Consider the following 112,276-nt stretch of genomic DNA (forward strand, 5'->3'; position numbering starts at 1 on the left):
GGCAGACATTTCTAAGCAGATGTGTTAAATAAAGACATGATCAGAATACTTTACATATACTATACATAATACTATACAGCCATACTCCTGTGCGCTGTGTACATCCCTCCCTCCTCCAATGTCAACAACAGGAATGAGGCACTGAATGAACTGTACCAGCACATCAGTGAGCAGCAGACAGCCCATCCTGATGCTTTTCTCATCCTGGCTGGGGATTTCAATCATGCAGACTTAAAGTGCGTGTTTCCAAAAATACAACAACACATAGACTTTCCAACAAGGGGAAATAACACACTGGACTTTGTTTACACCACCCAGAGAGGAGCTTACAAAGCTTTTCCCCTCCCCTACCTCGGCGCCTCAGACCATATCACTGTCATGCTAATGCCTGCTTACAGACCGCTCGTTAAAGTGACCAAAGAATTAAAACACATTTAATAAAATAAAGACATTCAAGTACAGTAAGATTTTTGCATGAAAATACAAAACTACACAAAAAAAAGCATTAAAATCAAATCTCAACAGTTGTCTTGAAGAAGAAAAAAAAAATAAGCGGATACAAGTGTGGCCAGAGGGGTCTTCAGAGGCTCTACAGGACTGCTTTAATACTACAGACTGGAACATGTTTAAGCAGGCTGCCACCTATAACAACACCACTGACCTCCAGGAGTATGCAGAGACTGTTACTGCCTACATCAACAAGTGTATTGAGGATGTAACAGTCACGAAAACCATAACTGTCCGGGCCAATCAAAAACCATGGATGACAGGAGAGGTCTACAGGCTGCTGAAAGCTCGGAATGTTGCCTTCAGAGATGGAGACGAGGCAAGCCTGAGGACAGCTAGGGCCAACCTTTCCCGTGGCATCAGAGAGGCTAAGAGACAGTACTCCAGGAAAATATCTCATCACTTCAAAGACAGCAGAGACTCACGGAGCCTGTGGCGGGGCATTCAGACCATCACAGATTACAAGCCCCCACCACAGACCTGTGATAGCACTATCCCCCTGCTGAACGAGCTGAACACTTTCTTTGCTCGCTTTGAAGTCCAAAACAGCACCACTGCACAGAAGACCCCACCCCCTCCTGGTGACCAGGTGATGACTCTGTCACCGGACAGCGTGAGGAGATCCCTCAGCAGGATCAATGCACGTAAAGCTCCGGGTCCTGACAACATTCCTGGTCGTGTACTGAGAGACTGTGCAGTGGAACTCACTGATGTCTTCACAGACATCTTCAACATATCACTCATCCAGGCTGTCGTCCCCACATGTTTTAAAGCCACCACAATCATTCCGGTTCCAAAAAAGTCATCTCCCTCCTGCTTTAATGACTACCGTCCTGTTGCACTTACTCCCATCCTGATGAAGTGCTTCGAACGACTAGTCATGCAGCACATCAAGACTGTCCTGCCCCCCTCCCTGGATCCCTTCCAGTTTGCGTATCGGCCCAACCGCTCAACCGATGATGCCATCTCCACTGCACTCCACTCGGCACTCACACACCTGGACAAAAAAGACTCATATGTTCGAATGCTGTTCATAGATTTCAGTTCAGCATTCAACACTATAATCCCCCAACAGCTCATTCAAAAACTGGTCCAGCTGGGGCTCAACACCTCACTGTGCAACTGGCTGTTGGATTTCCTCACCGGAAGACCTCAAGCAGTACGGGTTGGCAGTAATACATCCAGCACCATCATTTTAAACACAGGGGCCCCGCAGGGATGTGTGCTGAGCCCCCTCCTCTTCACTCTGCTGACCCATGACTGCACTCCATCATACAGCTCCAACCTCTTCATCAAGTTTGCGGACGACACAACGGTGGTGGGTCTCATTAGCAACAGGGATGAGACCGACTACAGAAGTGAGGTGAGACGCCTGGCCACGTGGTGTGCTGACAACAATCTCTCTCTGAATGTGGAGAAGACGAAGGAGATTGTTGTGGACTTCAGGAGAATGCACACCCAACATGCTCCTCTGACCATTGACGGAGCGTCTGTGGAGAGAGTGAGCAGCACCAAGTTCTTGGGTGTGCACATCACAGAGGATCTCTCCTGGACGTACAACACCACAGCACTGGCCAAGAAATCACAGCAGCGTCTCTTCTTTCTCCGCAAACTAAGAAGAGCAGGAGCACCAGCCCCCATCATGTACACTTTCTACAGAGGCACCATCGAGAGCATCCTGTCGAGCTGCATCACTGTGTGGTTTGGAGCCTGCAATGCGTCCTGCCATAGAACCCTCCAACGCATAGTGAGAGCTGCAGAGAGGATCATTGGTGTCTCTCTCCCCTCCCTCCAGGACATTTACAGCACCCGTCTCACTAAAAAAGCCCTTTGCATAGCGGCTGATCCCACGCACCCAATGCAAAGCTTCTTCAAGCTGCTGCCGTCGGGGAGGAGACTGCGGAGTCTCCAGGCCAGGACCAGCAGGCTGAAGGACAGCTTCATCCATCAGGCTGTCAGGAAGCTTAACTCCCTCCCGATTCTGCCCCCTCTCCCCTCTCTCCTCCACGGTCTCACTGAACTCTGTCACACACACACAAACACACACACTCTCTGACTCACTCACTGGCCTGCACCAGTTACCAGTCACTTTGTGGAGCATTGGACTGCCATTACCTCATAAGACTTTGTTGTTACACTTTCTCTTACCGTACATTACTAAATCTCCATTTGCACTATTTGCCTATTTGCACTACTCTGCCTGGTTTACACTCAATGTCACTTACCCATTATATTGTATATTGTACAGCTTTCTTGTTATATGTAAAATTGTATTTATTAAAATTTTTACTTTTTAATTATTTTACTTGCATTTTTAATCACTTTTATATTTAAATATATTTAAATGTTCATTTGCTATTTATCTAGGGATTGAGAGTAACGCAATTTCTATTCTCTGTATGTCCTGTACATGTGGCAGAATCGACAAATAAAGTTGACTTTGACTTTGACTTTGACTTGACTTATTAGTTCCATTCTAAACTGTTATTGTTAGTTTTTTTAACAGACACTCATATAAAATATAATCATGAAAGTTACTAAATGTAAAGTTTCTGCATAAAAAAAAATAAGTCAGACTAAGACTCTCAAAGTGTGACGTTGAATTAAAATTAAGTATTGCAAACTCACCCTCCCTATCCAACGCCAACTCCAACGCTTACCTCCCCCATGATGTGGACATCGGGTCAGCTGGAGGCGCAGCCGAAGATTGCAGCGGTCCCAGATCAGATGTCCACACTGGAACACTTTCCCATGTTGCTTGTCTGTGTTTATTGTGTTATGGTGTGTTGATACTTGTGCATTCCTGTATTATCCTTTTGTGTTGCACATTTCGATGTTTTTTTTCCTCGCTACCTGGCCTGACCTGTCTCCCCAATGTGATGTTTGTATTGTATGTACGGTCGGCAACGTCTGTCATCTCGGTTGTGGGCAAAAGACCTGCAACTGACAAATAAAGGCTATCTCAACTCTCATCATCATCACTTAAAAAAATAATGTGCACTATAGATAAGATATTACAGGTGAATACAGTCCAGGCATCATGAAGAAGAGTAATGAAGTTTGACGGCCACGGGTAGGAATGCTTTACTGTAGCCTTCAGTGATGCATCGTGGCTTAATGAGTCTTTTGCTGAACATGCTCCTGCATCCTGTGTGAAGGATTTCTCTAGTATTGACTGTAACCTGGACAGCATCCTCCTTTCTGAAACATCCGTCAGAAAGTCAAGCTCCACATCAACGACGTTGCTGGCCACATGAATCGGATTATTGAGCAGTGCTGTTATGCACTACCCTCAGTCTGCTGCTGCAGCACACCAATAACATAGAGGATTCGACTGGACACCACAGACTCATAAAACATCCTGAGCACCGTCCAGCAGATGTTTTAACTATTCCTTTGAAAAGATAGAAAAGTCACTCTATAAGAGACGTGGTGCTATAATAATAAAAAAAATCTTTTTATTCAGGGTAGAATATCACCTGAAAACATTTTTTTAACCCTTTCTTAGCTGTTGTCCAAATCTTACGCATTTCTTTCCTTTACCAGAGGACAGGCATCAATGTTTTTAACTAAGTTTAACTGTTTGTAAAGTTGTATGGAGCTAGTTAGCAAAAAGAAAATGGCAACAAACCTGCTTGATTTCACTGCCCTCTATCGGCAGAGAATGAAAGCCCTTTTACCAGCGGTTGGTGCTATAACTGCTACATCCTGAGATCGGCGCCAAACGCACCATTATTTAAGGAGCACCCCCTCCCAAAAAGAAGGAGAAGAAGCATTAAACAGGCTGAGTGAATGTAGTCATTTGGTGATAACAATAAAGTAGCAGTATGTATTTAGGTCGTGTCAGTTCGTGCGGTCCAGTAGTGTGCATAATGCTGTCCTTCGTGCTGTCCCGGAGTTTCTGCCAAGGTGTTACGGAGGCGCACCGGAGGTGTTACTCGACCTTTGGGTCGACATGTCGGACTTTTTCAACATCGAGTCCGAAATGCGAAGAAGCATCAGACAACGGTAAAACCGTCGTTGTGTCCTGTCGAAATCCTCTTACAGGAATAAAATAATAATCTTATAATACTAGTCCAGCATGTCACTTTGAGTCTACAGATATATTTCTTAGTAACTAATATTAATAGTTTGATCTCATAGTATTTTGTGTTAAACTGCTGGAATGCTGTTTTAAATCGTCAATTGCCCTGACTGTGTGTGTCACAGTCTGTGTTTATGGCTACCTATACTCAGCATTTTCACAGCTGAATGGACTGCAGGTGTACACAAGCAGTTTCTCTCAATATTTCAAAGAGAGGATAATACTGTAGCTTAGCTGTGGCACTTTGATTTCACCCCCACAGTGTTTACCATCAGCAGGGGTTCAGATAACACGTACTCTAATTAAATCAGGAAATGGTGGTTTCACATAATTTTCAACGAATATAAGCACTATAAGCAACAATAAATTAAAACTCTTTCTTCCTGTTTCCTTTCTTTGTTGCTTTTCAGGTTCAGTGGTGACCTACTCAGAGCTGAAGACCATGCTGGCAAGCCATAACATTCAGCTCTTTGATGTGAGAAATCCTGATGAGTACCAGGCTGGACAAATTCCCCAGGCCATCAACGTCCCACGTAAGCAGGGTTCTGAAACTTGTAGGGACTTGTCTGTTTTCCTGCATTTGTAGTTAACATGTGTGTTCTTTGTTGGTATGCATGTCAGTGGACAACCTGGAGGAGTCTCTGCAACTGTCCCCTGAGCTCTTTGAGCAAAGGTTTGAAGTGAAGGCTCCCACGAAAGCTGACGACAACATTGTGTTTCACTGCAGAAGTGGCATCAGGAGCACCAGAGCACTGAGCATCGCTCATCAGCTGGGATTTAGCAAGTAAGTAGTAATACATGTGCTTGTTTCTATGCAAAACAAACCTGGAGATTAAGCACACTACTAGTGGAAATTGACTGTGGGAATGCGATGTGCGTGTTTCCAGGGTAAATTTATGGAGAGGTGATGTCTAATACTGTATGGCGTCACTGAGAGATTTACAAAGTCTGAAAACATTGGGGCATTGCCAAAAACCTGTGTTGCTAGCTCTGTAGATTATGCTGTGGAGTGTTTTCTCTTTCTCCAGAACCAGTTCTAAGGGTATAGGCTAATGGTACAGAGCGATGGTGGAGAAATGTGGCCATTTACAAGTTAAGTTGGCAAACTGGACAGGGATCAGCAACAAAATGGGCAGTTAGGTCACAGACGAGCGTCCTGCAGATCAGGTTATGCCGAGTGAAGATCAGATACACTGTGAGGAGATTAGACTGGATGGCAGGTTTTATACTGCATGCAGTCTCACTGGCTCTGATAGACGGGTTGAAAGAAAATTATTTACTTAGTTTTGTGAATGTGCGATTTCCATACAGATATTTTTCTACTGACAAATCTACATGAAGTCTCATTTGGCCTATAAGGAAAAAAATGTATGTGCATATAAAAACAAAAAAAACTCAGACATTAATCATCAATCAATTGAGATAATTAGTTATTTTTACAGCACTTCTGCTACATTTAGATGTCTCCCAAGAAGTCAATCCATGAGATATAAATAGTGCATTCCTGCTGCAGCTGGAGAAGTGTCCTCAGGTGATACTTTGACTTGCTGAACTGTGGGCGACCTTTGAATATAAAGCAAACAACAGTGTTAAGAGATTAAGCTCCTCTATCTGTGCTTTTGTTTTTGTTTTTCCCCCCTCAGGGCGAGACATTTTAAAGGAGGCTACTCAGAGTGGGTCGAGCGAGAAGGAAAGCGAATCGGGTGAAATCTGCACTGAAGTTCTTCAAAGTACTGTTCCTTTTATTCAATGCACTGTGACTGGGATATATTTCTTATTTTGTTCAAGAGTACTGTCAAAAGAAGTTTTTAACAGTTTTGCTGTAACTTTACTAAAAATATTACAAGTGCCCTTTTTATCCTGCTTCAAGATATGACATGAATTGGCAGCTGATGAATGTGAAGGTTCTTTAAATAAAAGCTATAAAACATTAAACATTGTGTTAAAATCTTTTTTTTTTCCTTTGTCATTATAAATATCTAATTAGTATAGAAAAAACAACCCACCTGTCCATTTTATATTCAAGTTTTTGGTTGTTTTGTTTTTCTTTTTTCTTTTTACCACGTTGATGTTTCCATGAAAACACTGAAAAAAAGGACAGCACAGAAGTAAAAATACAGGAGACAAGCTCATTAAAATGTTCATTTAAATAAGTGGTGAGAAAAATTTACTTCCATTGGCCCAAATGAGCATGTGGCTGTTTCGCCCGCACTTTGAGCTTATAATAATGGATTGCATTTATATAGCGCTTTTCTAGGCCACCAAAGCACTTTACAATTCCACTATTATTATTATTATTATTATTATTATTATTATAGGTTTTTTGTTGTTGTCAGCAGCAGCTGAAGACTACACTGGGTGTCACTCCTCTGAGCTAAGGACATTTGCGTAATAAAACATTGAGAAAACATTTCTTGGTCTGATTAACCCTTATTTCCTGTTGCAACATTTGGTAGAGTTGGTGTAATGAGATCCCTTCCCAGACGCCTTAACCCCCACGCATATCCTGGGCCATTTGACCTCAGTAAATGACATGAAGGGTGGGGCTAGGTTTCACAATCAATCAATACAACAAGGGAAAACAAATAAAATAAAGCTCTTTAGAATACCTAATAAATAAGCAATCCATAGGCTTTTATTATTATGTTTTACGTAATTATTCAACTGTGTCTATTTCCATTTAACATGTCTCCTAATATGTTCTCCTGAGTGTTAGGTATTTTAGTACCATGGGAGCATTTACTGGATATTGTTTTATAGTGACATTATACAGGAAAACTCTGTCATTCAACAAGGTTGAAATACCACAGAGATCACTCCCTCAGCTACATTAGTTTCTTAATCTTTTAGACGCCTGTTGAAGGCCAAATGGTTTGTTTCAGATTTCACTAATGAAAGAACTCTTCGTTTTGTGCCTTGAAAATATGTCGCTGAGATAATCACAATTGTAGCTGAACTAATAAACTACACAAAGGATGCTTCTTCACCCAAGGGCAGGAAGACGCTCCCTTATCTTGGTCTGTACTGGTTTAAACTGATAAATCTGCTGTCTCATGAATTTTACCCTCTATATAAACTGTTGTACTTGTGAATAAAGTTGAGTCACTTTGGGAAGACAATCTAAAGCAGTCTCTGTTTTCTTGTTCTCCCAAGCTGCTCCCGAGCTGCTCGTACTAACACGCTGAATGGCATGCTTGAATATTACTTGAGAATATATTTGACTGTGTTACAGACTAAGGGACATTCTCTGCTGATAGGTGAAGGTACATTCTCTGCTGATAGACGTCCACGCCTCGGAGGAAGCCGATCCACGGAGTAGGCCCTGGAAACAGTTTCCTTCAATGAGTTTCATTTTTTTTTGTCCTTTTGCAGTGTGAACATACCCACACATGCACTGAATTATTTCAATTTGGAATAACAGCAGTTCAGCCTGAATGCCAGCAGATAGCAGCAAAATGCCAGCCAACTCTAAGTGCTTATTTCCATTTAATCTCCAACACTGTTCTTTTTATTATTGTACCATGCCCTATAAGGACTGACCTTCACAGTGGTATTAGTCTGCGCTGATATTATATATATATATATATATATATATATATATATATATATATATATATATATATATATATGCCAGAAAGCTTCTGCAGACAAGAAGGATGGGTCAGATTTCCAGTGGGCACCAAGGACATTTAGGCACTTTTACATGAGTTAAAACACAAACTGACAGGTGGTTCAGGGTGAAAAATGATCAGTGGGCGATTGTTTGTCAGCGGCTGCAGTTACACAGGACAGGCCATTAACTTCCTGCTGCTCGCTGCTTTTTAAAATGCACTCTACCAAGGCTTTGTAATAAAGTCGACTACATGGCTCTGTTTTGAATTTTTTTTAATTCTGGAAATGTAAACCACGTGGCCTTTATTTGTCTCCAAAACGGCTGTTGTGCTAAACCTCCCTCACAGGACTTTAGCTGAATTTTCTCCGGTTTTTTTTTTTTTCTTCCTTCTTTGCAAGCTGGAATGTGTACATAAATGGGAAAAATGGCACTCTCGTGTTGTTTCTTCCAGATCCCACTTATTTGGTGCGCGCTGTAGGGGCTCGTGCAGTACTGATTCCTCTTATCTTAAAATGTCATGAGAGAGGATGGGGGGGACGCATTGGATGAGAGCAGAGAGATATAAGGCAAAAAGCTCCTGGTATTCTTTATCTGCATAGAGTTTCTTTTTTCTTTTTGGTATTTCTTATGTCGCAGGGTTATAAAGTGGCCCATAAAGATAATGGCGCAATGGTTTACACATGTTTTTAAGCACCCAGGTTGGCCTAATGCCCCACAGGTCTTTCATTTAGTTGTTTTATGAGGCCAGCATCTGGCTATTTTTATTCCAATATCACTTCCAGCAAAGCACGACCCAGACTGCGAGACTGTGTCAGGGTCATACTGATGAGGGAGGGGATTCTAACTCACAACGCAGATATACAAAAACTTCTATCATAGCACTGACACGCAATCATTTTATCCTCAGATTAAAACATGTTCCGCGCCCCCCTCTCGTAATAATTAGCCACGGCGTCACTAAGCACACCTGATGTAGCCACAACAACTCCGGTGTGGCCGCAGAAAGCTCACCGTAGAAAGCCTCATAGCCACCGAGAGCCGGTGGGGGGTAAATGAAGTGAGCGAGCGAGATTGGAGCTTCATCTGTGAGCTCTCAACATCCACATTCGCCCGTGCGCAATGTCACCGAGCGCTTCCCCGGCTCCTCCCGCTCGCCTCGCAGGGCTGGACGCAACGACCGGGCAACTTTTAACTCAGCACGGATGATGCTTTTCCTCGATGGCATCCGATGAATTCTTCACTGCGAAACACTAACAGGTATGTAAGCGTGTGTGCGTACTTTTTGTTTGGGGTTTTTAAAAGAAAAAGCAGTAATGTATTATTAATTGAAATGTTTTATGTGTTGTCTCTCCAGCTAAATCCTCATCCGCTGCTCGTTTAACAGTTTGATTGCGCATTTACTTGGATAACTGATCATGTGGCACAATCATTTTTGTCCCTAATTGGGCCATTCATGTGTGTGACTGGACCACAACTGACCTCAACCTTTGCAGAAAGCTGATTTCGACGCACGATAGGGCGCTGCAATTATGGGCTTTAACTGAATTCTGCGATAAATGTTTGACGATCGAGTAATAAGATGAACTTGGCAGGTATTTGTAATAAATTCCAGCTACCAAAATGAATTTATTACGCACAGCTAGACTGGGGGGGATCCTTGACAGGGTGTCAGCCAAGTCTGCTGTGGCAGCAGCCCACCCCTTAGTCTATGCGCAGTTTACGGTATTATTGGGTTAACATAACTGTCTTTACGAAAAAACATAAAGTTAAACACCGTCACGATCGCCGCCACTGTGCAGGCTTCACTGTGACTTCAGAGCATGTCCGCTGAGTCAGATGCGATGCCACCATGCATGTGCATTGAAGGGTCTGTTAGATGCCTACTTCACAGGCACTTATGAGAGGTCAGACCCCTGGATAGGAGCAGTGAGAGGCCGGAATAAGCGGTTAACATTAAAGCGAGGTCGTAAAACAAAAGTGTGCACAGGGCAATCAGGTCCAATTAGCACTTGTTACAAGTATAAACAAACCCTTCAGCAGAGCAATATGCGACCTTGTGCTCCTGTTCAGACTGAACACACACTGTGTGTGTGTGTGTGTGTGTGTGTGTGTGTGTGTGTGTGTGTGTGTGTGTGTGTGTGTGTGTGTGTACAGATGTGGTTTTCCTCAAATATTTTTTGATTGGCATCCCTGCAACCTGCCACACCTCATTCTGTGATAAATCCACTGCTGCACTCCCCTGAGGAGACTTCAAGGTGATCGGTATTGGTGCCTGGCTTTCCCCTGCTTCTTCAGGTTCTCCTGTGGACAATAATACGATACAGGAGCTATTGAAGAGCTTGGTAGCATTATAGACTGAGAAAATCTTTAAAAGCCTCCTGGGTCTGAGCCAGTTCTAAAAAGGATCTGATTTTCTCTGTGTCTTTCTCCCTGTTTCTGTCACTGAAAGAATGGGGGAAGCTGGATTAGATGGATCAGTATGTTTACCATACTTACCATGTTTACCGCAGTGCTTTTGAAAGGCTGACTGGAACAATCATAAATGCATTGCACAGTCGAAGCATACATTGTCTGCTGAGTCTTTATGGAGATGATTGTCTCTATAGGAGCCATGGAGCCGTATCGTGAAGAGGCGTCAATACGCTCCCCCATTTTTTATTCAGCAGGAGAAATGAAACTCTCGTGCCAGCAAAAAGCAGCGATGCTCTGCAAAGAGAGTGTTACTGCTGGGATTTATCTCCTTACGTTTCATTTATCAGTGCATCTGACTTGTGTTGGGAGTCAGCATCTGTTTTCCAGCAGGCCTTTCTATGGGTAAATTCACCTAATGACTAAAGTGTGGGAATCCAAAAGGAAACAGAAGGTTGTGTGTTTATTCCAATACTCTTTTCTTTGGGCAGGTCTGCCAAACATCTCACCTCCCATGTCACTGGGACGTCTCAATGGCGATGTTTAGCAGCTCGGAGCGGCTCTGGAATGAGTCAGAGCGCCTCAGATGGGATGAGAGGAATGAGACCTTGGAGGCACCATGGCAGGATGAAGGGGAGCGCAATTACTATGCCATGCTGTACTCCCTGCTTATCCTAGCCATCGTGTTTGGGAACGTGTTGGTGTGTCTGGCCGTGCTGAGGGAACGTTCCCTCCAGACAACCACCAACTACCTGGTGGTGAGCCTGGCTGTGTCTGACCTGCTCGTGGCCTCTCTGGTCATGCCCTGGGCTGTCTACCTGGAGGTGAGTGTCTGCATTTACATCCTTCAGTATCTCACGCATGTTCTTTTCAATAGCGTTTTAAAAATGTATTGTAATTACATCCATATAGAAGGATTTTCTTTACATATTTTGGAGGTTGAATGGTCATATTTTGCACTGTTTGGCAGAGGTTTCATTCCTGCTGCTAATGTTTAGAGTAGCAGAAGCTGAATCAAACTTTTATCCATGCTGAGGTGGGATCTGACAGAAATGGAACTCATTTGCGTTGGTCTGTTTTTCCCTTTGAATTTTCTTGTGATGCACTACACCGCTTCCAGCTCTCCGCTTATTCTTCTCCATGCCCGCACTTCAACTCTTTAACCTGAATTCCAGAGAACATCACAGAGTTGCAGGGGGCAAAATGAGACAAGAAGATTTCAGGTCATTTTGTGCCCAGTGTTCTCACTCAGTTGCCCCATAATATTACAACAGGTCTTTGCACTGATGATCTTACCCTGCTGGACAAATTCTGATGCAACGTGTTCTTGCCAGCCTGCAGGGCCTTCCACAGAAATACACTGTTTGGTCTTTGAGATACTCCTCAACATGTGGCTGGGATTGGTTTGAAACAGAAGTTGATATTTGCTTTCAGCGCCAGTTTGAGCTGAAATCTCATGGATGCACATGCAGATACCCACAGCAGGACTTCCAAAGAGCAATTTAATTTTCTTCTTATTAGAAAAGCTTTAGAAGAATCGGACCTTAAAGGAAATTACAGCCAAACAGAAACCAGCTAAAGTGTTAAGGTCAAACGTTTTGCCCCTTCTAATTACACCTTGGTAGTTCATTTTTATTTATCCATGTACATTTTCTAACTATTTCAACCATTCATTTTAAGCAAGTGTTTCACTCAGCTATCACTGTTTCATCATTTCTTTTCACTTGCTAACAAACTAGTTCCCATTCCTATTGGGATTACACCATTTTTAATCCTAATTGCATGTTTGCCTGCTTATGGATGTTTGTTTTTATTAATTGTTGATAATTAGTACCCTGCAATATTCCCACTAACAGCTGCAGAAGTGCCGCCTAACAGCAAATAAATCATGGAGAGCCCTGAAGCAGGGGGGAAGCAAGACATGATTAGAAATATGGAGGATGTAGACGGGATAAAATACCGTTATTTAGGAGTGAATGAGTTGAGATTATGAAGAGAACAGAGGAAAGTTGTGTGGAAGACAAAATAAAAAAGCTAAACTCAAAGAGGGAAAGGATGAGGGTCATTTGAGCTTATTACATGGTGACAGCTGTGTGGGTGATCCAAAGACAGTAATGATGATGAAAGTATTTTAGGTAGTGATTCAGTATTTATGTAGATTATGCATAATTGCTTAAGGATATATTGAATATTAAATAAGGGCGTCATCTGCTCTGTAATTGGCTGAGCCGCAGATGATAAAGAGGCTTCTGCAAACTTGTGAATTTCATTCTTATCCAACCTTCGCAGCAAAAAGCTTTTTATAGTTTCTGTTCACTTTTATTTACTACTTGAAGATTACTCACTAGTGTAACATAGTTTTTCTGGTAATTATCGCTTTCCTTCGTGTTACTTGCTGTTCACCAGCTCCATTAAGTATGCAGGTGCACATGACCATCAGACAACCACACTTCACTAAGGTCACTGAACGCTGCAAATTTACTTCAGGCAGGCTCATAGGTGTGTATAGAACAACCTCCTTGAAGCTCGCAGAGAAAGAGAGTGTTCCTGCAGGACAGGTGTTTGCCAACATGAGTCCTGAAGTCCGGTTGTGTTTAATAAGCAGCCAACCTTTCGTGCAAGAATTTTGCACAGTGTCAGCAGAAAGTGCTTTTTCTCCTGCAGTGCAGAAGATTCAACAGCAGACCGACCCAAAAAAAAGTAATTACACACCCAGTGAGCAGAAGTTGACAAATTAAAGATGATTACATCCTCCGAAAGGTAAATTTAGGGCGCCATAAACCTCGACAGGGTTCAGTCATGGGTTTAACTTCCTAGCGAGCAGCTATGTTGTAAAAGCATGTGCTACTTTTTTTTAAATTTGGAGTTGGATCTCCTCATTTCAGATTCAAAGGGGAGCTTATTAAACACTGTAAAAACTGGTTATTAAAAGATAATATGACACAAAAGTCCAATATTCATTATTTTAGAGTAAATTTAAAAGAATATTGTTTTAAAAAAAGGCTGGGGAGAAACTTATTCAGCATCAGAGGTAAAGACTTTCAGCTCCCAAGACTAAGCACCATCACCCTGGGAGCTGTAATCTGAAGGTCTGCGGATTAACCTGATGTAGAGGGATGCTGGTGAGCTTCAGCAGGTGTGTTCTTACGAGAAAAGTCAGTGAGCGTCGCTCTTCCTGTCCTCAGCGGGAGCCAATCATGTGCCCTTGAGCAAGTCATATTATCCTTGAATGGAGCAGCTGATCTATGACTTGTACTTGAGCAAAGTGGTTGCAATGGCAGTAATGAATGAGCGCTCACGTCTAGCACTTCATCCTAAACAATGTCGCTCAGCCTCCAAAAATATGCAACATGACTGTATAGAAACGGCTCCATTTATAAAGTGGAGGCTATATTCTCTTTTTAGGGTAGTCAGGTGTTAAATGAGCCGGTTCATATATAGCACTTTTATACTCGAGCACTTGGAGCGCTTTGTACGACTTGCCTCATTCACACGAGCACTTTTTATACACCTTTATATCTAACATTGACACGCCAATGAATGCATCGGAGCAACTTTGGCATGCAGATTAGCAGTCAGGAATTGAACTACCAACGTCTGATCTAGTCTTATAATTAGTGTGAATGCTTGAAAAGCATTCACAGTATTGTTCTTCTAATTAGTGTGAATGCTTGAAAAGCATTCACAGTATTGTTCTTCTAATCTTTATTATTAGTGTGAATGCTTGAAAAGCATTCACAGTATTGTTATTCTAATCTTTATTAGTGTGAATGCTTGAAAAGCATTCACAGTATTGTTATTCGAATCTTTATTATTAGTGTGAATGCTTGAAAAGCATTCACAGTATTGTTATTCTAATCTTTATTATTAGTGTGAATGCTTGAAAAGCATTCACAGTATTGTTCTTCAAATCTTTATTATTATTCCATATTCCGTACGTTTTTTGGCATCTAACTCCTTCAAAACCGTTCAACTTAGAAAAACCATTCAAACACCGTTAGATTCCTATTATTTTGGACATGACTGCTTCTATTTTTCTCATTTTTAACATTTATATTTTTAATTTTATTCAACTTTATTCAACAAAAATTTCCCATGTATTTCAATGGGGAGACCCTTCAAATTCTCATTCAACTTACTCATTTTTAAACTCTTACTACTTCCACATACATTGACATAGAGCCACCATTCAAACTTTAAAACGAAGACAAGACATTCAACTATTCAACTTGTATTTATCTTTTCAATATCTATTATACTTTTTCTTCAGTTCCAGTTTAAGTTTCATGATGTTTTTTCACCCGTTTCAGAGTTTATAATGGGTGTGTATGGGACGGAATGTTGGGGCTAGAGTGAGACAGCTCAACTGCTAGAGTGAGAGGAGCAAAAAAATTAATCTTAAAATCTTTTTTAAAACTGCTGCTGTGTCCGCAGCGTTTGCTCTACAGGTATGATTTTACCCTCAAAACGTAGCCATGGCTGTCCTCTTTCATCCAATGTGTTTACTATTGTACTAGGTGTTATGGTTCTTTCATAAATGTCACCAATGCACAGCCTCCTCCCTCCAACTCTTCCATAGACTCTAATGTTAAAATGGCTCAGAAGGTTCGTTTGAAAATCAGAAGAGCATGGTGTCTTTCCACTGTCACCACGTCCATATAATAAGCTCCACAGGCATGAAAACTGAGAATTAGGTAGACTAGACATTGCTGTCGCTCACGGTGAAAGAATTTTGTCAATACGACTTTTACTTTTCATTTGGGAGCGATTTGTTTCGGCCTGACTTTTCTGTTCATTTTAAGCAGCAAAAGTGAGGCGCATGTCTGTGTACGTGTGTATGGAGCCCTTGGGTGCGGTCACTATAGCAACCAGGCTCACACCTGCCTGCTTAACGAGCTCTCTCTCTCTCTGCCAAGATTCATCTTAAACACTTCTCTTTCAACTGCTGCTGTGTCCACAGTGTTAAAGCCATCATTTTACCCTCAAAACGTCGCCATCGTTGTTCTTTTTCCAACATCTTGTCTTTCAAAGCTCAGAGATGTAAACTTTTTAAACTGTGTGGGTCCAAGTGGAGGGATCACATTTTAGTCATTCAGTGATTCAAAGAATATGACCTTTTAATATTCTTTCAGATGTTTTCTGACTCTAAATGTTCTTTTCTCATTTCTTAGGTTTTTCTAATTTACAATTAAAACATTTTCAGCTTTTTTCCAACTTCTTCTTCTGTGTAACCTTCAGCTTTTAGCAGTTCAGCACTGTTGTTTTCAGGTTAAATTCGGGTTTTTTTTTTTTTTTATCTCATTCAACATTTTTAACTTAAATTCAGTAATTATTTCATTTCAATGCATACATTCAGATTCAAGCATTCACACTGCAGTTTCTTCAGAAAATGCACTTTCTAGTTAGTGTGAATGCTTGAAAAGCATTCACAGTATTGTTCTTCTAATCTTTATTAGTGTGAATGCTTGAAAAGCATTCACAGTATTGTTCTTCGAATCTTTATTAGTGTGAATGCTTGAAAAGCATTCACAGTATTGTTCTTCTAATCTTTATTAGTGTGAATGCTTGAAAAGCATTCACAGTATTGTTCTTCTAATCTTTATTATTATATTTTCTTTTTCCGTACGTTTTTTGAAAGCCTACTCCTTCAAAACCGTTCAACTTAGAAAAACCATTCAAACATCGTTAGATTCCTATTATTTTGGACATGACTGCTTCTATTTTTCTCATTTTTAACATTTATATTTTTAATTTTATTCAACTTTATTCAACAAAAATTTCCCATGTATTTCAATGGGGAGACCCTTCAAATTCTCATTCAATTTACTCACTTTTAAACTCTTACTACTTCCACATACATTGACATAGAGCCACCATTCAAACTTTAAAACGAAGACAAGACATTCAACTATTCAACTTGTATTTATCTTTTCAATATCTATTATACTTTTTCTTCAGTTCCAGTTTAAGTTTCATGATGTTTTTTCAGCCGTTTCAGAGTTTATAATGGGTGTGTATGGGACGGAATGTTGGGGCTAGAGTGAGGCAGCTCAACTGCTAGAGTGAGAGGAGCAAAAAAATTAATCTTAAAATATTTTTTAAAACTGCTGCTGTGTCCGCAGCGTTTGCTCTACAGGTATGATTTTACCCTCAAAACGTAGCCATGGCTGTCCTCTTTCATCCAATGTGTTTACTATTGTCCTAGGTGTTACGGTTCTTTCATAAATGTCACCAATGCACAGCCTCCTCCTTCCAACTCTTCCATAGACTCTAATGTTAAAATGGCTCAGAAGGTTCGTTTGAAAATCAGAAGAGCATGGTGTCTTTCCACTGTCACCACGTCCATATAATAAACTCCACAGACATGAAAACTGAGAATTCAGTAGACTAGACATTGCTGTCACTCACGGTGAAAGAATTTTGTCAATACGACTTTTACTTTTCATTTGGGAACGATTTGTTTCGGCCTGACTTTTCTGTTCATTTTAAGCAGCAAAAGTGAGGCGCATGTCTGTGTACGTGTGTATGGAGCCATTGGGTGCGGTCACTATAGCAACCAGGCTCACACCTGCCTGCTTAACGAGCTCTGCCTGCCACTGTACCAAGATTCATCTTAAGCACTTCTCTTTCAACTGCTGCTGTGTCCACAGTGTTACAGCCATCATTTTACCCTCAAATTGTCGCCATTATTGTTCTCTTTCCAACATCTTGTCTTTCAAAGCTCAGAGATGTAAACTTTTTAAACTGTGTGGGTCCAAGTGGAGGGATCACATTTTCTTCATTCAGTGATTCAAAGAATATGACCTTTTAATATTCTTTCAGATGTTTTCTGACTCTAAATGTTCTTTTCTCATTTCTTAGGTTTTTCTAATTTACAATTAAAACATTTTCAGCTTTTTTCCAACTTCTTCTTCTGTGTAACCTTCAGCTTTTAGCAGTTCAGCACTTTTGTTTTCAGGTTAAATTCGGGTTTTTTTTTTTATCTCATTCAATATTTTTAACTCAAAATTCAGTAATTAATTCATTTCAGTGCATACATTCAGATTCAAGCATTCACACTGCAGTTTCTTCAGAAAATGCACTTTCTAGTTCTATTTTATTATTATCTATTCCGTACGTTTTTTGAAAGCCTACTCCTTCAAAACCGTTCAACTTAGAAAAACCATTCAAACACCGTTAGATTCCTATTCTTTTGGACAACACTGCTTCTATTTTTCTCATTTTTAACATTTATATTTTTAATTTTATTCAACTTTTTTCAACAAAAATTTCCCATGTATTTCAATGGGGAGACCCTTCAAATCCTCATTCAACTTACTCATTTTTAAACTCTTACTACTTCAACATACGTTGACATAGAGCCACCATTCAAACTTTAAAACGAAGACAAGACATTCAACTATTCAACTTGTATTTATCTTTTCAATATCTATTATACTTTTTCTTCAGTTCCAGTTTAAGTTTCATGATGTTTTTTCACCCGTTTCAGAGTTTATAATGGGTGTGTATGGGACGGAATGTTGGGGCTAGAGTGAGACAGCTCAACTGCTAGAGTGAGAGGAGCAAAAAAATTAATCTTAAAATCTTTTTTAAAACTGCTGCTGTGTCCACAGCATTTGCTCTACAGGTATGATTTTACCCTCAAAACGTAGCCATGGCTGTCCTCTTTCATCCAATGTGTTTACTATTGTCCTAGGTGTTATGGTTCTTTCATAAATGTCACCAATGCACAGCCTCCTCCCTCCAACTCTTCCATAGACTCTAATGTTAAAATGGCTCAGAAGGTTCGTTTGAAAATCAGAAGAGCATGGTGTCTTTACACTGTCACCACGTCCATATAATAAACTCCACAGGCATGAAAACTGAGAATTTGGTAGACTAGACTTGGCTGTCGCTCACGGTGAAAGAATTTTGTCAGTACGACTTTTACTTTTCATTTGGGAACGATTTGTTTCGGCCTGACTTTTCTGTTCATTTTAAGCAGCAAAAGTGAGGCGCATGTCTGTGTACGTGTGTATGGAGCCATTGGGTGCGGTCACTATAGCAACCAGGCTCACACCTGCCTGCTTAACGAGCTCTGCCTGCCACTGTACCAAGATTCATCTTAAGCACTTCTCTTTCAACTGCTGCTGTGTCCACAGTGTTTGCTCTAAAGCCATCATTTTACCCTCAAATTGTCGCCATTATTGTTCTCTTTCCAACATCTTGTCTTTCAAAGCTCAGAGATGTAAACTTTTTAAACTGTGTGGGTCCAAGTGGAGGGATCACATTTTCTTCATTCAGTGATTCAAAGAATATGACCTTTTAATATTCTTTCAGATGTTTTCTGACTCTAAATGTTCTTTTCTCATTTCTTAGGGTTTTCTAATTTACAATTAAAACATTTTCAGCTTTTTTCCAACTTCTTCTTCTGTGTAACCTTCAGCTTTTAGCAGTTCAGCACTGTTGTTTTCAGGTTAAATTCAGGGTTTTTTTTTTATCTCATTCAAGATTTTTAACTTAAATTCAGTAATTAATTCATTTCAGTGCATACATTCAGATTCAAGCATTCACACTGCAGTTTCTTCAGAAAATGCACTTTCTAGTTATTATTCCATATTCCGTACGTTTTTTGGCATCTAACTCCTTCAAAACCGTTCAACTTAGAAAAACCATTCAAACACCATTAGATTCCTCTTCTTTTGGACATGACTGCTTCTACTTTTCTCATTTTTAACATTTATATTTTTAATTTTATTCAACTTTATTCAACAAAAATTTATAATGTATTTCAATGGGGAGACCCTTCAAATCCTCATTCAACTTACTCATTTTTAAACTCTTACTACTTCCACATACGTTGACATAGAGCCACCATTCAAACTTTAAAACGAAGACAAGACATTCAACTATTCAACTTGTATTTATCTTTTCAATATCTATTATACTTTTTCTTCAGTTCCAGTTTAAGTTTCATGATGTTTTTTCACCCGTTTCAGAGTTTATAATGGGTGTGTATGGGACGGAATGTTGGGGCTAGAGTGAGGCAGCTCAACTGCTAGAGTGAGAGGAGCAAAAAAATTAATCTTAAAATCTTTTTTAAAACTGCTGCTGTGTCCGCAGCGTTTGCTCTACAGGTATGATTTTACCCTCAAAACGTAGCCATGGCTGTCCTCTTTCATCCAATGTGTTTACTATTGTACTAGGTGTTATGGTTCTTTCATAAATGTCACCAATGCACAGCCTCCTCCCTCCAACTCTTCCATAGACTCTAATGTTAAAATGGCTCAGAAGGTTCGTTTGAAAATCAGAAGAGCATGGTGTCTTTCCACTGTCACCACGTCCATATAATAAACTCCACAGGCATGAAAACTGAGAATTCAGTAGACTAGACATGGCTGTCGCTCACGGTGAAAGAATTTTGTCAGTACGACATGTACTTTTCATTTGGGAACGATTTGTTTCGGCCTGACTTTTCTGTTCATTTTAAGCAGCAAAAGTGAGGCGCATGTCTGTGTACGTGTGTATGGAGCCATTGGGTGCGGTCACTATAGCAACCAGGCTCACACCTACCTGCTTAACGAGCTCTGCCTGCCACTCTGCCAAGATTCATCTTAAGCACTTCTCTTTCAACTGCTGCTGTGTCCACAGTGTTACAGCCATCATTTTACCCTCAAATTGTCGCCATTATTGTTCTCTTTCCAACACCGTATCTTTCAAAGCTCAGGCATTTAAACTTTTTAAACTGTGTGGATCAAAGTGGAGGGATCACATTTGAGTCATTCAGTGATTCAAAGAATATGACCTTTTAATATTCATTCAGATGTTTTCTGACTCTAAATGTTCTTTTCTCATTTCTTAGGGTTTTCTAATTTACATTTAAAACATTTTCAGTTTTTTTCCAACTCCTTCTTCTGTGTAACCTTCAGCTTTTAGCAGTTCAGCACCTTTGTTTTCAGGTTAAATTCGTTTTTTTTTTGTTGTTTTTTTTTAATCTCATTCAATATTTTTAACTCAAAATTCAGCAATTAATTCATTTCAGTCCATACATTCAGATTCAAGCATTCACACTGCAGTTTCTTCAGAAAATGCACTTTCTAGTTATTATATTTTATCTATTCCGTACGTTTTTTGTACTCCTACTCCTTCAAAACCGTTCAACTTAGAAAAACCATTCAAACACCATTAGATTCCTATTCTTTTGGACATGACTGCTTCTACTTTTCTCATTTTTAACATTTATATTTTTAATTTTATTCAACTTTATTCAACAAAAATTTCCCATGTATTTCAATGGGGAGACCCTTCAAATTCTCATTCAACTTACTCATTTTTAAACTCTTACTACTTCAACATACATTGACATAGAGCCACCATTCAAACTTTAAAACGAAGACAAGACATTCAACTATTCAACTTGTATTTATCTTTTCAATATCTATTATACTTTTTCTTCAGTTCCAGTTTAAGTTTCATGATGTTTTTTCACCCGTTTCAGAGTTTATAATGGGTGTGTATGGGACGGAATGTTGGGGCTAGAGTGAGACAGCTCAACTGCTAGAGTGAGAGGAGCAAAAAAATTTATCTTAAAATCTTTTTTAAAACTGCTGCTGTGTCCACAGCGTTTGCTCTACAGGTATGATTTTACCCTCAAAACGTAGCCATCGCTGTCCTCTTTCATCCAATGTGTTTACTATTGTCCTAGGTGTTACGGTTCTCTCATAAATGTCACCAATGCACAGCCTCCTCCTTCCAACTCTTCCATAGACTCTAATGTTAAATTGGCTCAGAAGGTTCGTTTGAAAATCAGAAGAGCATGGTGTCTTTCCACTGTCACCACGTCCATATAATAAACTCCACAGACATGAAAACTGAGAATTAGGTAGACTAGAAGCTGCTGTCGCTCACGGTGAAAGAATTTTGTCAATACGACTTTTACTTTTCATTTGGGAGCGATTTGTTTCGGCCTGACTTTTCTGTTCATTTTAAGCAGCAAAAGTGAGGTGCATGTCTGTGTACGTGTGTATGGAGCCCTTGGGTGCAGTCACTATAGCAACCAGGCTCACACCTGCCTGCTTAACGAGCTCTCTCTCTCACTCTGCCAAGATTCATCTTAAACACTTCTCTTTCAACTGCTGCTGTGTCCACAGTGTTACAGCCATCATTTTACCCTCAAATTGTCGCCATTATTGTTCTCTTTCCAACATCTTGTCTTTCAAAGCTCAGGCATTTAAACTTTTTAAACTGTGTGGATCAAAGTGGAGGGATCACATTTGAGTCATTCAGTGATTCAAAGAATATGACCTTTTAATATTCTTTCAGATGTTTTCTGACTCTAAATGTTCTTTTCTCATTTCTTAGGTTTTTCTAATTTACAATTAAAACATTTTCAGCTTTTTTCCAACTTCTTCTTCTGTGTAACCTTCAGCTTTTAGCAGTTCAGCACTTTTGTTTTCAGGTTAAATTCGGGTTTTTTTTTTTTTTTTATCTCATTCAAAATTTTTAACTTAAATTCAGTAATTATTTCATTTCAATGCATACATTCAGATTCAAGCATTCACACTGCAGTTTCTTCAGAAAATGCACTTTCTAGTTAGTGTGAATGCTTGAAAAGCATTCACAGTATTGTTCTTCTAATCTTTATTATTAGTGTGAATGCTTGAAAAGCATTCACAGTATTGTTGTTGTAATCTTTATTATTGTGTGGATGCTTTAAGCATCCACACTATTGAGTTCCTGTTTCTCTTTATTCTTTATTATTATTATTATTATTATTATTCTAGTTGCTTCCGTACACTTTTCGCCGTTAAACTACTTCCACAATTTTCAGCCGATTTTCACCGTTCAAATTTTAAACTATTCTGCTATTTTTGCTCTTTCCTGCTACGATTTTTGCTATTTTTAACTATTATACTTTTTAAAATATTAAGCTTTTTTCCTTTAATTTGTCCCATTGAAATGAATGGGAAACTTCAGCAATTCTGCTAAAATTTGCTTGTTTTTGAAACTTAACTACTTCCTCATATTTTCACCTAGAACAACCATTCAAATTTTAAAATGTTCACAAATTATTGGGCTATTCAGGTATGATTCAGCTTTTTCAAATCTTTTACTGTTTTACTTTTATGCCTCTTAAAGTTTTGAGTTGCAAAATTGTGATTTTTCACAAAATACATGTGTTGTTATGGTTGCTATGCTCTTGGCTTCCAGTGTGCCACTGAAGGTTTTGCAATTTTCACTTCATGTCCGAACAACTTCCTGCTACTTGCTCAATTTTCACTCAACTTCCACAAATTATACATCAAAACGTAGGTATTTTTGCTGGCTTTCAGAAAATGTCACCATCATTGTTGTGGGATTTATAGAATTTTTGCAAATCTCCTCAGACTAACACAAGGTCAGAAAACTCTCCATATAAAGTGAATGGAGAGCTTGTTCAAAATCACCGCTGGATTTCTGTAATGAGAGGCATATTCGAATCGTCATATCTCCTTAACGAAGCAAAGTTAAGACATGAGGCTTGTCCCCGAATATCTTCATACACCCCTGACGCTCACAATTCAAGAATTTCTTTCTCACCTATTACCGTTCTGAAATGAGTTGGACTTGTTTGAGGGTAGGAAATTCGTCCTTCGCTCAGATTTCTTCAGATTTCAAACTGTGGAAATGAACCACTTTTTTCTCTCGTCATAACTTTTTGTTGGATTTCCACAGAGACCTGAAAATTTCCATGATTGTTCACCAAAGCCTGCTGTCTCTTACGGTGAAAGAATGATATCGATACTCCAAATAGATTTCGAGTTACAAAGCGTTGTTTGAGGGCAAGTCAAGGCAGTTTTTGCTTCGCTCTACTCAGTTATGGTGCATTAGAAGTCAAATATCTTTAATAATTCATATTTTAATGATAAATTGTAAACACTGGAAGATTCCCCCATCTCTTCTGAACAAAACGGTGTAAGAATGACCGCTCTAGCCCCTACGGTTTGGAAATTATGGTCATTTGTTTGAGGGGAGTCCTCACTATGAGAAATAGGCTGCAATAATCCTGTGCCTCTCTGTGCTGCGTGTGTAAAAAGAGGCACATGTTTTGGCGGGAAAAAGTACACAGGCTCTCTGATTGGTGGATTCAAATTCAGCAGCTCCCAGGCTGACCTAGAAACTTACTTCTCTCTCCCTGTGCATTTTTTTGCAGATTTTTTCATTTAACAAGTATATTTGAGGGACCCTCAGCATGTTCAGCATTTTTTCAGCTGTCCATTTTGCTTTTCCAATTTTTCTGTTTAACTTATTACTATTGTGCTAAATAATACTATTTCTGCTATTTTATAAGATTTGTGCCTAATATAGTATTTCTGCTAAATTACAATATTTCTGCTTTTTATACTATTTGTGCTAAAACATAGTATTTCTACTAAATGTAGTATTTATGCTTAATCATCCTATTTCTGCTTTTTATAGGATTTGTGCTTAATATAGTATTTCTGCTAAATTATAGTATTTCTGCTTTTTATAGTATTTGTGCTAAAACATAGTATTTCTACTAAATGTAGTATTTATGCTTAATCATAGTATTTCTATATATTTCTGCCAGGTCCCCAGGCAGCCAATCCTCTGTGAGGACTGAGAAATTCAAATTTTCAAATCAGGGCCTGCACGGCTTCCCAGCCAATCATATATGTGTCCTGAGGCATTCAAATTTGCATATTGGGGCCTTCATGGCTTCTAAGCCAGCCAATCATATCTGAGGGCTGAGGAATTCAAATCCACAAATCAGGGCCTGCACAGCTTCCCAGCCAGCCAATCATGTATGTGGGCTCCAGGTATTCAAATTTGCATATTGGGGAATTCGTGGCTTCTAAGTCAACAAGTCATCCATGTCATATATCTCTAAAAATTCATATTTTAATGATAAATTGTCAACACTTGAAGATTCCCCCATCTCTTCTGAACAAAACGGTGTAAGAATGACCGCTCTAGCCCCTATGGTTAGGAAATTATGGTCATTTGTTTGAGGGGAATCCTCACTATGTGAAATAAACTGAAAGAAGCAGGTCTATGTCTCTGTGCTGCGTGTGTAAAAAGATGCACCTGTTTTGGCGGGAAAACGTAAACAGCCTCTCTGATTGGTGGATTCAAATTCAGCAGCTCCCAGGCTGACCTAGAAACTTAGTCCTCTCTCCCTGTGTGTGTGTGTGTGTGTGTGTGTGTGTGTGTGTGTGTGTTTAGTGAGAGAGAGAGGACCCTGCCCTTATTTGACAGCATGTCATTGTAGGATTTAAATTGAACATAGTTAGACTGGTTGACTGGATTAGAGCCTGTGTTTGTGTGTCCCTCTGTGCATTTGTGTTTCAATAAGTTATTACTATTCTGCTAAATCATAGTATTTCTGGTACTTTTCGGTACTTGTGCTAAATACAGTATTTCTGCTAAATCATACTATTTCTGCTTTTCATAGGATTTATGCCTAATATAGTATTTCTGCTAAATTATAGTATTTCTGCTTTTTATACTATTTGTTCTAAATTATAGTATTTCTGCTTTTTATAGGATTTGTGCTTAATATAGTATTTCTGCTAAATTATAGTATTTCTGCTTTTTATAGGATTTGTGCCTAATATAGTATTTCTGCTAAATTATAGTATTTCTGCTTTTTATAGGATTTGTGCCTAACATAGTATTTCTGCTAAATTATAGTATTTCTGCTTTTTATAGGATTTGTGCCTAACATAGTATTTCTGCTAAATTATAGTATTTCTGCTTTTTATACTATTTGTTCTAAATTATAGTATTTCTGCTTTTTATAGGATTTGTGCTTAATATAGTATTTCTGCTAAATTATAGTTTTTCTTCTTTTTATAATATTTGTGCTAAAACATAGTATTTCTACTAAATGTAGTATTTATGCTTAATAATAGTATTTCTATATATTTCTGCCAGGTCCCCAGGCAGCCAATCCTCTGTGAGGACTGAGACATTCAAATTTTCAAATCAGGGCCTGCACAGTTTCCCAGCCAATCAAATAAGTGTCCTGAGGCATTCAAATTTGCATATTGGGGCCTTCGTGGCTTCTAAGCCAGCCAATCATATCTGAGGGCTGAGGAATTCAAATCCACAAATCAGGGCCTGCACGGCTTCCCAGCCAGCCAATCACATATGTGGTCTCAGGCATTCAAATTTGCATATTGGGGAATTCGTGGCTTCTAAGTCAACAAGTCATCCATGTCATATATCTCTAAAAATTCATATTTTAATATTAAATTGTCAACACTTGAAGATTCCCCCATCTCTTCTGAACAAAACGGTGTAAGAATGACCGTTCTAGCCCCTACGGTTAGGAAATTACGGTCATTTGTTTGAGGGGAGTCGTCACTATGAGAAATAGACTGCAAAAATCCTGTGTCTCTCTGTGCTGCTGCGTGTGTAAACAGATGCACCTGTTTTGGTGCATCTGTGTGTGTGTGTGTGTGTGTGTGTGTGTGTGTGAGAGAGAGAGAGAGAGAGAGAGAGAGAGAGAGAGAGAGAGAGAAAGGCTTTTAATGGGATGATCTCATTCTAAGATTTAAATTCAATATATTTAGACTGGTTGACTGAATTGGATCTTGTGTGTGGGTCTCTCTGTGCATGTGTGTTTCCTCATGTGTACATATTTGTGATTGTGTGGCTGTAATAAATTTTTTTGCAGATTTTTGTCATTTAACAAGTATATTTGAGGGACCCTCAGCATGTTCAGCATTTTTTCAGCTGTCCATTTTGCTTTTCCAATTTTTCTGTTTAACTTATTACTATTGTGCTAAATCATACTATTTCTGCTTTTATAGGATTTGTGCTTAATATAGTATTTCTGCTAAATGTAGTATTTATGCTTAATCATACTATTTCTGCTTTTCATAGTATTTGTGCTTAATATAGTGTTTCTGCTAAATTTAGTATTTCTGATTAATTATAGTTTTTCTACTAAATCATAGTACAGTATTTCTGCTTTTTATGGGATTTGTGCTAAAACAAAGTATTTCTACTAAATGTAGTATTTGTGCTTAATCATACCATTTCTGCTTTTTATAGGATTTGTGCTTAATATAGTATTTCTGCTAAATTATAGTATTTCTGCCAAATTATAATATTTGTGCTAAAACATAGTCTCAATTTAAAATTACAATATTCATAGTTCATCACAGTGTCTCTGGTAAATCACAATATTTCTGCTCTGTTGTACTATTTTTCTAAATCATAGTGTTTCTGTAATGTTTAAGTATTTTTGGCTAAATATATTCTTTCTGTTATCTTATACTATTTCTCCTAAATTCTTGTATTTTTGAGAAGTTATCATGTTTCTGGTAAGTTACAATATTTCTGCTAAATTCTGCTATGCTATTGTATTTCTGCCAAGTATTATGTTTCCTCTAAGATATTGCAGTTCTGCTAAGTTATTCCATTTTAGCAAACTTCTTTTGCTTCTGCAAAGTTTTTACAATTTCTGCAACTTTTCAGCTTTTTCAGCTACTTTTTGCATACAGCTTCAGCTTTAAGCATCCACACTGCATTTTCGCAGGAAATGCAAATTTTTCTAGTTATTATTATATTTTATTCTGTATTCCGTACGTTTTTTGTAATCCTACTCCTTCAAAACCGTTCAACTTAGAAAAACCATTCCAACACCGTTAGATTCCTATTCTTTTGGACAACACTGCTTCCATTTTTCATATTTTTAACATTTATATTTTTAATTTTATTCAACTTTATTCAACAAAAATTTATAATGTATTTCAATGGGGAGACCCTTCAAATCCTCATTCAACTTACTCATTTTTAAACTCTTACTACTTCCACATACATTGACATAGAGCCACCATTCAAACTTTAAAACGAAGACAAGACATTCAACTATTCAACTTGCATTTATCTTTTCAATATCTATTATACTTTTTCTTCAGTTCCAGTTTAAGTTTCATGATGTTTTTTCAGCCGTTTCAGAGTTTATAATGGGTGTGTATGGGACGGAATGTTGGGGCTAGAGTGAGGCAGCTCAACTGCTAGAGTGAGAGGAGCAAAAAAAATAATCTTAAAATCTTTTTTAAAACTGCTGCTGTGTCCGCAGCGTTTGCTCTACAGGTATGATTTTACCCTCAAAACGTAGCCATGGCTGTCCTCTTTCATCCAATGTGTTTACTATTGTACTAGGTGTTATGGTTCTTTCATAAATGTCACCAATGCACAGCCTCCTCCCTCCAACTCTTCCATAGACTCTAATGTTAAAATGGCTCAGAAGGTTCGTTTGAAAATCAGAAGAGCATGGTGTCTTTCCACTGTCACCACGTCCATATAATAAACTCCACAGACATGAAAACTGAGAATTTGGTAGACTAGACATTGCTGTCGCTCACAGTGAAAGAATTTTGTCAATACGACTTTTACTTTTCATTTGGGAACGATTTGTTTCGGCCTGACTTTTCTGTTCATTTTAAGCAGCAAAAGTGAGGTGCATGTCTGTGTCCGTGTGTATGGAGCCATTGGGTGCGGTCACTATAGCAACCAGGCTCACACCTGCCTGCTTAACGAGCTCTGCCTGCCACTGTACCAAGATTCATCTTAAGCACTTCTCTTTCAACTGCTGCTGTGTCCACAGTGTTAAAGCCATCATTTTACCCTCAAAACGTCGCCATCGTTGTTCTTTTTCCAACATCTTGTCTTTCAAAGCTCAGAGATGTAAACTTTTTAAACTGTGTGGGTCCAAGTGGAGGGATCACATTTTAGTCATTCAGTGATTCAAAGAATATGACCTTTTAATATTCTTTCAGATGTTTTCTGACTCTAAATGTTCTTTTCTCATTTCTTAGGTTTTTCTAATTTACAATTAAAACATTTTCAGCTTTTTTCCAACTTCTTCTTCTGTGTAACCTTCAGCTTTTAGCAGTTCAGCACTTTTGTTTTCAGGTTAAATTCGGGGTTTTTTTTTTATCTCATTCAAAATTTTTAACTTAAATTCAGTAATTATTTCATTTCAATGCATACATTCAGATTCAAGCATTCACACTGCAGTTTCTTCAGAAAATGCACTTTCTAGTTATTATTATTATTATATATTCCGTACGTTTTTTGGCATCTCACTCCTTCAAAACCGTTCAACTTAGAAAAACCATTCAAACACCGTTAGATTCCTATTCTTTTGGACAACACTGCTTCTATTTTTCATATTTTTAACATTTATATTTTTAATTTTATTCAACTTTATTCAACAAAAATTTATAATGTATTTCAATGGGGAGACCCTTCAAATCCTCATTCAACTTACTCATTTTTAAACTCTTACTACTTCCACATACATTGACATAGAGCCACCATTCAAACTTTAAAACGAAGACAAGACATTCAACTATTCAACTTGTATTTATCTTTTCAATATCTATTATACTTTTTCTTCAGTTCCAGTTTAAGTTTCATGATGTTTTTTCACCCGTTTCAGAGTTTATAATGGGTGTGTATGGGACGGAATGTTGGGGCTAGAGTGAGACAGCTCAACTGCTAGAGTGAGAGGAGCAAAAAAATTAATCTTAAAATCTTTTTTAAAACTGCTGCTGTGTCCACAGCGTTTGCTCTACAGGTATGATTTTACCCTCAAAACGTAGCCATGGCTGTCCTCTTTCATCCAATGTGTTTACTATTGTACTAGGTGTTATGGTTCTTTCATAAATGTCACCAATGCACAGCCTCCTCCCTCCAACTCTTCCATAGACTCTAATGTTAAAACGGCTCAGAAGGTTGGTTTGAAAATCAGAAGAGCATGGTGTTTTTACACTGTCACCACGTCCATATAATAAACTCCACAGGCATGAAAACTGAGAATTAGGTAGACTAGACATTGCTGCCGCTCACGGTGAAAGAATTTCGTCAATACGACCTATACTTTTCATTTGGGAGCGATTTGTTTCGGCCTGACTTTTCTGTTCATTTTAAGCAGCAAAAGTGAGGCGCATGTCTGTGTACGTGTGTATGGAGCCATTGGGTGCAGTCACTATAGCAACCAGGCTCACACCTGCCTGCTTAACGAGCTCTGCCTGCCACTGTGCCAAGATTCATCTTAAGCACTTCTCTTTCAACTGCTGCTGTGTCCACAGTGTTATAGCCATCATTTTACCCTCAAATTGTCGCCATTATTGTTCTCTTTCCAACACCGTATCTTTCAAAGCTCAGGCATTTAAACTTTTTAAACTGTGTGGATCAAAGTGGAGGGATCACATTTGAGTCATTCAGTGATTCAAAGAATATGACCTTTTAATATTCATTCAGATGTTTTCTGACTCTAAATGTTCTCTTCTCATTTCTTAGGGTTTTCTAATTTACATTTAAAACATTTTCAGTTTTTTTCCAACTCCTTCTTCTGTGTAACCTTCAGCTTTTAGCAGTTCAGCACCTTTGTTTTCAGGTTAAATTCGTTTTTTTTTTTTTGTTTTTTTTTAATCTCATTCAATATTTTTAACTCAAAATTCAGCAATTAATTCATTTCAGTGCATACATTCAGATTCAAGCATTCACACTGCAGTTTCTTCAGAAAATGCACTTTCTAGTTATTAGTGTGAATGCTTGAAAAGCATTCACAGTATTGTTCTTCAAATCTTTATTATTATTCCATATTCCGTACGTTTTTTGGCATCTAACTCCTTCAAAACCGTTCAACTTAGAAAAACCATTCAAACACCGTTAGATTCCTATTATTTTGGACATGACTGCTTCTATTTTTCTCATTTTTAACATTTATATTTTTAATTTTATTCAACTTTATTCAACAAAAATTTCCCATGTATTTCAATGGGGAGACCCTTCAAATTCTCATTCAACTTACTCATTTTTAAACTCTTACTACTTCCACATACATTGACATAGAGCCACCATTCAAACTTTAAAACGAAGACAAGACATTCAACTATTCAACTTGTATTTATCTTTTCAATATCTATTATACTTTTTCTTCAGTTCCAGTTTAAGTTTCATGATGTTTTTTCACCCGTTTCAGAGTTTATAATGGGTGTGTATGGGACGGAATGTTGGGGCTAGAGTGAGACAGCTCAACTGCTAGAGTGAGAGGAGCAAAAAAATTAATCTTAAAATCTTTTTTAAAACTGCTGCTGTGTCCGCAGCGTTTGCTCTACAGGTATGATTTTACCCTCAAAACGTAGCCATGGCTGTCCTCTTTCATCCAATGTGTTTACTATTGTACTAGGTGTTATGGTTCTTTCATAAATGTCACCAATGCACAGCCTCCTCCCTCCAACTCTTCCATAGACTCTAATGTTAAAATGGCTCAGAAGGTTCGTTTGAAAATCAGAAGAGCATGGTGTCTTTCCACTGTCACCACGTCCATATAATAAGCTCCACAGGCATGAAAACTGAGAATTAGGTAGACTAGACATTGCTGTCGCTCACGGTGAAAGAATTTTGTCAATACGACTTTTACTTTTCATTTGGGAGCGATTTGTTTCGGCCTGACTTTTCTGTTCATTTTAAGCAGCAAAAGTGAGGCGCATGTCTGTGTACGTGTGTATGGAGCCCTTGGGTGCGGTCACTATAGCAACCAGGCTCACACCTGCCTGCTTAACGAGCTCTCTCTCTCTCTGCCAAGATTCATCTTAAACACTTCTCTTTCAACTGCTGCTGTGTCCACAGTGTTAAAGCCATCATTTTACCCTCAAAACGTCGCCATCGTTGTTCTTTTTCCAACATCTTGTCTTTCAAAGCTCAGAGATGTAAACTTTTTAAACTGTGTGGGTCCAAGTGGAGGGATCACATTTTAGTCATTCAGTGATTCAAAGAATATGACCTTTTAATATTCTTTCAGATGTTTTCTGACTCTAAATGTTCTTTTCTCATTTCTTAGGTTTTTCTAATTTACAATTAAAACATTTTCAGCTTTTTTCCAACTTCTTCTTCTGTGTAACCTTCAGCTTTTAGCAGTTCAGCACTGTTGTTTTCAGGTTAAATTCGGGTTTTTTTTTTTTTTTATCTCATTCAACATTTTTAACTTAAATTCAGTAATTATTTCATTTCAATGCATACATTCAGATTCAAGCATTCACACTGCAGTTTCTTCAGAAAATGCACTTTCTAGTTAGTGTGAATGCTTGAAAAGCATTCACAGTATTGTTCTTCTAATCTTTATTAGTGTGAATGCTTGAAAAGCATTCACAGTATTGTTCTTCGAATCTTTATTAGTGTGAATGCTTGAAAAGCATTCACAGTATTGTTCTTCTAATCTTTATTCTATTTTATTATTATCTATTCCGTACGTTTTTTGAAAGCCTACTCCTTCAAAACCGTTCAACTTAGAAAAACCATTCAAACACCGTTAGATTCCTATTCTTTTGGACAACACTGCTTCTATTTTTCTCATTTTTAACATTTATATTTTTAATTTTATTCAACTTTTTTCAACAAAAATTTCCCATGTATTTCAATGGGGAGACCCTTCAAATCCTCATTCAACTTACTCATTTTTAAACTCTTACTACTTCAACATACGTTGACATAGAGCCACCATTCAAACTTTAAAACGAAGACAAGACATTCAACTATTCAACTTGTATTTATCTTTTCAATATCTATTATACTTTTTCTTCAGTTCCAGTTTAAGTTTCATGATGTTTTTTCACCCGTTTCAGAGTTTATAATGGGTGTGTATGGGACGGAATGTTGGGGCTAGAGTGAGACAGCTCAACTGCTAGAGTGAGAGGAGCAAAAAAATTAATCTTAAAATCTTTTTTAAAACTGCTGCTGTGTCCACAGCATTTGCTCTACAGGTATGATTTTACCCTCAAAACGTAGCCATGGCTGTCCTCTTTCATCCAATGTGTTTACTATTGTCCTAGGTGTTATGGTTCTTTCATAAATGTCACCAATGCACAGCCTCCTCCCTCCAACTCTTCCATAGACTCTAATGTTAAAATGGCTCAGAAGGTTCGTTTGAAAATCAGAAGAGCATGGTGTCTTTACACTGTCACCACGTCCATATAATAAACTCCACAGGCATGAAAACTGAGAATTTGGTAGACTAGACTTGGCTGTCGCTCACGGTGAAAGAATTTTGTCAGTACGACTTTTACTTTTCATTTGGGAACGATTTGTTTCGGCCTGACTTTTCTGTTCATTTTAAGCAGCAAAAGTGAGGCGCATGTCTGTGTACGTGTGTATGGAGCCATTGGGTGCGGTCACTATAGCAACCAGGCTCACACCTGCCTGCTTAACGAGCTCTGCCTGCCACTGTACCAAGATTCATCTTAAGCACTTCTCTTTCAACTGCTGCTGTGTCCACAGTGTTTGCTCTAAAGCCATCATTTTACCCTCAAATTGTCGCCATTATTGTTCTCTTTCCAACATCTTGTCTTTCAAAGCTCAGAGATGTAAACTTTTTAAACTGTGTGGGTCCAAGTGGAGGGATCACATTTTCTTCATTCAGTGATTCAAAGAATATGACCTTTTAATATTCTTTCAGATGTTTTCTGACTCTAAATGTTCTTTTCTCATTTCTTAGGGTTTTCTAATTTACAATTAAAACATTTTCAGCTTTTTTCCAACTTCTTCTTCTGTGTAACCTTCAGCTTTTAGCAGTTCAGCACTGTTGTTTTCAGGTTAAATTCAGGGTTTTTTTTTTATCTCATTCAAGATTTTTAACTTAAATTCAGTAATTAATTCATTTCAGTGCATACATTCAGATTCAAGCATTCACACTGCAGTTTCTTCAGAAAATGCACTTTCTAGTTATTATTCCATATTCCGTACGTTTTTTGGCATCTAACTCCTTCAAAACCGTTCAACTTAGAAAAACCATTCAAACACCATTAGATTCCTCTTCTTTTGGACATGACTGCTTCTACTTTTCTCATTTTTAACATTTATATTTTTAATTTTATTCAACTTTATTCAACAAAAATTTATAATGTATTTCAATGGGGAGACCCTTCAAATCCTCATTCAACTTACTCATTTTTAAACTCTTACTACTTCCACATACGTTGACATAGAGCCACCATTCAAACTTTAAAACGAAGACAAGACATTCAACTATTCAACTTGTATTTATCTTTTCAATATCTATTATACTTTTTCTTCAGTTCCAGTTTAAGTTTCATGATGTTTTTTCACCCGTTTCAGAGTTTATAATGGGTGTGTATGGGACGGAATGTTGGGGCTAGAGTGAGGCAGCTCAACTGCTAGAGTGAGAGGAGCAAAAAAATTAATCTTAAAATCTTTTTTAAAACTGCTGCTGTGTCCGCAGCGTTTGCTCTACAGGTATGATTTTACCCTCAAAACGTAGCCATGGCTGTCCTCTTTCATCCAATGTGTTTACTATTGTACTAGGTGTTATGGTTCTTTCATAAATGTCACCAATGCACAGCCTCCTCCCTCCAACTCTTCCATAGACTCTAATGTTAAAATGGCTCAGAAGGTTCGTTTGAAAATCAGAAGAGCATGGTGTCTTTCCACTGTCACCACGTCCATATAATAAACTCCACAGGCATGAAAACTGAGAATTCAGTAGACTAGACATGGCTGTCGCTCACGGTGAAAGAATTTTGTCAGTACGACATGTACTTTTCATTTGGGAACGATTTGTTTCGGCCTGACTTTTCTGTTCATTTTAAGCAGCAAAAGTGAGGCGCATGTCTGTGTACGTGTGTATGGAGCCATTGGGTGCGGTCACTATAGCAACCAGGCTCACACCTACCTGCTTAACGAGCTCTGCCTGCCACTCTGCCAAGATTCATCTTAAGCACTTCTCTTTCAACTGCTGCTGTGTCCACAGTGTTACAGCCATCATTTTACCCTCAAATTGTCGCCATTATTGTTCTCTTTCCAACACCGTATCTTTCAAAGCTCAGGCATTTAAACTTTTTAAACTGTGTGGATCAAAGTGGAGGGATCACATTTGAGTCATTCAGTGATTCAAAGAATATGACCTTTTAATATTCATTCAGATGTTTTCTGACTCTAAATGTTCTTTTCTCATTTCTTAGGGTTTTCTAATTTACATTTAAAACATTTTCAGTTTTTTTCCAACTCCTTCTTCTGTGTAACCTTCAGCTTTTAGCAGTTCAGCACCTTTGTTTTCAGGTTAAATTCGTTTTTTTTTTGTTGTTTTTTTTTAATCTCATTCAATATTTTTAACTCAAAATTCAGCAATTAATTCATTTCAGTCCATACATTCAGATTCAAGCATTCACACTGCAGTTTCTTCAGAAAATGCACTTTCTAGTTATTATATTTTATCTATTCCGTACGTTTTTTGTACTCCTACTCCTTCAAAACCGTTCAACTTAGAAAAACCATTCAAACACCATTAGATTCCTATTCTTTTGGACATGACTGCTTCTACTTTTCTCATTTTTAACATTTATATTTTTAATTTTATTCAACTTTATTCAACAAAAATTTCCCATGTATTTCAATGGGGAGACCCTTCAAATTCTCATTCAACTTACTCATTTTTAAACTCTTACTACTTCAACATACATTGACATAGAGCCACCATTCAAACTTTAAAACGAAGACAAGACATTCAACTATTCAACTTGTATTTATCTTTTCAATATCTATTATACTTTTTCTTCAGTTCCAGTTTAAGTTTCATGATGTTTTTTCACCCGTTTCAGAGTTTATAATGGGTGTGTATGGGACGGAATGTTGGGGCTAGAGTGAGACAGCTCAACTGCTAGAGTGAGAGGAGCAAAAAAATTTATCTTAAAATCTTTTTTAAAACTGCTGCTGTGTCCACAGCGTTTGCTCTACAGGTATGATTTTACCCTCAAAACGTAGCCATCGCTGTCCTCTTTCATCCAATGTGTTTACTATTGTCCTAGGTGTTACGGTTCTCTCATAAATGTCACCAATGCACAGCCTCCTCCTTCCAACTCTTCCATAGACTCTAATGTTAAATTGGCTCAGAAGGTTCGTTTGAAAATCAGAAGAGCATGGTGTCTTTCCACTGTCACCACGTCCATATAATAAACTCCACAGACATGAAAACTGAGAATTAGGTAGACTAGAAGCTGCTGTCGCTCACGGTGAAAGAATTTTGTCAATACGACTTTTACTTTTCATTTGGGAGCGATTTGTTTCGGCCTGACTTTTCTGTTCATTTTAAGCAGCAAAAGTGAGGTGCATGTCTGTGTACGTGTGTATGGAGCCCTTGGGTGCAGTCACTATAGCAACCAGGCTCACACCTGCCTGCTTAACGAGCTCTCTCTCTCACTCTGCCAAGATTCATCTTAAACACTTCTCTTTCAACTGCTGCTGTGTCCACAGTGTTACAGCCATCATTTTACCCTCAAATTGTCGCCATTATTGTTCTCTTTCCAACATCTTGTCTTTCAAAGCTCAGGCATTTAAACTTTTTAAACTGTGTGGATCAAAGTGGAGGGATCACATTTGAGTCATTCAGTGATTCAAAGAATATGACCTTTTAATATTCTTTCAGATGTTTTCTGACTCTAAATGTTCTTTTCTCATTTCTTAGGTTTTTCTAATTTACAATTAAAACATTTTCAGCTTTTTTCCAACTTCTTCTTCTGTGTAACCTTCAGCTTTTAGCAGTTCAGCACTTTTGTTTTCAGGTTAAATTCGGGTTTTTTTTTTTTTTTTATCTCATTCAAAATTTTTAACTTAAATTCAGTAATTATTTCATTTCAATGCATACATTCAGATTCAAGCATTCACACTGCAGTTTCTTCAGAAAATGCACTTTCTAGTTAGTGTGAATGCTTGAAAAGCATTCACAGTATTGTTCTTCTAATCTTTATTATTAGTGTGAATGCTTGAAAAGCATTCACAGTATTGTTGTTGTAATCTTTATTATTATTATTATATTTTATTCTGTATTCCGTACGTTTTTTGTAATCCTACTCCTTCAAAACCGTTCAACTTAGAAAAACCATTCCAACACCGTTAGATTCCTATTCTTTTGGACAACACTGCTTCCATTTTTCATATTTTTAACATTTATATTTTTAATTTTATTCAACTTTATTCAACAAAAATTTATAATGTATTTCAATGGGGAGACCCTTCAAATCCTCATTCAACTTACTCATTTTTAAACTCTTACTACTTCCACATACATTGACATAGAGCCACCATTCAAACTTTAAAACGAAGACAAGACATTCAACTATTCAACTTGCATTTATCTTTTCAATATCTATTATACTTTTTCTTCAGTTCCAGTTTAAGTTTCATGATGTTTTTTCAGCCGTTTCAGAGTTTATAATGGGTGTGTATGGGACGGAATGTTGGGGCTAGAGTGAGGCAGCTCAACTGCTAGAGTGAGAGGAGCAAAAAAAATAATCTTAAAATCTTTTTTAAAACTGCTGCTGTGTCCGCAGCGTTTGCTCTACAGGTATGATTTTACCCTCAAAACGTAGCCATGGCTGTCCTCTTTCATCCAATGTGTTTACTATTGTACTAGGTGTTATGGTTCTTTCATAAATGTCACCAATGCACAGCCTCCTCCCTCCAACTCTTCCATAGACTCTAATGTTAAAATGGCTCAGAAGGTTCGTTTGAAAATCAGAAGAGCATGGTGTCTTTCCACTGTCACCACGTCCATATAATAAACTCCACAGACATGAAAACTGAGAATTTGGTAGACTAGACATTGCTGTCGCTCACAGTGAAAGAATTTTGTCAATACGACTTTTACTTTTCATTTGGGAACGATTTGTTTCGGCCTGACTTTTCTGTTCATTTTAAGCAGCAAAAGTGAGGTGCATGTCTGTGTCCGTGTGTATGGAGCCATTGGGTGCGGTCACTATAGCAACCAGGCTCACACCTGCCTGCTTAACGAGCTCTGCCTGCCACTGTACCAAGATTCATCTTAAGCACTTCTCTTTCAACTGCTGCTGTGTCCACAGTGTTAAAGCCATCATTTTACCCTCAAAACGTCGCCATCGTTGTTCTTTTTCCAACATCTTGTCTTTCAAAGCTCAGAGATGTAAACTTTTTAAACTGTGTGGGTCCAAGTGGAGGGATCACATTTTAGTCATTCAGTGATTCAAAGAATATGACCTTTTAATATTCTTTCAGATGTTTTCTGACTCTAAATGTTCTTTTCTCATTTCTTAGGTTTTTCTAATTTACAATTAAAACATTTTCAGCTTTTTTCCAACTTCTTCTTCTGTGTAACCTTCAGCTTTTAGCAGTTCAGCACTTTTGTTTTCAGGTTAAATTCGGGGTTTTTTTTTTATCTCATTCAAAATTTTTAACTTAAATTCAGTAATTATTTCATTTCAATGCATACATTCAGATTCAAGCATTCACACTGCAGTTTCTTCAGAAAATGCACTTTCTAGTTAGTGTGAATGCTTGAAAAGCATTCACAGTATTGTTCTTCTAATCTTTATTCTATTTTATTCTGTATTCCGTACGTTTTTTGTACTCCTACTCCTTCAAAACCGTTCAACTTAGAAAAACCATTCAAACACCATTAGATTCCTCTTCTTTTGGACATGACTGCTTCTATTTTTCTCATTTTTAACATTTATATTTTTAATTTTATTCAACTTTATTCAACAAAAATTTCCCAAAATTTCCCATGTATTTCAATGGGGAGACCCTTCAAATTCTCATTCAACTTCCTCCTCTTTAAACTGTATCTACTTCCACATACATTGACATAGAGCCACCATTCAAACTTTAAAACGAAGACAAGACATTCAACTATTCAACTTGTATTTATCTTTTCAATATCTATTATACTTTTTCTTCAGTTCCAGTTTAAGTTTCATGATGTTTTTTCACCCGTTTCAGAGTTTATAATGGGTGTGTATGGGACGGAATGTTGGGGCTAGAGTGAGGCAGCTCAACTGCTAGAGTGAGAGGAGCAAAAAAATTAATCTTAAAATCTTTTTTAAAACTGCTGCTGTGTCCACAGCGTTTGCTCTACAGGTATGATTTTACCCTCAAAACGTAGCCATGGCTGTCCTCTTTCATCCAATGTGTTTACTATTGTCCTAGGTGTTACGGTTCTTTCATAAATGTCACCAATGCACAGCCTCCTCCCTCCAACTCTTCCATAGACTCTAATGTTAAAACGGCTCAGAAGGTTGGTTTGAAAATCAGAAGAGCATGGTGTTTTTACACTGTCACCACGTCCATATAATAAACTCCACAGGCATGAAAACTGAGAATTAGGTAGAGTGGACATTGCTGCCGCTCACGGTGAAAGAATTTCGTCAATACGACCTATACTTTTCATTTGGGAGCGATTTGTTTCGGCCTGACTTTTCTGTTCATTTTAAGCAGCAAAAGTGAGGCGCATGTCTGTGTACGTGTGTATGGAGCCATTGGGTGCAGTCACTATAGCAACCAGGCTCACACCTGCCTGCTTAACGAGCTCTGCCTGCCACTGTCCCAAGATTCATCTTAAGCACTTCTCTTTCAACTGCTGCTGTGTCCACAGTGTTACAGCCATCATTTTACCCTCAAATTGTCGCCATTATTGTTCTCTTTCCAACATCTTGTCTTTCAAAGCTCAGGCATTTAAACTTTTTAAACTGTGTGGATCAAAGTGGAGGGATCACATTTGAGTCATTCAGTGATTCAAAGAATATGACCTTTTAATATTCTTTCAGATGTTTTCTAACTCTAAATGTTCTTTTCTCATTTCTTAGGTTTTTCTAATTTACAATTAAAACATTTTCAGCTTTTTTCCAACTTCTTCTTCTGTGTAACCTTCAGCTTTTAGCAGTTCAGCACTTTTGTTTTCAGGTTAAATTCGGGTTTTTTTTTTTTATCTCATTCAATATTTTTAACTTAAATTCAGTAATTATTTCATTTCAATGCATACATTCAGATTCAAGCATTCACACTGCAGTTTCTTCAGAAAATGCACTTTCTAGTTATTAGTGTGAATGCTTGAAAAGCATTCACAGTATTGTTCTTCTAATCTTTATTATTATATTTTATCTATTCCGTACGTTTTTTGAAAGCCTACTCCTTCAAAACCGTTCAACTTAGAAAAACCATTCAAACATCGTTAGATTCCTATTATTTTGGACATGATTGCTTGTATTTTTCTCATTTTTAACATTTATATTTTTAATTTTATTCAACTTTATTCAACAAAAATTTCCCATGTATTTCAATGGGGAGACCCTTCAAATTCTCATTCAACTTACTCATTTTTAAACTCTTACTACTTCCACATACATTGACATAGAGCCACCATTCAAACTTTAAAACGAAGACAAGACATTCAACTATTGAACTTGTATTTATCTTTTCAATATCTATTATACTTTTTCTTCAGTTCCAGTTTAAGTTTCATGATGTTTTTTCACCCGTTTCAAAATTTATAATGGGTGTGTATGGGACGGAATGTTGGGGCTAGAGTGAGGCAGCTCAACTGCTAGAGTGAGAGGAGCAAAAAAATTAATCTTAAAATCTTTTTTAAAACTGCTGCTGTGTCCGCAGCGTTTGCTCTACAGGTATGATTTTACCCTCAAAACGTAGCCATCGCTGTCCTCTTTCATCCAATGTGTTTACTATTGTACTAGGTGTTACGGTTCTTTCATAAATGTCACCAATGCACAGCCTCCTCCCTCCAACTCTTCCATAGACTCTAATGTTAAAATGGCTCAGAAGGTTGGTTTGAAAATCAGAAGAGCATGGTGTCTTTACACTGTCACCACGTCCATATAATAAACTCCACAGACATGAAAACTGAGAATTTGGTAGACTAGACATTGCTGTCGCTCACAGTGAAAGAATTTTGTCAATACGACTTTTACTTTTCATTTGGGAACGATTTGTTTCGGCCTGACTTTTCTGTTCATTTTAAGCAGCAAAAGTGAGGTGCATGTCTGTGTCCGTGTGTATGGAGCCATTGGGTGCGGTCACTATAGCAACCAGGCTCACACCTGCCTGCTTAACGAGCTCTCTCTGCCACTCTGCCAAAATTCATCTTAAACACTTCTCTTTCAACTGCTGCTGTGTCCACAGTGTTAAAGCCATCATTTTACCCTCAAAACGTTGTTCTCTTTCCAACATCTTGTCTTTCAAAGCTCAGAGATGTAAACTTTTTAAACTGTGTGGATCCAAGTGGAGGGATCACATTTTAGTCATTCAGTGATTCAAAGAATATGAACTTTTAATATTCATTCGATGTTTTCTGACTCTAAATTTTCTTTTCTCATTTCTTAGGGTTTTCTAATTTACAATTAAAACATTTTCAGCTTTTTTCCAACTTCTTCTTCTGTGTAACCTTCAGCTTTTAGCAGTTCAGCACTTTTGTTTTCAGGTTAAATTTGTTTTTGTTTTTTATCTCATTCAAAATTTTTAACTTAAATTCAGTAATTAATTCATTTCAGTGCATACATTCAGATTCAAGCATTCACACTGCAGTTTCTTCAGAAAATGCACTTTCTAGTTAGTGTGAATGCTTGAAAAGCATTCACAGTATTGTTATTCTAATCTTTATTATTATTCTATTTTATTATTATTATCTATTCCGTACGTTTTTTGAAAGCCTACTCCTTCAAAACCGTTCAACTTAGAAAAACCATTCAAACACCGTTAGATTCCTATTCTTTTGGACAACACTGCTTCTATTTTTCATATTTTTAACATTTATATTTTTAATTTTATTCAACTTTATTCAACAAAAATTTATAATGTATTTCAATGGGGAGACCCTTCAAATCCTCATTCAACTTACTCATTTTTAAACTCTTACTACTTCCACATACATTGACATAGAGCCACCATTCAAACTTTAAAACGAAGACAAGACATTCAACTATTCAACTTGTATTTATCTTTTCAATATCTATTATACTTTTTCTTCAGTTCCAGTTTAAGTTTCATGATGTTTTTTCACCCGTTTCAGAGTTTATAATGGGTGTGTATGGGACGGAATGTTGGGGCTAGAGTGAGAGAGCTCAACTGCTAGAGTGAGAGGAGCAAAAAAATTAATCTTAAAATCTTTTTTAAAACTGCTGCTGTGTCCACAGCGTTTGCTCTACAGCCACCATTTTACCCTCAAAACGTAGCCATCGCTGTCCTCTTTCATCCAATGTGTTTACTATTGTCCTAGGTGTTATGGTTCTTTCATAAATGTCACCAATGCACAGCCTCCTCCCTCCAACTCTTCCATAGACTCTAATGTTAAAATGGCTCAGAAGGTTCTTTTGAAAATCAGAAGAGCATGGTGTCTTTCCACTGTCACCACGTCCATATAATAAACTCCACAGGCATGAAAACTGAGAATTCAGTAGACTAGACATTGCTGTCGCTCACGGTGAAAGAATTTCGTCAATACGACTTGTACTTTTCATATGGGAACGATTTGTTTCGGCCTGACTTTTCTGTTCATTTTAAGCAGCAAAAGTGAGGTGCATGTCTGTGTCCGTGTGTATGGAGCCATTGGGTGCGGTCACTATAGCAACCAGGCTCACACCTGCCTGCTTAACGAGCTCTCTCTCTCACTCTGCCAAGATTTATCTGAAACACTTCTCTTTCAACTGCTGCTGTGTCCACAGTGTTACAGCCATCATTTTACCCTCAAATTGTCGCCATTATTGTTCTCTTTCCAACACCGTATCTTTCAAAGCTCAGGCATTTAAACTTTTTAAACTGTGTGGATCAAAGTGGAGGGATCACATTTGAGTCATTCAGTGATTCAAAGAATATGAACTTTTAATATTCATTCAGATGTTTTCTGACTCTAAATGTTCTTTTCTCATTTCTTAGGGTTTTCTAATTTACATTTAAAACATTTTCAGTTTTTTTCCAACTCCTTCTTCTGTGTAACCTTCAGCTTTTAGCAGTTTAGCACCTTTGTTTTCAGGTTAAATTCGTTTTTTTTTTTTTGTTTTTTTTAAATCTCATTCAAAATTTTTAACTCAAAATTCAGCAATTAATTCATTTCAGTGCATACATTCAGATTCAAGCATTCACACTGCAGTTTCTTCAGAAAATGCACTTTCTAGTTAGTGTGAATGCTTGAAAAGCATTCACAGTATTGTTCTTCGAATCTTTATTAGTGTGAATGCTTGAAAAGCATTCACAGTATTGTTCTTCTAATCTTTATTAGTGTGAATGCTTGAAAAGCATTCACAGTATTGTTCTTCTAATCTTTATTATTAGTGTGAATGCTTGAAAAGCATTCACAGTATTGTTCTTCTAATCTTTATTATTATTATATTTTATTATTTTTCCGTACGTTTTTTGAAAGCCTACTCCTTCAAAACCGTTCAACTTAGAAAAACCATTCAAACATCGTTAGATTCCTATTATTTTGGACATGACTGCTTCTAATTTTCTCATTTTTAACATTTATATTTTTAATTTTATTCAACTTTATTCAACAAAAATTTCCCATGTATTTCAATGGGGAGACCCTTCAAATTCTCATTCAACTTACTCATTTTTAAACTCTTACTACTTCCACATACATTGACATAGAGCCACCATTCAAACTTTAAAACGAAGACAAGACATTCAACTATTCAACTTGTATTTATCTTTTCAATATCTATTATACTTTTTCTTCAGTTCCAGTTTAAGTTTCATGATGTTTTTTCACCCGTTTCAGAGTTTATAATGGGTGTGTATGGGACGGAATGTTGGGGCTAGAGTGAGGCAGCTCAACTGCTAGAGTGAGAGGAGCAAAAAAATTAATCTTAAAATATTTTTTAAAACTGCTGCTGTGTCCGCAGCGTTTGCTCTACAGGTATGATTTTACCCTCAAAACGTAGCCATGGCTGTCCTCTTTCATCCAATGTGTTTACTATTGTCCTAGGTGTTACGGTTCTCTCATAAATGTCACCAATGCACAGCCTCCTCCTTCCAACTCTTCCATAGACTCTAATGTTAAAATGGCTCAGAAGGTTCGTTTGAAAATCAGAAGAGCATGGTGTCTTTCCACTGTCACCACGTCCATATAATAAACTCCACAGACATGAAAACTGAGAATTAGGTAGACTAGACATTGCTGTCGCTCACGGTGAAAGAATTTCGTCAATACGACTTTTACTTTTCATTTGGGAGCGATTTGTTTCGGCCTGACTTTTCTGTTCATTTTAAGCAGCAAAAGTGAGGTGCATGTCTGTGTATGTGTGTATGGAGCCCTTGGGTGCAGTCACTATAGCAACCAGGCTCACACCTGCCTGCTTAACGAGCTCTCTCTCTCACTCTGCCAAGATTCATCTTAAACACTTCTCTTTCAACTGCTGCTGTGTCCACAGTGTTAAAGCCATCATTTTACCCTCAAAACGTCGCCATCGTTGTTCTTTTTCCAACATCTTGTCTTTCAAAGCTCAGAGATGTAAACTTTTTAAACTGTGTGGGTCCAAGTGGAGGGATCACATTTTAGTCATTCAGTGATTCAAAGAATATGACCTTTTAATATTCTTTCAGATGTTTTCTGACTCTAAATATTCTTTTCTCATTTCTTAGGTTTTTCTAATTTACAATTAAAACATTTTCAGCTTTTTTCCAACTTCTTCTTCTGTGTAACCTTCAGCTTTTAGCAGTTCAGCACCTTTGTTTTCAGGTTAAATTCAGGTTGTTTTTGTTTGTTTTTTTTAAAATTTCATTTAATATTTTTAACTCAAAATTCAGCAATTAATTCATTTCAGTGCATACATTCAGATTCAAGCATTCACACTGCAGTTTCTTCAGAAAATGCACTTTCTAGTTATTATTATATTTTATTATTTTTCCGTACGTTTTTTGAAAGCCTACTCCTTCAAAACCGTTCAACTTAGAAAAACCATTCAAACATCGTTAGATTCCTATTCTTTTGGACAACACTGCTTCTATTTTTCATATTTTTAACATTTATATTTTTAATTTTATTCAACTTTATTCAACAAAAATTTATAATGTATTTCAATGGGGAGACCCTTCAAATCCTCATTCAACTTACTCATTTTTAAACTCTTACTACTTCCACATACATTGACATAGAGCCACCATTCAAACTTTAAAACGAAGACAAGACATTCAACTATTCAACTTGTATTTATCTTTTCAATATCTATTATACTTTTTCTTCAGTTCCAATTTAAGTTTCATGATGTTTTTTCACCCGTTTCAGAGTTTATAATGGGTGTGTATGGGACGGAATGTTGGGGCTAGAGTGAGGCAGCTCAACTGCTAGAGTGAGAGGAGCAAAAAAATTAATCTTAAAATCTTTTTTAAAACTGCTGCTGTGTCCGCAGCGTTTGCTCTACAGGTATGATTTTACCCTCAAAACGTAGCCATGGCTGTCCTCTTTCATCCAATGTGTTTACTATTGTCCTAGGTGTTATGGTTCTTTCATAAATGTCACCAATGCACAGCCTCCTCCCTCCAACTCTTCCATAGACTCTAATGTTAAAATGGCTCAGAAGGTTCGTTTGAAAATCAGAAGAGCATGGTGTCTTTCCACTGTCACCACGTCCATATAATAAGCTCCACAGGCATGAAAACTGAGAATTAGGTAGACTAGACATGGCTGTCGCTCACGGTGAAAGAATTTTGTCAATACGACTTTTACTTTTCATTTGGGAACGATTTGTTTCGGCCTGACTTTTCTGTTCATTTTAAGCAGCAAAAGTGAGGCGCATGTCTGTGTACGTGTGTATGGAGCCATTGGGTGCGGTCACTATAGCAACCAGGCTCACACCTGCCTGCTTAACGAGCTCTCTCTGCCACTCTGCCAAGATTCATCTTAAACACTTCTCTTTCAACTGCTGCTGTGTCCACAGTGTTAAAGCCATCATTTTACCCTCAAAACGTCGCCATCGTTGTTCTCTTTCCAACATCTTGTCTTTCAAAGCTCAGACATTTAAACTTTTTAAACTGTGTGGATCCAAGTGGAGGGATCACATTTTAGTCATTCAGTGATTCAAAGAATATGACCTTTTAATATTCTTTCAGATGTTTTCTGACTCTAAATGTTCTTTTCTCATTTCTTAGGTTTTTCTAATTTGCAATTAAAACATTTTCAGCTTTTTTCCAACTTCTTCTTCTGTGTAACCTTCAGCTTTTAGCAGTTCAGCACCTTTGTTTTCAGGTTAAATTCGTTTTTTTTTTTTTTTTTTTATCTCATTCAATATTTTTAACTCAAAATTCAGCAATTAATTCATTTCAGTGCATACATTCAGATTCAAGCATTCACACTGCAGTTTCTTCAGAAAATGCACTTTCTAGTTATTCTATTTTATTATTATCTATTCCGTACGTTTTTTGAAAGCCTACTCCTTCAAAACCGTTCAACTTAGAAAAACCATTCAAACACCATTAGATTCCTATTCTTTTGGACACTGTTGCTTGTATTTTTCTCATTTTTAACATTTATATTTTTAATTTTATTCAACTTTATTCAACAAAAATTTCCCATGTATTTCAATGGGGAGACCCTTCAAATTCTCATTCAACTTACTCATTTTTAAACTCTTACTACTTCAACATACGTTCACATAGAGCCACCATTCAAACTTTAAAACGAAGACAAGACATTCAACTATTCAACTTGTATTTATCTTTTCAATATCTATTATACTTTTTCTTCAGTTCCAGTTTAAGTTTCATGATGTTTTTTCACCCGTTTCAGAGTTTATAATAGGTGTGTATGGGACGGAATGTTGGGGCTAGAGTGAGGCAGCTCAACTGCTAGAGTGAGAGGAGCAAAAAAAATAATCTTAAAATCTTTTTTAAAACTGCTGCTGTGTCCACAGCGTTTGCTCTACAGGTATGATTTTACCCTCAAAACGTAGCCATGGCTGTCCTCTTTCATCCAATGTGTTTACTATTGTACTAGGTGTTATGGTTCTTTCATAAATGTCACCAATGCACAGCCTCCTCCCTCCAACTCTTCCATAGACTCTAATGTTAAAATGGCTCAGAAGGTTGGTTTGAAAATCAGAAGAGCATGGTGTCTTTCCACTGTCACCACGTCCATATAATAAACTCCACAGACATGAAAACTGAGAATTTGGTAGACTAGACATTGCTGTCGCTCACAGTGAAAGAATTTTGTCAATACGACTTTTACTTTTCATTTGGGAACGATTTGTTTCGGCCTGACTTTTCTGTTCATTTTAAGCAGCAAAAGTGAGGCGCATGTCTGTGTACGTGTGTATGGAGCCATTGGGTGCGGTCACTATAGCAACCAGGCTCACACCTGCCTGCTTAACGAGCTCTCTCTGCCACTCTGCCAAAATTCATCTTAAACACTTCTCTTTCAACTGCTGCTGTGTCCACAGTGTTAAAGCCATCATTTTACCCTCAAAACGTCGCCATCGTTGTTCTTTTTCCAACATCTTGTCTTTCAAAGCTCAGAGATGTAAACTTTTTAAACTGTGTGGGTCCAAGTGGAGGGATCACATTTTAGTCATTCAGTGATTCAAAGAATATGACCTTTTAATATTCTTTCAGATGTTTTCTGACTCTAAATGTTCTTTTCTCATTTCTTAGGTTTTTCTAATTTACAATTAAAACATTTTCAGCTTTTTTCCAACTTCTTCTTCTGTGTAACCTTCAGCTTTTAGCAGTTCAGCACTTTTGTTTTCAGGTTAAATTCGGGTTTTTTTTTTTATCTCATTCAAAATTTTTAACTTAAATTCAGTAATTATTTCATTTCAATGCATACATTCAGATTCAAGCATTCACACTGCAGTTTCTTCAGAAAATGCACTTTCTAGTTCTATTTTATTATTATCTATTCCGTACGTTTTTTGTAATCTATCTCCTTCAAAACCGTTCAACTTAGAAAAACCATTCAAACACCATTAGATTCCTATTCTTTTGGACATGACTGCTTCTACTTTTCTCATTTTTAACATTTATATTTTTAATTTTATTCAACTTTATTCAACAAAAATTTCCCATGTATTTCAATGGGGAGACCCTTCAAATTGTCATTCAACTTACTCATTTTTAAACTCCTACTACTTCCACATACGTTGACATAGAGCCACCATTCAAACTTTAAAACGAAGACAAGACATTCAACTATTCAACTTGTATTTATCTTTTCAATATCTATTATACTTTTTCTTCAGTTCCAGTTTAAGTTTCATGATGTTTTTTCACCCGTTTCAGAGTTTATAATGGGTGTGTATGGGACGGAATGTTGGGGCTAGAGTGAGAGAGCTCAACTGCTAGAGTGAGAGGAGCAAAAAAATTAATCTTAAAATCTTTTTTAAAACTGCTGCTGTGTCCGCAGCGTTTGCTCTACAGGTATGATTTTACCCTCAAAACGTAGCCATCGCTGTCCTCTTTCATCCAATGTGTTTACTATTGTCCTAGGTGTTATGGTTCTTTCATAAATGTCACCAATGCACAGCCTCCTCCCTCCAACTGTTCCATAGACTCTAATGTTAAAATGGCTCAGAAGGTTCGTTTGAAAATCAGAAGAGCATGGTGTCTTTCCACTGTCACCACGTCCATATAATAAACTCCACAGACATGAAAACTGAGAATTTGGTAGACTAGACATTGCTGTCGCTCACGGTGAAAGAATTTTGTCAATACGACTTTTACTTTTCATTTGGGAACGATTTGTTTCGGCCTGACTTTTCTGTTCATTTTAAGCAGCAAAAGTGAGGTGCATGTCTGTGTGCGTGTGTATGGAGCCATTGGGTGCGGTCACTATAGCAACCAGGCTCACACCTGCCTGCTTAACGAGCTCTCTCTGCCACTCTGCCAAAATTCATCTTAAACACTTCTCTTTCAACTGCTGCTGTGTCCACAGTGTTAAAGCCATCATTTTACCCTCAAAACGTCGCCATCGTTGTTCTTTTTCCAACATCTTGTCTTTCAAAGCTCAGAGATGTAAACTTTTTAAACTGTGTGGGTCCAAGTGGAGGGATCACATTTTAGTCATTCAGTGATTCAAAGAATATGACCTTTTAATATTCTTTCAGATGTTTTCTGACTCTAAATGTTCTCTTCTCATTTCTTAGGTTTTTCTAATTTACAATTAAAACATTTTCAGCTTTTTTCCAACTTCTTCTTCTGTGTAACCTTCAGCTTTTAGCAGTTCAGCACTGTTGTTTTCAGGTTAAATTCAGGTTGTTTTTTTTTTTTTTATCTCATTCAAAATTTTTAACTCAAAATTCAGCAATTAATTCATTTCAGTCCATACATTCAGATTCAAGCATTCACACTGCAGTTTCTTCAGAAAATGCACTTTCTAGTTAGTGTGAATGCTTGAAAAGCATTCACAGTATTGTTATTCTAATCTTTATTATTATTAGTGTGAATGCTTGAAAAGCATTCACAGTATTGTTCTTCTAATCTTTATTATTATATTTTATTTTTCCGTACGTTTTTTGAAAGCCTACTCCTTCAAAACCGTTCAACTTAGAAAAACCATTCAAACATCGTTAGATTCCTATTATTTTGGACAACATTGCTTGTATTTTTCTCATTTTTAACATTTATATTTTTAATTTTATTCAACTTTATTCAACAAAAATTTCCCATGTATTTCAATGGGGAGACCCTTCAAATTCTCATTCAACTTACTCATTTTTAAACTCTTACTACTTCCACATACATTGACATAGAGCCACCATTCAAACTTTAAAACGAAGACAAGACATTCAACTATTCAACTTGTATTTATCTTTTCAATATCTATTATACTTTTTCTTCAGTTCCAGTTTAAGTTTCATGATGTTTTTTCACCCGTTTCAGAGTTTATAATGGGTGTGTATGGGACGGAATGTTGGGGCTAGAGTGAGGCAGCTCAACTGCTAGAGTGAGAGGAGCAAAAAAATTAATCTTAAAATCTTTTTTAAAACTGCTGCTGTGTCCGCAGCGTTTGCTCTACAGGTATGATTTTACCCTCAAAACGTAGCCATGGCTGTCCTCTTTCATCCAATGTGTTTACTATTGTCCTAGGTGTTATGGTTCTTTCATAAATGTCACCAATGCACAGCCTCCTCCCTCCAACTCTTCCATAGACTCTAATGTTAAAATGGCTCAGAAGGTTCGTTTGAAAATCAGAAGAGCATGGTGTCTTTACACTGTCACCACGTCCATATAATAAGCTCCACAGGCATGAAAACTGAGAATTAGGTAGACTAGACATGGCTGTCGCTCACGGTGAAAGAATTTTATCAGTACGACATGTACTTTTCATTTGGGAACGATTTGTTTCGGCCTGACTTTTCTGTTCATTTTAAGCAGCAAAAGTGAGGTGCATGTCTGTGTCGTGTGTATGGAGCCATTGGGTGCGGTCACTATAGCAACCAGGCTCACACCTGCCTGCTTAACGAGCTCTGCCTGCCACTGTACCAAGATTCATCTTAAGCACTTCTCTTTCAACTGCTGCTGTGTCCACAGTGTTAAAGCCATCATTTTACCCTCAAAACGTCGCCATCGTTGTTCTTTTTCCAACATCTTGTCTTTCAAAGCTCAGACATTTAAACTTTTTAAACTGTGTGGATCCAAGTGGAGGGATCACATTTTAGTCATTCAGTGATTCAAAGAATATGACCTTTTAATATTCATTCAGATGTTTTCTGACTCTAAATGTTCTTTTCTCATTTCTTAGGTTTTTCTAATTTACAATTAAAACCTTTTCAGCTTTTTTCCAACTTCTTCTTCTGTGTAACCTTCAGCTTTTAGCAGTTCAGCACTTTTGTTTTCAGGTTAAATTCGGGTTTTTTTTTTAATCTCATTCAAGATTTTTAACTTAAATTCAGTAATTATTTCATTTCAATGCATACATTCAGATTCAAGCATTCACACTGCAGTTTCTTCAGAAAATGCACTTTCTAGTTATATTTTATTATTTTTCCGTACGTTTTTTGAAAGCCTACTCCTTCAAAACCGTTCAACTTAGAAAAACCATTCAAACACCGTTAGATTCCTATTCTTTTGGACAACATTGCTTCTATTTTTCTCATTTTTAACATTTATATTTTTAATTTTATTCAACTTTATTCAACAAAAATTTCCCATGTATTTCAATGGGGAGACCCTTCAAATTCTCATTCAACTTACTCATTTTTAAACTCTTACTACTTCCACATACATTGACATAGAGCCACCATTCAAACTTTAAAACGAAGACAAGACATTCAACTATTCAACTTGTATTTATCTTTTCAATATCTATTATACTTTTTCTTCAGTTCCAGTTTAAGTTTCATGATGTTTTTTCACCCGTTTCAGAGTTTATAATGGGTGTGTATGGGACGGAATGTTGGGGCTAGAGTGAGGCAGCTCAACTGCTAGAGTGAGAGGAGCAAAAAAATTAATCTTAAAATCTTTTTTAAAACTGCTGCTGTGTCCACAGCGTTTGCTCTACAGGTATGATTTTACCCTCAAAACGTAGCCATGGCTGTCCTCTTTCATCCAATGTGTTTACTATTGTACTAGGTGTTACGGTTCTTTCATAAATGTCACCAATGCACAGCCTCCTCCCTCCAACTCTTCCATAGACTCTAATGTTAAAATGGCTCAGAAGGTTCGTTTGAAAATCAGAAGAGCATGGTGTCTTTCCACTGTCACCACGTCCATATAATAAACTCCACAGGCATGAAAACTGAGAATTCGGTAGACTAGAAGCTGCTGTCGCTCACGGTGAAAGAATTTTGTCAATACGACTTTTACTTTTCATTTGGGAACGATTTGTTTCGGCCTGACTTTTCTGTTCATTTTAAGCAGCAAAAGTGAGGCGCATGTCTGTGTCCGTGTGTATGGAGCCATTGGGTGCGGTCACTATAGCAACCAGGCTCACACCTGCCTGCTTAACGAGCTCTCTCTGCCACTCTGCCAAGATTCATCTTAAACACTTCTCTTTCAACTGCTGCTGTGTCCACAGTGTTAAAGCCATCATTTTACCCTCAAAACGTCGCCATCGTTGTTCTTTTTCCAACACTGGTTTTCAAAGCTCAGACTTTTACATTTTTTAAACTGTGTGGATCCAAGCAGAGGGATCACATTTTAGTCATTCAGTGATTCAAAGAATATGACCTTTTAATATTCATTCAGATGTTTTCTGACTCTAAATGTTATTTTCTCATTTCTTAGGGTTTTCTCATTTACAATTAAAACATTTTCAGCTTTTTTCCAACTTCTTCTTCTGTGTAACCTTCAGCTTTTAGCAGTTCAGCACCTTTGTTTTCAGGTTAAATTCGGGTTTTTTTTTTTAATCTCATTCAAAATTTTTAACTTAAATTCAGTAATTATTTCATTTCAGTGCATACATTCAGATTCAAGCATTCACACTGCAGTTTCTTCAGAAAATGCACTTTCTAGTTAGTGTGAATGCTTGAAAAGCATTCACAGTATTGTTCTTCTAATCTTTATTATTATTTTCTATTCCGTACGTTTTTCGCCGACTATCTCCTTCAAAACCGTTCAACTTAGAAAAACCATTCAAACACCATTAGATTCCTCTTCTTTTGGAATGGTGTGCTTCTACTTTTCTCATTTTTAACATTTATATTTTTAATTTTATTCAACTTTATTCAACAAAAATTTCCCATGTATTTCAATGGGGAGACCCTTCAAATTCTCATTCAACTTACTCATTTTTAAACTCTTACTACTTCAACATACGTTCACATAGAGCCACCATTCAAACTTTAAAACGAAGACAAGACATTCAACTATTCAACTTGTATTTATCTTTTCAATATCTATTATACTTTTTCTTCAGTTCCAGTTTAAGTTTCATGATGTTTTTTCACCCGTTTCAGAGTTTATAATGGGTGTGTATGGGACGGAATGTTGGGGCTAGAGTGAGGCAGCTCAACTGCTAGAGTGAGAGGAGCAAAAAAATTAATCTTAAAATCTTTTTTAAAACTGCTGCTGTGTCCACAGCGTTTGCTCTACAGGTATGATTTTACCCTCAAAACGTAGCCATGGCTGTCCTCTTTCATCCAATGTGTTTACTATTGTACTAGGTGTTATGGTTCTTTCATAAATGTCACCAATGCACAGCCTCCTCCCTCCAACTCTTCCATAGACTCTAATGTTAAAATGGCTCAGAAGGTTCGTTTGAAAATCAGAAGAGCATGGTGTCTTTCCACTGTCACCACGTCCATATAATAAGCTCCACAGGCATGAAAACTGAGAATTAGGTAGACTAGACATTGCTGTCGCTCACAGTGAAAGAATTTTGTCAATACGACTTTTACTTTTCATTTGGGAGCGATTTGTTTCGGCCTGACTTTTCTGTTCATTTTAAGCAGCAAAAGTGAGGTGCATGTCTGTGTGCGTGTGTATGGAGCCATTGGGTGCGGTCACTATAGCAACCAGGCTCACACCTGCCTGCTTAACGAGCTCTCTCTGCCACTGTACCAAGATTCATCTTAAGCACTTCTCTTTCAACTGCTGCTGTGTCCACAGTGTTAAAGCCATCATTTTACCCTCAAAACGTCGCCATCGTTGTTCTCTTTCCAACATTTTGTCTTTCAAAGCTCAGAGATGTAAACTTTTTAAACTGTGTGGGTCCAAGTGGAGGGATCACATTTTAGTCATTCAGTGATTCAAAGAATATGACCTTTTAAAGATGTTTTCTGACTCTAAATGTTCTTTTCTCATTTCTTAGGTTTTTCTAATTTACAATTAAAACATTTTCAGCTTTTTTCCAACTTCTTCTTCTGTGTAACCTTCAGCTTTTAGCAGTTCAGCACTTTTGTTTTCAGGTTAAATTCGGGGTTTTTTTTTTTATCTCATTCAAGATTTTTAACTTAAATTCAGTAATTAATTCATTTCAGTGCATACATTCAGATTCAAGCATTCACACTGCAGTTTCTTCAGAAAATGCACTTTCTAGTTATATTTTATTATTTTTCCGTACGTTTTTTGAAAGCCTACTCCTTCAAAACCGTTCAACTTAGAAAAACCATTCAAACATCGTTAGATTCCTATTCTTTTGGACAACATTGCTTCTATTTTTCTCATTTTTAACATTTATATTTTTAATTTTATTCAACTTTATTCAACAAAAATTTATAATGTATTTCAATGGGGAGACCCTTCAAATCCTCATTCAACTTACTCATTTTTAAACTCTTACTACTTCCACATACATTGACATAGAGCCACCATTCAAACTTTAAAACGAAGACAAGACATTCAACTATTCAACTTGTATTTATCTTTTCAATATCTATTATACTTTTTCTTCAGTTCCAGTTTAAGTTTCATGATGTTTTTTCACCCGTTTCAGAGTTTATAATGGGTGTGTATGGGACGGAATGTTGGGGCTAGAGTGAGACAGCTCAACTGCTAGAGTGAGAGGAGCAAAAAAATTAATCTTAAAATCTTTTTTAAAACTGCTGCTGTGTCCGCAGCGTTTGCTCTACAGGTATGATTTTACCCTCAAAACGTAGCCATGGCTGTCCTCTTTCATCCAATGTGTTTACTATTGTAGTAGGTGTTATGGTTCTTTCATAAATGTCACCAATGCACAGCCTCCTCCCTCCAACTCTTCCATAGACTCTAATGTTAAATTGGCTCAGAAGGTTGGTTTGAAAATCAGAAGAGCATGGTGTCTTTCCACTGTCACCACGTCCATATAATAAACTCCACAGACATGAAAACTGAGAATTCAGTAGACTAGAAGCTGCTGTCGCTCACGGTGAAAGAATTTTGTCAATACGACTTTTACTTTTCATTTGGGAACGATTTGTTTCGGCCTGACTTTTCTGTTCATTTTAAGCAGCAAAAGTGAGGCGCATGTCTGTGTACGTGTGTATGGAGCCATTGGGTGCGGTCACTATAGCAACCAGGCTCACACCTGCCTGCTTAACGAGCTCTGCCTGCCACTGTACCAAGATTCATCTTAAACACTTCTCTTTCAACTGCTGCTGTGTCCACAGTGTTACAGCCATCATTTTACCCTCAAATTGTCGCCATTATTGTTCTCTTTCCAACACCGTATCTTTCAAAGCTCAGGCATTTAAACTTTTTAAACTGTGTGGATCAAAGTGGAGGGATCACATTTGAGTCATTCAGTGATTCAAAGAATATGACCTTTTAATATTCATTCAGATGTTTTCTGACTCTAAATGTTCTTTTCTCATTTCTTAGGGTTTTCTAATTTACATTTAAAACATTTTCAGTTTTTTTCCAACTCCTTCTTCTGTGTAACCTTCAGCTTTTAGCAGTTCAGCACCTTTGTTTTCAGGTTAAATTCGTTTTTCTTTTTTGTTTTTTTTTTTATCTCATTCAATATTTTTAACTCAAAATTCAGCAATTAATTCATTTCAGTGCATACATTCAGATTCAAGCATTCACACTGCAGTTTCTTCAGAAAATGCATTTTCTAGTTAGTGTGAATGCTTGAAAAGCATTCACAGTATTGTTCTTCTAATCTTTATTATTAGTGTGAATGCTTGAAAAGCATTCACAGTATTGTTCTTCTAATCTTTATTCTATTTTATTATATTTTATTATTATGGATTCCGTACGTTTTTTGTAATCTATCTCCTTCAAAACCGTTCAACTTAGAAAAACCATTCAAACACCATTAGATTCCTATTCTTTTGGACATGACTGCTTCTATTTTTCTCATTTTTAACATTTATATTTTTAATTTTATTCAACTTTTTTCAACAAAAATTTCCCATGTATTTCAATGGGGAGACCCTTCAAATTCTCATTCAACTTCCTCCTCTTTAAACTGTATCTACTTCCACATACATTGACATAGAGCCACCATTCAAACTTTAAAACGAAGACAAGACATTCAACTATTCAACTTGTATTTATCTTTTCAATATCTATTATACTTTTTCTTCAGTTCCAGTTTAAGTTTCATGATGTTTTTTCACCCGTTTCAGAGTTTATAATGGGTGTGTATGGGACGGAATGTTGGGGCTAGAGTGAGACAGCTCAACTGCTAGAGTGAGAGGAGCAAAAAAATTAATCCTAAAATCTTTTTTAAAACTGCTGCTGTGTCTGCAGCGTTTGCTCTACAGGTATGATTTTACCGTCAAAATGTAGCCATCGCTGTCCTCTTTCATCCAATGTGTTTACTATTGTCCTAGGTGTTATGGTTCTTTCGTAAATGTCACCAATGCACAGCCTCCTCCCTCCAACTCTTCCATAGACTCTAATGTTAAAATGGCTCAGAAGGTTCGTTTGAAAATCAGAAGAGCATGGTGTCTTTCCACTGTCACCACGTCCATATAATAAACTCCACAGGCATGAAAACTGAGAATTCAGTAGACTAGACATTGCTGTCACTCACGGTGAAAGAATTTTGTCAATACGACTTTTACTTTTCATTTGGGAACGATTTGTTTCGGCCTGACTTTTCTGTTCATTTTAAGCAGCAAAAGTGAGGCGCATGTCTGTGTACGTGTGTATGGAGCCATTGGGTGCGGTCACTATAGCAACCAGGCTCACACCTGCCTGCTTAACGAGCTCTGCCTGCCACTGTACCAAGATTCATCTTAAGCACTTCTCTTTCAACTGCTGCTGTGTCCACAGTGTTACAGCCATCATTTTACCCTCAAATTGTCGCCATTATTGTTCTCTTTCCAACACCGTATCTTTCAAAGCTCAGGCATTTAAACTTTTTAAACTGTGTGGATCAAAGTGGAGGGATCACATTTGAGTCATTCTGTGATTCAAAGAATATGACCTTTTAATATTCATTCAGATGTTTTCTGACTCTAAATGTTCTTTTCTCATTTCTTAGGGTTTTCTAATTTACATTTAAAACATTTTCAGCTTTTTTCCAACTTCTTCTTCTGTGTAACCTTCAGCTTTTAGCAGTTCAGCACTTTTGTTTTCAGGTTAAATTCGGGTTTTTTTTTTTTTTATCTCATTCAAAATTTTTAACTTAAATTCAGTAATTATTTCATTTCAATGCATACATTCAGATTCAAGCATTCACACTGCAGTTTCTTCAGAAAATGCACTTTCTAGTTATATTTTATTTTTCCGTACGTTTTTTGAAAGCCTACTCCTTCAAAACCGTTCAACTTAGAAAAACCATTCAAACATCGTTAGATTCCTATTATTTTGGACAACATTGCTTCTATTTTTCTCATTTTTAACATTTATATTTTTAATTTTATTCAACTTTATTCAACAAAAATTTCCCATGTATTTCAATGGGGAGACCCTTCAAATTCTCATTCAACTTACTCATTTTTAAACTCTTACTACTTCAACATACGTTCACATAGAGCCACCATTCAAACTTTAAAACGAAGACAAGACATTCAACTATTCAACTTGTATTTATCTTTTCAATATCTATTATACTTTTTCTTCAGTTCCAGTTTAAGTTTCATGATGTTTTTTCACCCGTTTCAGAGTTTATAATGGGTGTGTATGGGACGGAATGTTGGGGCTAGAGTGAGACAGCTCAACTGCTAGAGTGAGAGGAGCAAAAAAATTAATCTTAAAATCTTTTTTAAAACTGCTGCTGTGTCCGCAGCGTTTGCTCTACAGGTATGATTTTACCATCAAAACGTAGCCATGGCTGTCCTCTTTCATCCAATGTGTTTACTATTGTCCTAGGTGTTATGGTTCTTTCATAAATGTCACCAATGCACAGCCTCCTCCCTCCAACTCTTCCATAGACTCCAATGTTAAAATGTCTCAGAAGGTTCGTTTGAAAATCAGAAGAGCATGGTGTCTTTCCACTGTCACCACGTCCATATAATAAACTCCACAGGCATGAAAACTGAGAATTCAGTAGACTAGAAGCTGCTGTCACTCACGGTGAAAGAATTTTGTCAATACGACTTTTACTTTTCATTTGGGAACGATTTGTTTCGGCCTGACTTTTCTGTTCATTTTAAGCAGCAAAAGTGAGGTGCATGTCTGTGTACGTGTGTATGGAGCCATTGGGTGCGGTCACTATAGCAACCAGGCTCACACCTGCCTGCTTAACGAGCTCTGCCTGCCACTGTACCAAGATTCATCTTAAGCACTTCTCTTTCAACTGCTGCTGTGTCCACAGTGTTAAAGCCATCATTTTACCCTCAAAACGTCGCCATCGTTGTTCTCTTTCCAACACAGTGTCTTTCAAAGCTCAGAAATGTCAACTTTTTAAACGGTGTGGATCAAAGTGGAGGGATCACATTTGAGTCATTCAGTGATTCAAAGAATATGAGCTTTTAATATTAATTCAGATGTTTTCTGACTCTAAATGTTCTTTTCTCATTTCTTAGGTTTTTCTAATTTACAATTAAAACATTTTCAGCTTTTTTCCAACTTCTTCTTCTGTGTAACCTTCAGCTTTTAGCAGTTCAGCACTTTTGTTTTCAGGTTAAATTCGGTTTTTTTTTTTTATCTCATTCAAGATTTTTAACTTAAATTCAGTAATTAATTCATTTCAGTGCATACATTCAGATTCAAGCATTCACACTGCAGTTTCTTCAGAAAATGCACTTTCTAGTTAGTGTGAATGCTTGAAAAGCATTCACAGTATTGTTGTTGTAATCTTTATTATTATTATTATTATTATTATATTTTATTCTGTATTCCGTACGTTTTTTGTAATCCTACTCCTTCAAAACCGTTCAACTTAGAAAAACCATTCCAACACCGTTAGATTCCTATTCTTTTGGACAACACTGCTTCCATTTTTCATATTTTTAACATTTATATTTTTAATTTTATTCAACTTTATTCAACAAAAATTTATAATGTATTTCAATGGGGAGACCCTTCAAATCCTCATTCAACTTACTCATTTTTAAACTCTTACTACTTCCACATACATTGACATAGAGCCACCATTCAAACTTTAAAACGAAGACAAGACATTCAACTATTCAACTTGCATTTATCTTTTCAATATCTATTATGCTTTGTCTTCAGTTCCAGTTTAAGTTTCATGATGTTTTTTCACCCGTTTCAGAGTTTATAATGGGTGTGTATGGGACGGAATGTTGGGGCTAGAGTGAGGCAGCTCAACTGCTAGAGTGAGAGGAGCAAAAAAATTAATCTTAAAATCTTTTTTAAAACTGCTGCTGTGTCCACAGCGTTTGCTCTACAGGTATGATTTTACCCTCAAAACGTAGCCATGGCTGTCCTCTTTCATCCAATGTGTTTACTATTGTCCTAGGTGTTATGGTTCTTTCATAAATGTCACCAATGCACAGCCTCCTCCCTCCAACTCTTCCATAGACTCTAATGTTAAAATGGCTCAGAAGGTTCGTTTGAAAATCAGAAGAGCATGGTGTCTTTCCACTGTCACCACGTCCATATAATAAACTCCACAGACATGAAAACTGAGAATTCAGTAGACTAGACATTGCTGTCGCTCACAGTGAAAGAATTTTGTCAATACGACTTTTACTTTTCATTTGGGAACGATTTGTTTCGGCCTGACTTTTCTGTTCATTTTAAGCAGCAAAAGTGAGGTGCATGTCTGTGTCCGTGTGTATGGAGCCATTGGGTGCGGTCACTATAGCAACCAGGCTCACACCTGCCTGCTTAACGAGCTCTGCCTGCCACTGTACCAAGATTCATCTTAAACACTTCTCTTTCAACTGCTGCTGTGTCCACAGTGTTAAAGCCATCATTTTACCCTCAAAACGTCGCCATCGTTGTTCTTTTTCCAACATCTTGTCTTTCAAAGCTCAGAGATGTAAACTTTTTAAACTGTGTGGGTCCAAGTGGAGGGATCACATTTTAGTCATTCAGTGATTCAAAGAATATGACCTTTTAATAGTCTTTCAGATGTTTTCTGACTCTAAATGTTCTTTTCTCATTTCTTAGGTTTTTCTAATTTACAATTAAAACATTTTCAGCTTTTTTCCAACTTCTTCTTCTGTGTAACCTTCAGCTTTTAGCAGTTCAGCACTTTTGTTTTCAGGTTAAATTCGGGGTTTTCTTTTTTTATCTCATTCAAGATTTTTAACTTAAATTCAGTAATTAATTCATTTCAGTGCATACATTCAGATTCAAGCATTCACACTGCAGTTTCTTCAGAAAATGCACTTTCTAGTTATATTTTATTATTTTTCCGTACGTTTTTTGAAAGCCTACTCCTTCAAAACCGTTCAACTTAGAAAAACCATTCAAACACCGTTAGATTCCTATTCTTTTGGACAACACTGCTTCTATTTTTCATATTTTTAACATTTATATTTTTAATTTTATTCAACTTTATTCAACAAAAATTTATAATGTATTTCAATGGGGAGACCCTTCAAATCCTCATTCAACTTACTCATTTTTAAACTCTTACTACTTCCACATACATTGACATAGAGCCACCATTCAAACTTTAAAACGAAGACAAGACATTCAACTATTCAACTTGTATTTATCTTTTCAATATCTATTATACTTTTTCTTCAGTTCCAGTTTAAGTTTCATGATGTTTTTTCACCCGTTTCAGAGTTTATAATGGGTGTGTATGGGACGGAATGTTGGGGCTAGAGTGAGGCAGCTCAACTGCTAGAGTGAGAGGAGCAAAAAAATTAATCTTAAAATCTTTTTTAAAACTGCTGCTGTGTCCGCAGCGTTTGCTCTACAGGTATGATTTTACCCTCAAAACGTAGCCATGGCTGTCCTCTTTCGTCCAATGTGTTTACTATTGTCCTAGGTGTTATGGTTCTTTCATAAATGTCACCAATGCACAGCCTCCTCCCTCCAACTCTTCCATAGACTCTAATGTTAAAATGGCTCAGAAGGTTCGTTTGAAAATCAGAAGAGCATGGTGTCTTTCCACTGTCACCACGTCCATATAATAAGCTCCACAGGCATGAAAACTGAGAATTAGGTAGACTAGACATTGCTGTCGCTCACAGTGAAAGAATTTTGTCAATACGACTTTTACTTTTCATTTGGGAGCGATTTGTTTCGGCCTGACTTTTCTGTTCATTTTAAGCAGCAAAAGTGAGGTGCATGTCTGTGTGCGTGTGTATGGAGCCATTGGGTGCGGTCACTATAGCAACCAGGCTCACACCTGCCTGCTTAACGAGCTCTCTCTCTCACTCTGCCAAGATTCATCTTAAACACTTCTCTTTCAACTGCTGCTGTGTCCACAGTGTTAAAGCCATCATTTTACCCTCAAAACGTCGCCATCGTTGTTCTTTTTCCAACATCTTGTCTTTCAAAGCTCAGAGATGTAAACTTTTTAAACTGTGTGGGTCAAAGTGGAGGGATCACATTTTAGTCATTCAGTGATTCAAAGAATATGACCTTTTAATATTCTTTCAGATGTTTTCTGACTCTAAATGTTCTTTTCTCATTTCTTAGGTTTTTCTAATTTACAATTAAAACATTTTCAGCTTTTTTCCAACTTCTTCTTCTGTGTAACCTTCAGCTTTTAGCAGTTCAGCACTGTTGTTTTCAGGTTAAATTCAGGTTGTTGTTTTTTTTTTTTATCTCATTCAAAATTTTTAACTCAAAATTCAGCAATTAATTCATTTCAGTGCATACATTCAGATTCAAGCATTCACACTGCAGTTTCTTCAGAAAATGCACTTTCTAGTCTTTATTATTATTTTTTCCTATTCCGTACGTTTTTCGCCGACTATCTCCTTCAAAACCGTTCAACTTAGAAAAACCATTCAAACACCATTAGATTCCTCTTCTTTTGGAATGGTGTGCTTCTACTTTTCTCATTTTTAACATTTATATTTTTAATTTTATTCAACTTTATTCAACAAAAATTTCCCATGTATTTCAATGGGGAGACCCTTCAAATTCTCATTCAACTTACTCATTTTTAAACTCTTACTACTTCAACATACGTTCACATAGAGCCACCATTCAAACTTTAAAACGAAGACAAGACATTCAACTATTCAACTTGTATTTATCTTTTCAATATCTATTATACTTTTTCTTCAGTTCCAGTTTAAGTTTCATGATGTTTTTTCACCCGTTTCAGAGTTTATAATGGGTGTGTATGGGACGGAATGTTGGGGCTAGAGTGAGGCAGCTCAACTGCTAGAGTGAGAGGAGCAAAAAAATTAATCTTAAAATCTTTTTTAAAACTGCTGCTGTGTCCGCAGCGTTTGCTCTACAGGTATGATTTTACCCTCAAAACGTAGCCATGGCTGTCCTCTTTCATCCAATGTGTTTACTATTGTACTAGGTGTTATGGTTCTTTCATGAATGTCACCAATGCACAGCCTCCTCCCTCCAACTCTTCCATAGACTCTAATGTTAAAATGGCTCAGAAGGTTCGTTTGAAAATCAGAAGAGCATGGTGTCTTTCCACTGTCACCACGTCCATATAATAAGCTCCACAGGCATGAAAACTGAGAATTAGGTAGACTAGACATTGCTGTCGCTCACAGTGAAAGAATTTTGTCAATACGACTTTTACTTTTCATTTGGGAGCGATTTGTTTCGGCCTGACTTTTCTGTTCATTTTAAGCAGCAAAAGTGAGGTGCATGTCTGTGTACGTGTGTATGGAGCCATTGGGTGCGGTCACTATAGCAACCAGGCTCACACCTGCCTGCTTAACGAGCTCTCTCTGCCACTCTGCCAAAATTCATCTTAAACACTTCTCTTTCAACTGCTGCTGTGTCCACAGTGTTAAAGCCATCATTTTACCCTCAAAACGTCGCCATCGTTGTTCTTTTTCCAACATCTTGTCTTTCAAAGCTCAGAGATGTAAACTTTTTAAACTGTGTGGGTCCAAGTGGAGGGATCACATTTTAGTCATTCAGTGATTCAAAGAATATGACCTTTTAATATTCTTTCAGATGTTTTCTGACTCTAAATGTTCTTTTCTCATTTCTTAGGTTTTTCTAATTTACAATTAAAACATTTTCAGCTTTTTTCCAACTTCTTCTTCTGTGTAACCTTCAGCTTTTAGCAGTTCAGCACTTTTGTTTTTAGGTTAAATTCGGGTTTTTTTTTATCTCATTCAAGATTTTTAACTTAAATTCAGTAACTAATTCATTTCAGTGCATACATTCAGATTCAAGCATTCACACTGCAGTTTCTTCAGAAAATGCACTTTCTAGTTAGCTTGTGCATTCTCAGTAAAAAACATACAGTACTTTACGAGTCAAATCTGTTAGGGTACCTGGGTTGTTGACCCAGTGTTTTGAGTTTTTTATTATTATTGAACTTTGATTTTGTCATTATTTATATTTCTAGTATTTTGGTTTCTATGTTAGCATTCTTAGTCTCCTGGTTTCTGTCTCTGCTTCATGGTTCCTCTGTCTCCCCTGTCACCTGTATCCCCTTGTTGGGGCTCTGTGTTATGTTTCCTGTTTTACTTTGAAAGTCCGTGTCAGTGTTTCTAGTTTTGTTTTCCTTGTCTCTTGAGGTCTGATTTGTCCCAGCTCTGTTTCCCTCCCATCTCCCATTCCCTAATTGCACCCTCTGTGTATTTAAGTCCTGTGTTTTCCTCGGTCTCTGTTGTGATCTCCATCATCTCTTACTGTGTGTTCTGTCTGTCAGCCTGCATACCTTGTTTAGTTTATTTTTATTTTCAGTTCAGTTATTTTTTGCCATCCTGCAGTAATGCTGTGTTTGAGTTCACCTTTTTGCCTCCATGAGTCTGCACTTTGGGTCCACCATTACTGCCTGCCGCACACAGACATGACAACATCATCCCTGGATCGATGACTTGTAATCGATGACACCTGTTCAGCTGCTCATTAGTACAAATATGTAATCAGCCAATCACATGTATTACTTTCAAAGCATTTAGGTACGTAGACATGGTCAAGACGACCTGCTGAAGTTTGAGCATTAGAATGGGGAAGAAAAGTAATTTAAGTAACTTTGAATGTGGCATAGTTGTTGGTTCGTGTCTCAGAAACTGCTCATCTGCTGGGATCTTCACACACGACCATCCCTGAGGTTTACCAACCTTGAAGCAGATGAACTACAGCAGCAGAAGACCACACCAGGTGAAAGTGAAGCTACAATTCACGTGGGATCAATAGGCGAGATAATAGTTGACTGGAAAAACATAACATTGGCTGGCCTGATGAATCTCAGTTTCTGCTGCAACATTTCAGATGGGAGGATCAGAATCTGTCTTAAACAACATGAAGACATGGATCCATCCTGTCTTGTATCAACCGTTCAGGGTGCTGCTGGTGTATATTTGGTGGATATTTTCTCGGCATACTTTGGACCACTCTGTGCCAATTCAGCATAACTTCATTACCACAGCCTACCTGAGTATTGTTGCTGAGCATGTTCATGCCATTATGACCACAGTGTACCCATCTTCTGATGGCAGCATTAAGCAGCATAACATATTACACAAAGCTCAGATCATCACAAACTGGTTTCTCGAACATGACCATGACTTCACTGTCTTCAACTGGCCTCCACAGTCACCAGGTCTCAATCCAATAAAAGAGCTTTAGTATGTGGTGGAACAGGAGATTCATATCAAGCTCACGGTCAATAGTTCAAAACATGATTTCTACTTCTCCCTGGGTGGTGGCTTTATTTGCCTGACTTTTTGTATTGGTCTCACACACTTATTAAAATAATTCAGAGTCCTCTTCCATTATGTTGCAGTGCTGTTTACATGCATGAACATAATGTGTGTAGAGCCCTTATTTATTGGAAATGTATTTAATTGGGGCCACAAAGATTTAAAGCATGATCTAGGTTCTTTATTTCTTTAAACATCTAGTTCTTGGTTAGTGTTTGGGCTTAAAATCAAGATGAGAGAGGTGCCACAGCAATTTGCTTGAATAGATGCAGGCATTCATGACTCAGTATGATGAGGCCCAATTCCTTCCATTTTACTGAAAGCATAAAGAGTTTCACTGTCAATGAAGCTGGTACATAAAACACTGCATTGCAATGTTGTATTTCAAGCAACAACTGTGGAAAACACTGACTTCCAGGAAACGGTGTCTCATGTGAGCACACTAAATACTTACAAATTGAAGAGAAACAGTATGTAGTTTCAAACTGGTACACAACGCAAAGCTGTTCTTCAATTTTCACACCTTTAGTTTGTGGAAGAATTTGTGTTGAAACTTTGTTATCTTAGTAGCAATCATAACCACAATGGCATCATTGTGCCGTCGTCATTAGATAATTATCTGAGACCTGCCAAAATTCCCCCCGAGCCTCCTGAGAGAAGACTTTATTCAACAGAAAGCAACTGATTTTTGTGTGTGAAGTTGGCAGAATCCCTTCTTTGGGATGAAATTTGGATTTCCACGTGTCGAAAAAGGTTATGACGATGTTAGGTTAAGCAGGTTAGGCATGTGAAATTTTTCTGAATTCGAACGTGTAACACCTCTGGTGTAGAAAAAAAATAGCAAAAAGAAGCTAATTTTACCTATTTACATACTTGTATGTGTATGTGCATATTCCCATGTGTGCCTGCTGCCTCTCTGTGTAGGTAGGCATATATTCACATGCTGGATTTGAGAGATTCAGTAGTGAGGCAATGCTGCTTGGATCCCATTTATCTCTGTCAGACAGTTATTACCAGGTATTATAGTGCCTAAATGAAAGCCTGTCGACTTGAGTAAGACTCTGCTGGGGAGGAAGAGGTGGGAGTACTGGTGTGTTAACTGGAGGCTTATGCCCTTTGTGAAAAAAAGTCTGACAAACACCTTCAGTGTAATTAAACCTTGCATTTAGATGGGCACCCTCCTTTGGCTTATTTCCATGCCACTCATCACAGCACTGGAATAACAGGACTTTTTGCACTTGAGTACTTCAGATTACCTCGCTACAAATCTGAAACACTATATCATAACATAAACACACATTAATAAACCAAAGTGATATCCCGGTAGTGTGTCAGGGTTAATATGTGACTCATGCTGGCAGCTCAGACTTGATTTTCTTTATGTAATTTGGGCCAAAGTGCCTCTTGTGTGCCCTTTTTTTCCCTTCTTCACGAAACCTTTTTGTCACCTGCGCTGCACTTCACACTTGACTGTGAAGAAGGGGAAGAAAAGGAGGGGGAAACGTGAGTGTCGTTAATCTGCCTGTCTGTCCTTTGCAGGTGGTCGGCGGAGCCTGGCTTTTCAGCCGCCTCTACTGTAACGTCTTTGTCACGCTGGATGTGATGATGTGCACCGCCAGTATTCTCAACCTGTGCGCTATCAGCATTGACAGGTGAGTGCGAGTGTGTGTGTGTGTGTGTGTGTGTGTGTGTGTGTGTGTCTTTATCTTTTTGCTGCAGTTACTATGTATGACTACAGATGTTGCCATGACATCTCCAGTGTAAATGTCATCTCTGTTAGACTTTTTTTCCGTCACCTCGCCACGTAGACATTTCAAAGCTCGCTGAAGGATTAAAATATTTTCCCCATCTTGCTCGTATCTTCTTGATAGTTGTGTGTCTGTGTGTGCATCTCAGCGTGCAAGTTTCTCACAACGAGAGACAGTGAGAAAGTAACAGGAGTGAGCATGTGCATGCAGGCTAGGTGTTTTTAGGTTTTTGGCTAATTGCTGAGAAGATGTTTGTGCCATTGCACAGGAAAATGTCAAGCATGAGGACCTCGAACCTCTCCTGCAGCATCTGGTGTTTACATCATTATTTGCGTAGGTTTTGTTCTTGTATCAAAGTGAACATTTAATATCTCTAAAGGGTCTTTGAACTTGGAACCCCACAGGCATCAGGGGTTCAACTGCACAGGATGAATACACTGATGCATAAGAACTCTCGGGGGGATATATTTGCTCAGCCTGTATGGAGAAGGGAGTGTTTGCCTTTCTCTGCAGCGAATACGACTGCAGGGGAAAATGAGCGCTTTCATGAGTTTGCATGACAGTAAATGTTTTATAAGTCCCAGTTTCACTTTGTGTGACTCTGAGTTTTTGGTATTATTTCAAATACATTCATTTGTGGTGTTACCCTTTTCCCTGCGGTGGGGAGAGGCAGACCACCCCGACTCCGCAGCAGCAGGGAGGCCCCACACCCCAGACCGCAGTCGGACGGCCAACTCCTCCTACTAGCCCTCCCGCTCCAGCAGGCCGCAGAGAATGGGGGTGGGAGAAGACTCCAAACCTCCCTCCACCCGCTCATTGTAGTGTTGATGCATATGTGTTCTAAGGTGCAATTAAAACCCAGGAGGGCATGGAGCTACCTGCCAAGGAGCAGCAGGTAAGCGCATAGTCCCTCCTGCTAGCCCTCAATGACTAAGTGTATTTAAAATTGAGAGGTGGGCAACGACGTCAGGGGTGAGGTATACACCCTGGGTCAACACCACCTGGGTCTGGGTGCAATTCCCCCCTCCAGGGGCAAGGGTACCTAGACCCGGTTTGTAGAGTACGCTTGGGGAGTGTGATTGTGTGTACAGCGTCTCTTTATGTCTGTCTCCACGTTGGTTGAGTGTGGAGTGAGTGCATATGAGAGCATGAGGGTGGGAATGGATGTTTGTGTCTGTGTGTGCCTGTATGTCTGTGTCTATATGTCAGGTTGGGTATCAGACGCCACCTCTCTGGGGACACCTTAGGCCCTCCAAGGTTTGGAGGCCTATCTCCACCCACCACCACTTCCCCTGCCGGTGGCGGACTCCCTCAGGTGTCGGTGTGTTGGTGGTTCTTTGTGTCTGGGGGTGGGCGTCCGGGTACACACCGGCTCACTCCTTGGCGGCCGCTTGTCGGGGCCTGGGGCTCGCTCGGGCCCCTTTGGAGGTGGGGTGCCCCCGGCCTCTCGGCCTGGGGCTCGGTCACTCAGGCACAGCTGGGGGCCGGCGGAGCTCACGGGCGCGTCACTGCAACTCCCCCTGACTTCTGCTCCGCGGCTGCTGGGCGAGCCCTCATCTGGGACTCTCCTCAGCTCTTACTGGAACAGTGGCGCGGCTGCCCCTCTGTTGGTCTTCCATGGTCTCTTGTGTTCTGGGGGCCTCTGGATGTCTGGAGTTTTGATCTCCTCCATACCCGCTTCACACCCTGGAGGACGGGGCTGTGGCCCCCCCACACTCCCTAGCAGATCATTACATGGAGAAACCTTTGGAATGCAAGCATGCTGATCCACACAGGTATGCACACATGGGTATTCACAGACGCGGACTAAAGCTTTCTTGGCTGCTGCCTCAAAGCACACTGTGCGCTGTCTATCTTGCGTGCTGCACAATATCGTTTATTATTTAGTAAATATTGATATCTATGACTAGCTAGTTTATTGTGATGGTGCTTTGTTTTCTCTATTATTATGTTGCTCTTTGTTGTTTGCTGTCTCCTCTGTTTGTTTTTTTTGTTTTTTTGTTTTTTTTCTCCATACAGGTGACCCAGGAGTTCTTTTTTTTTTTCTCTCTCTTCCCCCCCCTTCTCACCGTCTCTTCTCCCCTTTGGTTTTCTTTCTTTCTCTCCCCCTCTTTCTCTCATTCATTCCCCCTGTCCTATTTATTAAAAAAAAAAAAAAAATGACAAAGGATGAACTGAAGCTCTGCCATCACGTAATGTCGCATACTGCTGTTTCTGATGTCATTTAAAAAAAAAAAAAAAAAAAAAAAAAAAAAAACATTCATTTGCCGCAATAACAAACAAGGTTCTCCTGCAGTATTTGTTGTGGGGTTTTAACACATTGCTATTACTCTTGATTTGTTACTCATTATATTACTTTATATTGCATCATTGCCTAAGATACAGCTACAGCTAACTTAGAATTGCCAATAAATTAACATGGATGTATTCGGACCATGGAAGAAAGCTGCTAGAGAAAACTCACATGGGCACAGGATGAACATGCCAACTCCACAGAAAAAGACCCAACAAACGAGCAGATCTGAACCACTCTGCCAGATAAGGAGGAAACGTGAAACCAGAGTGGTGGCCACATATCAACAAGAATCTCTGTCCAAGCAAGAGCCGTCAAAGACCACATTTCCTCCAGAGCTGAGAACTCCCTCCACAAAGCGAGTCCCTGGACGAAGGATCTCTGGCTCCAGCTTAGATTTCCTCAAGAACATCAAAACGATATCTGCCAATTTTTGTTACATCAATATGATAAGCATTTGTGAGGATATAATGGGAAACGGCCCTACCTCACAGTGGTGAAGACTACTTCCAAAGAGTCCTCCTTTGGATCGACTCCAAAAGTGAATCACTTCTAAGTTGGGCCAGGGCCCAAAACGTCAATGCAAATCTGTTCAGAAATTATTTTTTTTTGAGTAAATTGGACAAAATATAAACATTAAAAAAACCAATCCCACAACCCCCTTGGTGGAGGTTATAAAAAGTAAAATATAACATTCCTACACTTAATTTTAGTAGTGATATTTTTATAATGCCAGCGAGAAAATGCTCACAGTGTGGTGGGAGTTTCTTCTAGTCAAAAACCTACAGAGACATCTGCAGCTTCGATCACTTAGAGAGCTTATCGTGAGAGTTTTTCACTTGTTCACTATTCCAAAGACACTTGCTACTGGTTCTTGGTTTATTAACAATGAAATAATCAGATATAAATAACCAAACTTCCATAATGAAGCGTCAAGTGTAAAGAATAATAACAATGCAAATGCAAATAATGCAAATGCTCGAGGTAGATAGTAACGAATTCTATTGAACTGCAGGTGCAGTTGAAACTGCACTGAGCTAAACAAACACTAGTTAGACTTCAGAAATAACTCAAGTCCAAAAGCAAAAGAACAATGAAAACAGCACACGAAATAGAAAACAAGAATCTAAAAAAAACCTCAAACTCATAACCCTGAATCCAAAATCCAGAACAACAGCAAAAAATAAATAAATCTTGCTATGTCAATGCTGTGTTCATGAAATGTGTCTCCTGTCAGAAGTGGCCAAGAAATCATTATAAATGAATTAATAAACAACAAAACCAACAATGAGAATCCGGGTTTAATGAGGCAACATGGCACAACAGAAATGCCATGGAGCTCTGAGGCCAAAACAGGGCAGTGGCCCCAATTCCAGAGCATATAAACATGTTAATCTGGCAGCGATTGTATCCTGTAAAACTTTCCTGACATCATTTTTTTGTACGAATCCAACTGGTTAAATACTTTATGGGGCTGTCTTCACAATTAAATTAGCAAATTAGATATCCTGAAACCCTTCTTTTATTTGTTGGACTGCTTGATTCTTTTGGATGTTTCATAATTTGCACCTGAGCAATGAAGTCGTCCTGAATGCTGCTCTTCTTCCTGTTTAATACAGAAGTCAAAAGCACCTCTGCAGCATCAGATGTTTGTGTGCTTCTAAATTAATGCAAAGCCCCTGGGACATTGCGTGTCACTGAGATCATTTTTACCTTCGCAGCAGCGCCGTTAGTTTATCGCATTGATCTCTTTGAAAACAGAGGATTTGTCAGCTTTCAACGGCTCTTCAGAAGCAGCGTAAATACGCGATAACCCAAGTTCTACCGTGAAACTTCAAGGAGAATTGTCCCGGTGAAAGTACTTACAGTTTAAGTCGTGCTTTGAGTGGTGATTTTAAGAGTTGATGAAACTAAAGGTGTAACGTAAAGCAGCGCTTGATCAATAAAGGTTGCCTATAATTTTTTTTATCATTCAACTTTTTTCCTCTCTTTTCCTTAATTTTTTTTTAAATCTTTGCATTTATTCTAACCCAGCAGCGCCGTGGCAGGAGGTTAAAGGCAAAGGGAAGCAGCGTGGGAAGAATATTTTTAGTGGATGTCCGCGTTTGGCTCCGGGTTTCACTCTGCATTTTGCCCAGAGAAGAACAGGAGTAATTAGCCTGATGAGGATAAACAATCATGGCAGTTGTCTGGCTCTAAACAACATTACATCACATCTATTTTGGGTTGGGTTCCAGCATAATTGCAGCTTCTTCTAGGCTATTGCTGGACAGTTTTTCCGGGCTCATTATACACTCTTGGCATATAGTGTGCTGATTAACTCTTAAATCAAAGCCTCACTAGAGTTACTGCTGAATACCCATTTGTTTCTAAATAATAGTGCCTGGTACGCCTTCCCATTGTTGGTCTTTATACCATCCACTTTTTCTCTGCATTGCATTTCTTGGCATCCCCAAAGCCCAACATTCTTTTTCTCCCTCTAATTATTCCCTTTTGCAGGACCGCATCAGCACTTTTTCCTTCATTCAAATGTCACCACCTGTCCTCTGTACAAATACGTCTGCAAAGCAAACTCTAATCCTTGTCTGTGTCTGCAGGTATACGGCAGTAGTGATGCCCGTCTTGTACAACACCACTCATCGCTCCAGAAAAAGAGTGTTTGTCATGATTGCTACCGTGTGGGTCTTGGCCTTCGCGGTGTCCTGCCCCCTGTTGTTTGGATTCAACACCACAGGTCAGCTCAGCAACATTTCGACTTTGGCTTGTTTTCTGGTTAACGTTAATTACGTAATTTAGAATTAAAGTTTAGTGTTCTTAGCATTTAGGATGGCCGTGGCGAGTAACTCAAGTGCTGTAAACATTTCATGTGTCGTCTGAGTTTTGTCAAGTCTGTGAAAGTAACAGCAAATGATATTATTGGCATTAAGAGCTGAAGCATGTCGAATCTGAAGGATGTGGGCAGATCAGGGAAGCAGAGTCTAATGCAGTATTCCTGTCATGTTGTGAGGATGTAATCACAGAGAAAATGACCATTCATGTCACACATTTGCAGCGTTTTCACAGAGTTTGAGATTTTGTGCAATTTCTGACAGCTACAATATTTCCTGTTAAAAAATAAGTAAATTTATAAACCAACAAGTGGACAATTCACTGCAATGCCACAACTGCTGCTGTTTGTTATTAATAAAACCCAGCGTTACAGCTTTTCTCATTTGGATGTTGTTACTTACACAAGTAAGAGCGTTTACCATCAACAGATGGTGAATCTGCTCAGATGAACATTTTACAGGTGTAGAAGCCTGACTAAGGAGAAGAAGAGCGAGGGAGGATTGTAGTGTAGCAAGGAGATTACAACAGGAGGGAGGTGCAGAGGGTGGATGCAGTGTTGATGGTGGGTTTTCTCCTGTTACAGTGCAACGGGAGCATTAGGTGAGGTTGATAAGTATGCATGACCAAAAGACACAGCAGGATGTGCAGTGATTCCTGTACTGTGCACAGTAGGGCTATTTTTTATTTTGCATGTGTTTTTATACAGATACTTTTCTATGCTGTTCTGTATTTATTCTAACAGCGTTTTACTCTATTGTGGGATCAGTGCAGGAACAAAAATCCCCTCATTCTTGTCTGCAAGTAGAACATAAAATCTTGAACTCAGCATCTGAAGTATTCAGCTCATCCAAGTATCCACTTTCATACACAATCGTGGTCAGAAAACCTATAGTTTTATACTCGAGGCATTCACTGTCAGTGAAACCAGGTAGGACAGAGAGTCTTTTGCTTTTTAACACTACATCATTTTTGATTTGGGTTGCTTATTGCTTGTTTACAAATGTGTTGTAGCGTGGCATTACATCTGCTACGGCCCTGCCTCTGAAATAGACAAGCTTATATTGAGCAAACAAAGAGAGCATTCACACAATGAATTTCAGAGCATAAAACAGCTATCCGCTCAAGGAACATGGAGCCAAACACTGTCATGAGGCCAAAAATGGCTCCACTGTTATGTCCTTTGGAGTGAATGATGATTATAGTTCAAAATGCTTTCCCCTGAGCAAGTTTACATAAAATATAGAAACATTAGATGTTCGCTACAAACCCGTAACCTCAGCCAGAATCATCACTCTTTTGTGAATCTTTTAGCCAAACTGCTGTATTTGAACAACATGACGTCCGTTTTGGCTCCGATGAAAGCCGCAGAGATGGCACGTTAGCAAGTTTGTTGGGTTGTCCAGAATAAATTGTGGACTTTTTCCTGATATTTGCAAAAGTGGTTCTGTTTACCTTTGTGCACTCAACACTGGATTTTCACATAGAGCCTTCTTTATTGTCAAAACTTTAAATCATCAGCCCCCAAATTTCTATCTGCCTGTTGGATAGACAGTTGTTTTTATGCTGAGCCTTATTTGTCACTCATGTGCTTGTGTGCATTTCTGTCTGCCCCTGATTAGGTCATAGATGCCTTTAAATTTCATATTTTTACTTCTTCCAGTTAAAATTACACTTACAATAAATTGCCGCTTGCTATTTTCCTCATTTTAAAATGTTGCTATTAAAGCATTAATTAGACATGTTCTAAATTACTATAAGCACTCATTAACCCCGATCATGCCTGGGTGCTCACTGACACACTCACTTGCTTCTTCATTAGTTACACATTGCTAGTACTGGGTTGGTTCCTCCTTCTGCCTTCAGAAGTGCTTTAAGTCATCATGGCACAGATTCAGATTCGGCATCACATCCATGATGTCAAACTCCTGTTCGAGCAAATCCCAAAGGTGCTCTACTGGAGAGATTGAGATCTGGTGAATGTGGAGTACATATGAATCGATATTTGGTAAAATAAATAAATAAATAAAAATGGGACAAGAACATTACACCACCATTGTTTGGATGCTTTCAGGTGGTTGAAACTCATCAGAGCAGGCAACATTTTTCAAATCTTCTGCTGTTCAATTTTGGTGACCCGATGTGAATTGTCGTCTCAAGGCGCTTTATATTGTGTGGTAGACCCTACAACAATACAACAGAGAAAACCCTAACAATCATATGACCCCCTGTGAGTAAGTGCTTTGGCAACAGAGGGAAGGAAAAACTCCCTTTTAACAGGATGACACCTCCAGCACAGCAGGTTCAGGGAGGGGCGGCCATCTGCCGCAGTTATATGAGCAATTATTTGAGTTACTGTTGCCTTGCTATCAACTCAAAGCAGTCTGGCCATTCTCCTCTGACCTCTGGGATAAACAAGGTATTTTCACCCTGAGAACTGCAGCTCACTGATATTTTCTCTTTTTCGGCCCATTCTCAGGAAACCCTAGAGATGGTAGTACACTAGCACAGCAGATCAGCACTTTCTGCAATACCACGCCACAATCAAAGTCACTGAAATCACTTTCTTATTTCAACACTTTCTTCTCTACTTCAAAGATTGCACTTGATTGATTGAATCATTTATGTCCATTAAACCTCCTCTTAATACACTGTTTCATTGGAGGCCTTTTTTGTATCTTTGGTAAGTGGCTGTTTTATATATTTAATACTTGTTTATTTATCCCTGTCTTCTTTGCTTTTGATCCTTTTAGATTTTTGTATTGATTTATTCATGATCCGTGCTCCTTTTATGGTTGGTTTTTATTTTTGTTCTTTTGTTGTTTTTAATTATTGTAGGAAGTCCTTCAAAGAAAAAACTTTGCAACTTTGTTTGCTCTGTCACACATTTTTCTAGTTAACAAGAAAAGTAAAGCAAATATTTCTTTTGTCCTTTCAAAATATTGTTTGCATTGCAGTCTGATTGGATGAGGTTACGTCAAGTGGAAAACAGATGCCGTCTTGTTTATTGTTAAAAATCATTTGTGTTTTCCAACACTGAAGATGTGCTGTAAAGCCAAATCACATATAGTTTGAAGCTAAATAACTGTTAGGTCTGAAATCCTTCGTCTTTCTTTTGAAGTAATCGACTGACACGGATCAGCTCAAACAGACAAATCTGTTTTGTTCCCAAACAAAAAAGAAATAATCAGTACTCTGAGTCTAGCAGCTGAAGGTAGTTTGGAGAGTGGCACCAAATAGATTGTATCTATCCATCCTTCATCCCACTCTCTGTGTGACATGATTTTGGATGAGGAATTTGTCAGCCTTTATTATATGAAGTGGTCTCTTATCCTGAATTTATTGCTCAGTTCTTGTCAGATCAGTTATGTCTCTATCGTGCAGTGATCTCTGTTGGGGTATAGCATGTGTTCGATATATAGGCATTATATGAAAAGAGGACAAACGATCAAGGCTATTTTCAAGATTGACAGCATACTCTGGGGTCAGAGAGCCAGCTTTAAATGATGATGTTTGTCTCTTTTATTATCCTATAATTTTAAGGCTGTTTTCCATAATGATATTTTCCTTTTATTGCAGACGACCCTTTGGTGTGCTCCATCTCCAACCCTGACTTTGTGATCTACTCTTCTGTGGTGTCCTTCTATTTGCCGTTTATTGTCACTCTGCTGGTTTACATCCGCATCTACGTCTTCCTCAGGATGAGGCGGAAGAGGATCACTTTTGGACAGGCCAGTGGGAAGGTGCAGCCAGGCTCCACCCCACCGTCTGTGGTGAGTCGGTTTCCATTATTAGTTTTTTTAGTGGTGCACGGTATAGTAAAAGATGCTTTATGAGATAGTTAGTTTAACAATAATTATCTATTGATTCTAAAAATCTATTTAGAGGAGCAGCTTTGGGGGTCATCATGAAGAAGTTTTTGACCTTGTCATAAAAAGCCACAAAATCTTCCAAACATTTATGAATAACAATAAGATTCACTTGATTACTTACACTGAGATTGCCTTGACTCTTTTATAATGAGCTCATGATGTTTAGAACTGTAGATGTGCTGTTATAATGATTTAATAATCATCTGACCAGGGTGTGATTTGCCGATGGGGTTGTGAGGGATTCCGCTTCTCTGGTCTACGTGTTCCTGCTTCCACAAAATCATTTAATTATTCTATAAATGTCACATTAAAGAACAGATATTCTGACAGACGTCAGAGTATAAAGGGGCCACGATGGTGCCCGAATTATTTTTGCTGAGGGCAAAATAAACACATCATCCTTTCTTTTTATTTTTCTTTCATATATCAAACCTAAGATGTCAAAAATAATAACTGGGCAGCTAGACCAGTTATTATACTATTATAACACCTTTCACATTCACTGTGCTCCATTTCTGAAAAACTGTTATTTAGCTCCTGATTTATTGTAAGTGTATTTTCCTCACAGCAAATTCATCTTTCTCAGATTCTGTCTCACTCACTTATTTGCATTCACCAATTTTATGCACTGATAATGAATTACAACTCACCTTTATTTTGGACCCTTTTACAATTAGATAGATTCCCGGTGTGCACAGGGGGGGAAAAAACTCTATTAGACTCTAATAATTGTTTAATTTTAGAGTACAAAATGTAGACAAAGTGATCAACAAGAAAACCGCTGCCAGAAATACTGTAAAAGTGCCCGGGAAAAGGTGTCTTCTTCTGATATGCTGAATATTATATTATGATATGCTGAATATATTAAAAAAATCTGAATGAAAAAGTAAATAAACAAAAACAAAAAAAATGCATAATTATTTGTTGACAGTCAGAAAAAAGGTTTTCACTGGACTCCCTGAAGTGCTGTAAAAATCCAAGTACTTCAATGATTCAGTAGTTTGTGAAACCACCTTTAGTAGCAATAACTTGAGGTGTTGCTTTTCTCTATGACTGTCACGGAGGTGGAACGGACTCAGGCGCAGACTGAGAAAGCACGGTTCAACAATACTTTATTAATCACACTGGTGCGCTATGTACACTGGGGAAACACACTTCTTCGCACTTGCTCCGCTCCTTGTCCAAACAATCTCCACACAAGCTGCCCACTCACACTCACGGGGTCCAGGGGTCACAAAAGGGCTGATCCAGGTAAACCTATTAACACAGACGAGGGTAAGTCGAAGGCAAGCACGGGAACAACAGAATCGCAATGAAGCCAGGCAATACTAACGAGAGTTACTCAATATTCCAGCAACGAGTAGCTCAGAGCCCCTGACCTAAGAAGAGCTGCAAATCACCGGAGATCAGCTGCAGGTGCGTGGGCCAAGGGCGAGAGCCCAATCAGAGCTCCGCCCACGCAGACAGGTAGGAGAGAGAGAGAGAGCAAGGCGAGGGAAGCAGAGAGAGTAAAACAACAAACACTTGTGGCCACACTGGGCTGGCCGGGGAGGCACAGGGACCATGACAATGCTTTTATCAGTCTCTTGTGTCATTGTCAAGGAGTTTTGGCCCATTCTGCCTTACGATGTTGCTCCACTTCATTTCCAGACATTCATTTCTTTACAGCTCTCTTAAGGTCCCACCACTGCATTTCAATCAGGTTGAGGTCTGGATTTTGACTCTGCAATTACAACACTTTGATTCTTCTTTTTCAGCCACTCTGTTGTGGGTTTGCTCCTGTGCTTGGGATCATTGTCCTGCTGCACAGCTGTTAGACAGATGCCCTCACATTTGACTCTAGAATACTTTGGTATACAGAGGAGCTCATAGATGACTCAATGATTGTAAGGTGCCCTGGTCTGTGTCTGCAAAACAAGACAAATCATCGTCCCGCCACCACCGTGCTTGACAGTTGGCGTATGGTGGTTTTTTTCACCAAATTTGGCACTTTGCATTATGACCCAACATCTCCAATTTGGCGTCATCTATCCAAAGGAGATCGCTCCAGATGTTTTGTGGTTTGTTTAGATGCAAATTTGCAAAGCTAAGCTCTGCCGCGTGTTCTTTTTGAAGACTTTTTCCTGGCAATTCTTCCAAACAACCCATACCGGTTTAGTCATTTTCTAATTGCACTGTGATGACCTTTAAGGTTTAATAAGCTAACTGAGGCCTATAGAGCCTGACATGTTGGTCTTGAGCTTGAATGGGAAATATGGTTGGATGTCCACTCCTAGGAAGATTGTAAGATCATGTTTTCACCACACCATCAGCTTATCACTACCCCTGCTTTTATAGAGGAACACTTTAATCAAGTGCATTTGATTAGCATCACCTGGCTGCTGCTTAATTTCTATAAAGACAGTGAGGGTCTATTTAGTTTTTCACAGGACTGCAAATAGACATCATTGTTGACACATGTGGACATTTCCATGTTTTGTTGCATAGCAAAACCAGCTGAGAATTAATAAGAAGTTAAAGTAACTTCAGTGAAAATGTTTTACTTTGATTAATGTGCGCTGATGGGGTCATGTGACCTTTATTCAAGTAAAATTGGATGGATGGATGGATGGATCTGACAAACAAAGCAAGCTTAAGTTATATTTTAGTCCTCATAATAATAATGTCGGCACAAGGGTCACATTGTTCTTTAATCTCTATTATGAGACAATTTCTTTCTCTCAACAAGCTGTCAGTTTTTCAATCGTGTCCCAGTTACATCTATCATACAGATGATGGATGTCAATAACCACAGGCAAGGATACATTAGGTCACGTTTAATACATCTGCACCCTATTATTAAAATATGGTCTATAAAAAGACAAGTCAACCCAGTGACTTGAATAGCTTTGCCACACCTAGAAGCTTCCTGAGTATTCTGGCTGTGTTCATTGCACCCTTTGTTTCCCTTTGTTCCCTCCGTTTTTACACTAGATAACAGTGCAGTCCCATTTTGGAATCTCATCCAGGAGTGGAGGCCTCCAGCTGTAAGATGCCAGCTCTGCAGGGGTTCAGGTTGAGAGAACTACGGTGGAATGATGTTTTTAAACAAGATAATAGGACTCTTACTGAGTCAAGAGAATTAACGTTTCCTATGAAGGAGGAGTATGTCTTTTTTGTGTGTTTCAAAGGCACCTATCTCTATTTTCGCAGCAAGCTTTAATTGGACTGCACAGCGTTCGGCTCGGGAGGGAGTGACTGAAGGCACAACAGGCGTAAATCCTAATTCTTTTGATTTTTAGTCCGCGTCGGGGACGCTCAATGAGAATTGGTTGAATTTTAATGAAAGCATTCTGGAGATGAAAAGAGATGGATCAATGAGTTTGAAGTGAACAGCACAAATATGTTCCACTTGTGGACTGATGGGGTTGAGGTGACGGGGTTTTGTTCATTTCTCTGGAAACCATTTTCTCTGTTGAACTTTCCTCTGATCCCCGTAGGAGACCTGTCTGCAAGAAGAGACTCCAAAGGCGAAGCACGACTTGTCACCTATAAGGATTAAAGTGGTGGGTGTTATGTTAAACCAGATTTTATTTTTTTCTATTGCTCTACTTTTGTTTTTTAACTTATATATCACTGTTTAATGCTTAGGTAACTTATATTGACTGTGTTGGAGTTTTGTAATGTGGTTGCATGAATTTTAGCTTTTCATCTCGGTGTCTCTATGACGTATTCAGATAAATTCGATTTTTTTTCTCATTTGGCTGTGTGGTCGCAGCCTGGGGGGGTCACAGAAGGAGCCAGGAATTGTGATTGTGAAGCGTGGCTCAGCAAAGACTGCGTGAGATGCACTTGCAAAATTCAGCACCTGCAAAATTCACACAGCATTCAACGGCAGAGGATTCATATCAGCAACGAAATAAAAAAGCGCGATGGGCTGAGAATATCATGCAAATTCATGTTTGTGGTCTTACTGCAAATTGTACAGTGCTTAAAAACGTGTTATTGCTGGAGAGGGAAAATTGAGATTGAATTTGTCACAGGTTTGGAAAGTTAAAGTAATTGCTGGCACAAGAGATAAATGAAACAGCTCCTAAAATGTAGCAGGATTTCCTGGCGTGTGCTGAATGTCAACTATTGAACTTGGAGTCGGGCACACTTTTAGTCCATCTGAAGAGCCCTTCAGATATGTATTGACCATAACTTTACATTTTTCTGAGTCTTATTTGCCACTTTGTTGGCTTAGCAGAGCAGCCCAGCTCTCAGCTCCACATATTTTCCGCATGAGGTTAAGGAGGATAAGCTAAAGGCAATTTCTCAATAGATATTACGAGGGGTGAGGGAAAATAGAAGGTAGAGCAGTGAAGTGTGATGACTTAATTTAAACATTAAAACCGGAAACGTTTAAACTTGTATTTCAATTCAGTTTGATTTATATAGCACCAAATCCCAACAGCAGTCACCCCAAAGCACTGTATATTGTAAGATAAAGACCCTACAAGAGAAAGCCATTCAATAAATTAGAGCAATCACTTGGTGACAGTGGGAAGGAAAACTGCCTTTAAACAGGAAGAAATCTCTGGCCTATCCAGGCTCAGGGAGGGGCAGCCATCTGCTGCTTGGGGGTGTTTATTGTGGATCTTTAACCTCTGTTTTGGTTTTTACCCTCTACAGAGGAAAATGTCTTTTTTTAATCCTTTTTTAAACCAGGTAGTGAAACTTTTGTGATGAAAAATCTCCTTTACAACAGTGTCCTAGAATGAGATAAGAAGTATTAATATATATCTCAATGGCAGGACAAACCAGGCCCTCTTGCTGTCTGGCTACAGTGCTAACCACTGAGCCTTCATCCTGCCTAGCTGGTTTTGTTTCATCTGTCTCTGTTGCAAATAAATGGTTGAATATGTTCACCAGATGGAAACTTTGTCTGCCAGCTGATGCTCAGATACTAGTGGCTCTGTGGTGCAGTGGTTAGCACATTTGCCTTACATGTAAAATATCCCCAACTTGATCCTGGGAGAAGACACAAACCCAGCATCAGGGTCATACTGCACTCTGGCAGCTGGTCCCAAGTACAGATAAATGGGAGGGTTGTGTCGGGGAGTGCATCTGGCATAAAATCTGTAGATCCATCTGCTGAGGTGACTGCTTGTTTTTATTCCATTTTATATGATTTTGGTTTGTCTCTGATCTCCTACATGCGTCTTTACTGGTCTTGAATGTACCGCAGCGTGCCCTCCTATCTGTGAACACACTATTAGGATGTCTGGTTATTTACTGTTACTATTCTGCTGTGGAATTGTTCAAATTGTTCAAAATTTAGGAATCGTTGTGGCCATAATAAGATAAATTAATTATTGTTTTATTTAGCAAAGTTTCCATCACACAATTAAATCCAAATTTGTAAAAAGCACAGAGTTAATAAATGTCTTTTCTCAATTCCCTGGTGCCAGTCACACAATAAAACATCACATAATCTAAAATACACCTTGCTAATATTGTCATGGACTCCTTTTTGCCTTTAAAGCTCCCTTAATTAATAGTGGAATAGACTCAATGAGGTGCTGAAAACACATCCATGAAACAAATGTCCAGTTTCACCAGGAACTGTTACACAAAGTAACTTTAATCACCCGCGATGCTCACTTTGAAGTTCAGCAGGTTTGTTTTGGCCATGTCTCCATCCTCTAAAGCAGTTGTAGTCATGTGACTGGCTGATTCAATATTTACATTAAGGAGCAGTTCAGCTGTTTCGGTGTCCCTGAAAAAGGGACCGGTGACAGTATGTAAACCCCTTGAAAAATCACATCAGTTTGTCTGTTGGAAGCATTGGTGTGGAAGCACTTGAAAAATTAATTTCAGGCTCGAAACTGTTGTCCTGATACGTCCAGCACACCAACCCAGCATTAAGCCTTTATTGATTTCAAGCTGTCAATAACTGTGTCGTGTCTCGTGTCAGCAGAGTGAAGAACCCTCGGGTCCTTCCAAGCCTAACCTGCTCTCAGGATGCCTGTGGGGCAAACGCCCAAAGACTGGGCCGGTGGAGAACTCAGTGCTGCCCCCGGTGGACATGCAGAACTACTGTAGCATCAGCCATGCCTCGTGTGGCCGCACCGAGATGGATGTAGAGGAGGAGCGGGGGGAACGGGACCCCGACGAGAACAGCCAGATCCAACGTCCTCCTGTCAGGATGAGCTGTGAGGTGAAAGATCTGTCCAACGGGCAGACGCACACATCACTGCGGCCGATGTCTCACATCAGCAATCCCCGATTCAGGAGCATGCACGCGAGGGAGAAAAAAGCCACTCAGATGCTGGCCATTGTGCTCGGTGAGTGGAGACTGAGATAAGCTGAGGAAATGAAAGTGTAAATGTCACAGTAACACACTCTATAAGACAGGCAGCTTTTAGAGAGGCGATATATGACCGAGTTGCTTATTCTGCTTCGACTTCTTTCACATTTGTAGGATTAACTCTTCTGCCACATATACCCACGACAGTACCAACACGTTTTTTTCTCACTGTGTGCATTTCCTGCATATTTTTCTTATCTATACTACAATAAATCAAGCTGAAATGTCAGGCCTCGGGTTCACTGTGTCGGCCCAGACAACGCACACACTGTAGCTCCTGACACAGCTTTCACACGCTCCAATTATCAGCCAGGTTGCTTATTTAGGCCTGGTCCAGTTAGCTCTGACACAGCATAGATCTCACTGACAAAATGTAATCAGAGGTGCCCGATTACATTACACTGGTGTCAGTGAAAGCCAGTGGCGCATGCACAGAAGACAATCCCAGCCTTGCTTTTTCATCCAAACTGACCACAACTTTACCGCAATGTCAAGACACCAATTATAGCGCTTGAATTTAATGATTGCTCAAGCTACAATGCAGCATTTACAGTCTTGTTTATACACAATAAAATGTATCCTGATGGCCGCTGATGGGTAAGACTTCAATATGACTACCGCACAAACCACAGGTTAAAACTGGTCTAATTGGCCCATTAAAAGTGTCCTCATAGGTCTGCTCACTAGCAACAGGGCAATAGTGGAAGATTTATCCATGTCTGTATTTATCTGCAGGTGGTAAACTATGTAGTTAGACACTGTAACATTTGAAGCTTACGTTAGAGCAGACAAAAGTAGGGCTTAATCCGTTCTTTATTTTATTTTATTCTTCTTTTTTTTTCAAAACTGTCAGAGAAACACTACTTTGTGTTCACACCAAACATGAAGGGACACTTTAATGCAGCTTAACTGCATAGAAAGTGCAAATGGACTGGGTTTTATATTCCACTTTTTCATTTAATGACAAATCAAAGCACTTTAGACTGCACGCCACATTTATGCAGCTCATATCTATGGCCAACATGCATATCTTTGGACTTTGGGAGGAAGCTGGAGTACCTGGAGGAAACCAACCGAGGCACATGGAGAATATGCAAACTCCACATAGAAAGGCCCCGGGTGATGAGGGCGTTAAAGCAAGGACCTTGTTGCTGCGAGGTAGTGGTGCTAACCGCCACCGTGCCCACCCATCTGTGCAAAGAGGGAAATAAATTTAAATTGTTATCGTAAATCTGCGTCACAAAGCGTAACCTCGCTTTGTGTTTGTTGTGAACAAACCATTACTGTTCCTGCAGATGCAGGTTTCAACCCAGTGTAGTTATTATAGGGTTGTTAAGAAGGCTTTGGTAGATAACATTTCATTTCATTCATTTCATTCATTTATTTGTTCATTTTCAGGCACAACAACTGTTTGAGGGAGGTTTTAGCCAGCATGTGCTGTGACCATGATTAACACGAATTCTGTTTTCTTTCTCTCCTTTTCTCTTCCTTTTTATTTTAAATGTTATTACTATACCCACCACTCTGTCCGGCGTACACCTTCAATTCCGTTTTGTCCTTTCTCCATACCTCTCTGCTGTCTGCCCGCTCCAGGGGTGTTTCTCATCTGCTGGCTGCCTTTCTTTGTGACTCACATTCTGAACACTCACTGCAGGACATGCTACGTGCCTCCTGAACTTTACAGTGCTTTCACCTGGCTCGGGTATGTCAACAGCGCCCTCAACCCTGTTATCTACACCACCTTCAACATCGAGTTCAGACGGGCCTTCATCAAGATCCTCAGCTGCTGAGGAAGGAGCCACGTTAGGAAATTTAAATGGAAATGAGGCTGCGCACCCGCGCTACAAGTCCGGCGCGGAGCATTTAGTAAACAGTGGCCAGAGAGGTGCATGCTTTGTGTGCTGCATAAGTTACACAGCGGCACCAAGGTGAAGCACAGAAATGGACAAACACTGCAGGGTACAATAAATGCAAATACAGATGGAAGTTTACTTTTCGGACTCCGACGAGGGCTAAAGCTTTCATTTCTCGACATGGCTGGGATTGTATTTGAACAGTATGACTCCTCAAATGACACTTAAACATGCATACAGTCTTATTTATAGCACAAGCTTTGGGCTTTCTTGTGGATGTGGGTTGTGCATTATGTGTACTGCTCATTGGCACGCTTCATCCATTCAGTACTTTCAGATTGATGGAAGTGTGAGAGACTGAAAAACTGACTGTAGAGCTGCAGGCCGCTTCGTTCAGAAGCCTGCTGCTAACGTAATGTGTTGACTAATTGATGGTATTCGTGTGCTCCGCTCACGCTCTTTCAATTCGATGTAGCTGTGAAGGCTCTGGGGTAAAAAAAAAAAAAAAAGGATCCTTAAAGCTGAAAAATTGATCGCAAAGATGCAGGCCTCAGTTGTCTGGGGGCAAATGCCACCGCACTGTGTGGACTAACTCCTCTCAGCTCTCTGTCATCACGCCGGTCCTTGAAGATTGTCCTGGTCTGGAGACATTGTGCTCAGTGTGGATTCATCCATTCATTAGAAATGTGTGATGTTTTAATGTGATGCAGAGTGGAGACATTCAGTTTTTTTGTTTGTTTGTTTGTTTTTTAAAGCGACTGTCTATTTATCCGCAACCCTCCCTATGACTTCATCAGAGCTGCCTGCTTGGCTGCTCTGATTGGCTGCGCAACTGAATATTTACTGCATTATGTTGTCAATAAAATAAAATAAAAATAGATGAAACATTTTTGAGGCTCATGTATGCGTGCATACATCTAAATGTTACTTGTCATGAAAGATGCCATTAGAGTTTGGTGCATAAAAGAGTTCTGCAGAGGACCGTGGAGGAGCCAAGCTGAGTGACCATGATACTTTGAAGATTTAAGAAACAGAGAGAGGATGAGTCTGAGGAGCAAAACAGAGATAAGGGATGATGAAGGGGGGGCTGAGTGGGAATGAGTGAAGCCAAAAATGAAAGAAATGAAGTGAGAGAACAGGGATCAAAGATGACTGTAGGAGGAGGAATAGAGGGGAGAAAAAGAAGATGGATGGAAAGCTGCAGGAAGGAGAAGGGGGTCGGTGTTTCTCAGCCCACATCTCAGGCTCTCTCTACTCCTCTGACAGGCATAAACACCTGCTCCCCTGACGCTTTGTGCCATCGAGTCGTTCCGCTGAAACCGGTTATGATGATGACGCACAAGGTGTGTAAACGGGCGCGTGAGTGTGTGTGCATGTTTTTATTTATGGATGTACGCTGGGACATGAGCGGAACATACAGTTTGTAATCATCATAATGCAAACATCAATAGCTCGTGGCATTCCTTCCTTCTGTTAAAAAAGTACATAATTTGGTGCTGAGACATTTGTTGAGCTGTTGTCAGGATTTAAAACAGGCTGTGATTCCTCTGTGATCAGATGAGGGATTTGCTCTTCTGTTCTTTAATTGAATTTGAATTTAATTAAAGGTTATGCTGTAAAGGCTGCCCAGCTGCGTGCATGTACCTCCAGATTATTCCTTGTAATTCAGTGACAATTAACAAAAAACAGACTTCTGCAAATAAACCTAAAGCCCCAAAGGCCTGACGCTACTCTAGAGGCTTAACGTTCATTACATGTAACAATGTGAAACTCCTGGAGGGATGAAATATATTAAGCTAATGGGTTTTCATCTTTATCTGTAGTGATGCTAAAAATATTGATGTTGTCCCTTAAAATGCAGCCAGAGGAAAGGTTACAGGGTCACAGAAAACAAGAGTCTACCACTTTGGGGTATTGTACGTGCTCATCCAATTTCATGGTAATCTGATTTTACTTTGAAAGATGTCGGTGTGAGCTGACTTTTTTTTCCCTGAGGTCAAAGTAAGCTCATGAAGAGCTCACTGAGTATCTACAATTATGTGGAGGATCCAGATGCTCTAATTAGAATATTTCTGCCAAAAAACCCGCCAAATTCTAAACATTAAAAGAAAATTTGTAATTTGTTACAAATGTTCTCAATAATTAGGAAAAAATTGCTTTTTTAGTCCCAGGAAACAACTTGATATTAAATTATTTAAAAAATAGACCAGTAAAATATTTTTTATTTTATATACCATACAGAGAATAAAAGATGGAAATAACCAGGATGATGTCACCCATTGGTTAGTGAAGACGATTATGAAGCATGGTGATCATTCAGTTAGCATTAGCTAAGAAGTTAGCTAAAAATATCACAAGCCAACCAACATGAGTAACGCTAACAGCAAACATAATCTAATAAGATATTTATTATTTTGAAGAAATTAATAAAGAAAGCACTGAAAATGCTTACCAGATTAGTGGGGAAAGACCTAGATTATCGAATCATGTGGCCGCCTGCACATGCTGAACTAGCTTTAATAAAAACAAACCCAGCTTCTAAAGTGACACTCATAAAGATTTGGCTAATAGTAATATTACCATCAACAACATAAACTATTGTTTTAACAGTCAGGCAGTTGCTGCTCCCATCACTCTGTAATGTGATTTTATGTGAATGGCATCAGTGTGGAATAGTAGGACCCAGAGAGAGTAGTTGACTTAAGCATTCGGAGGTCTCCTGACTCCAAAGCACTCTCAGCATTATTTCAGACTGATCATCTGTCAAAAAGTGCAGAGTAAAGTCTGTAAATATGGATTCTAAGTGCTAGGCTTACTGACAAACACGATGCATTTCCTGTGAACTCCTGTGAATAAAACTCGATGTAAAGTGAAGCTCCAAAGATGGAAATGTTTGCATTAGTAGTAACTTCATGCAGCCACATCTGTAATACTGCAAATGTTGCTGTGCTTTGGCTCAATTGCTCTGTGTGGTTTTATTTATCAATAGTTAGTGATTGTTTTATTTATTTAAATGAAATAAAAGTGAGAGAGAGAAAGAGAGAGAGAGAGAGAGAGAGATGGCTACTTGAAGTGCTGACAGCGTTCAAAGTCCTCGCTGCTGCTTTCGTTCTGGATCGTGTGAGCTGCCTCGTGGAGCCTTTACTTAATAAGTATACTTCACGGTGAGCACTGAACCAGCCTGGTGAAGCTCCACACCATCTAATGTAAAGACTTCTCTGTCAGCTTTCTTTGTAGTTTTCCTTTAAGATTAACCCCAAAAAACTGGCACTGCAGAGGGCAAAGAGAGGTGGAGGAAATGGAGCAAAGCCATAGTGGAATCAATCTCATCAAAGATGAGAGATTTCACGGTAGATTTGGGTAATATCTTAAACTGCATTTACATTTTTGGCAAGAAGGAAAGGAAAAAGCAGGCAGTGCTAATTGACAAAACAGAAAAGTAATATAGAGACAGTCTTGTGGAGCAAAAACACTTGCAAAAAGTTTTTTTTCTTTTTTGTAATTATGCAAAAATTTTAACTAAATGTCCCGACTGAATGAACAGCCAGCAAATATGCACGTCTCCTCAGAGTCCTGCTGCAAGTGTGGAAAAACAGCAGTTCCACCCTAGACCTGTTATGCAAACTAACTGTTACTGGGTTCACTCTCCACTTCATGCTGCATGCGCAAACATGATCCCTGTATGTATGCTTCACAGCTGCATGCATAATTATGCCTGGGTGGACACATACAGGGTTTTTGGGGAGTTTTGAATGTCTTTGAAAGCACTAACCAGTGCTCGATTTCTTTCCGTCTGCATGCATTTATGTGATGCACACGACAGAACATAAGTGAGTTGGGAGGGCCACAGATGAAGGAGCCATCCATAAGTAAAAGACGGAGGAAGAGTTGAGCTGCGCTGCTCATGAAAAGATGAATGCTGTGCAGCTTTTGGCATGTTTATCAGTAAGTCTCAGAGGGAAGAGGATGCTTGCTTGATTGATGGCTGCTCAGTTTCTAATTACTCTGACGTGGTTGGACTCCTGTTAATCCTGTCAAAACTCCAAATCTGACTCTCAATACTGCCTGCTGCATTGCCACTGAGGAGGTGAAAGGACATAAATAAGTTGATGCCTTCGGTTGCTTTACTAACAGAAAGACTCTTCCTGCTCCTTCCTCCTCTCCTAATGGATTTGAGAGGCTTTGTGCATTTCTGTGGGCGTGTAAATGGATGTGATCGGCATTTGCCGCATTTAACAGTGGCTAATGATGATGGATAAAGATGCTGATTACAGTGGCTACACGTCTTGGGTCTGTCCCTGTCTTCTTTCACCACAGCCTCTGAGGTTTTTTTCCTCACACCAGTGTGTCAAAGCGGCATGATAATTATCCTCCCCTCACTGTCTCTCCATGTCAGTTGAATGCTGCCTTTACTGTTAATTTGACACCATTTTGAGGTCAAGGAGTCGTGTGTGATGAGGAAATGAGTTCTGTTTCTCTGTTTGACTGGTCAAGATGTAATAACGCAGTGGTTTTTCAGCTCCTTTTGATTAGGCCATACCATTTCACAATCCCTTTAGTGACACACTTACACCTGAAAAAAGGGCACATTACAAGGGCTCAACTGCAGTCTGGGCACTTTCTACAAGGGTAAAGGAGGTGTTTGACATAATTTATGCTCACTAAAAGTTCATTTGCTGGGTCTCTCATCACTGGGAAATCAGGTGCAGGGATTTATTCATACACGGCAACATACGAGACAAAAGCAGCTTGAGTCACTATTTGGTATGACCACTTTTATTCTTCAACACAGTGTGAACTCTCTAAGGCAGCTTTCTTTTAATTTCCTGAAGTAATCTTCAGAAAAGTTCTCCAGGCTTCTTGAAGGACATTCAAAGCTCTTCTTTGCATGCTGGCTGTCTTTTGTTCTGTTCTCTGTAAAGATGATTCCACACGGCTTCAATAATGTTGAGGTTCAGGCTCCGGGGATGCCAGTCCTTGACTGATAGTGCTCCATTGTGTGTTTTTCGATCCAGGTATGCTTTTACTGTACTGACAGTGTTTTTTTGTTCTCAGTTGTCCTTGTCCTTTTTCTTTTGTTCTCCATTTGTTCACTTTCCTCAAATCAAAATAAGGACACACTACACATCATGTCAAGATATGCCAAGTTTTCAGCTAATATATTTTTGGAAATCATCTTTTTTATCCAAAAATACCATTATATGTCTGTGAAACTGTGTTATCTTTGGCATTTTTGTAGATTCAAGTAAAGAAATGGGAACCAATTAATAATTTTTGTGACAGGCTGCTTGTAATAAAGCGCCTATTGTTATGTGGAGACACACCACTGACTTTTTGTCCTTGTTAAGTGGCTAAACAAATAAACAAAAAAACAAAAAAACATTCCTTTAGGTAAAGGTCGGGATTGAAAACAAGCAAAAAAAAAAAAAAGTAGCCAGTGTCCAACAGAAAAATCTGAAAGACCTTCAAAAAGCCTGGAAAACTATCGCTCAAGACCACTTTTGAAACATTACAAGTCTGGCTGACAGTATAAACAAATGAGAGGTGGCTCAAAGATTAGCGCTAAGCATCAAGTTTTGTAAAAACACATACTGGGGGGAAGTTTGGACTGTATTAAACCTAATCACGATGCTTTTTCATATAGTGTCCTGCTAGCATCACAAATCAAATCAAAATCAAATCAAATCACTTTTATTGTCACATCACATGTGCAGGTACATTGGTACAGCACATGTGAGTGAAATTCTTGTGTGCGAGCTTCACAAGCAACAGAGTTGTGCAAAATACAATAATGTAAACAAGCAAAATACAAGAATGGCTACATCTGAAAAAATAAATATATGTACAATATATAATAGTATATGCATTTCTGGATGTGTATACTAAATATTTTTTCTACGTGTGTGTGTGTGTGTGTGTGTGTGTGTGTACACATATTTTACAAATTAAATAGAGTAAACAATAAATAAAATATATAAAAATATACAAAGTTGAGACATGTGCAAAACAGTGGCATTACTGTACAGTATGGAGTGCATAATAAATGGTAAATGGCCTGTATTTATATAGCGCTTTACTAGTCCCTAAGGACCCCAAAGCGCTTTACATATCCAGTCATCCACCCATTCACACACACATTCACACACTGGTGATGGCAAGCTACATTGTAGCCACAGCCACCCTGGGGCACACTGACAGAGGCGAGGCTGCCGGACACTGGCGCCACTGGACCACCACCAGTAGGCAACGGGTGAAGTGTCTTGCCCAAGGACACAGCGACCAAGACTGTCCAAGCCGGGGCTCGAACCGGCAACCTTCCGATTACAAGGCGAACTCCCAACTCTTGAGCCACGATCGCCCATAATGTTAAAGTTCCAGTAGTGAAGCTGAGGTGTCTATGAAGTGTTCAGCAGTCTGATGGCCTGGTGGAAGAAGCTGTCTCTCAGACTGCTGGTACGGGACAGGATGCTGCAGAACCTCCTTCCTGATGGAAGTAGTCTGAACAGTTTATGGCTGGGGTGACTGGAGTCCTTGATGATCCTCCCCGCTTTCCTCAGGCACCGCTTCCTGTAGATGTCACAAAGAGTTAATAGAGGTTTTGCTAGCTTACAAAAAGTTATTTCTGTGCTTTCAGCTGCAATTCTTTGGTTTTCGTTAATTGTTCTCAATAGTTGCAATTTGGATATATGGACAAGGGGGAAACTAAGGCAACATCAAAATACAATGTTTTAGTAAGATGCTTGGTCTGCTGTGAAAAAATTCCAAAAGGTATTTCATCATTTGTCATTTTAATGTCTGTCTGACAAGTTGGTTCAAAATCTCCTACATTTTGATCTGAAGACTGCAAAAGCCATACCATGTAATAGTTGAGTCTAATTGAATTGAATTGAATCAAATCTCTATTTTGAACATCTTAAAAAAGTACAACAAGAGAGAAGTAAAAAAGAGACAAACAAACAAAAAAGCACAATTTCCACACCATCTATATGAATCTGCACTTTTGGGAATTCCCAAATAAGACTATTTTAGTTTACTTAGATTAAGCGATAGTTTATTCCTGTCAAACTATTTTTTAATTTTGCACATTTCTGATGTAATTGTATCCAGCAGCTCTTTTAGATTCCCCCCAGAACAAAAAATATTTGTGTCGTCTGCAAATAATACTAATTTTGATATCAATACAAATATAATTTATATAAAGGTTCATATAATTGTAATACTCATTAAATTATTCAGTGACTCAGCATTCCCTATGGAAGGCAGCACTGTCAGCCTGGAAAAGACATTCGGATTAGAACAGATATTTTAATCCCAAAGGTGATCACTCGAGAAAAAAGACCCAATTAACTCATTCACTGCCAGCCATTTTCAAATCAGGTAACTCCCCATTGCCAGGGTTTTTGAGCATTTTTACTCATTTTTGAAGAGCCACAGAAAACTGTGTGTTATGATCATATAAACGCTGAACCTACCAAAATGAAGAACAGACTCTCTTCTTTCATCCAAAAAAAAAGCTTGTTTCTACCATTTTCCATTCTTTAGTAATCAGCTGTAGAAGAGAGGTGGGTTCCACCAAAAATGCCTGTTTTGACCAAAAAAAGGGAGAAAACGAGCTTTTTGTGAAAAATACATTTCAAGCAGAAAAGTGCCTTTGACACTAATATTTCTTGCTTTGTGACACCTCTAACATATAAAATAGTTTTTCACTTCTATAAAACAGAAATAACACTGAGAAAGGTTATGTTTTATCAAAACAATTTATTTACAAATATATGAAAAAATAAAATTCACTGACAAGCTGCCCGAGGTTGTATTCTGGCCCCTCCCATTGAAAAACGTAATTGACGTCTATAGACGTCAATGGCAGTCAACGTAAGTTTTTCAATTGACGTCTATAGACGTCAATGGCAGTGAATGAGTTAATGCCCTTTACAGCATAAACAGAGCCACCAAATCTGGTCACTGTGGGGTCAAGTGGAAGCCTAACCCAGCTGTCACAGAGCAAAATGTGGGGTACACCCTAAACAGGTCGTCAGTCTATCACAGAGTTAACACAGAGAGACAGACAGCCACTCACGCCTACATCCAATTTAGAACTGCTAGAATTGCCAATTAACAATTGTTTGGACTGTGGGAGAAAGCCGGAGTACCTGGAGAACCCACACAAGCATGGGCAGACTCCACACTGACCAGCGGTTTAAAACCAGGGCCTTCTCATCCAACAATCCTAACTAATGCGCCCTTGAATTATAATTTTAATTTCGTTTGAATATATGTTTTGTTTTAGAGTCATTCAGCTTCATAAGCATCACTTCATTTGATCCCCTGAGTTTGAAAACCAGAAGGCGGGAGTGTTTTTTTCGTCTTCATTGTTATTTCTTCCACATTCGCTTCTCTTCATTAGCTCCCTATTTAATCCAGAATCCCATTTAAAATGTTTCTGTTCACGTCCAAAGTCTTCAATAATTATCTTAAAGACCTCATAGTACCGCATCACCCTGACACAGCACCTCACTCTCAGACGTCTGGTTAACTTGTGCTTCTGAGGATATTTAAAAGTAGAATGGGAAGCAGAGCCTTCAGCTTCCAGATCTTTGAATCAGCTCCCAGATTGGATTTGGGAGACAGATACCCTCTCTACTTTTAAGATTAAGCTTAAAACTTAACACTTTTCTTTGTGATAAAACTAATAGTTAGATCTGGATCAGGTGACCCTGAACCTTCCCTTAGTTGTACTGCAATAGGTCTAGGCTGCCTGGCGCTTCCCATGATGCAATGAGTGTTTCTTCTTCACACACCTGTTTTCACTCAATATGTGTTTATACACCAGACTGCATTTAATCATTAGTTATTATCGCTCACTGAAACTCTTCCATAGTGTGTCTTTTGTCCTGTCTTCCTCTCCTCACCTTCACCTGGTTGTGGCAGATGGCCGCCCCTCCCTGAGCCTGGTTCTGCTGGAGGTTTCTTCCTGTTAAACGGGAGTTTTTTTCCCACTGTCTCCAAGTGCTTGCTCATACAGTGTTGTTTGATTGTTGATTTCTCTGTACTATTGTAGGGTCTTTACCTTACAATATTAGGCAGTTGTTATTTGGCGCTATATAAATAAAACTGAATTGAATTTACTGAATTATTCAGGGAACATGGGATAACATCCAAACCTGTATACTCCTGGTGTCTTCAGTCTTTTGTAAACAGGCCTGTGAACACTGCACCTTGCCCCACATGCCTCGCGTCTCCTTCATGTTACAGGCTTAATTTATCTCACTCCTGTGATAACGAAGAAGACGTACACGAGGAGAAATGGAGGCCTCAGGAGGGCTGTGTTCTTTGTGCATTTCACGATTAACATTCATAAGTGACACTAAGGATTTGAAGTAACTTAGTGCGATTAGATGGAATTAGTTCTAGATGGTTGACGGTGCAAAGTGTTGGTAAATAAGGGATGTTTCAAAGGACTTTTCAAAGTGCATTACTTCAATAAGATGCTTTAGTTAAGATGCACAGAGTGGACCTGCTCTTGGACGTGAAACTATAAGTGAGAAGCCCTTTGGAAAAGTGTCCTGATGTTTGTAAGATCAGACAAAATGAGGATGATAGGTTACTTTATGTGCCATGTGAACAGTCAATTAAGAATCCGGCCAGAGAGGATCACCTGATAAGTCCTGAGAAACCTTCACGCACAGTTCATGGCACATACACTTGCTCACAAACTGAGTACACACACATTAGCGCACATGTATCCATTAAAAAAAGTTTGCATAATATCAGATGTACTCTCGCTCTTCAGGGTCAGTGCATCGTCTTTTCAGAACCTCTTCTGTCGAGGAGATTAAAGGCCCTGAGAATTACCACCACAATGTGGTCGTGTGATTATTTCCAGGCCAGGTCTCAACTGGGGAGCTACTTTTGGAGTTAATGATCAGAAGGGAAGTGGTGGAAGATAAAGACAGAGGCAGAGCAACCCCTCGAAACCTATCAGCATTCATCTTGGGGACGATTTGCTCTCACATTTTCCCAGGTGAGAGCTCAGCAGAGGGAATATCCATCAATACAGAGCCTCCTGTATTTCCCAGGAGATTTGGAGGAAATTATGTCCATGATATGGTTATTTTACCCAGATGGAAGGATTGTCTCTATCTTGCAATTTGTAATTAGCAGCAGATTAGGTGTGCTCCTTAAATAGAGGCACATTCCTATAATGAACTGGGAGTTGACATGCATGATAATGCATTCTGTGCACAGTCACACCCTTCTCTCTCTGGGCCCTGCACACCTGGAATCCCCTTATTCTGTCAATCTGTTCAGCAATTAGAGTGAGCCCTCCCTGCCACCTTGGCAGGAGTGATGGGAAGTGGCTTTTCCAGGGAAACGTGTACTCGTGTGTTAAGCTGCTTATGCGTGGTTGCATGTGCAGAAGTATGGTCACATACAGGGTTGAAGATTCTATTTTATTCCCATAGAAGTTAAAGTAGAAATCTAACACCTTGATTCTCTAATTAAACCTTTCTCATGCTCAGTGTTACTTCTAGTTTTTTAAATCACACTCTTACCAGCAGAGATAAGCTTACTGAGTAAGTATACACCGCATCTCCCTGCTTCTCTTCAGTTTTCTCATGCTCCTTATCCCTATATCACCAAGCTACTGAGCCTCAAAGCCATGCTAAAAACAGGCCACACACGCTCCCATCCTCCTCCTCTTTTGTCACCATTTCTGAATCATTTCATCTCCAGCTCATTCTGCTTCACAGTCACATGTGTGCTTTGTTCGCAGCTGTCAGGCTCTTGGGTGCTGATTGTTCAGCGATGACGTACAGGTGGTTGTTATTGTGAGGCTGCTTTGACCACTTTGCAGCTGTGTGCCTTTCCTGCAGTTTATGTTGTTTTAATCAGGAATAAACCAACAGAACAACATCAGGGTGAGTTATCTACCTCAATTCAGTTCAGTTTTATATATATAGCGATTCAACAGTGACTCGATGTTTTGTGTTAAGACACTCCAATATCAGAAGGTGGCAACAGTGGTGAGGAAAAAACTTTCTTCTTACTGAGGTCTCTCACGTGACATCATGTGCATAGTGCTTGAGACTTATCTGCTATACTGGACATGATATAACCACCACTTATGGAGAATTCCCACCTGGTTCCTTGAGTTTGTTGGTTTTCACTGGGTGAAGTCGGTTACAAAGAAGGTGCAGGGGGTTATTGATCAATCTATAGGTCTGTGTCACTGGAGTTTAGCAAACACTGCCATCAACCCCCAGTAACTACTCACAACTGGTAAGGTAATACTCTCCTCATGGCAGGTGGTTGCCAGATGGGCACAGACTAGTCGCTAGTTGTCTTAATCACTTGATCCTACGCTGTCACAATGATTGTCCAAACAAGTTAATGTCACATGTTTAATAGTCATGTGACTGCAAAACCCCAATAAGTAGAAACCTCTACCAGAACTAGGTTCAATGACTGGCAGCCATTTCCCACAACAAGTGGAGCAGTGGAAAGAGGATAAAAAGCAAGATGAAGGAAAAGGACAAAACAAACCACCAGTGGGAGTAGACAAAAGTTAACTGATGCAGCAGTGGCAATAGTGAAAAGAGGGTACTGGAGAAGAAGTGCTCAGTGCATCATGGGAAATGCCCCAGCAGCCTGAGTCTACAGCAGATTAACAAAAGGATGGTAAAGAGTCATTTAATCCAGCCCTAGCTACAGGCTTTATCAAAAAGGAAAGTTTTAAGTGTAGTCATGAAACTAGAGAGAAGCTATTCAGCACTGAAAACTGGAATTAAGCATTTAGCTGGCAAAGGAAATAAAATCAACAAGTGACGTTTTAAGTTCAAATTAAATTATGAACAGAACACGCTGTTATAGGGTAAATTCTGCAGGCCAGTTTAGCTGTTTTCAGTCTTTATCCCATTAATTTAGCTTCTTTTTTTAATCACAGCCTAATTTTTAACAAGGTTAAGCAAAACTGTGGTACAAGCAGGTCAGTGATGCTCAAAATATATTTTTCAACGGCTTCTTGGTAATTTCTAAAAAAAAAGCAACTGAATGTGATGCACATGTTTGTTTAAATTTGGACTCAAATCTGCTGTCAGAAATTAGTTGTACAGCAACTCTATTTTACTAATAGAGTTGAATCTTCTCATCAAGCAGATTCTTCCTCAAAGTGCACAGCTGACTTTTACTTGTTCATCTCCATAAAGTCGGCTTCCTCTCCTTCCTGTTGCCCGAGGCCTCGTCCGTTCCTCATACCAACTCTCCCTTTCTCCCCCACCACTGCTCCCTTCTTTCATTCTGCTGTTCCCCACCACTCTAACCGACTCACGCTCACCCAGCTGCAGGCCCCTGCTGCCTGTTAGTCCTGTGAAACTTATTAATTAAATCTGCCGATTGAAAGACCCCTGTGGGAACAATGTTTAATCGATGCGCACAAATAGATGACTTTCATTCCACACAATTGCTCCCCTTTTCTGCCCTTATCTAAATCGGGAGATTTAAAGATTATCTGATATGTAGCAGAGGTTTACTCTAACAGCTGTCATCTCTCTCCCAATGGCAGACTGATGTCACTGGCAAGTGACAAGACTCAGAATATGCAAATTGCACTAAACCTGTGCCTAACCATGTACAAAGGAAGTCAAATATTCATGCATTAAATTTGGCATGAACACATGTGCATTCACATGCTAAGTGGACTCAGTGGTAAGATAGAGGGGTGCAAGGCCCGTCTACAGCTGCAGGCAGTATCCCCGGTTCGCCCAGCTGTTCTTTTGCCCCTGCAGCTAATTCTGTGTCTGACCTCCACATCTCCAGCAACAGCAACCCAGCCCAGCTGCCTCAAACATCAGCAACAACACAAAAAATGCAAAGTCACGGGGGAAAACACTGGCATGAATCACCACAGCTGCAGCAATTTCTCTTAAAATAGCCAACCAACAAGCTTTAGTGTGCCGCTTCATAAAAATGCGTTTTACATAGGTCATCGTTTTATCCTTAGATTTTAGTCGGGTTGAAGGCAGCCATCAGTGATAGCAGGTGACAAGTGATAGTCAGTGTCATGCCATTTTCAGGCAGCGATGTTTGGCGTGACATGAAGAGGTCATATGCAGGATACCCTTGAGGAAGACTTCAGATGAGACTCTTTAAAAACAAAGCTTTACTTGTCCCCATAAAAAATGTTCTGGCTAAAGTTTTCCACTTTGATGCCTGGTCACGAGCAGAGCCGAGCACAAAGAGCTCATTTGGCCATTTCTATATTTATTTCCTTTTAACAAGCCACAGCAAAATTAGTCCAACAGCTATGTCTGTTATTTCTTACTCCCACTCAATCTGACCTCATTTTTGTGATTTATCTTTCAGTTTTGACTGGTTTCCCTTTTTCGCTAAACTTTTTCTTTTATTTCTAACATTTTGTTTTTTGCGATAAGCTGAAAATTATTATTTGCAGCTTATTGGCATTTTGTAAACTACAAATTACAAACTGAAGTGTGGGCAGGAAATTTAATGGAAGTCTTAACTTTTGGCAAAATAAAAACCACAAATGTCACAAAGGGGAAATATCACGCGGATTATCTACTTCATAGATTTCCTCTGGGTATCATAAACATCCAAACTAAATTTAAAGCAATCCATCCAACAGTTTTTAAGACATTCACGACTGGGTCAACGTATTAAAGGCATTGCCATTAGTGTGGCTTTGAGTAGGTATACCTCTTCAATTGCTTCTTAACCAGTCAGCCAACCACACAAAAAAAGAGAGTACATTAAACCTTGAAGGAGATAAGCTACAGCAGAAGACCACACTGGGTGTCGCTTCTATCAGCTAAGACCAGGAAACTGAGGCTACACTTCATAAGACATAAGATTGGTAAAACTTTTCTGGTCTGAGGAATCTAAATTTCTGCTGGAAGCTTCAGATGGTTGAGTCAATATTTGATATAAAGAGCATGAAAGGATGGATCCATCCTGCCTCGTATTAACAGTTCATCCCAGTGGTGGCAATGTAATGGTGTAGGGGATACAACATGGAGTATTGTTGCTGACCACATCCAAACTTATATGACCACAGTTTATCCATCTTCAGATGGCTGCTTCTAGCAGGAAAACAGCTCATCTCACAAAGATCAAAACATCTCAAACTATTGCGTGTTTGTTTGATTTTCTTGAACATTACTCAAATGGGGTCCACAGTCACCGAACCTCAATCCAAAAGAGCAGCTCTTTGTGGTGAAACAGGAGATTCCCATCACACAAAGGAAGAGATGCTTCTCCTACACCTTTTAAAAGTTTTTATAGGAACTGATGTGGAAAGGATAATAGAAAGCTGTATGGGGTGATTTATCACCCCAGAAATATATGTATGGTTTTAAATTTAATAGACTTTAATTTATTGCAGTTTTACACTTTTCAGAACTACACTAATGTTTTACAGTGAACTTTGACTAATAGACCTAGAAGAATGATTGCTGCAGAAGCCTCAGGCAGACATACTTAAAGCCCAAAGTGATGATGAAAATGGCTCAAACTGCAGATATGAGCTGGTATGTCTACTTTTGCATAAAATTATTAAAAACCAGGTCTGATAAATTCAAACATTAAAAATGTTCCTGCATAACATATGCTGATGTTATACATGTCCCCACTCGTCTTTAGTCTCTAAAATAGATAGTTTGGGTCGTTTGGGGGGTTAATTAGTAATTGTCCTGTTTGTTAAACTGCATTGAAAATGTGGCATTGCAAATGCACACTGGAATAAAAATAAAAATTAAATAAACAGTATTATTCTGAATAAACACCTGTGTTATGACAGCAACACTGTCTAAAGCCATCAGGGATCTATCGACTAAATAATAATATTCTGCCCCTGTTATTCATCTTTGTTAAGTATTTTGCTCTAAATTACGAATTATAGATGCAAATTGAAACACATACACACAAATTCTTTTCTTTTTAATTGTCAGAAAAAAATTAATTTTCTGCCAATTATTTCAGGGTTCAGGCAGTTCTCTGGGTGTATTGGCTGTGCAAAGCATTTCAGAGACAACTACAACAGCTAACCTTTCAAAAACCCAGATTATTTTTCAGTGACCTCAAAAGCCCAGAGAGTAAATTTAACAAAGCTACAGCAACAGCACAAAAACCACCTCACTGGTGTAATGATTCGTGAAGCAGGTGGGGTACTGCTGATTGGACACGGGCACCCTGCAGCCCCATCTTATGCATTTCAAATGACTTTGGCTGCATAGATGTGCAAATTTGTTTAAAAAGTCACTGTCCCAGTGTAGACTGGTGCACTTTTATCTGCTCTACTGATTGCAACGCTGGGCTCATTTCTCTGCTAAGTGTTTAGTGGGGGATGAGTAGCTGAGACGTGCTTTAGATTTGTGGTGTGGAGATGTGGAGATGTGGACTACAGCCAAGATTTGTGTGGACGCGTTGCCGTCTGACAGGCTTTTCATCAACAACATCGCAACAGTGGACTAATGCCAGAGTTTGGAGTGTACGGACTCCATCATTCACAGACTCACACACTCACACACACTGGAGCAATGAGGCGAAGCATTCTGCTCACAGATCATGTGCGCCCAAGACAAGTTTAGGACTGGGGTGAAGGAGATGACATCTGACAGAGGTTCTATTGGCTGAACACATCTCATCCACGACTGAGCCACCAGGACATCTATCTCTTGATTCAATCAAGACACAAGGAAATTGCCTTCAAACTCAATGCATGTCAGTGTATCTGTCACTGAAGTAGCATCAATCACACGGCTCATTTGTGAGCCAAAAAATCCAGAACTTCCTGAAAAATGTCTTCAATACAAGTCACACAAAAGGTTTGGTTTTAGAAAGGTTATTTTTCGAAGATTTATCTTGGGGAGAAGGCTGATTTTTGTATTTAGTCGTTTACCTGAAATCTCAGCTGAAGCTGTAGATGTACTAGTATTTTGTATATCATCTACAGACAGTATAAAACAAATGGATGTAGCTTCTGGATTAGAAAAATGAAATCAGTGCAAAATACCTAAAAACCTGCATTCTATCTGAAGGCCACCAGATGGCGATAGATGTGGTTGCAAAACAACTTCCAGTCCTATAGAAGAGTTTATCTGATATCTCCGTATATATGTTGTTCCTGCATTATTATAAAATTTTTCTTTATTAATTTATACAATATAATAAATATACTATCAAGCTAGGTTAGATGTTAGCCAAATTTATGTCACACATGTTAGTTTGTTAGTGATCATTTTTAGCCATTAGCCAATGAAATGGAGCCCTATAGTCTGTGAGAAAACAGGTTTGTTCCTGATGTTCATAAACACTTTCCTGCTGAGTTTAAGGGTTCACTCATTTTGGGTCATACTGAATAAAAGATTAAGTCTAATAGTATATCGGTGAGAAAATAACAATCATCAACAAATTTCTGGAGAGAGAGATTGCTGAAATGGAATAGGCATGAAGGAATGAATAAAGAAGTGGAAAAACTTGAGGAACAAATACTGAGAAATGGGAACCTAGGATGAAAAAAACCCAGCTTTTTATTTGTTTTCATACCACATAAAAATCATAGTCAGTGGCGGATCTACGGGGGTGGCATGGGGTGGCATTGTCCATAGCAAATAATCTCTTGCCACCCCTAGTGCCACCCTAGTTTTGCATATGGCAATGTTGTTTATTAAAATAAGCTAGCATTAACACTTTGAGCCTAGCCACAATTAACAATGAATATAAATTGTAAAACTGAATATATTACATGGTGTTACACCCCCCCCCCCCCCTACCACCACCACCACCACCACCACCACCACCACCACCACTAACAAATGGTTCAGCCCATAGCTCAGACCAGTTGTATTTCTTGTTGTCCATAGCAACTGATGTTTATGATCGCCATTTTTAAATTTCAACACAGGTGGTTGATTGTGACAGTCTGGAAATGGAATACTATCTGAATACTATTTATACTAATTTCTGAATACTATCGTCACGGTTATTGTGGGATGAAACAGTAAGCACAGCGCAAAAAAAAGAGAAGGAAAAAAAATTCCACCACTTTCCTATTGCATCCAATAAAATAAAAAATGATTTGGCAACACATGGGATTTGGTTATTTAGGAAGAGAGGAAAGTTTTGGGAGTGGCTGCGGCGAAAAGAGATAAAGCGAGTGCTATAGACAGCAAGTTTTGAGTTGTGATAGATTTGTGACATTTAACATGTTTGGAGAGTGTAGTTAATGTGTTGTCTTGTGCAGTCGGTGTGTAGCCGTTGTTTTGTTTTGTGTATCATAAAAATGAGGGCAGTAGTGAATGTGACTAAAATGTTTAATTATCTGGGCTAAAGAAAATACAGTTATAGACTATATTTATATGAAACATGTGTAGACTTACTGCATTTGTTTATTCTAACCATATATAATGCATATTACAGGATGCAACTCCAGCATGTGTAAAAACACGGCTTTGATTTTGCCACCCGATTTGATTTCCGTGCCACCCCATGAACATTTCTCTAGATCCGCTTCTGAACATAGTATTGAGCATCCACACACAAGGAGAATATACAAGAGAATATATACAAACTCCATGCATTCCTGCTCCAGAAAATGGTTTATTTCTTTAAATAAAACTAGAGATGGACCGATCCGATATTACATATCGGTATCGGTCCGATACTGGCCTAAATTACTGGATCGGATATCGGAGAAAAATAAAAAATGTAATCCGATCCATTAAATATCACGAAAGCACCTCACAAAACTTGCTACACGCCGTAACTCACCTCAGAACGTTAGCACGTCGGAGCAGTATGCATCACGTGATAGAGCGGCTGTGGCATGCGGGACCTGTCGGTGGTCTGGATAGCATTTGGAGCTTCGCTAGCAACCCGGCATTTCATCTCCGACAAAGTTATCCCCGAGAGAAGTAAAGCAAGTGTGTAAGTCCATCTCTGAATGTTTGTAAAGCATTCCTGCGTTAAGCTTAACGAGCGACTGCCTCTTCTTGCTGCTACTTCAATCATGAAACTGCTTAATGATCAGCTGATCGGCTTTTCTGTCGGGAGTCCGTGTCTCTAGTTTGCTTTTGGCCCACTTTGCACCAGAAAGAGGAAACCAGCGGCAGCAGCACGTTTAAGCTTGATCAGCTGTTGTTAGAATTTATTTAATATTACTTTCTACTCGAGGATCTTTTTCTACGTAGCTGACGGCTGGTAACTGTGCAGGGGCGGATCTAGCAAAGTTTAGCCAGGGGGGCCGATAGGGCATGAACAGGGAAAAGGGGGCACAAAGACATACTTTTCTTTCTTATTCTCATTTAAAATGTCGAGCTTTTAATAAATAATTATCTGACACCCAAAGTTTTAATTTGATGTAAAATTAATAGAAGTCCATTACTGTATATAGTGACTATTAAGTCTAATATATATACCCTAGTAAGCTATAGTACTTTTTCCTTTGGGAAGGTACCATCTGTGCAGTCTGCAATTTTGTTGAAGAAAGATGTTGAATCTATTTAATATTTCTTGAAAAATAATTGATTTCTGTGCATTTTTTTTCACACTGCATCAAATTAAGGTTGATTACGTCGATTAAGCATCATGAGGTGGAGCATGAGGGGTGGTTCCCTATTTTTTTATTTTTTTATTTTTTTATTTTTGTTGTTGCTGGGAGTTGGAACCCTATTAGTTAGGTTGCTTAATATTTACGCTAAGTACTCTTTAAAATACCAGAATAGGGAGGATGGTGTAGGTTTAGGTTTATTAGATTGATCAGTATTGCTGAACTATGAAATATTTTTTTTTGCATACAGGTATAACAGAATAGCTTTAGTGTAGTTGTTGTTTTAAACTTGAGTATGAACTTATACAAAATGCAGCAAGATATTAAAAAAAAACAGTTTTGTTGATTAAAAAACACTATCGGATTCATATCGGTATCGGCAGATATCCAAATTTATGATATCGGTATCGGACATAAAAAAGTGGTATCGTGCCGTCTCTAAATAAAACATGAAAGCTAAGTTGGACAGAGGCTTCTCCCCACTTCTCCCAGCCATACTGTAACAAGAAAAGACTGGATTTTATTTGCTGCTGAGCTCAATCTGATTCTTAAAACTATTTATCCTGAGGCATCAATGTGAGCAGGAGTTGGTGTAATTATTTCACAAAGCAAACCCTCAAGAGAAATCTTTCTCACCACATTGAGCCTCTGATAGTGTTAGCTCGCTGCTAGCGGCTGTCACTAGCTAGTATATTGAATCAGACAGTGTGAGTGTTTACTGTAGTCATAAATGAATGCCTGAAGTCTCTTTAGGTTTAGATTAGGGTGAAAACAGCTTTTTCTCTCATCTGCAGGCACTGCTAGACATCTCTGCGTCTATAGCACATAGTAAACGTTTTATATGATGGCTGCAGTATGCTAATAAAATGACACAGGTTCTCTGCAGTGCAGTCATTTTAGAGCATAAAGCACAAATGAGAGTCATCTTGACGTCTTTTAAAAGATATTGTTAGAGTGGACCAGTGACGCTGGTGATGTGTGCAGCATGAAGCAGCTGAGCATCTATATAATCACAAACATGCTGTTTAGGAATATTTCTTGGGGGTGGGGTGGGGGGTTAAAAAAATTGCTTTTAGAAAACAAAAATTACAAATAAAGTCTTACTAAATGGTGTGTTTTTTATGATTTCTAAATTATGCCCTGAGAGGATTTCTAACGGTAAATTTGCAGTGAGTCTGCTTCATATTGAGCAACAGTGACTCAAAGTTCAATGACCAAGTTTTCTTTTGAAGTTCCTCCCAGTTCTGATGATCCTGTAATACTGGATCATCAGACACTCGAAAAGGCAAGAAGAAAGAAGAGCTTGTGTTAAAGACCAGGAAGGATCTTATTTCTGTCAACAGTTTTCATTCTCCCACTAAAAAATTCACTTTCTGTACTGGTCCTCTGCTTCCTCAAAGACTGCTGTCACTTTCATTTCTCTGTCACCCCCTCGTTCCCACATGCCCTTATTTCTTTTTATACCCCCACTAAACCTGCCAAAATAGAGAAACTAAAAGTTTGGTGTTTTTTTCAGCTCACTTTAGCTTAAAGTTGGCACCTTCAGAAAAATAAGGGGCAGTGCTTGTGATTCACACCCCTCTAAGAACACAGCTGCTGATGATTTCAGGCTGATTCCCGTGTTTCGTCTCCTAGTGTTGCCAAACATGTGACAACGGCTGTGAAAGAGAAAATTATGTGGACATGTGTGTACAGTTTTGTGTTAACATATAGTGCAGAGTGTTTTGTATTAACTCGACTGAATCTGGTGGTTATTTGTAAGGCTATAGCCTGTTTACAGGTTATGTGCCAAGTTTTAATTCTTGGAGAGACTTTTTTTCATCCAACCTCGTGAAAAGAGAATATTACATTTGTAAATGAGACCATAATAAGGTTTGAGTTTATATACAAGAGAAAACTATAAACCATGTAGAATGTGAAACATAAGTTGATTTTAGTGAGCAAACAAACTCATTGCTATCCACCCAAAACACTAAGTGTGAAAATGTGACCTACAAACCAATGAGAAATGTTTTTTTATCTATACAGTTTTGCAGACATGTGACATTAACTTGTGGAAGAGACATGCCTGTCTACAAACAGTGTCCAGCTACTCTCAGAGCTGTAGAGAAACTGTGAAAAGTCCAACACAAAGTTGAAAAAGTAGACTTTGCCCTCAGAGTAAAAGGTGTATCTTTTGAAAAGTGTTGGCTGCAGGTCTGAAGCCCAACTTTCACTTTGAAGGTGAATTTTCTCCATTTCTAGTTCAACCAGTTTCTTGTACAACCACTCGGCTAGTAGTTAGCGAGTATTTAAAGACCAACACGAAAAACGTTTGGTCACTAACCTAACCTCAGTTCTATGAAAGCCGAGTCAAGTGTCTCATTATGGGAAGTGCCCTCTGGAGGCAGCCTGCTAGCAACCAAAGCAATCAGATCAAGTTTTGGTGCAGCACCTTCTTTGCAACCAGTTTCGCCCCGTGAGAGCCAACAACCTCCAGGAACCACTGCCAACCAGTTGATAAATACACATTTTTCCATAAAAAAACTATAAAAAACCCGAAAGCCATAAATTTCACACCCAAGCCTCAACTCTCATGGCCCAGTACCAGGCTGTGGCCCGGGGATTGGGGACCGCTGACCTAGAGGAACTGCAGGTCTTGTTACTTGTCCAATGAGTTCAGTTTTCAACCCCAGACGTTTCTGCTTGGCTAAATCCTGAAACCACAAAACACATTCCCTGAAAACAAAACCTAAACACAACATAATTGCAAGAATCACCACAACACATAAAGTTGAACCCGTCCAGTGAGTTCAGTGCAGAACTCTGCATACCCACTAAAATCATATTAATTATGAAGCAGACAGAACAAACAAGAAAGAGTATAAAAAAGGAAAAGTACTTGTACTATAGATAAAGTTAAATTCATTATTCAGTTTATGTAAGGCCATTGTTTGCATCTATGGTATTAGCCCTGAAATGTAGGCACTAAAAGCAAAGTGAGGATCCTTTTAAAGATAAACCAATGAATAGGTTTTTTTAGCAGTTAACTTTGTATAAAGTACAACAAAGGCAACAGAAACATAAAACCTGTCAAATCAATTTGTAGTGTGAGCTCTTGTAGCCCCCTCACTTGCATAGTTTTTCAAAGTGGTTGGCAGGTAGCATCATTCTTCGGTTGATTTAGGCTGTCTCAGTGTTTTCTGTTTCTTCACGTAATCCCACACAGACTCTATGATGTAGAGATCAGTGCTTTACAGGTGTCATACCAGATGTTCCAGGACTCTTTGTTGTTAAATTAATAAATAAAATAAATATCGCTGCATGTTTAGAGTTGTTGCTGCAGAGCTGCAGGGGTGTCTGCAGGGGTGGATAGAAATCTGAAACACTCAAAGTGCTTACATTTTATTTTTTGCACAGTAGTGAATCGGTTGCTTGCTGTGGAGAGCCGTGTAATAGCTGCATACGACGGCAGGGTGATCACATAAATTTGCTCTTTTTACATAACACACGAGAAACATTTGGAATCAAATGTAACTTGGTTTGAAGGTGCATTTTAAAATTAATCCTCTTCATCCCTCATTATGTAAGACGGTTGCAAATTAATGCATATCTAGAAATACTGTCTCCTTGGAGAAGAACACTTGAGGTACACCACTTCAGGTGGCAGTAAGTGACAGGTAACTTGGAGTATTAATGTTTTAGCGTCAATAACCCTTATTTCCTTAATACATCACTTTTGCACATTGAGACTTTCCTTCCTTCATTTTCCCATACAAACAAATTACACTCATCAGTAAAGGTCAAATCTTTCATGGCCTTGTCTTCCCATCCCCTCCTAGTAAACCTTTCCTTTGGCTCCTGTGACTGCTTTAATGAAACACAAAAACATAAGAGAATCATCACCCGGCCTCCTGAAGCACTCTGTGTGATTTGGTTAAATAAACACTCACAGCAGAAACTGTGCATGCAGAAGGTCTGAGCTGCGATCAAGCAGAACCCCGGATAGTAACAACTGCCACATCAATAATGCAGACATGTCATTACTCTCAACAAATTTAAAGCTGCCAAGAAATAAAAAATGCCTTTTACCCTCCTGACCTAGGTGTATTGTTTTTCGCCTTTGATTCATATGCGTGTCATAAAAAATCATATTTTAATATCGCTGGAAAAAATTCCATCCATTTTTCTTATTGTGAATTTCTTTTTTGCTGACTCAGAGAAAATAGTTTTGGGTTGCTTTTTAAAAAAAACCCCAAAACAACAAACACTTTTCCAAAGAAATATGACTTTGTGCCGACCCAGCAAACCTCTCCAGTCAACGTGACGACTGTATATTCCACAGCGCCTGTGGATGTGTGCGAGCACAGGCAAAGGATTGACGACCAAATTAAACGTGCATGTTGGGGGCAAAAAAAATGTAACTCGCCCATTAATTTATCTTTCTAAAATAGAGATTAACTGTCATTCATTATGATATATTAAATAATCTCAGTATTTTCTGCTAGATTCAGGTGGAACTTGTGTATTCTGTCTCTGGCTTCACGTTTTTCTGTTTTATCCTCAGTTACATTGACACAAAGGCATCTGCTGTGATGCTTATTCCAAGTGTCAGTACTGATAAATAATCAGAATTATAATATTTCTGACTGTCTGAGTCAAAACTGAATCAAATTGAATCGGGACCTTGTGAATCAGAATCGAATTGATTATAGAAATCAGTGACGATACCCAGTCCTAATCTGGGGTTTACAACAATAGAAATACACTTATTTGTGTCTTGGTAGTAGGAATGGTGCCAAAACCATTCCTGTGGACAAGGAAATACAGAAGATTTATACAGTGGAAAAATCCTAATAATGAAGCGTGACATGCAGTCAGGCCTGCAAAGTATTGCAATATCAGCCAAACAGTACAATGCTGCATGTGTGGTAATAAGCTGAACATAAACCATTTTCGGATACAAGCAGACAGAAAACAGATTCCACACTTCTCCAAAACGAGAGTTAGTCTTTCTTTTGTATCACATCCCATTAAATTTACACAAGGCATCAGGACAGACAGTCATGAGGTGAGTAAAGCAATAAGTCTGGAGCAATAATGTGTTATGACCTTCTTTCAATGTTTCAGCCTAACACTTATACATTATGATGTGCAGAGTTGTAGCCCTGATAAAATATTCACTCGGGGCATCCGACAGCAGGAGAAGGTCCTGGTTAATTTAGAACATGCTGGCTGATGACTTGTGTGTAAACTAATCCTGAAATACTTCAGGGAGCAGGTAAAGAATTTGGCTCCCTGTTTGATGAGCAATCCCTTATAGCAATATAGGGGTGAGGAGCAGGGATGCTCCTTGCTCCTGGTCAAGGGTTACCATGGGGACGGAGAAGAGGGTTAAAAGGGACGATGAAGGCGCGTCTGTCTCGGTTCACGGTGTCCTGATTGTTTTTGATTGAAGGAAAACCGAGAAGATAAGCTGCCACTGTGGTGATACTGTGCCTGTGTCCATTTCAACAATAAGCCTGGTCACTTTTTCTTATTCTTAAAAAGAATAACAAACATAAAAAACAATGTTGAATTTGTCATAATAATAGATGTTTGTTTGCTAAATCTCATATTTAGCTCATAAAGCTCCACTGCTATGTGCTGTCATGTTTCTTAATTGCAAACTTATTTTATTTTTTTAAACAAGTGTTCTTCAGTATCATAATAGCATTGACTTATACTAACCTTTAGATAGTAGCTCTTGTACTTGTTTCACACATCACATCCTAATGACTCTGGGGTCATAGACTGTAGATAAAGATGGGAGACACTGTGACGTCACGTGTTTGTTAATGAAAACCCTTTGTGAAGCCTAAAGCCACAACACTACAGGCTTACAGTCTAATGACAATCGCATGCAGCTAGCTATGGAGCAACACTAACAGTGATTATGATTTACAAAATGAACTTCACTTTCAAAACTAGAGGATGAGCCCATGAACTCAGCCACAAAGTGTTTACTGAGATCATCCTGGATGTATAGACCTCTATCCGGTGTTGCTTTGTTTTTATTTGGGGGGTTGGCCATTAAAGGAACATAGTTTTGATGGACTTCTTCTTTGCCTTCACTTTTCAGACCGAGCGGCCTGTGTTTTATACATCTATATCATTTCAAATCATAGATGGTATGGAACAGTTGGACATAGTGAAAGTGGCATCAACAACATTTGTTGTTTACTTCTATTCTGAAGCCTTCATTTTAGCTTAATGGCCAAAAGTGAACATATTTCACCCAAAGCTAGCTAAACCTGGTTGGCAAATTGCATCCATAGACTATATGGGTGCAGTTGTTATTCAAAGAATGCCATATATTATACATTACTTTTTTTAAAAGCGTTATTTAATTATTCGCTGGTGAAAGTAATTTGTTACTCTACTGGCATAATTACTAGTTAACAATACAAACCTAAGGCAAAGTAGGGGCAGCCACCTGCTGCAACTGGTTGGAGATGAGGGGAGGAAGACCAAACAACAGTCTACAGTCTCAATCCCTGTTCTAATCAGAAACACGAATATGATCTATTTTTTAGTGTTTAAGTTTGAATACAAAGCTGAAAACACAAAGCAAAATTGAAAATAATCTTAAAGAGACGATTTCTCCTGTTATTGGCAGAAACATGACTTCATAAGACCAGGCTCTGGCTGCTGGGCTGGGGTCAGCATATACTTATCTTTCTGCTAGCTTTGTACTAGCATGCTGTCTGTGCAGATGTTTGCATGAACCCCATCCACCTCATCCCTGCACACGTGCAGTAGGAAAAAGGGCATGTTTGCTGTTTTAGTTCCATCCTGCCATCATGATGAAGAACTTGCATATCACAAGTAACATCATAACTGTAACTGTAATGTGATTACTGAATTTGTATTTGAAATGCTCCAAAAGGCACCAACACCACAAACATGACTGAGAGGTCTAGGACCAAGGTCAGCGACTCCAATTATCTGAGGTCAGAGCTAGCCAATTGTCTCAGGAGCTAGCTGTCAGCTGGAGACCACAAAAATGCACAACATTAAGGATGAAAACAATATAAATGTTTACAGAGCTCACTCATTTATTAGCCATGAAGGATATAAGTAGCTACAGAGACTAAAACATTTTTATTGTGCAAGGCTCTAAACTTAGCTCTGCTGTAAACCTAGATATTTTAACATGAAAATCATGGGCACTGACTCGCTTTTCAAGCCAGCCTCTAGAGGCCATTCAAGCAGCAGTTTTCACTCTTCTACACTGGTCTAATTTTTCGGCCCAAGAGGCTGTCGCTTAATGACTATCTGTTGACTTTGAACAATAAGCATTAATCAATAATTAATCAGTAAGAATGTGCCGGACATGGATTCATTTAACCTTATTTCTAAAAATGCTCAGAAGAGAAAACAGAGTCTAACGCTGTTACAGCAAAGTTGTGCTATTAGCCTGTGGAGCTAGGCTTTGTTTTCTGTAATGAGAATTCATACCACCCACTGCAACAGTGTGGTTTAGTAACATGTTTAAACAGAGAGATTACTGGAGCTCTTTGGCAAAAGATTATTAAGCTACATCAGGTTTTGGACAGTGAGTCAGACAATACAGGCTTGTTGTTTTAAGAATTAATAAAGAAAATAGAGAAAATCACCAGCCTTGTTCTTGAAAAACGAACTGGAGCTCTGAACAAATCGAGATAACGGGCTCCTGGGCACTGAAATGTAGGCCACCCACCTCTCTTTACACAGAAGCTAAGCAGGAAAAAAAATGTCTTTTTGTAATCATTCTGAATCCCCTTGTGCCTATTTTGCATCTCTCTGTAGTCATTTTGTGTCTCTTTGTAGTTGCGTTATCAGTCTCTTTGTAGTCATTTTGCATCCCTTTGAAAGTTGCTTGACTTTCCTACAGGAAACATTCAGAGCTTTTTAACTGGTTCAGGTGGCTCCTGGGCATGTGGCCAGTGGGCTTTTTCAGTAATCCACCCATGGCTCAGACAACCAAAGCTCTTTTTTTCAAACCAAAGATTTAAGCTCCCATTTCATTGCGGACACTGGTTTATATAAGTGACAAATGCAGTCACTGAAAAGACTAACAACACAATCCCCCACACATAAACCCCTCTGCTGGCCATCATTTCAACCACAATAACACCCCCCACACCACTGGCTTTATGAGACTTTGTCATAAAGCCATGTTGTTTCGCAAGGGCAGCTGAGCTCACTCCTTTTTCTTTTTTTTTTTTAAACGTTGCGCTGTCATGACAGCAGCTAACAATCCAGCTGCCGTGTGAAGTGTGAGATAAATGCTCTGCTCACGCTGCAGCCTTGTCCAGAAGAGCGGAGAGGAAGAAAGATACTTGTAGCGATCAAGCCTGAATGGTTCTCTCCATCTGTGTAATTGGTTGAAATGAGCTATGAGGACCACCTGCTGACTGTCATTCAGAGCTCTTTTACATGGAAACTGTGCCCAGTGTCAGAGAAAGAGGCACACAGGGAACGTTACCATCAGCCCTGCTCTGTAAAATTCCTCGGAGGAAATTAACTCCTGTGCATTACGAGATCGATTATATTGTGGTTGGATTATCTTGGCTCTTACTTTATGTAACTAAATATCCACAGCGAATGTTTAAACTGCATTCGACTGAGATAACGGCTATTTAGATAAGTGCAAATTTAAAATTAAAGCGATTGTTATGTTGTGCAGCTTCTTTGCAGCATAGCCAGTTTAAAACAGCACCAGTCAACATTTAAGATAAGCTGTAATAAATTTACATAAATTGTAATAACTTTCCCAAGAGTTGGCGAAAACCAAAACCTCGCTTTAAAGCAACATGCCCAAACACCAGCTCATCCCTCAGTGTTTGACTATGCAGCACCATATTTTCCACTAAAAAAGACCCACAGTAAGTAAAGTAAAACTTTAATTTATAGCATTTTTTTTAAAAACACGACAACAAATAGTTACCCAAAAGCAAGTTTAAAAAGGCGAGTAGTTTTCAGCTGCTTATTGAAGATCTCAGGCTCAGAGGGAGAAAGCTCCAGAGTCTGGGGAGCACACTGATGCAAAACGTTCCCACAGCCAGCAGAGCCTGATCACATGACCCCAGAGACCTGCTGGGGATGTATGGATGTAAAAGTTCACTGATGATCGCTGGTGCTCATCCATGCAGAGACAAAATCAGAATCATACAGCAGATCCTGTAGTTAATAACAAGCCACTGCAACTGAATTACCAACTTTAATACACATCTTTACTGCTTCTATAGGAATTAAGAGGGTCAGTAGCAGCCAGGTGTTAATAATTGAGATCATTTTCTTAACTGATCATCAGCAAGTGTGAGCGCCTCTATAAAAGGAGAAGTCTTGGCAGTTTGCTGATCTGGAGTATTCAGACCAATGTGTTTGGGGGAAAAAACCCGGGCACCTTGCAGACTCGATCATTAACTCCTCTGCATATCAAAATAATACAGTGTGAGGCTGTCGGTCAGACATCTAAACTGTGGCTGAAAGTGGGTCATAGAACAGGACAATGATCCCAAACACAGCACGAATCTACAACAGAATGGCTTAAAAGTAAAAGAATAAAAAGTGCTGCGGTCCATACCTCAACGTGACTGAAATGCTGTGGTGAGAAATGAACAAAGTTGTGTGTAAATAAAAGCCTGCAAACCTCAACGAACTGAAGCAACGTTGTAAAAAGCAAAAGAAAAAAAAGAAAAGGAAAAAAAGAGCCGGCCAAAATTCCTCCACAAAGATGCGGGAAACTGATAAAGCCAAACAGAAAACAATTCAAGTTATTACTGCTAACGGTGCTTCTACCAGCTACTAAATCATGAGGTGTACTTTAGTTCATTCACAGGACTGTAAAAAAATCCCTATGAACACTCCATTTTTTCACAAGGACTGTATTACTCATTTCTTATGCATATTCTGAAGGACAGAGTGCAGCCTTGTGTGAACCCGTGTTAATGTAAATGATATTAAACATGCTCCAAATTCACAAACCGTTCCCACTTTTACACCTTCATTTTCTCCTCTTAACACATTCAAGCTGTTATGTTTAAACTCGACTGCTACGCTCCTATTTATATTCCTATTTATTGTGCTGCATCTTATCATTACTGCAATCACTTATGTTCCACTTCTGGAGGTCACAAGCTTAATAAGTAAACCAGGGCAAGAAAATGAAAGATCGGCTGGGGTCTGGATTCATTAAAGGAAAATTCATTCAACAATCAACGGTAACAGCCTCAATAGGGCTTAATTAGTGCAGATGATATCTTGGGTTTGTAATTAGTGCGTATTAAGCAAGGGTTGATTTGTTGCGCGGGAGGAAAAAAAAAGCACATTACATAAGTAAACTGCTGTTTTGTTAGCTTCCTTCTACTTCTACTGTGATTGTTTGAATACAAGATATCAATATCTATACAGCAGTTTTCCAGGGAAATGAGGGCAACAGCCATTTAATTCATTTCCTATTTTTACCAACTAACCAGGGGAATTGACTTTACAACCTTCTCTTCAATAGTTTGTCTGCTGCCATCCCATTAAGCCTCAAAATAAACCTAGGCTGAAGGTCATTGCTTGTTTTGGCCTTCACCCATCTTTTCATCTTTTTTCAGCCCCTTTTATGTCTTTGGGCCTTTAGCATTTATGCCCACCAACTGACGACAGCAAATCCTTCAGCCCACTCGTTCATAACGCTGGATGCAGTTAAGGTAATCCACAATGTAAATAAAATCCTCATTACTGTTACATAAATCTGTCACAGTCTCCTCTCTGCAAGTCTGCCCCCCCCAACAGACGTGTGCATGGTCTGGCAGTCAATTACATCCCTTCACCTTCACAAAAAAAGAAGAAAAAAAAGCCCCCTCCACC

The 112,276-nt window shown here is 38.7% G+C and overlaps 2 protein-coding genes across 3 annotated transcripts; both read left to right on the forward strand.

Annotated features, from left to right (window-relative positions):
* Window positions 1–4,260: 4,260 nt before the first annotated feature.
* LOC146567351 (thiosulfate:glutathione sulfurtransferase) lies at window positions 4,261–6,541 on the forward strand. Its single transcript, XM_085285970.1, has 4 exons — window positions 4,261–4,515; window positions 5,002–5,124; window positions 5,213–5,375; window positions 6,235–6,541. The coding sequence occupies exons 1-4, from the start codon at window positions 4,335–4,337 to the stop codon at window positions 6,296–6,298; spliced, it is 531 nt and encodes a 176-aa protein (XP_085142096.1). The 5' UTR covers window positions 4,261–4,334; the 3' UTR covers window positions 6,299–6,541.
* A 1,959-nt stretch (window positions 6,542–8,500) lies between these two features.
* Window positions 8,501–83,736, forward strand: drd3 (dopamine receptor D3). 2 transcript variants are annotated; one of them, XM_085287124.1, is made up of 8 exons: window positions 8,501–9,461; window positions 11,105–11,437; window positions 65,468–65,580; window positions 70,567–70,703; window positions 74,375–74,568; window positions 78,147–78,212; window positions 80,606–80,975; window positions 82,592–83,736. In XM_085287124.1, the coding sequence occupies exons 2-8, from the start codon at window positions 11,147–11,149 to the stop codon at window positions 82,786–82,788; spliced, it is 1,368 nt and encodes a 455-aa protein (XP_085143250.1). In that variant the 5' UTR covers window positions 8,501–9,461; window positions 11,105–11,146; the 3' UTR covers window positions 82,789–83,736. The 2 variants fall into 2 exon arrangements, with proteins under 2 accessions (XP_085143250.1, XP_085143251.1); XM_085287125.1 differs by having other exon boundaries at window positions 8,503–9,461; window positions 80,609–80,975.
* Window positions 83,737–112,276: the final 28,540 nt, after the last annotated feature.

This window comes from Mchenga conophoros, linkage group LG9 (genome assembly GCF_057382185.1).
Source record: "Mchenga conophoros isolate Kocher_MC1m ecotype Shallow Benthic linkage group LG9, M_conophoros_male_GT1.1, whole genome shotgun sequence".
NCBI classification, from domain to species: domain Eukaryota; kingdom Metazoa; phylum Chordata; class Actinopteri; order Cichliformes; family Cichlidae; genus Mchenga; species Mchenga conophoros.

Coding starts and splice junctions, on each gene's coding strand:
- LOC146567351 (XM_085285970.1), top strand. CDS start 4,335: ATGTATTTAGGTCGTGTCAGTTCGTGCGGTCCAGTAGTGTGCATAATG. Junction 4,516..5,001: donor CGAAGAAGCATCAGACAACG/GTAAAACCGTCG, acceptor GTTGCTTTTCAG/GTTCAGTGGTGACCTACTCA. Junction 5,125..5,212: donor CCAGGCCATCAACGTCCCAC/GTAAGCAGGGTT, acceptor TATGCATGTCAG/TGGACAACCTGGAGGAGTCT.
- drd3 (XM_085287124.1), top strand. CDS start 11,147: ATGGCGATGTTTAGCAGCTCGGAGCGGCTCTGGAATGAGTCAGAGCGC. Junction 65,581..70,566: donor TGCGCTATCAGCATTGACAG/GTGAGTGCGAGT, acceptor CTGTGTCTGCAG/GTATACGGCAGTAGTGATGC. Junction 74,569..78,146: donor GCTCCACCCCACCGTCTGTG/GTGAGTCGGTTT, acceptor TGATCCCCGTAG/GAGACCTGTCTGCAAGAAGA.